The sequence below is a fragment of the Castanea sativa genome, chromosome 6, assembly GCF_040712315.1.
Source record: "Castanea sativa cultivar Marrone di Chiusa Pesio chromosome 6, ASM4071231v1".
Classification (NCBI taxonomy): Eukaryota; Viridiplantae; Streptophyta; class Magnoliopsida; order Fagales; family Fagaceae; genus Castanea; species Castanea sativa.
In genome coordinates this window covers 38,097,526-38,241,704 of record NC_134018.1, presented here as the reverse complement: position 1 = coordinate 38,241,704, position 144,179 = coordinate 38,097,526, and the positions used below count along the sequence as shown (strand labels likewise).

Here is a 144,179-nt window from a genome sequence, read left to right as displayed (position 1 = left end):
TCAAATATAAATTTCGAGAAAAAGTATAGCTTGTTATGAAAATTGGTTGTTTTTATTTTATTTTAAAAATGCACACATAAAATAAATTTATTGCAACATAACAAAAAAATTAAGTTAAGAAGTAAGAAAAAAAATTTCTAAAATAAAATAAATTAATAAGAATGAACAATTTACATGTTCTACCAAATTTTTTTTTTACAAGACTTCTTTAAGGGGGTTGACAAGATATAAAAATGGCTACCAATAATATTTATCTTAAGTAAGAATTTTAGTATTTATGCATCTAATTTTATTTAAGTTCATGAAGAATCATATATCACAACTGACATCTTCTAATATTTCTATTTGAGAAATCTTGGATTCAAATTTCCCCTCTCCCATTGTATCTATCTATCAAATTATCAAAAGAAAATTTTTATGTATTCTTAAATTTATTCAATCATATTCCATATATATTCATGCATGTATGGTGTCACAAGCTAATATAATTTAAGACACAATACACAAAATTAAAGTGCATTAACTTAATTTTTTATTGATTCATTGAACGTTCACTTGAATTATATTATACATATAGAAAAGTGAATTTTATTTTTTATGTCAAAATCAGAAAACTCTTTGGAATTAAAATAATCAGTGCATATTGCTTGGATGAATTCAAAATCGATCACTAGTGTCATTTCAAACCGATGCAACTAAATATTTATACTTTGATTCATTAATACAAATTTTATTCATAAGTCATAACAAACTTACTCATTATTCTTCTCCAAAAAAAATAATAAATTAAAAAAAAAACTTATTATTGTTTCATTCACTGTCCGTGCCCTAGCAACCTATCCTCCTGCGTCTCTTTTTTCTTTCTTTTTTTGGCTTACAATCCTCTGCATCTATTAAGGTGCACTTCTTGGGAATTAATTTCCTAAAAATTAACTCACAATTGAGTTAATAAAACTCGTAATTTTATGTAACTTGGTTAATTTAGTTCAAGAGATTGAGATCAGTATTGCACAATTTAGTTTAAGGGATTGAGATCAGGTGCAATACCTAGCTAAGGTATTGCACTAGGTATTGCACTTGATGCAATTTCTATGAATGGTTGAGATTGAAAGTTGCTTTTTAGCAACTTTCAATCTCAACCATTAATTCAAAAAAGTTATAAAAAAAAATTATGAATGAATTGGATGAATTGCACCTGATGCAATGCCCTAGGTATTGCACTGAATCCTAATCTTAGTTTAAGACTTTATAAATTCTAAAAGTACTAATTAATGTTGGGAGATAAATTTTGGGCCATGGCCAGAAAAGCAAACAATAAAATCATTTGATCCTCTCATGTAAGGGGCTGGATAAATTTTCTTATTTTAGAAAATAGTTAGATTAATTCAATGCAATATTATGCAAAATATATACTTCTCAATATAGTCTAATTATTCTTGCTTTTAAATCCGTTACTTCTCTCTCTGGTGGTAAGATTTTAGATAAGATGATTAGTCAGGCAATAGTGATGATGAGACTGAGATATATATTCTTAATGTGACAATTAACATGAATGGTATCACTTCAATAAATAATAAATAAATATTTAAAATCTTATCACTTCAATAAATAATTTATATGATTGGTGATACATTTATTTATAAATTTATATGCTAAAATTTGTATTATCCTTAACATCACATTACTTCAAATATTCTTCTAAAAAAACAAAAATACTTCAAATATTCTCTATTCCCAATTTGATAGATTAGGAAGTAGGAACACGATGTTATAGTGGCGTTGAATCGTTTTATGCCTTAGATATACCAAATACATATTTGTCCCATCTGGTGGGTTATTATATGAAACCTGGACCACATTTAATTAATTCGAAAGGAACAATGTGATTCTAGACAACGACATATGCAGGGCTATATACTTTCTTGAAAGACCCACTTGATAAAAAAGATTGGTTTTAATGAAACGATTAATTCCACAGTCGCTTGAGTCATAGTCTTCTTGAGAATGATTTGGTTGATTTATTTTTCTTTATTATTATCATTATTATTATTATTATTATTATTGGGTAATATACATCATGCTCCTAATACTAGTTCATTTTCACAAATAAGAATTTTAAATATATAAAATAAAAATATTTAACATTGTTTAGCCCACTTACACTTACATTCATAGATAATAAAAACCAAGATACACTATTAAGTGGCGTTTGGTACAGGGTAATGTTTTAGGATTCCCAGGAATGTTTAAAGATTCCCATGTTTGGTTGCGAATTACGCTAGGGAATCAGATACCATGAGAATCCTTAAACCCCTCTCAGTAGGAATGTAGATTCCCTTTAAAACAGATGGGAATCCAGATTCCCAAACTTAAAAGAAATTGTATTTTTTATAAATTGACAATTTTAACCATTTTTTCTTATCATTTAAGCAATTAAGATAAACTATAAAACAAATTATCAATATCTTCTCTCTTGTCTTTATCTTTTCCCGCCAAAACAACATAAACAGGATAAATAACTCTGCTAATAGTTATTTTTGTATTATTCTTGTCATTTTGAAACGTTAGATCATAGTTTTAATGAATGTGTTGCTAATTGATAGTTTATATAATGTTTTTTATCTATCTATTTAGAGTAAGATATTTTTTAAAAGGACTAATTAATAGTTTATATATATTTTTTCATTATTTATTTAAAGGAAGATTTTTTTTTAATGGGCTTGATACTTCACATTCAAATCTAAGGACAAAATGGGAAAAACAAATAATTCATTTAAGATTCCTAAGAATACACCAAACATTATCATTTCACATTCTTGGGAATCTCCCAATAAAACTAAACATAGGAATAGCTACATTCCTAGGAATGTGATTCCTAGGAATCACGTTCCTGGGAATCTAGATGCCAGGAGTAATGTGGATTCCCCGTACCAAACGCCACATTAGCGATTCTCGAAATGAGAGAAGTAATCTTATCCAACTAACAACTTATGTCCATGGCAAAAAGACTCAAACTGCTACATCTTTTCTTTGCTATATTGAACTATATATTACAATGAACTTAATGTGGGGGATATAAATAAGAATATGTAAGGTTTTGTGTGTGTCCCTAAAACTAGAAAGCTCATGGTATTCTAAAAAGTCATGGTCAACATTATTTATAGTAAAATCTTGATATATAATATCCTGTTACAACATCTCTCCTCAAGCTCAAGGTGAAGACTCGACGAAACTAGAATTTCAAAGGAAAGTTTTCAATGTAAAGGTCTTTAATGCCCATTGAATAAATCAAACCCACCAAAAATCATCTAAAAATATCATTGTCAAAAAGGAAGAAGCTCGTGAAGCTCATAAAGCGCGTGAAAACATGAAAAGATCTTTGGGCATGAGAAACTGAGAATATACCATCTACGCTGTGTTTTTTTTTTTTTTTAGAGAGTTTCAATTTATAGCGTCCGCTCTTGATAATAGCTCTTTATTATCAGACCAAAACATCAATCAGTTTATGGTGTAGTCGATGATTGAACCTCAGATCTCTTATACAACCATCAGAGATTTTACCAGCTGAGCTAATTAAAACCCACAATCTACGTATTTTTATGATAATAAGAGAAATAGATGACGTGCTAACTATTTATATAAACTTATGTATTATTAATTTATTACTAAATTATACCTTAATACACTTTGATTTGGTGAGCTACAAATGATATTAGAGCAAAATTAATAACATAAGCATGTTATATCATATATTGCACTTACGTGCGTTTTTTTTTTTTTTTTATAATAAAACTTCCATTTGCCATTAAAAAAACAAAATCTAAAAAATACACATTTTAAACACATATTAAAAGTTTCTCGTATTATATCCGTACAAAAATCTTAATGAAATCTCAATACTTTTATCGAAAGTATAGTTTTTTATTTTATTAAGGCATGTCATTATACATAGCAATTATATTATTAAAATTAATCTTTTTAGTTCCATGTTTGATCTTATTTATATTAAACATCTTTATTATAATCTTGAAAATTTTCCATTTATTAAGATTTTTTTATAATTTGAATTATTAGATCTTACTTCCATATATAATTTATTTACTAGATTTAAAATAAAGAAAAATAAAATAATTTGAAATTATAATAACATGGGACAATAAATACTTTTTCTTTTGACTAAATAAGTATGTGAAAGAATAAACTAAACATCATCTCATTCAATCACTTGTTATACATCTTCCTTAAAAACATACGTAAATTAATATTTTTTTTAAAAATATATATATATATATATATATACTAAATTTATTAAATTATTAATTAAATGAATTTTTATAATGTCTTGTAAAATTATATTAAGATAATATAAGTATGCTATTGTGGGGGTGGGGAAGGGGATCCAAGAGTAGCCCTCTGCTAGATCATGTCCAAGGAGTGTGCAAGCCTAACACAAACAGGCCCCGGGCTGGGAAACCTAATATAACCTGGAACAAAGGGTGGGCTTGGATGAAGGCCTTATCTGACTTAAGGGCGTCTCTCAGTTGTGGTCCTCCTGAAGTGGGCAAGGGAAATCCCGTCCTTGACTAGGAAGCATGAATCAAGGGAAGCAATAATAGCTAGTATTGGGAGAGAAAGGGAGGAAGGAAGCTTCCTAGAGAAACCTCTATCGCCTCTGCATTGAATGTCCCGTAACAACTATGTCAGCCACATTAATGCCTAAGTGACACCTGAACAGTGTCAAGACAGCCTGTAATCCACTCAGCACTTCCTCCAAAGGTGGAATGTGATAAGTATTTAAGGGAGATCAACCATTCTCCATGTGAACGGTCAAGATGAAAAGAAAACCATTATAAAAGGAGGGGGATTCTCATGAACATGGATCATAATCTTGAGATTGGAGAGGGAAAACGCTTAAAACTTGTAACCCTTAAAGTGTAAACAGGCTCTCTCGACTGACCAAGGAAACATGTATACACCTGCTTTATTCCAGTTTTACCCATCAAATTTTTACTTCTTCCCATTTAGGCCTTTTCTTTAACTTCAGCCCATTGGATTGGGAGCCCAAGTGTTGTTCCGTCATACCTATCTCTATAAATTAATTGTAGTGGGCGATGATTGTCCACACTCGCGCCAATTAGGTACTTGAAGAATAAGAGAACAAAGACCCAATAGAGAGCACTGGTGGGATGCTAGCGAAAGACCCTTCAAATGTTAAGTCAAAAGAATCTCCAAGAACTCAATAGTGTGAGGACTAGAAAATGTTACATGCCTTAAGGAAGAGATAGTTTGGTGCTTTTATAGTGGTGTAGAGTTGAACAAGATCCCTTGAATGTAGAAGCTTTCCTTGTAGAGAAGATTTGGAGTTAAGGTTCCGAGATCTTAGGACTTCTCTTCCCATATAGGGAAGATACGAACATGTAGTAAGGTCTTTAGGCGTGACATGCAAGTTATTTCCATGTAGGGACACATGTGTGGAGAATACGTAAAGGCTTGTGGGACCCAGTGTACTCAACCGTCTAGGGGCAAAGGGACATGTAGTCTTGGGGGGGCCATGGTGGCCCACCCAAAATTTTTGAAACCCTTATAGTATTGTATAAAAATAAATTAGGCCCCTACAAAATGTAATGATTGACCCTTCCAAAAATTTTTACAGAGGCAAGATTACTCTTAACTTAGTTTAAATCATATCATACTAAAAGAAAAGATAACCAAGCAGTCCACCTACTTGCATTACATACCAAAAAAACTAAAGTTTTCTAAACTATTGGATAGAAGATAGTCCCTAGTTTTAGAGTTCCAATTAACTATGGATGCTCATTATCTTCACAGTTCATGGTCATTATTTACTATTGTTTTGTTTTGTTTTCGAATAATGAAAACTTATGACTTTCCTTAAAAAATGTCACAAATGTCAATTCAATGTTAGTTTTTATGTTTTTTTCCTTTAAAATCTAGCAATGACCACATTTAGCTATTCCAATATTTAGTTAGTTTCTCAAGTGTACACCCAAACTAAACACACACTTTTACCAAAACCAAATAAATCCCTCGCCTCCAAGTGCCTTTCTTTTTATTTTTTCTAAGAATACAAATTGTTTACAATTGTGAAATGCAATGTGCGTTGCTTGAATTGGTGTGTTTTTCTTTTTCATTTTTGGTCTTCAAATTCAATTTATTCATTTTTCTCATCATTATCACCACAATCATCATTTTTTTTCATAAAATTTGATCTTTTTCTCATATCACCAATTTCTTTTCCTCGAAGTTATATTTTTTTTCTCACATTATCATCATGGTTATAGTTATATTTCAATCATAAAATATGGTTATAAATACATGATTCGGCCCCCCAACTGAAAAATCTTGGCTACGCCCCTACAACCGTCAGTATGATTATCCATTCGTCGATATGACTATCCACCTATTGGTATGCACATGATGGGGTGCAAATTGTCCATCGAGAATATCCACGGGCTACTCGACGAGTCTTCAAGGAGTGGAGCGTTGGACCATCGGGACTTCAAAGGGATAGAATGGGGACTTTATCCCAACGGGTCCTTGGTTGGTGGGTCCATTGGAGGAGGCATTTATCCTAATAGGTCAAAGACAAGGTATTTCACCCTAACAGGTCAAAATGCCCAGAATATTTTCTTGATGAAAATACCCCTATCACATGCCACCACAAACCACCAAATCAAACCGCTGACACCAATTCCACAACCCAACCCAACTGAGGCAATTATCCTCACAATTAATAGATGACACCACAACCCTCTTGGCCATCCAATGCCGACGATCCAAGGCCTTCCAATGCTGACGAGAGAGGAGAGAGAGTGGCAGTCTAGCAAAGAGTGAATAAAAAAATCAGCTTAGCTATAGTGGATGTGTATATTTAGACATCCATTATAGCATTTGTAAATTTTTTAACAATGCTAAATGACCGGGTGTGTGAACCTTTTGATGTTTTTTTTTTTTTTTTTGGTTATGATATTGGCTAATTTAGCTCAAAAACAGTTGTACCCCACTAAATGAGAATGCTCTAATATCTATAAGGAGACGAATATATCCAATGTTTAAGTCTATTACTTTTCATTAGCTTAACTTGATTGATTGCGGGCCGAAGTCCAGGGCATGTACAATGAGATCAAGTTTCCCCCTTTTTTTCTATATTTTAGAGAATGCTCAACTTGCTTATTCATCAGGGCTTGAACTTAGTTCCAAGTTTTTTTAAAAAATTTAATGGAAAGACTAGAAACTTTATTCAAGAATTAGAAAATGCAAGCACATCATGAAGAAGAGCTTGCTCAAGGAAATAAGGACACTCTTCAATCCAGGCAGAGGAATCAACAATACCTAAAACATGTTTTGCTAATAAATGGCCTGGTCTATTACCATGCCTACAGATATGAGAGAATTTGACCTGACGGAAATCCACGAGCATTCCTGGGACCACAGCAGCTACAGAGGAAGGGGGAGGGGAGTATTAAGTTAAAGCATGGTTCACCAATAGAGAGTCACCTTCAATGATAAATTAGAAATTAACTTAATATTAACACTATTTTGAATTAACACTAAGTTCATTATTAACTTAATATTTCATTTACTAATTTAAATCAGAAATTCAAGTCTCAAATATACTTCTTGTTTCATTGGATTATTGCAAGTGAAATATAAACATCTTAATTCATTGTTTGTTACATAAAATTTTCTTCTGAAAAGAGGTTCTGATAAGCCATGCTATGGCAGTTCAAATAATTATTCATGTGTATCTCCTTATTATTAGTAACAAGATTCAAACTCATGCTTTAAGTCTAGCTCTTACTTGTCCTCTATCACCAAAATTAAAACCCAAGTTTTTTTTATCAGTGTAATCAAATACCGAAGATAAGTCAAGACTCGAACCTTGTAAATGGTAAATCAACTTATTGACACTTCCCGGTAACTATGATAGAATGTGAGCGCAGTAGACGCGTAAAAAAATAGCGCGTGAAAAAGTACGTGTGAGCCCAAAATATTAAAAATAAAAATAAAAATAAAAAAGGGGATATGGAAAGCATTAAAGTCACACGGTCCTCATGGAACAAAGTCTGCAAGGAATAAGCCACGTAGGGACCATGAAAAAATGACATGTGTCAAAACATGAGCAAAGACAGAGAACACTGATTGGCGCTCCTGCCTTACTCATTGATTAATGAGTATATATATAAAATATATGTGTAGTGTATGGTCCCAATCAGCAAGGGATTTTGAAAAACAAAGAAGGAGAGAGAGAGAGGAAATAAGAGCCACAAGCTCACCGTACAAGACATGTGGGGCCCAGTCGTTTCAAGGAATCATGGAAGTACTGAAAAATCCAGTATTTGAAGCCATCGCAGTTGACGTGGAATAGCAACGGGGACGTGACGGCTCTGTCGCTCTGACATTGACATTCACGCTGACACTGGTCGTTTGCCCCTACTCTATTTATACTGCCTCGTCACCAACATTGGATAGAATGGACCGACCCCAATAAACTCTCTCTTTTTCTCTTTGTATTTTTTATTTTTTAATTGTGTCAATTTATTGGGTGATTGTTGATAACTCCTTGTTACAAAGTTAGTGTGCATGTGTATTTAAATAATAGTTTTTAGTTTTTTTGAAAATTTATATGGGTAAAAAAATGTATAAAATTACGTATAATATTGTTTAAAAACTGAAAATATGTGTTTTAAACACATGCACCAAACAAACTCTAAGACATCAATTAAGATTACTATATATATTAGTTAAAAGACTTTATCAATTAAACTAATTAAAATGAGCAAAACTTAAGTACAGTATTTAAATGCTATTTTTTAAGTTCTTATCTTAAAATTCTACCATGTGGATTTTTTCTCATAAAATGGAAGTATATTATTTAGTTAAGCAGTCACGTGACTAAATCTTAAGAGAGAAAATCTAAAGAACAGCGAATAATATACTGTACTTAAGTTTTGTCTAATAGAAATTCACCTCTTTTTTGTATCCCTTCAATTTACATTTTGTGTAAAAAAAAAAAAAAAGTTTATTAAAAGTATTTGTTAGTGAATCATTTTTTTTTTTTAATTATGAAAAAGTCCCTAGCTTTTTTTAATAATTTTTTATATAAATTTTTTTAAAATAATTAATTAATTTTTGCCAAACGGTATATATTAAGTGTACCCAAGTTTTTTTACTGCTATGTTCAAAATAATATTCCATTCTCGTGGCTCAAAAGTATGGTGGAGAAAGGATGTCTTTGTCTTTATAATTGTAATTCAGACAAAGAATGCCACCATTATCAACAAATAGTAAAATTGTTCTAACAATCATAATTGGGCAGTGGCCCACTACCTATGTTTTCTTTACCTTGATAATATCTCATGGAACAAATCAAAGTTGAATTCTTGACTTCAATTTGGAGATCAATTATTTAATTCAAAACTATCATTAATGCCAAAATTTTTATAACTCAATCAGTATTTGTGGTATTTGAAGATATGCTCAAGATTTAAATATATATTATCAAAAGTGATAAAACACGAAAAGTGTGTAGTCAGTGTGTCCTCGTCAACCTGATGGATGACCAGAATATCCTATTAAGAGAAAACAGGTGATAATAAAAGACATTGGATTGGTGATTGCCAAGGACCCTCTTATACTTAAATTAGTTAATCTCTTTAGAAAAATCTCTAATATGTATTGTAGCTTCAATTGTGTGTCTACCTACTTGCTCTTTATGGCAATATATAGCCAATTCAGGAGTAAATGCGAAGTCTATTGGCTTCTCTTAATGTTGTGCCTAAGTTGAGAAATTAATGGCTTAGTAATGGCCGTTAAACAGCTTATAAAGGTATTGTAATGGCCGTGAAACGACTCATAAAAGAAGCCTGTAATGGCTTTTTAACTGTTACTCGTAACCAACTTAAATGAAGGATTTATGTCTAACTTAAATATGCTTACAGTCGTCCATGTAATGGACGACCATTTGATCACTACTCATCAGTTGCCCCCTTTTATTCTTTCGTCGTCCGAGTCTTGGACAAGCATAGGAATATCAACGGTCATGGCAGTTTGGACCTCTCTTCGTTTCTCGAGATTCTTTTCCGTCATGATAAATGCAAAGCGACCTCTTTATCTGACAACAGACACGTGTCCTTGTCTCACAGGTGGGATGTATGAATGTTTCCTTAATTTTCCTGCGCCTTAATTTCTACCTTTCCTTTTTTTTTTTTAAACAGTTTCCCTTCCTTTTCTTCTTCATTTTCCGTGCGCCTGAAGTCTAAAGCTTTTCAAATTTCAAAAACTTCCTCCTGGTAAGACTTCTTCACTTTAAAGCTCCATTAATGGTTGATTTTGCTTTTTTTAGACAAGAATTTCCCTCTATATCTTTCTTCTTTGCTAGATTAGGGGCTTTTCTTAAGTATTCTTCTGGTTGACGTCCTTAAGCCGGTCTGTTCATATCCTGTTTTACTTCTTTTAGACCTGTTCTTCTTACTCTTTATCTTTTGATTCACCAATCTTTAATACAATATCACTTAGAGATGGCCACCGTAGAGGATAGAGATGTTGAAATTAGGTCAAGTGAACTTGAAATGGGTCATTCATCAAATGCTGAGTCCATAGGTAAGAAAGTTGATATTGCTGTGTCGAACCCTCTTCGTCTATCCCCCTTCATGCCCTCTTTGAATCTTACTCTCTGAAAGGGAAACAACTAAAGATTTTTAGGAAAAGGTTCCAATTTCCTTGTGGCACTGTTGTTTGCTTGCCTTGTCCTAGTGAAAAGACTTGTGCTTTTGTTCACGGAAAAGTGTGTTTTAACGAAGTGATAATAAAAGACACCGGTTGGTGCCTGTCAAGGACCCTCCAATGCATAAATTAGTTAATTTGTTTGGGGAAATCTCTAATATGTATCGTGTGTCTACTTCCTTGCTCTTTATGGCTTTATATGACCAACTTAGGAGTCAATGCAAAGTCTATTGGCTTCTCTTGGAATTGTGCCAGAGCTGAGAGATTAATGGCTTAGTAATGGCCATTAAACAGCTCATAAAGGTATTTGGAATGGCCATGAAACGGCTCATAAAAGACGCATGTAATAGCTTTGTAACTATTGCTCATAACCAGCTTAAATGAAGGATTTAAGTCTAAATTAAATATGCTTATAGTCGTCCATGTAATGGACGACCATTTAATCACTACTCGTCAGTTGCCTCCTTTATTCGTTTGTCGTCCGAGTCTTGGACGAAGGTAGGAATATGAACTATCGTGGCAATTTGGACCTCTCTTCGTTTCTCGAGATTCTTTCCCATTATAATAAATGTGAAGTGACCTCTTCGTCTCACTATGAACATGTGTCCTTGTCTCATAGGTGGGGCGTGTGAATGTTTACATGATTTTCCCGCGCCTTATGATAATAGCTTAATTTTGCATATTTATATCATTATTAGAAAAGCATTATCATACTTATTTTGAGTTAATTCATGCATTTTATAGTTGATTTTGGAATAATGCTAAATAATAAATTTTGTGCTTAATTGAATTTTAATGCGTGAATTTGTCTTTTGTTGGATAATGAAATTAAATAAGTGAATTTGTACAAAGAAGAAAGCTAATGGACTTTAATTTTACAAGAGTCATGATGAAATCAAAGAAGGCCAACCCAATTAAATTCAAGTCCAATTGGAGCAAGGAATCAAAGGAAATTTGCACCTAATCCAAGCCCAATTCGGATTAGGATTCCAACTTGCGCATCAGTTAGTATTTAGAGCATAACTTTCAGCTCAGATGTCCATCAAGATGATTCAAGTTGGGCTGGAAAGATAACTTAAAGGGCTACAACTTTTTATTTTACCAAAAGTCCGAATTATGAAGTTAAATGGGCCAAAAACGTCGATGAAGTGAAGCCTAAAAACCTGGGATTTTCTCCTAACGGGAATTCATCTTATAATAGGATTCCCTGACCTATTTAAAGCCTCTTTAGGGCAAAATTCAAGGGGAGCTGTTGTAGAACATAATTTAGGTTTTCTTAAAGTTTCTTTACAGTTTTTAGATTTTTAATTTTGTTATGGCTTGCTAGAAGCCTTGCTAAGGCAAGGGGTGAAACCCAACCGTTTATTGATATGTTCTTAACAATTATTTATTGGTTTTAATGCTTATGTTTTTATGTTTTTAATTGTTTTATTCATCTAGAAAAGTGTTTAGTTCTGTATAATCCTTTGATTTATCGTAGACTCTGGGCACGTTAAATGCTTAGTATTCCCTGTGAACTAATTCACTAGTTTTGTTTTGCCTAAAATCAATCAATTGCATGAAACTATCTTAGACAATTAATTCTTGAGTTTTTATTGTTAAATCATTCGAATAAGATCATTTTTTGTATGAATTTTAGTTGAGTTATAAAATAAATATTATTATGGCTACCAATAAATATGTTGTGTGTGGATCCCTAAACCTTAGCGCTTTAATGTCTTTCAACCCGGTTTTTAATCGGTTTTCACCAGTTTTAGGGGGTTTTACCAGATCGGACTGGCTTCTGGTTCTTGATTGAACCATTTGGACCGGCCGATCCGGTTCGATTTTTAAAAAAATGATCCTTTCAATTGCTTGGTGCATTGAGCCCACATGTATCAATTGTAGAAATCCTGTAGTATCAAAAACCTATTTTAAATGCCCAATTTTTTAGCAGGTAAAAGGGGTGTTTGGTAATGTTGTTCTAGTAACGTTGTTTGTATTTTTTGAAAATACATGTAAGTGAAAAATTATGTGAAAATATATATAATATTGTTTAAAAACTAAAAATTGTTACTCAAAATCACATACCAAACAACCTCAATATTTTCAACATGCATGAAAACCGGTTTCAGCTATACCCATCTCAATCCGCCATAAATAATAGGGTAATGGGTAAACAGTTTTAGAAGTAACATGGACCGGGCCACATTACGGAGTTTTGTCCATAAAACTCACCACTGCTCAACTGATGTTGAAATTTGATATCTTTTTTCTTTTTTCTTTTTATTGTTTTTTTTTTTTTTACTTTTGTTTAAAATTTAATTTTTGCAAAAATACACTACCTACAAACTTATATTCCAAAAAGTTATGTTAAATAAAAATGATATCCTTTTGACTTGTCTTCAATGTTGTCCTTTGGTGACTGCACTGTTATGCTTACCAAAATGACTTCGTTTTGGAAAATGGGAAAATGAAAAATATTTTAATTAATGGCAAGATTAAATTGAAGTAAACAAAAATACTACATTGAAAAATGATTAAAGTTCAAGGAGGAAAAAAAAATCATTAAAGTTAAAAGATTGAAATGAGAATTTTTTTTAAAATGCACTTAAAAAGAACAAAACAAAATTGAAAACGTGTCAAAGTGAGAGGATATAATTTCTATTTTACCCAAATATATACAGTATGTTGGTAACCATGAAAATAAGTTGGGATTTAAAAAATTAAAACAAAAGACCCTATGTTAAAAGAACTACATAAGGTGAATTTTGAGACGGTCTAATGAGATTTCTCTTTCTCACAACATGTGAGACTCATATGTGTAGGGTTCACACATTTTGTGATAGAAATGTCTACGAAACTATCTTATAATATAATTTTCCTTACGGTAATTAGGCTCGTGAACCGTAATTGTATCTCAAAAGTGCTAAAATCATTGCGTCCTTCTCCATGAGCATACCAAACTTAACCATAAAGGGGCTAATTGGCTAAGGCCCATAGCCTCTTTATGTGGCCCAACCATTTGATATGGCATGAAGAAACTTTACCATAATAAAAAAGTTAATTAGCACCTATTTATATCTGAAAAGTGGATTGCAAATAAACAATTAGAAAAGCAATAGGGACCCAGCCCATTTCACAATGAGAATCCCAGGCTTTTGACCCTTGACCCAGAACAGTATATGGGCTTTTAAAGCCTAGCTTGAAACTCAAGCCCATCTTAGTCCCTCGTTCCCAATTTCCCTCTTTTTCAGGAGCAGACCTTCCAATCTAAAGTCAAAATATTCGCCAACAACCGAAATCAAGCGGCAATCAATGATGTTTGGAATGTCAGCAATCTATGTTCTTCTTTTTTATATCCTACTATTCTTCCGGTGATTACGCGACCCAACAAGAATTCCTTCAAGATTACTGAAAAATAAATCAAAGAGTAATCACATCATATGTAGGCGTAAATTGATTGGCCTCTGCCTTCTCATTTTTATATTTGAGATTTTCCTAATTTTATTGATTCTACCTGGGCCACAGAAGCCTCCTGCTGCCCACTAAGTTGATTTGTTTTTCATACGTAAATTGAAATCTGTTTTTCTTCAAAAGAAAACCAAAAAATTAATTTGTTTGAAATTTTAAACATTTCAAGAATATTTAAAAGGAGGAGACTCAATGGAAGGAAAGGAAAGGATGCATATCATTTTACATCGGGATCAATATTTTTTATCTTGCATATTTAGGAGTAGTCTTAGCCTTGGCCTTAATAGTAGTATAGCAATTACTCTAATCTTTGTAATCGATTATTATATATAATAATTTTTTTTTTCAGATCAGGGTAGTCCTATGACTATCCTGGCTTCAATGTGGAGCCGCCCTTGAGGGCACGAACAATTTATTCACCTTGCCTCGTTCAAAATGTGTATATTTTGTAACACCAGAATATCTGAGTTAAGCTGCAAGATTTTTTACTATAGATATCATATTTATAATTTATTTATTTTTACATGTTTTATTACCATCCCAAAGCACATTTCTTATCCCAAATTCGATCTTGCCCCACACCTCTGTTTAAGGAATTTTGCAATGGACCACATAAATTTTAAAAGGAAAGAACATTCGAACTCCAAATTAAAGGCAGGGAGTTGGAAAGGGATTAATTAACCCCACTCTTGACAGTTAAAGGGAGTACCGAAGTATCACAAATCAAACCAAATTAAAGGTAAACACATTCAAACATCAAAGCTTTGAGAAAAGGGAAAAAGTAAAAGAATCTGCAAAAATGCTTGCAATAAAAGCAGGGTAACATGCCTACCCCAAAGTAATAATGTAGTACTACTGTGGCCTCCCAGCTATCTTTGGTTAATTGAATAATTTCCTTATTACTTTCTCTTCTTCCTTTTATAGATTTTATTTTTAATTTGTGTTTTATTTTCTGGTTGGTGCCTAACTAACTCAACTGCTAAATGCTAGTATTTAGGACAGAGGCATGGCATGGCCGCATGGGTCCCCTCCTTAATTTCAGACAGAAAAAAGGTGTCTGTTTTCGCATCTAGAAAAGAAAATAGCCACCCTTTTGACTTAGACTCTAATACTAATGTGTTCTTGTAGAAAAGAATAATAGGTGCCTCCCTTGTTAGACATTGTCATGAAATGCACATGCAGTGTGCACTATATGCCATCATTTTCCATTTTTCCTACCCCACAATCCTTGCCTTTCCTCAATCCACGCATAATTACCCGGTTCATTAAATGTGAGGGACGAGAGTTTATAAAAGGGATCACTTGGTAACATGAGAATTTCAGTACTGACAGAACTTGCTAAAGAACAGTTTAGAAGAGAACTGTTTTCTTCTAATGGCTTCCTTAGCAAAACACCTTTCTTTTTTCTTCCTCCTAGTTCTCTTCTCCTCACTGCAAATTCAAGCTAGAGAGAGCAGGTTCTTTAGCAAGTTCACCCATGACAATGCTAACTACAATATGCCAGTTCTCAAAGTCTCCCTTACAGCTGAAGCTCCTACTCCAACACCAGAACCTACACTAACTCCAGCACCAGCGCCAGCAATAGAACCAGTAACAGCACAAACACCAGAAGTAACACCAGAACCAACTTACTCTGAAAGTGAAAATGGCTATGGCTATGGCCTTTATGGTCATGCCTCCAACCAATTCCCTCCCACAAAGGAGACACCCACTACTACTACCACCAATTTTGAAGATGAAAATCTATCTGAAGAACTCACAGGTGAAAGGTATAAGACAGGCTATCCGAAAACAAACTTGTACAATTACAATAGCAACCCCAACAACTACAACAACAATGGCAACCCCAACAATTACAACAATGGCTTCAGCAGCAGCTACAGCAGCAATAATGGTTATACAACCAACTATAATAGCAATGGCTATGCAAACAACTACAATACCAATGGCTACTACAACAGCAATGGCTACCAGAGTGAAAGACAAGGGATGAGTGACACAAGGTTCATGGAGAATGGTAAGTACTATTTTGAAGTTCAAAATGTGAATACCAATCTTAATGGGTATGAGTCAGGGAGGGGAACCGCCAAAAATGAAGGCTACTACGGAAATAATATGTACCCAAATGAGTTCAACACTATGGAAGAGTACGAGAAGCAGGAGGAGAGCCAAAAGGAGTTTGTGCCCTAAAGTATTGATCCACGATCAACATATAGAGAGAGAGAGAGAGAGAGAGAGAGAGAGAGATCTAGTTTAATTGAAGGATGAAAACTAAATTATGGTCAATTTTTATGTGTACTCTTATTTTTCTGTTTGCACAGATTTTATGCCTTGCAGAATCATGAAGATCATATTTTGTAATTTTGTACTTCTTGGAATTTTCCCTTTTGATGAACACCGCATTAATCCATTTGGATTTTACCCGGGTGTGTACTATTGCTAAAAAAATTTAGCAATTATGAACAGTAAGTTTGTACTTATTTTTTATTCATTTTTAACTTCTCTCTCCTCCTGACTCTCTCATTCAATCTCTCTCTATTATTTTATTATGTTGTATGTAAGAATAAGAAATTGAATATTAGATGTATTGTTAATGAGTTGGTAAAATAAATTAAGTAGTTTTTTAAAATGTAAAATAAATATTTTTTAAGCCGAGTAAAGGTTTACTTGGTGCGCAGAACTTTTATACTTTTTCCTTCACAAACAAAGGCAACTCTCCAAATCAAAGACCAAACTTAGGTGGGTTGGTCTTAGACCCTCCGCTGATTAAGTCGGTGAAAGGAGTTAGTGAGAGGATAATAAGCAGCAATTATGGCAACACTGTCGTTTACCTTCACAAACTCTAGGGTTACAGAAAATGATTAATGTTGTACGTAGGATTGAGATCTGGTAGGCAAGTAATATTGTTAGCGCAATAGTTTTTTATTTTTTATTTACCTCGGATCAAAATGTTTAACTTTTAGCTTTTTTACCATTTTACTTTTTATAGTTATTGCACTTAATCTGAATCCTTAGATGGTTCCCAAAATCATAGGTGGAGTAGCTCAAACAACTTTTTTTCCCCTTAGGCTAACTAAGGGGACATGGTGTAAGGTATCTATTCCTACAAGGGGTAATTCTTACATGCTCCGAGAGCAATGCTCCCTTCTCTCACATGAGAGATGGGCCCCACACATGGAACCCACGTGTGGGGCCCACTCTCATGTGAGAGGAGGGAGCATTGCTCCCGGAGCACTTAAGTTTTTTCCTCCTACAAGACCAATCTAAAGTGTGGTCTACCTACACCCTTCGGCCAAGGCTATTCACTGAAAGCTGAAATGGGACTCAATCACATGATCGATCATAAAACCTTTTCCACTAATCTAGATAGAATCATGCAATGCTTAAGAAATGAAAGAAGCGTGTTTATGTATCATACAAACATTTAGCACATGTTGATATTCTTGATGGACTAAAATCAAGGAACACTAATTGTTCTTGATTTTAGTCCAATTAAGAGATTCTTAAAAGTCAAAATTAGTTCTTATATATACCTAACTTAGGGGTTCACAATAAAAAATAAATAAATAAATCAGAATCGTAAGATTAAGTTGTTTGGACTTTGGGGTTTTCCACTTATGATTTTTCTTTTATATATATATACATACAGTACCTTTTTTTATGGCCACTATTTTCCCACCCTAACTAAAGCAAAAATGTAAATAAAGCGTGCGTTATCTTCACCGATGTTGGTCAGCGTTGCTTTTGGACTTGCTACACTTCTCTTCAGACATGCTTGGCTAGGAAGAGTGTCAAGTATCCATTGGAGATTTGAAAGAAACTCATTCAAAATTGAAAATTTTAATAAGAATATATATATATATATATATATATATATTGGGTGGGAGATAATATGATCACGACTATCTTCACACAAAATTTCATAAATTGCTGACTTGTATGACTATGAGAAATTAGTCAAAAGTAATAGGTCTATATAAATAGAAGTGGACTAAAAGTTTCCACGACTTAGAGTCGCACACATCAGCAAATTTGTGTGAGACTGAGTGTATCTCTAAACTTATTTATAATCACTTGCTTGTTTAACAGTTAACGCAATCTTTCACTATCTTCCCTCTTTCTTTCTCTCAAAAAAGCCACTTCCCTCATAAAGTTACTTTCTTTCCTCTTTTTTTTTTTTTTTTTGAGATCTCATCTACAGGCATGCAATTCAATTCGGTCTTCTAAATGTCGAATTACACGGTACCTTTTTTTTTTCCCCTTATTTGGTAATCATCTGTATATATAATAGGTGAAGTAGAGAGAAACTCCAATTGCAATTCTAAATTAGAATCTTAATTTTGTGTCATGTGTCAAGATTCATGTGGTTCCATTTGTCTAAATTTAAGTGGATCAGTTGTAATTCCGGTGTGCTCTTTTTTTTTTTTTTTTTCCTACACCTGCATATTTCAAGGTTCATCTCCCCACACCTGCGTATTTCAAGGTTCATCTCTCCTTCTCTAATAGTAACCTTCATATACAGCTCCCCTGTTGTTCAATGAATGCTATGGAATTTGATAAGAATCTTTTGGTATCAATGATGCATGTATTTGGGTATTTCTGTATCTTATATAAGAAGAGGTTTTCCATAGATTCGAATTGTATTCACAATTTTAATGGTCCTGGCTTATGCTTCCTAAAGTTTGATTACTTCTTTCTTTCATCTGCCTATACTTTTGTTCGTTTTTGTGAATAATTGTTATTGTTTAATTATAATTTTTTTTTGTTTTCCTATCATTGATGTTGCATATTTATTTTCTATTTCATAACAAGTTGCAATAAAACTCAAAATTTTAATGGTCCTGGTTTATGGTCTGCAAAACGAATTCCAACCATTTTTAAAGTTTGATTACTCATTTCTTTCATGTGCCTATTGTTTTTGTCCTTTTTGCGAATAATTTTTATTCTTTAATTATAAAAGTTTTTTTGTTTGCCTATGATTGATGTTACATGTTTATTTCCTATTTCATGTTTCATAAAAGTTTTTTTGTTTGCCTATGTTAATCAGGTTTCCCTTGATTGCGTAATAGTATATGCTATAAACAGCTTATTATCTTGACAAAGGTTGTTTATGTTTTCACAATTTATGCCCTTATTTGCTGTGTTTTTCCCCCCACAGGAGATTGTCATAATATTGGAAACTTTGTTGCCAACGAACTAAGTCTTTAGAACTATTGATTTCCTTACCAAAGGCATAGTCATTAGACGAAACATAATTTTTAATTTTAAGATAAGCCAGGAGTATTTTGTAAATATTGAAAAGAAGACAAATCAAATATGAAATTCAGAAGCATAGTCATTAGACAAAACATAATTTATAAGTTTAAGATAAGCCAGGAGAATTTTGTAACTCAATGGATAGCATCCTTTCCTAAATTAGTTGAATCATAGTTCAAATCTCTCATAATTTTTGTAACCATTCAATTATTTTTTTTAAAAATTGTAGAAAAGATCTATGTTCAGAAAGATTATTTTCTTAGTGCATGAAAGCCCTGATTAAATAAATAAATAAATTATTTTAATTCATTAATATCTTGGTCTAATGATAAAAAAAATAATCATTATAAAGTAAATATTATATATTCTAATGATGTTGTATTTAAATAGTTAATTAATAAAAAGGCAACAGTAACTTAATTTGTTATATTTGTTGATAATCTTAAATCAAGTGGGTAACTAAACACATTTTTTCAGTTTATTTATTTTTATTTTCTATTTCATGTTGGACTATAACATTACAAATCAAGTAATAACTCCACCATTTTTTTCGTAGTTATATTTTAAATTAGACCATGACATGGTTACATAGTAGTTAATTAGGTTTGCCACATTGCATTGTAAAAAGTTAGATTTCTTATTTTCTTTCATTTCATTTTTGTCAATTTGAACAGAAACTAACAAGGTTATACTGACTTATACATGACAAGATTATATCATATCAATTAATAATTCATGTCACATTGAACAGTAACCCCACAAGTCTTTGATAATTTTTTTCCAAACTATAAACTATGATAAGAATCAAATTCAATGAGAGGTTTCACCATATCACATGATAATAACTCGTATTTATTTTCTTTTTCTTTTTTTTGTCACTTTAAACATATAATAATAAGATCACACATAAACATCCATGACTAAACTCATAGTGACTAGATATATACTAATTAAAATTGAATACATAATATGTTGAGTGATTTAAATGAATCACATTTTTTGTCACTTTTTAATAATTTACCAATATTTGAATATAAATTTGAAGAAAGCAGTGACCCAGTTCTGAATCTATCTTTATAGTTGTTTCTAGATTCTTCTCATTGTACGGGTCAATAAGTAATAATTCATAATTTTGATCAATTTTCTTCTCTATGTTATGACTTTTTTCCCTTCCTTCTAAGCAAAGTCAATTCCTTTATGTTTTACATTGATTTTTGTTTTTGTTGATTCATTGAACTGGTTTGTGTTATATTTCTGGAATCCGAATCACTGCCCACTTTCTAATACTCTGAATCGTTAGGGGACTAAAATAGCAATTTAGTGAACCTAATTAACCACTAACATTAACTGTAAAGTATTAATATTAACAGATAGAAACAATGAAATTCATTAAGAACCAATTGCAATACAAAATTATATACGAATTGAACCATTTCACGATCAAATTCATGTATAATCATTTCAAAATTCTTAAACACGTGATTATTATGTATTGTTATTTAATATCACTATGAACCTTAAAAAAAAATTTTATTATAAATAGTAGATGATATGTTAATACTATTTCAAACAAAACAACAATATGAAAACTTTAAAAAAACCTTCCTAATGACATATGGGTTGAAATCTTTTCGAAAGTGGGCAAAGATTCGGCAATACTCTTAGGAAACATTAAGCTAAGGTAAAAAAACAATTTCTTCAATTTGTATCTACTTATTCATTTCCCTCTATATAAATAATTCAGTCTATTAATTTAATTTTTTTCATTTGTCTTAATTAGTTGCAAACGCTTCAAGAAATTAACATAAAAGAAATTAGTCCTCCAACAAATTGAGCTGACTCCATATTTCAATCATCCAACTCTACTACATGACAAAGAAAAAAGTTTAATATTTTCATGCTATGAAGCAGAAAATCCTTATGCGCTACTGATAGTGGGAAGCTACCAATATTTTTTGAATAAAAAAGTCGTTGTAGGGAAAAAAAAATTGAAAAAACTTTTCCATGTGGCAATTTTATTGCACCTTATATTTATGGAATCATGCTACTTTGTGAGTCAAATAATGAAGGCATTGATAACCTTTTGTAAATTTTAAATGATGGACATGGGAAGCATTGGCTTGTCAAATGCCGAAAAATGCTTCGACTACTTACTGCAGGAACCGACATGTATAAAATTTCAAACTTTCAAGCATGCCACAAAATTGGAATGGGACATTGGAACCGAGATGAACCTTATCCTTACGGTTATGAAGAATTTGTAGTGACATGCAAAAGATCTTCAATCGACCTTGAAATGTTTAAGTTGGTGCATAGGCTTCTTTAAGTCTCTTTTATTGTATTATTTTACTCTGATTATAGCATCACTTAGATAATAAGATGCAATATTATGTTCCATTGTTAATTGTTTGTTAAGCTTTGCAAAAGTATTACAAATATGGTTTCCTTAATGGTTTGCCAAAATCAATGATTATAGATTGTGGAAAATTCACAAGTGTAATCAATCTTATCCTTGTGAGGGGGAATGTGCAGATTAGGCATGTGGATGCATGAATATAGTAAGTTAGGCATAGTTTGAAACTATGTAGGAAAATAGCAACTCGAGTTTTTGAAACTCGAGATTTACATAATAAATCGAGTTTCAAAAACTCGCTTTCTGCTCGCTTTGGGCTTGCTGAGGTGGAGAAAATGCCACCTGGATCTCGAGTTTTATAAACTCGAGTTTTAAGTCTACCTAAACTTGAGTTTATAAAACTCGAGTTTACCTATATCTTATTATAAATTATGTAGTTTTATACGCATATAACTCGAGTCTTAGAGACTCGAGTTTCATGCAGTAACTCGAGTCTTATAGACTCGATTTCCTCTGGGCATGTTTATTTAAAACTCAGCCCGTGGCATTTAACTCTCTCACATTCTCCACTCTCACTGCTCAACACACGGAAAACCTCACATCTCAGCCGCACTAACTCTCTCACTCACTCACCCTCACTAACTCACTCACCCATAACTCTCTCACACCACTCACTCTCACAAAACCACATTCTCCACTCTCACTGCTCTTCCCTCTCAGCAAATTCATATCTAAGGTAAGGGTTTGCATAATTTGATTGCCATTATAGTTGGGTATGTTGTCTATGGGTGTGGGTTAAAGAGTTTTACCATTTATTTTGTAGATAGTTAACATAACTTAGTTAATTTATCAATATTGTGAATTATAGAACTTTGTTTTGTTAGTGTTAATTTTTTGAGTATTTATTTGTATAGTTTTTGTTATCAAAATTTTATTCATCATTTTATTTTGATCATGATCTTACAAATTTCTTTGACTTTATTTATCATTAGTTTGGGTATGAAATGGGTAGTGAATGAATGTAATGAATGGGAATGAGTATGTAATTATCAAAATTTTATTCATTATTTCTAGGTTTTTATTTTTATCATGATTTTACAAATTTCTTTGACTTTATTTATCATTGGTTTGGGTATGAAATGGGTAGTGAATGAATGTAATGAATGGGAATGGGTATGTAATTATCAAAATTTTATTCATCATTTCTAGGCTTTTATTTTTATCATGATCTTTCAAGTTTTTTTGATTTTATTTATCATTGGTTTGGGTATGAAATGGGTAGTGAATGAATGTAGTGAATGGGTATGTAATCATGCTCCTCTACCCACCTAGTTCTTTCAGAACCCTTTTAGGCATTATAGGTCACCACACAATGGAGTAATAGATAATTCCGTCTCTCCATCCACTAGGATTAGAAGGTTTACGTCTTGGCCTTTAGATATTAATGGGCACTCTATAACCTGGCTTGAATATGTTCATTGGTAAGATTGCATTACTTTTTTCCCTCACTTTACGACTATGTGATTTAACTAACATAGGACTTGACTTGAACAGGTTCACAATGCCTGATATTGTTATAATCATATACCATGGTGGTCCGCTTAAGAATCCCAATGCAAACAAGGGATTGCCATTTGAGGGGCCGGGTATGAGAACTTATTATGCCGAAGTTGATCGTAGGTTGAAAACCCTTGATGAATTGAAGATATTTGTCATGGAAGAGTTGGGTAAGAATCCTGATGCGTACAACATGCAAATTACTTATCGTATGCCAAATGAAATCATGAAGCACGGATTAATTACAAGTATATCTTTGATAGAAAAGACAAACATGTGAAGATCATGTTTGACAAGTTGGAGAGTATGAAGTAAGTAACATTGAGTTGTACATACGATTGGAGCGCGTGCGAGGATGGCAAGAGGATATCCAACAAACAACTAGAAGCTTACAAGTTGCGCTTCCGGATGCTCAATATGAGTATTCTACACATGTAGAGGATGATGATGTTCATGCCGATGGAGATGATGATGATGATGACGACGACGACTATGTTGATGAGACTACTGCCGTTAACAATGATGATGACGATGATGATGACGACGACGACTATGTTGATGAGACTACTGTCGTTAACAATGATGATGACGATGATGATGATGATGATGATGATGATGATGACGACTATGTTGATGAGAATCTTGCTTTTAACGGTGAAGATTTTGCCGATAAAGATGACTATGAAGACATGATTGAGAGAGGGGACTTTCGGGACTTTGGGGACTTTGAGAGGGACATTGATGACGATGAGACATTGGACGGCGGTGAACCTGATGCAGACAATGTTATTAGTGTCCAAAACATTACAAACACAATCCCTGCCTACGCACCTCCTGCGTTGTCATTCTCTTCAAATACTTGGGAAATTATGGTTGATCCTTCGCATATTGAGATGCCATTTGTGTCTACTTGGAGAGAGGGGATGAATTTGTGCAAAGGGTTGACTTTTGCGAGTAAAGTGGAGGTGAAGCGCGTATTAACAATTTGTGCCCTCAAGGAAAACAAAAACTTTAAGATCACTAGGTCGATGAGGAAAAATTTTTGTGCGAAATGCGTGCATGAGTCGTGCAAGTGGTATGTCTACGCAGTTATGAAGCTTAGAGCTCCAAAATCTATGGATGGTCACCGTGTATGTGGGTCCTCACACGTGTTTACCGGCGGGGTGCGAAATGATGGTAGAATGATGAGTTGTAATTTTATTGCAGCGAAATCCATAACAAGTTACTTGAGGATCACACCACTCAAATTAAGCATCTCGGATCTCGATAGAGGCGAAATATAATGGCCATAAGCCTTCTTACTACAAGGTATGGGATGCGAAACAAAAGGCGATTGCGCTTATGTTTGGAGATTGGGAAGAATCTTACCAAAGGTACCAAAGTTGCTAATGGCGTATATTGATCGAGGACCCGACTACCCAGTTTTGCTATCGTGTCACACCCACCGATGAAGATCACACCGTATTGTTGCATTATGTGTTTTGGTCTTTCGGTCCATGCATATCAGGATTCAAATATCGCAAGCCGGTTATCGGTATTGATGGGACCCGTACGTATGGTAAATATCGGGGAAAGTTGTTGGTCGCAATGGCAACCGATGCTAACAACAAGGTATTCCTTCTCGCCTTTCTTTGTTGTGGATTGTGAGTCGAGGTCCAGTTGGAGGTGGTTTTTACGATACCTCGGAAACGATTGGCCACGATACGACGACGGCATTTGCATAATTTCGACCGACATCTCGGTATCAAAAACGCCATTGCAAAGCTTGGCCAAGAAGTGATGATGTAAAAGCAAAGGTATTTCATAGATATTGTCTTCGACATGTTGCTAGCAACTTCAACACCCATTTTCAGAACTCGACTCTAAAGTCAGCGGCGTTGAAAGCGGGATATGCTAGTCAAGTAGTTAAATTTGCTACCATAATGGACTCCATTAAGCAGGTGGAAATTGAGGCCATTAGGAAGAAGAAGAAGGTGACGGGGAGGGATGGTAAGGAAAAGAATCAAGATTATCTTCCATACACATACCTAATGAGCGAGGATGTGGACATGTGGACCCAGTCATACGATGGTGGGAGACGTTTTGGAGCAATGACAACCAATATATCAGAGTGTTTCAATGGTGTCTTGAAGGTGCACGGGGCCTTCCTATTGCCGCGTTGGTTGAGTTCACTTGGAGCAAACTTGTTCAATATTTCCACGACCCGGCGCAAAGAATACCATTATGAGTTGTCGAGAGGGGTAAGAAATGGAGTGAATATGCCTTATCCACGTGGGATGGAAATAAGCGTAAATGCGAGAAATACTATCTCAAGCCATTTAGCAATGAAGAAGTGATATTTCAAGTAGTTACCCAACTCGACGTGTCTAGCGCGGGAGGGAAACCACGGTTACGAAGTTCGGTTACGGGAAAAAACATGCGGTTGTGGGAAATGGCAAAATATAGGGATCCCGTGTTCACATGCAATTAGAGTATGTGACTATTTACATATTGATTCGACCACGTATATTCACCCATGTTATGGTTTGAACCATGCCACTTAACACTTATGAGCATGCATTTGTGGTTCCTAAGTCACGGTCATTATGGAGGGATCCCATGGGGCCAAAGTGGTTGCCTAATCCGGCATTGTTGCGGGCCAAAGGTAGACCGGTGAAGTCACGAATAAGAAATGAGATGGATGGAGTGAGGAATAAGGATCAAGAAGGCCGGGATGGCGGAGGGAGGACGCGATTTGATAGAGAGTCAACCGAAGCTGAGACATGTGGGCTTGTGTCATGCTTCCGGGCATAACCGCAGAAAATGTCCGCAGTCCCGCGGTGCTTCTACAAGCGGCCATGTTCCACACTAGGTAGGTTGGCAAAAATTTATGCATCGGTTAAATAATTGTTGTTCATTCGATGTTTACTTAATGTTTACTATCTTGTCTCCTAACGTAAATACTCTACGTTTTTCAGGCATCCTTCCATGGACGACGTTGTATTGGCTCTATGTGAACTTTTTGATTGTTGTTGAATGTACTTGTAATTCTCTATCCAATGTACCTCTATGAAGATTGTGATTTGAGTAGTATGGTTAGAATTGCAAATTAAGTGTGGTTGGACATGTTTAGAATGGTGATATATTGAGAATGACTTTTGTTGTGATTTGAGTGCATTTACATTGTAAAACAATGCACAAACGAGCATTTTCTCAGGAAAAAAAATTTGCCCAGTAAAAATCGAGTTTTAGACACTCGAGTTCCTTGGGAAAAAAATTTGCCCAGTGAAAATCGAGTTTTAGAAACTCGAGTTCCACTGGGCAAAATTTTTTGAAACAGGGCATGGCTCTCTGCCTCTCTGCCTGAAACAGAGCATGATGCTGGGGAAAAATATTTGCCCAGTGAAACAAGGGCATCATAGACATTGAGGATGGTCATAGTCATCAAAACCAAAGATGGAAACAAGGGCATCATAGACATTGAAACATTAAGGCAGTGAAATAAATTAGAATGAAAAAAGCTCTGAACATTAACTATCATGTCAATCTAACTTGCCAGGCAAATGGCAAGCTATCCATATATTTTCTATAAACTACAGCATTATTATGGCATGATTTAAGGATGTATCAATTAACCCACTCACATGCCAGTACAAAATTTAAATGTTCAATTCTATTTCACATTAACTACTATGATCCCGCCAATGAGCTCTAGCTCAATTGGCACCTCCTTCCCTTGTAAGTGCTAGGTGGAGGGTTCAAGACCCTCGTAACTTAACAAAAAAAAAAAAAAAAAAAGACTCACGATCCCAAAATATCTTTTTGCTTATATGAAGTCCATAAGTAGAGAAAAAAAAAATCTTATTAAAAGTCTCGTAAGACACGGCTTATACATATAACTAAATCTCCATCAATACCTTTTCGGATTTCGGTATCCAACCCTCGGTACCTATGTCGTAGTAATGCAACCATATGGATAGGTGGATACCATGATACGGCCTTGGCCGAGTAATGATACCAACCCCAAAGAAATTTATAGAACGGGAAGCAAAAAAGGAAAAAGGTAAAAAGATTAGGAGGATCTTACCTCTTCATCAATAAGTATCAAGCTCGACGTGGCCTCTTAAAACTAGACCTAATTTCTCACACCTATGATGTTCACAAACCCATTACCCACATTAATTGCCCCCCACAAATTTTCACAACCCAGAATTGGTACCAAAGATCAAAGAAAAGATGGAGCAAAGAAAAGAAAGATGAAAGGAAATGGAGAGAAGGGAGAGAGGCTTACCGGCGGTGTTACGGCGGACCGGCGGTCGGTGTAGCGACGGGCGAGAGAGAGAGGGTTCTGAAAGAGGAGAAAGAGCGTTTGAAAGTGACAGATTGAGAGAGAGCGTTTGAGAGACTGAGAGTTGAGAGATTGAGAGTACTGAGAGTTGAGAGACTGAGAGTTGAGAGATTGAGAGATTGAGAGTACTGAGAGTTGAGAGACTAAGAGTTGAGAGTTGAGAGATTGAGAGTACTGAGAGTTGAGAGAGTGTTTCAGTTACGCGTTTGAAAGGTAAAGTGGGGGAAAATTGTGTGGATTTCGAGTCTTATAAACTCGATTTCTACGTGGCTAAATTCCGACAAACCTAATAACTCGAGTTTTAAAATCTCGATTTTTAATACATATTTCGAGTCTTATAAACTCGATTTCTATGTGGCTAAATTCCTCCAGGTGGAAACTTTGTCCACGTAATCGAAGAACAAACACGACAACTCGAGTTTTAAAAACTCGAGTTTTAATTAAATATCGAGTTTCTAAAACTCGAGTTGTTAGTTTCCCACATACTTTCTGAACCCAGCCAACTAACGAAATCATTTGCACAGTAACGTTATTTGGAAAGGGTGTCCTCCTTGTGATTATAAAAAATTTGTAGTTAAATGCAATATATATTTTTAATGATTTATCTAATTCTATCCTCTTTGTGATAAACCCAAAAAGACAAAAAAGAAATTAACCAATAGTATCACTACAATTAACCATTTCTCGTGCGGTTATCAATAGTATTTAAATTATATATATATATATATATATATAAGAATTATACTATGCATCTTAACGTGTATGTTCAGTATATCCATGCAATTGTAAAAAAATTAAATAATGCAAAGTTTTGTTAATCAAAATTTTCTAGTTAATAATATAAATTTAGACTTAACTAAACCTTTTAAACATGAATAACTCTACCTAATCATATCCTTACAACATTTTTTAAAGATTTTTTTTTTATACAAGATAGAATTTCTACTCTAATTTAAGTGTATATGTGTGTGAAACTCCCTCATAGAGACTTGAACCCCGGCTCTTGCCCCCCACACTGCACAAGTATTTATACATGTGGAGTGACCATCGCACCAAGGGTGTGCGGTGATTTTTTTTAAAGACTTAACAAAATATAAGAATGACTATTTATCAATAATATTTATATTATATATATATATAAGAATTATACTATGCATCTTAATGTGTATTTTTTAAGTATTTCCATGCAATTGTAAAAAAATTACATAATTCTAAGTTTTGTTAATGAAATTTTCTGGTTAATAATATGAATTTAGACTTAACTAGGCCTTTTAAAAATGAATAAACTCATGATTAATAAATAAATAAAAAACAAAACCAATAGTATCACTTAAATAATAAAATGCAATTTTTTTTCATTGTTTTATTAAATTATATCCATTCCCGTGCAGTAGCACAGGTTATATACTAGTTTTACTATTCTATGTAATTAGTATAGTTCAATTGTTGTGAATTGCCAACTCAATTGCTGTGAAAATTATTTTATATGCAGAAATGCTCATATCAACAATGCTATTTCAAATCCCCCGTGTCAGCACTAGAAAATCAATATTATTAGAACAACTAAAACAAATGAAGAGTGAAGCTAAGGTTAAAATTAACTTCAACAAGTGTAAGGAACCTGAGGTAACAATAACTTGTGGTATTCGAACTCCACTCAATCTTTTATCTTTTTTGATAAGTAAAGGAAAATTTTATTAGAGAATCCTCATAGAGTCTTTCTTGATTCAATAAGTAAATTACCAATAGCACTAAATTTTTATCTTTTTAAGTATTCAAAAAGAATATATAAATTAAGAAGTTCAATGTGTTTGAGTGGGCTGTGTTTCAACTTTCAAACACTTAGAGCCTGTTTAGATGAGGGTGTTTTTGGATCATATCACTCAATTTCCATAACTGAGTTCTCAAAACACGTGGGTCCCAGAAATATTTTTTTGTTTGGCTTGGTTTTCAACCATTGTTTCCATCACTCAATGTGTTTTTAGTTTCTAAAACTCAATTTTCAATGGCATTTTTGTAATTAAACCCAAAAATTTTGAAGTTTCAGCCGCAATGTTTGACTTTTGGGATTTTTTTTTGAAACAAAGCCTAGCCGCATATCTTGACTTTTTTTTTTCTGAAACAAACTAACGGCAGAATTGAGTGATGAGAGCCAAATGGGTGGGGTTTGGAAAATTGAGATATTTTAAGTAATGAGTGACGACAAATTACAAACCAAACGGGCCTTGACCTTGTTCGGTTTGCTCATGAGTCATATCTCAAAACTCAAAACTCAAAATTCAAAGAGTTAGAGTGATGGAAACTGAAAACAACTTTGATGTGTTTTTAGATTATGAGAAATGAGTTACAAGGGCATTATTGTAAAAACAAGCAAATAAGTAGGACCCACTCTCATGAATGGTCTAATCATCTTCTTTATTTCTTTTTTGTTTCTTCTTTCTTTAAACCTTCATTAGCCGTGAGGCCAATTTGCCTCTTCGCGTGACCAATTTTCTGTGAGACCGATCCAGGAAGAAGCATTTTGGCAGTGGAGAGGAAGAATTGAAAACAAAATTTTTGCCGCGACTATCTGTGAGTTGTGTATTTGTGGGTTCCAATTTGTGTTGTTGAGATCTTTGTAGGTTGTAATTGGTGTTTTGTCTAGTGGTTGCGGTGGGTTGGGTTTTTTAGGGTTGTGATTGTGGGTTTGCGGTGTTCTGTGTGTTGTTGAGAAGAAAAAATCTAAAAAATGAGTTAAATCAAAGAAAAGGAAGATGGGTTTGTGGTCACTCTGTCTACAGTGTTGACGGCGATGAGTCTACCATGGGAACTTACTGGTGGTATGGTGGGTTTGTCAAGCGGGGTGAGTTGCTTATTCAGGTTTGGTTGAGAGAGAAATAGCAGTAAAATGGGCTCCACAAATTTGAGTTAAATTTCTTTTTTCAAACTGAAAACTGAGAAGAGTATTGATGCCAAACATAGTCGTAGAGTGAATTAAGAAAAAATAGGAAATTAGATATGAGATACGAGAATAAAATTTTGAGTAATGAGTGATGGAAATTGAGAATAAAAACTAAACCAAATAAGCTTTGGAGTAGGGCCCACGAAATTTGAGATTTGAGTTATGAAAAGTGAGAATTGAGGGGTGAAAACAAGCTAACCAAACATGCATCTCAGTCATCTCTAATTATCTCAGTCATCTCTCCCTTTTTTTTTTTTTTGGTTGAAGAAATGCATTCATCTCAAAGTAAATCTTAATAATCAACAGTGTTATATATATATATGTGTGTGTGTGTGTGTGTGTGTGTGTGTCTTCTAATCTTCTCTCATTTATGGCCTGTTTGGAAGTTAAAAAAAAAAAAGGAGGGAGAGTAGAGTAAAGAGAGGAAGAGTAATTCAATTATCTTGTTTGGAAGTTTTTTAAGGAAGGAAGGAAGGAGAGGAGTTTGGAGGGGTTTCAACTACCTCTAACCCCTCATTTTTAATTCCTCCAAATTGGAGAGAGAGTAGAGTAGGTAAATTATTGACTAAATAAATTCCCCAATTTACCCTTTCTAAATTAACAAAATTACAAACCGATTATACAAATAATCTTTGTTTGTTTCCTGAGAATATTTAAGGTGAATGAAAAAAAAAATTGAATCTCACTATTTCGCTAGTCTTACCCTCGAAAATCATTCGGATGAAGAATTGCAAATGAGGTGACGCGGAATAAGTCAACTCGGCCAAGTTGGTGGCCGATTGAGCATCGGAAACCCTAGAACTGAATTCCACAGTGGTCGCAGCTGTAGTCGCGGTTGCGGTGGTGGCGATGGGGTGAGGATGAGAGTCGAAAGAGGAATTGACGACACCAAGAGCGACGATGGGGAGGAAGCACACAGGGAAGTGGATTGAGTTGGGAGCAACGATGAGGACGACGTCGTTTGTTTGAACGTTGAGATGGAGCAGAGAGTGGGCAAGCTTGGACACCTGGAGTTTGAGCTAGCGGAAGGTTAAGGTTTCACTAGAATCGCCGTCGATGAGAGAGAGGCTGTGTGGGGAAGAATAGGAGTTTTGGAAGAGGAAAGAGGTGAGAGAGTGGCTGGGATTGGTGGGGAGGTGAATCGGTGGTCTTGGGGATGTGTAGGTATGGGTTTTGGGGTTGAAGGTGGTTGTTGCCATGGGTGTTTGGGAGTGAGAAACTGTGAGAATTGTTTGTTTCTCAGGAAAGTTGAGGAAATTGGAGGAGGTTTTTGATTTTTTATTATAATTTTTTTTGAGGTAATAAATAATTATTTTATAATAAGTTTTTTTTTTTTTTGAGGAAAATTTTATTTTAAAATAGTTAATAGTTGTTTTATACTTTTATTAGTGGTATTTGATGGAATGAGAATGTTGATTAAATTACTTTTTAATCTAACAAATTAGTCATGGACCAATGTTGCAAGTCCATTTTCAAATAGGGATAAATTTGTCTATTTAAATCATTTCCTCTCCTTTTCATCCTAATTTTTAAAACATACAAACAAGAAGAAGAGCTAATTACTTTCTTCTCCCTTACTAATTTTAAAAACATCCAAACAAGGTGGAGGATAACCATTTCTCTCTACTCTCCTCTTCACTACTTTCCTCCCCTCTACTCTCCTCCCTCTCTAAACTTCCAAACAGACCATTAATAATTAGCTAGCACGATGAATCCACTCATTTATAGCTCTTAATCTCATTTAAAGTGCGGATCAATATATGGGATCTTTTCAAACATCTTTTTGATGCATATATGAAGATTTTAAAGAAGAAAATATATATGGATTGATAGAGGAAGAGGCATCGCATAAGCTCGATTTTTGGTGATGCAAGGGTTATTGTGATTTTTCTTTCAACACCCAAGATAATCTATTCGAGCAACTGAAAGCTAAAGGTATGTATCTCAGTGGACTTTTCATGCACTTTTATTTCACTAGAAAGTTTGTGAGTTGCCATATATATTTGGTCTGAATATTAATCGTCCAAGTATGATTTTACTTTTCACCAAAACATTACCGAAAGGAAATATTGCTTCTTCCCCCACTTGCTCCCTCCTTCTCTCTGGGTTACTATATTCAATTTCCATCAGAATTTGTTTAATTAATGCTTAAAGTTAAATGCTTTTTTTTTGGTTATATAATTAAAAGTTTTTAGATAATTAGAATCTTTCAATTAAAAATTTCAAGTTCAGGAAATTTCAATTTAAACTTTTTTTTTTTCTTAAGATGAAATTATACCCCGAATAAAGCAAAGCATTCACGCACGATTGCTTATTTTTCTATAGATTTCAGAGTTTTAATTCTTTCAGCTATAAATGAAATTGCTCTTATTCATTATTGCCAAATTCGTTGACCAAACGGGTTTTGGTATTCACTGTTCAGCCACATTTATGATTTTGAGTGCAATCCAGTCCAATCTCTTATATGAAAATCAATTTCAATAAAATGTCAGTTGTGAAAGGTGAATAGTGATCAATACTCTAGTTTTAAAAATCAGAACAATCAAAATACCAAAAATAGGTTTGGGCAGTTTTCATAGTTTTCACTAGACTGGTTTAGTGTACAATTTCTGGTTCAACTACCAGTAAGGTCCGGTTTTTAAAAACCATGATCAATACCAATTTATCTATATTCCACCACTATATAATGTATATGATAATAAGTTGATAACCTGGGTGCATATGGTCACATGATTAAATGCCAGAAACATAGGCGAATGGTATAAAATCACGGTCTATGGGCAATACTATTGCATGCATGATCAGACTCTAGGGCTTAGTATGCATGTCACCTAGAGTATATGGTCCATTTGATAAGCTGTTGATTGATTATGATACAGTGGTACATACTGGTTAAGTTTTGAATCAATTGAAACTCAGCAATTTTAATTTGATTAAGTTAATTTCTAATACGTACAATGATATTAAGAATAAGCTTTAAAATATTGAAAACTCACTGAAGAGTTCTATCTAAAACAACTTCTTGTTTATAATAATCCTGTTAATCTCATTCAAAGCAAAATCGGATAGACCATGGTTGATATCTTTTTCCCTACCCAAGAAAGAAAACCCTCCCTTTCAATCTGAACTCGTTTCCCGTTTCCACACTCTGAAGTCTCTTCAATATAACAAATGTCACCTGCATCAGCTGTCTCATGATAGCTACACTTACCACGTATTCCTTGTGACTTTTGGTTTAACCAAAAAAAAAAACACGCATTCCACTACTGCCTTCTCTGCAATATTACACCAACCATGTGGTGGTGATAGTATCAAAGATATAATGCATATTGCATGTTGTACATCTATCTGTCATTACTTGCTTTACTGGTTCCACCAATCAGGCCGTGACTCTCAACAATATCACCGAAAGGATTCGAAAATTTCGCCCTCGGTCCACACTCCCATTTTTGGAAAATATCCTTTTCCGCATTTAAATCGAATCACCATTAGTCATCCGTGTATTAGTGTAATACATGATAACGAAAGAATAACGCGTTTTGTACTTTTTTTTTTTTTTTAACACGAACAAGGACAATGGAAAGAAGTTTCGCAGAAGAGTAACTTTGATTGCATAAGGGGCAAGAAATTAACCCTAGAAAGTAAAATAATTTTCTCTTTTTATTTTTTTATTTCCTTTTAATTCTTTTTAATTCAAAAAGCCTTTAGATAATATTAATGGGATTGCCTAAGCCATGTATTAAGGGTTTTCAAAAGAAAAAGACGCTATGTATAAATTTGTTTAAAAATTTTTTTTTGTTAATGTGAATTTATTTTAAAAAATGCTTTAAGACACTTTTTATATGAAAAGAAAAAAAAAACTGATTTTTTTACAATTTTTTATATTTACCATAATATTAATTTTTTTCTAAAATAGTTTAGTAATAATTGTCCTAAGGTATTAGTTAACTAGACCTATATCAATAAGTTTTTTTTTTTAGATACAAAACTTTTTATAATTTAAATATAAGAATTATTTTAGTGAGATTAGAACTAATAATAAGTAATAAATATAATAATAATATTGATTACTAGAAACATATACTATTACAATTTTTTTTAGAGATGTAACTTTATTATTTTAAAGATAGATTTGAAATTTTAAAAAATAGGTTATGTTAATAGGTGTCCTCAAGGCAATTGTTAATAAATTATTTTAAGAAAATTTTGACATAATTTTTATGAAAAATAGAAAAAACTATCAAAATATTAATTACTTTTTTTCTTTTCTTATTAAAATTTTCCAAAAATAATTCACTAACAAATATTTTTAGACATCCATTAAAAATTTTCTTTATATATATAAATTTTACCTTAACCTGTAAAAACAAAATATATAAGCGGCCGTTTGGTAACGTTGTTTTAGTAACATTGTTTGTATTTTTTGAAAATACGTGTGAGTGAAAAAATGTGTGAAAATACATGTAATATTGTTTAAAAACTGAAAACATGTGTTTAAACACATTAACCAAACGGGTAATTACCCTTTGATTTTGTGTCCCACATTAGTGAGAGATCGGTTCACTTAAGTGCTTATAAGCTATGAGTTAAGGACAACTTGAGTTAATGGGTGAAGTGTTGGACTTGGGCTTGGGTTTGTTCCTATCTCTCTTGGGCTTTACCTTTTTTCCTTTCTTTATTTCTAGCCCAATTTTGGTTGCTCGTTGGGGCATTTATAGAGTGCACAGTGACCGTTTCTTTAGGCCCGTTGGAGACTATTTTGTTCCTAATTCTTTAGCTTATATAAAAGCCCTAACAAGTAACAACTCTTTCTTTTCTTTTAACTCCAGCCACACCACTCCATTTTTTGCTCTGGTTTTTCATCTTCTTCTCCCACAAATTTCAGCTCATATATTTTGGTTTTAGGAAAGGCAAATAAGGTTATTCTTTATTCTTCTTGCTTAAGTGTGCGTCCAACTTAAAGATTAGTGTTATAGTCTAATCTTGAGAGGTTGTTCAGTTAAGAGAGTCATTCTAATGTTGCGGAGGACTGAAGAAAGCACACATGATATTCTCTTTGATGGAGCAGAAACTAAACTATTAGTTTATGGTAGTAAACCTCGAATCGACGACGGGTTCCTTGAATCCACAATGTGATAGGTCTGGAATTCACCAGAGAAAAATAATAAACAAAGTTTGAATTTTTATTAATCTGCAAACTAAATTTTTTTATTAATCTGCAAACTAAATTGCCTTTGGAGGCTACAGTGCATTTAAAATAGTATAAAAAAAAAAAACTAAGGTGGCTAGGAAAACACACAAAACCCTAATTTGACTAAACAACATTAAAAGCACCTAAAAATAAGAAAATAAATACCCTAAACCTAAAATAACGTAAATTATATAAAATACCAAAATTAATGAATAACAAATATTAAATTTTAGATTCTGTCCTACATCACATTCACATTGAATTCTACTTCGAGTGGCACGAATCGATCTTTAAGGAAAACACTATTTGCATGATTCTATAGTTTGTGAGATCATTCTAATTGTCTATATTTATTTTTTGTTATTGCTAATTTTTAAGGGGTTACTTTGTTGAATCAAAACTTGTTTATCTAGCTATATTTTCCAACACAATGTCCATAGATAGAACAGAGACAATACATGATATCATGAAATTCAAGCACATTAATTATTCTTTTGCAAGCCCCTTGCACAAGATAAAATTAGAGTGCATAGATATTGAACCATCCTCTGGCTCTATGCCAAAGCCAAACAAAACATGGAAGGGAAATAGATGCACATGAATGTCACTCATCATCATTTGATAAGCCACGATAGATCAGACACTTGAAGCACCCAAGTCAATGAGACAAGAATCAAAATTATTGGTTGCACAATGCACAATTTGTAATCTTGGCATGGAGCAGCCCAAAATTAGTTGTACAACATTAATGAATTTCAAGTAATATAATTTATTTAGCAATCTAACAACTCTAATTAGCTAAGTTGCATTATACTTTTAGCAATATATAAAAGTATAATCTTATCATTCAACTCAGTAAGGATACATCAGAGAACATCTTATCATTCATCTTTAATATAGAGCAGAGAACATCTTAGCAATCTACAAAAAATACAATATAGATCAGCTCAGTAATATAATTCAGTCGGCATTCTAACAAATTTGATGAAACATTGCAAACCAAACCCACACCCTCAGCACAATCAAACCCACACAGCCGGCCTCCCGCTAGTACATGGTAGACACACTCACTTGGAAATAGTGCCATCTGAAGTGCATTTGGACACTCTTCAAATTCAAAATAAATTTGGTAGGAAATTTCTAGGACAAACAAGTTATTAGAGAGAGAGAGAGAGAGAGAGAGAGAGAGAGAGAGAGAGAGAGAGAGATCAACATAAACAACCTAAGAGGACAAAAGTTGTCACCAGTACATGGTAGACACACACACCCAGAAATAGTGCAATCTAAAGTGCATTTGGATACTCTTCAAATTCAAAATAAAGTTGGTAGGAAATTTCTAGGACAAACAAGTCATGAGAGAGAGAGAGAGAGAGAAGGGGGGAGGGAGGAGAGATCAACATAAACAACCCATAAGGACAAAGGTTGTCATACATGATAGATGAGTACAATTGCAATATTCTTTAGTAAACAATTTTATAGGGCCTTAGAGCATTTGCATCAGTAGATGCAAAATCTTGCATAATAGCATCCACATCACCTTTTACATATTTTGACCCAAAAAACACCCACATCAGTGGGTGTAAAGGTGTGCAGTTATGCACAATTGCTACAGTAATCGTGTATATATGCATGGTTACTGCAGCTCTTGTATTTGATTTTTTCTCTCTCTCCTCTCTTTACCTCTAACTCTCATCTCAACTCTCTCTTTCTCATTTCATCGCAGCTCTCTCTTTCTCTCATCTCAACACTCTCAGCCACTCTAATCCAACAATCCGATGAGTCTTCATTCTAAGTTGGACGAGTCAACTTGGATAACTCGTTGTTGAACTCGTCGGAGGCATCGCGGGCACATGACAACTTAGACCAGCTTACTCGGCGGACCATGATCCGGCGATCCAAGGCCTTAACTCAGTAATCAGAAGCTCCAAGAAAGTGATACTGGTTCCAAATCTAGTGAATTCTAGTCGGAGCTCCGCTACCTTCATGCCGTTCAGATCTATGGCTTTTGGGTTTTGATCGGATCTATGGCTTTTGGGTTTTGATCGGATCTATGGCTTTTGGGTTTTGATCCATTTTTTATTATTTGTTTGATTAGTGAGTTTTGGGATTTCATATGGTTGGGTTGAATGGATTGATGATGGTGGTTGCTTGATGATGGTGGCTGTGTGGGTTGTGTTGGGTCTATGAGAGAGATGACAGTGTTAAAGAAATGAATATTTTATTTAAATAAATGTGTATAATAGACAAATTGATGTGGATAATTTGTAAAAATGGGAGTGTAAAATAGAAAAAGTAGGTTTTAGATGTGTAAAATGGAAAAATTTTTGCATCTACTGATGTAAATGCTCTTAGTTCGATGGCAAGTGCTTTCTACCAAAACCAATAGTTCGTGGATTCAGGTTTGAGAATCGGCCTCTCCAAAATAAATTAGGTGTAAGGCTTCTTATCACTCACGTATTACAGATTTTGCAAAATTGGGAGTTTTGTATGTGCACTGGGAATGACCTTTTAAAGGCTAGGCCTTGATGTGATGGAAAGTGCTTTCCACCAAAAGTGACAAGACATGGATTCAAGTCCATGAATATATCTTCTAAAAAAAATGGGGTAACGTTGTCTACCAATCACCTCTCTCATGTGCATTGAGAATGACATTTTAAAGGCTAGGCCTTGATGTGATGGTAAGTGCTTTCCACCAAAAGTGACAAGACATGGATTCGAGCCCATGAATCTATCCTCTAAAAAAAATGGGGTAATGTTGTCTACCAATCACCTCTCTCACACCGAAAAGCAAAAACTTTGTGTACTATGTACAAATTTTTCTTTAATAGTGTTCCAAGTGCTTGAACAGGAGCATGCTCATATCAGATGTCAACTTTTTGGGTAGTTAGAAGCATCCTTTCGGAACTCAGCCAGAAAATAAGCAAAAAATTACCTAAGCGGAATTGACAATAAAGCCCATTCTTTTTCTTTTTTATTGGTAAGCAACACACTCCCAATGAGAACAATGATCACACCCCACCGGCCCACCCCACCCACCCGTGCTATTAGGGGAAGGAAATACTATTAATTCTTCTGCTTTTTAATTTGAGGTTCTAAAGTATTAAATAATAAACCCATTGAATAAAAATCTCCTGAGTTATGATATAATCTCACTTACCTTGCTGAACTAATCAGATAGAGACACGTCCTTTTGAAATTTGTACTGTCAACAAGCTTAATTATAAGATTGAGGTTTTCAACCTTGCATTAGTCAAATATTACATATCTCAATGTTGGCCAAACACCCAAAAAGGAGGAAAAAAAAGTGGTAAGACACAACAAAGAAGATCAATCAGCAAATACTTCTTGGTACCTCCATTAAAAGATCAACAGCTTCAGTTTAGCATTGTGCTGCAGTGCAATAAAAATTGATTAGAAACAAACCAATTTAAAAATAAAATAATAATAATAATAACAACAATAATAATAGTAATAACACCCTATCAACTTTACCAAAAAAAAAAAAAACACCCTATCAAATGTCACCTTTTTTTGGGTAGAAAGGCGAATTCTATTAATTTACTCGTAAAGAAGCAAAATGAATAGACCGTTCATACAACAAACTAGAGGCATCTAAATTAAGCAAAAGAAGAACATCCACGGGAGGATCTGGGAAAATAACAAAATCCTGGTAGAGATTTACTCCACATCTAGCAAGAGCTTCTGCATACTTGTTAGATTCTCTATAGCTATGCTGGATTTTAACCAAAGGAATGTGTTTCAGCCCCTCTCTACAGTCTGCCAAGATAGCATCAATGGCACTAGAAGGGTCATTAGCCTGACTTAGGAGATCAACCACAAGTTTAGCATCAAACTCGAATTCCACTGCTGAAAGATTCAGAGAGATACAAAGACTAATACCATCTCTCAAGGCCCAAAGCTCAGCAGCAACACTCGAGGTAGTCCCAATAGCTCTAGCATGCCCTTTGACACAAAGCCCATTAGAGTCCCTAATCTAACCACCACCACCAGCACGGCCTGAATTGCCTAAGGAAGATCCATCACAGTTTAACTTGAACCAATTTTGGGGGGCTGGGACCTCAAATGACACTTATAGTCATATGGTAACACGCTATTAAATCATACCTTCATGTGAAAAGCAACTACTTCTTCAACAAGCTCCATAAGATCATCAGTTTTTTCATCGTCACTCTGTTATGGTAAATTCAAAGAAATCAAATGTAACTAAGATTTAGAATAAGTTCTTAAGAATCAGATATGGGACACCAAAGAACATAAAAATCTTGAAAAAATTCTTTATTGATGGAACAACAAAGATTAAAAGAATAATTTCCTAACTAACAGATAGAGAACACTAAAGGACAAATCCTTGAGAAAAATCTTCATACATGCATGTTCCACTACTTTTTTCTGAAGGATGTCCCACTACTAACAAAAAATATTGTACATGTGAGAGTATACTGTACACATGTATGTATGTATGTATATAATACATGAATACTAATACAAAACCATGCCCCATAATTACCATTTCATGGAAGTATGCATATTGTAGTATACGATATTATAATAGAAAGTTTCACTTTAATATGTTCTTCAAAACATGCGAAATCAAATTTTAATGCTTGAAGATGTAAACGCATATGATTAGAGAACCTTTGTTCACTAATTCAAATAGAAGATTTATAACTTTCATAGCATTCATAACTCATAAGATTAATTTCTAACCATTCGCTCAACATAATTTGTGCAATTTCTCCAGCTAAGTTCTTGATCACTAGTGAGGATAACATTCATTTATACAGATTGAACTTAAATCACTACTAACAAAAAAAAAATCTATAACCTAAACCATACCAAAAAATAAAATTTTGACAATATCTAACTATATTTCAACTAAAAACCCAATGCTGACCACGATCAATATCAATATATATATATAAAAGCAGAGACCTCATGTGGGAGAGCATGAGATTCTACCAAGTGGCACATTCGTTGAGCTTCTCTCATTTAGGCTTCCACTTCATCAAAGTTTACATTTATGTAAAACTTTTAATTCATTGAATGTGTCAATGAAGTGAATACACATTAATTATCTATAAGTATGACTAATTATATATATATATATATAAGAATTTTATATGGTTTTTTAAAATATATATATATATATATATATATATATATCTAAGAAAGAAAAAACATCATGTGAGAGATCATACGATTCTATCATGTAGCGCTTTGTAAGAGTAATTTTTCATTTAACTTTACATTCTACTTCTTTACATATCTGAATTATAATAAAATTCTATTAAAAGGGTATCACTATTTTTACTAACTGTTTAACTTACCACTATTATACTTCAATAACATAAACGTGACATCATAAATTTTAGATGATGTTTCCATAAGCCAACTAAACATTTACATTTTTCTCAAAAAAAAAAAAAAAAAAAAAACTAAACATTTACATGAAATTACAAATTTTTTTATGCTAACTCCAAGCCAATGTAGAAACAAAAATTATGATTAAAAATTTCAGCAAAAAAATAAATGATTAAACAAACAATCAACTTATTACACCACAATTTTTTTTTTGAGAAGATATTACACCACATAATAACTAATTTCTAATTTATGCAACTTTTTCTCTATAGTTTAAATTCTTCATCCCTTAATTTTGTATTACATCATTAATTTAACAAAAATCTCTTAATGTTATTGCAACATTACTTCATGTTATTACTTTAAAATATTTTAGATATTCTATTTTAGTTTTTCACATAACAGTTTAAAACATTATTTGCGTATCACGCGGAACCATGGCTAGTTGTTTTAATCAGATGATGCTCACCCCACATATTCATGACCCCATGAGCCAATAATATCATCTTTTGAACCCAGTAATTTATATTTTAAACTCTCCTAAAAGAACTGACAAAAAAAAAAAAAAATTGTTAGAAAAAAGGACATCAAAGGAAGGAAACACCAAAGAGAATATACTATAAGTAACCATTCATACCCATGAACCGACACGGTGAGGGCTAGAACCGATAGTACATCAACGAGGCACTTCTGCATTGGTAAGAAAAGTTAACTAGATAAGCCAATAATGGACAATGTCCAACCAAATAAACTATACCCTGGTTGAGAACTGCATGCTTTCATAACATGCTTTTAATGTTCCAGAGTGTGGACACGGAAATTTCAATGGCTTTGGGACCGAAGTCATGGAGTGATGGAACTCGTAGAGGTTCGAATTTCGTGCCTACAAGTACAATATCAAAATTTTACATGTTTTCAAAGTTAATCTAAAATCCCCAAAAAGTTTTCATTCAACAGTCCCTAACCCTAAATAAGCTTATGACTATGAGTTCGTTCGAATATCGCTTATTTTGCTGAAAACTGAAAACAATAAAAAAAAAAAATTTAAAAAGTTACTGTTCACGCGCTTGGCACTATTCATAAGCCTAAAATCACTGTTTATAAGCCCAAAATCACTGTTCATGAACAATAAACAATGCTAGAAACGCTGTCCAAGAAAAAAAACAAAAACAAAACGCAAACGCAAAACCCAAACGCCACTTATGTGTGTTTTTGGATACTGCTTAGCTGAAAACTGAAAACAATAAAAAATCATTTTTCGATTACTGTTCACTTTTAAAATTACTATTCACATGCCTATTGCATTGTTTATGGGATATGAACAGTGCAATAAGCGCTAGTTAAAATTTAAAAAAAAAAAAAAAAAAGCCTGAAACGCGGATGCGCAAACCAAACAAACCTTATATGATTGTAAATTAGTGAATGAGTGAAGTAAATAGAGATATTAGTTTTGATTACCCCAAGCTCTAAAGCGCATTGCTCTAAACCACAGGGTCAAAATTCAATTCAGAATATTTTCCACATACAACTCCAATTGATGCTTCCTTGCCAAATTCTCCTCATACTGCAACGCAAATAGACAATCAACATCACTACTTTGTGATCCATTTATATAATCATATAGTACTATTCATTTGCTATGAGCGAGTATAAAAAAAGAACAACAACAACAACAACAAATTCTCTCAGCAACAAACTTAGAAAGAAGCATTATTGCAGGGCTAAGCTAAAATTCCTTGCTAGGGTTTGAAAATACTGTGTTTGCTTCTCTAGAATTGAGTTTTTCTTTTTCCATAATTCCAAAACTCTAGAGAAGCAAACACGATATTTCGAAACCCACCATTTCTTGGATCCCAAATTCTTAGATTTTACAACTGTTGGAGCATTTTAATATTAAATAATTAAAATGAATAAATGTTATAACATAATTGTAAAGATGTGGGAGTGAATGTGGAAGATGAGGAGTTAGTGAAAATGTTTAATCCCACATTGAAAAGGAGAAAGACTATTTTGTTCTTTTTCATTGTGGTGATTAATGGGCTAACATAAATTGTCTCAAATATTGGGCCAGATACGTGCGCAAGGGGAGGTAAAGAGTGGAGGTGTCAACACCACTACACATCGATAATCACTTCACAAGTATAAGTGTTTGTGGGAGTAGGAGGTGGATCAGAGTTAGCTAAAGTTAGCTTAATTGTCTTGGTTTGATGATAAAGAATTATCATCAAAAGTGAATGCTATAGGTTGAAACCCTCTAAAAAAAAATTAGACTAAGGTAGAATTTTTAAATTTAAATAAATAAATAAATAATGAGCAACCAATTCAGTTATTCGCTTAACGTAAGTAATCTTATAGCCAAACCCGTCTAAGGATAACTCTCAACATTGATATGCATGGGCCCAAACCTGAGGCTCAGATTCTGTTTCACTATTGTTCTTATTTTTTGGAATCCAGCTGGGAAAGGCAACCTTGCTACAGGGACAAAATTCAGGCCCTCAGTCCCTCACTCACGTGGGTGAATTTTTTTTTTAACGATAAAATTTGCACAAAATTCAATTTAATAATTTTTTTATTTAACTTTTACTTTTATTCAATGTAATCTTTCTGTCTAATTCTTAGTAATTTTTTTATTTGACCTTTGATCTTATTGAATGTAGTCTTCCCATCTAATTCTGCCACTTTAATATAACGTCTTTTTGGTATTTTAAAAAAATAATTGAAAAATACTCCTAGAGTCCTACCAAAACAACTGTTTTGTGAAAAATTCTAAATGAAATGGACTGCAAGTAATAATCAATTCTGATAATAAGTGTCGGGTTTAGCACTTACCTCTAGGCTCTAAAAGGCACGATATGATGGATATGAGACACACTTATCATCGAAGTGATAGAACTTGTTCAGCAAGTCTAACTGGATATTTTGTGTTACTGGATGGAATGAGCTCTGGACTCGCTTGCTTTTTCTTTAATCTAGGCGAAGTGGATGGAATGATCACATTGATGATTGATCCATAAGACACTTAAAAAAAAAACCCTATGGGCCAGTAGATTGAACCTAAGACTTTTGATTTAGGTCATGTCCCAGTCAATAAATCCACCAATCAGTCTTTTTTTTTTTTTTTAATTAAATAAGAAGGGGGCAGGGAATATCATACTGCAGTTATAGGAACCGTCTATTTGGGATGCTCTTTAAGACCAAGTTCATCCAGAAGAAAGATACAAGACAACGTTTTGCAAATGTTTGTTGACCATATAACTATGATGACAATTGTCAACCATGCAAGAAATTATTATATTCCTTCCCACGTGCTATTTATCTCTTTGTCAGCAACATATCCGAAAGAAGATTACTACTGCACCAGGACCCCTGACACCATATAACATTTGTCAATTCATCTTCAGGACCCCTACTCTTCTGGACATATGTCAAGATCCTTGATAATCAACAAAAGATAACTGAAGCAGTTAATCTGTCTATATATCGCTTACTCCCCAATGTGTGACCAATCGGGTATATTTGTGTAGTTAAGATCAGAGTAGTGAATGAATCCCATTGGGCTACATTTTATATGGTTCAATGATCTAAGAAATAACAAAGTCGTGTATTTAATAAGACCCCACCCAAACATTATATTGGCCGTGAGGCCCAAATAAGAGATAAGAGTTGGGTTTGGCTGCCTTCAAGCTAAGCAAACCCGGCCCAATATGTAGGGTTTTAGCTACCTTCTCTTCCATGTTAACAAAAAACAATCTCTCTCTCTCTCTCTCTCTCTCTCTCTCTCTTTCAGGGTTTTTGCTTGCCTCGGCACGCTGATTCATTCGTCTCTCGCTGCCTCTGATACATAACACAATGAAGGTCAAAACAATATCACGCTCCACAGATGAATTCACTCGAGAACGAAGCAACGATCTCCAAGTAACACCGCCAACTCTCTCTCTCTCTCTAAAATTTTCATTCTCTCAAAGTTTATTTATTTTTTGTTTGTTTGTATGATTCAATATGATTTAGAGAGTGTTCCGGAACTATGACCCGAACCTTCGGCCTCAAGAAAAGGCGGTGGAGTACGTGCGAGCTCTTAACGCCGCCAAATTAGAAAAGGTGATTTCAAATTCCCCTTCAAATTGTTTCGGTTTTTGTTGATAAAATGACTAATATTTTGTTTTTTTTTTTGGGGGGGTTTAGATTTTCGGTAGGCCATTTGTTGGAGCAATGGAGCATAACGAAGCGATTTCGTGTATGGCAAAGAACCCTAATCATTTGAAAGGAATTTTTGCTGGTTCAGAGGATGGAGGTACTGATTCTTCAACATTTTTTATGAATTTCAATATTTATATGCTAAATTTTTTTCTTTTTTTTTTTTTTTGTGGGTTTGGTTCATGCTATAATTCCCAACATTGGCAACATATAAAATAATTCTCTTTTTGAAAAATTCAGCAAGGGTAGCATTTTGTTTAGTTAAGTTTGCACTGCAGTTCTTAAATTGGTGTGTTCTTGGCATGAATTTTGGTACATATTATTTTGACGCTATTATCCACGCTGTGTATATTGAACTTTTGCCTGTAAAATGTAGTGCTCTAGCTTTGTATAAACTCTCTGACTTTGTTTTTGTGATTGTTTTGTAGATATTCGTCTATGGGATATTACTTCCAGGTATCTCACAAAGCATTGAGCTGGAATTTTCTAAACTTTATAGATTACTTAAAGATTTAAACCACGCACATTTGTATGCTTGCATGCGTGAATTAGCTTATGTATTTAAATTTTTTGGGCGAGTTTACCATATGTATTCTGGTACAGTCTCCTTATTTTGGTCCCTTAGTACCCTTCTTAAGAAATTTGAGAAACTCAACTCTTGTTTTTGTTTTTTTAAATGCATATAATATGCATGCAATAGATGTTTAATTTTTTTTTGATAGATAGATAGTGGGAGAGGTGGGGGTGGGGTTTGGAACACAGACTTAGGCACCACAAATAATACCATTACTACTAGGCTATCAGTTGAATCCCATATGTTAGAATATAGAATGATACTCTTTATTTTAATACACAGTAATAAATTTGGTATGGTTTGGCCAGGCTCAGGCAGTCGGGCCACATATGCATCTAATCTTGAAGAATTAGAACTCCCATGTCAAGCCATTTCTTCTTTTTCTACACATTTATGTTGTACCTTTTTTTTTTTTTTTTTTTTTTGAGAATCTTATGTTGCACTAATTAATGTTAAGCTTAAATAGACCAGAGGGTCAATTAAACTAATTATTTTTTTATTTCTTTTTTAGTAGACATTTTCATTTATATGTTTCTTTATTGATGCATCAAGCCATGCAATTGTGACATAAAACTTTGAAATTTGAATGCAAAGGCGAACAGTTAGGAAGTTTCCTGGTCACCGAGGTGCTGTACGAGGTCTGACAGCAACTACAGATGGAAGTCGACTTGTATCATGTGGAGCAGATTGCATGTAAGCTGCAATTAGCTGGATGTAATATCAGTTTTTGAAAATAGAGCATTAGTTGATGAATACATATAATCTCACTTAGTGAAATTGGGCATCGTTATTCAGTATCAGGCGATGGACTGTTCCTGTAGAGGACTCATCTGAAGATTCTGTCAAGGTAGTGGTTTCTAGATTTACACTAATGTTTTAAATTTAGTGAGTTTTCCGTTCTATTCCTGCCATCCTGAACAAATTATGAATGGGTTTTTCCTCCCCTTTTTCAGCCAGAAGATTTTCATATTTCGAAGAATGCATATTGGTGAGATTTCCATGGTGACTTATCAAGGATATGCCATGAATTTTCATTTTCAAATAATTATAATGTGATAATTTTTCAGATTTATTATTATTATTTTCGCCTGAGGCCTACTATGTAATTTTCAGGGGTGTTGATCACCAGTGGAAGGGTGATCAATTTGCCACAGTTGGTGCTCAAGTAGATATATGGAATCACACTAGGTTGACTTCTCAACATGTTTGTAATTTTTTTATCTAGTGTGCAATTTATTTCAATTATGTTTTGATAATGTTTGTTCATGAAATTAGCAATGCCCCTGTACGGAGCTTTCAATGGGGAACGGACACTGTAATATCAGTTAGATTCAATCCTGGACATCCAGACCTATTGGCAACGTCAGCGAGGTATGCATGCTTACTACAAGATTAACAATTTGTGGTTGATGATATGTATGTAAGATAAAGATCTTAATAGTATATATTTTGTGAACAGTGAACTACCAAAAAAAACACGATAGATCTGTTTTTTCCCCCTCCAAATTTGACTCCTTTCTTTTATTCCTTGGGGATTGAAGATGTTTTTATTGAGAATCTTCAGATAGAAATTAACTTGATAAAGTCTCTCAGAATAGTACTAGGTGTTTCCATTCTTCAACTAATGGTAATATATGAAACAAATAATGTTTAAAAAGTTTAACCTATTTAAAAGCTGTAGATATGACATAGGAAATTTTTTTCATAAATTTTTCTAATGTTCCTGAGGGTCTTTTTATTCCATGTTTTATGACCTTGTAGAGAGTTTTTAACTTGTAAAGGCTAGGGATCTTTTGAAGGTAAGGAGTAGGGATGCAACTTAGGCTTGAGTAATCAAAGAATCAAGCCAACACGATCAACTTGGGTTTAGTTTGGGCTTTTAGTCTTTTGCTTTATTTCTCATTTTTGTATTTGGCAAACCTGACTAGGATGGATCTGTTCTCACCTTTAGGTAGGTAAGCCAACCTGGCATCCAACATAATTTCATTTATATAAAACATATAAAAAATTAAGTTGATACATGGTTGCATTTGACATGAGTTGCTTCTTTAGAAAGAAAAACTTCTTGCAACTATGTTTGTTTGTATGTTTGAACCCAACGAGTCTCAGCCTAGCCATGATCCAACTTGGGCTTCTCAACAATTCTAATTGACTGGATAACCTTTGAACAGACCTGAACTCATATTGTTTAGTTGCTGTAAAGTGTGAAGAAATTATCATTTAGCTTTAGGTTGTCAAAGCTCACTTTCAAGTTAGCATTGAAGGGTTCACAATCTCTCTTCAAGTTCCGGTTGTTTAGATCCCTTGGTTGCCTTTGACTTATATTAGGACTATCCTTTTCAAGCATAGTAAGTGATTTTAAAGGACATCAAAAACATACATGGACAAAAGTCATAAAACCATGACAAGTATGACAATTTATTCTAAAAGTAGAACTACTACTTTCTTGTGATGAAGAAGTATTGGAATGAACATTCTTGTTTAGAGCATTAGAACTACCTTGAGACTTATCAACATACTTCTCCCAATTTGCATCTACAATTGTTTCTTTCACTTCTAATATTGTTTCCTACCGGAGTCCTCATTAAGGCTTTTTGTTTAGACTCTTCTAATCTTCTTCCACCTGGTATGCAACTTAAATTGCATCGCCATGGTATAAAGTCTACTTGCAGACAGACCTGAAGACATGTTACAGTTCAATCTTCAGCAATGCATAGAAATTATTACATCTTCATTCCTTGGAAGTTCAATCTCAAAGCCAAGCCCTAAAACTTGTTGGTGTAATCTTCAATAGAATAACTCCCTTGCACCAACTATTTGTGAATATCAGGTGAGCTCATTGCTTGTAATTAGGTGGTACAAAGCAATTTTTCATAGCAATCCGTATGTCCCCTGAAAGAATTAATGGCTTACGGCTACATAATGAGTTTTTTGATACATTTCCTCCCAAATTCTACCCAAACTTTGAGTTTATCCTTCATGAAAAGGAGTTTTTTCTGTTTCCTTATATTATACTATCTAAAATAGCTTTCCAAAATATGCAACCAATCGAAGAACCCCTCTGGATTGCTCTCCTTGTAAAAATTAGTAACTTCAAGTTTAACGCCTCCATCTACATCAACCATAAGGATTTCCTTGAGATTGGACTAATGGTGGATGTTAAGGTTGATTTCATTCGATAAAGCTAACACCTTTGTGTGCGAATCCAATATTGGATTTATGATGTGGGGGCGCTTGGCTAATTTTCAGCCCCTAGGAACTTATGTAAAATAATGGTATTGAGCTTGAGGGAAACATAAGGGCTGAACGTGGACCTGGTTTAAGGATTTGGAGTCTTGATCAATGGTTGTTTCAGCAGAAATTTTTCCATGGACATTGGCTGACAACCTATCCAAATATTTTCCAATAGCAGATAATGTTTAAAGCTTCACTTCACCTTCTCTTTTAACTTATTCAAAGTCTTCTTTATTCCTTTGTAGTCTTGAGAAAAAAACTTAACTTGGAATCTAATTCCTCTTTAGTACTCATTATCTTGGATAAGAAATTTTTTTGAGCGGTTCCGTGAAAGAAATCAGCAAAGAACCTGTGGTAGGATTTCAGCTCTGATATTTATGTTGGAGAAATTGGAGAATTTGTCTGTGTGCTTGTAGTGTGTTAAAGTTTAGGAGGATCTATAGATTTAAGGCTTATAACTTTTTAAAATAAAATTTTGTGAGGAAGAGAAAAAGAATTGATATATGGTTGAAAAGATGTAAGAAGGAACGTAAATTGAATTTCTCCACAATCTGTGAATAGTTTGTGAACAGTGCCACATGGATGGCACACATGAACACTAGTGTGAACAGTATCTGTGAATAGTGACACCTTATCAAAAAAATCTGTGAATAGTGACACAATATCAATAAGGCCAATACGAATCACTAATAAAAAACAATCAATATTTTATTGATTAACTCCTCCTTGTTTGAGTACAACCATTCACTTATATAGACCGTAAATCTTTTTCTATTTTTTGATAAACAAATATATTGACCCTAAATCTTAACCTCTTTCAATACAATTAAGACTAGGGGGTTCATGGGTTGAATTAGATTGGGTTTGGGGTGCACCCACCACTCTACCTAACAACTTGGGATGTTGAATCGCATCACCTACTGCCAACCATGGGTACACAGGTTTCCAACTGCCATGGCTTTGATATTCTAGCAATCGGATGGGCCAAAGCCAATGGATCTGGTCAAGGTTGGGTTGTCATGTTGGAGCTCTTATGTCCATTGAAGACTTGCTGGATCTCACTAGATTTGGTCAAGATATCCCCGAAATCTCAATAAATCTACAAATATTAGCGGAACACAGTGAAGGTAGAAGGGATTTGTCAGTCAGATCAGGCTCGTCAGATTTTGAGGAGGAAACCAGCCACCATCAGATTTTGGAGGAAAACCGCTATCAACTGCCACATTAATCTGATCTGTCAGTTTCCGTTTTTGGGTGCAATCAAATTCATCAGGTTTGTCAGGTCCTGGCTTGGATTGGACAGCCCTAATTAAGAGTCCTACTGTTTAGTAAACAAAACCCTAATAAAAATCAAACCAAAGCTTACATATCAAAATAAATAAATAAAACCAAAGCCCACGCGTCAAGACCTATAAATTAAACCTAGGACCCATAACCAACAATTGCAGGATTACTAAAATACCTTTGACTCTAGAGTAACCAAATAAAATAGACATGGATGCTTATTCTTGGACTTCAGGCTTTCGAAGAGGATATTGTTTCTCTAACTATGCAATGATCATCTTTTATTTGTTCATAAAGAAATTGGTTTTGTAATCAGCTTCACTTCATATTTAGTGGTGGAAGCTTAAAACATTATGATTTGTGTATGCTTTTTGGTGTTTGATGTTCTTTATAATTCATATATTACTTTCCAGTAATTGTTTGCATGCTCTTTTTGGGTACAGTGACCGCAGCATAACATTATATGACATAAAGACGACTGTCCCAATAAAGAAACTGATCATGCAGGTATTGTTAGCACATCCTCATGAGTTATCATGTAATATAGTTCTTATACTTTTTTATTTCTTTAATGTTATTCCATAAACTTTTATAATCTCGTGAATTAACTAATTTAATGACTTATTCATAGCTGTTAAGTTTTAAAAAAAAATGTTTCTAAATATGAGGTCTTACCAAATTTCACTTCTTCTTGCTCCTTGATTGTTCGCTTGGGTTTTATTGTAATCATCATAAAAAGCACCACACATGATCCCTGAATGACTGCAGAGGGATTTTTAGATCCTTTGAATTTTTATATAGTAAAGTAGCTTAATACATTTATGATGCGGATAATAAGGAGTATAAGGCAAAACAAGATCAAATAAAGATTCAATATTTGTGGTCTTGTTTTGATGTGGGGCTTTCTTGACACCTTTCATAGGTCTTTAATTACTATTGAGTCTTACTACCAAGTTTTTTAGGTTAGAAATTTTCTGGTTTAGTTTTAATAATATAGGGGGTAGTTTGGTAATGTCCAGATTTTCTGGAATGAGCTGTAATGGTTTGCCTTAGAGGTCCATAAGTGTTACTTTAGGAAATTTTTTGGAGATATCTTCCTCCAACCCACACACAGGCGATTGAAGAGACCATCCATGTGTAATTTTAGTCACTTGACTTTTTTAATGAGTCATGTGACTTATTCACATAGATAATCTTATAAGTCACCACGTATTAGTTTGGAGGAGATTCTTTCAAACTGGTTTGAAGTTAAACTTTGTGCATTATTTTATGTTTAGAGTCCTTTTCCTATTTGGTTTAGAAGTTGTTAAGTTATTTTTGTTGTTATTTGTAATCCTAGTCATTCTAGCAACAAGTTATTTAAAGTCGCAATCCTTCTGGGAAAGGATTTAACAATAGCCCCTATAAAGGCTTTTATTTAGTCTATGAAATTGATAGTAAATTGATTTTAACAAAAAATTCAGCTGCTTATTTTAAGCTTTGAGGGTGTGGTTTTTTTCTCCTACCTATGTGTGATTGCTTGGTAAAACGCCCATGTGTGATTGACTACTGTTAGCTATCATATATTCTGTTATATTCCCCATTTTAAACACCAAACACCCATCAACATATTCAGGATTCAATCTTTCCTTAACCTAACCCTTAAACATCAATCCTTGTTCAAGAATCCTTCAAGATCTCATCAAGAAATCCAATTCAGTGTTGAATTCTTAAAGACCCAATGTCAAAATTAGTATCAGAGCCCATTCAAGCTTCCACGTACATCAACTTACTTTGTATTTTTCTCCTTATATCAATAAAATATCCTTGGCAAACCAGAGATTAAAAAAAATACAACTGCCTTTGTATTGTTCTGCTGCTTGCCTCTTAATATGTAGTTTGGACTTGGGATTCCAACCTTGCTCATTTGGAACAGAATTTATCACTTCTTCTATTTACCTTCTCCCCCCCCCCCCCCTCCCCCTTCTCTCTCTTTAATTGGAAGGATAGTGGGGGTTCCAGTTATCACTTGATGGAACTCCTCAAATTCAAACTTCATGTCTAAGTTCGTCAATGGTTTAAAGTAGTTTATCAAGGTTTGAATATGAACAAATTTTTAGATATTGATCCATCAAAGGTTGGACTTTGGACTTTTTTTTTTTTTACATGTAAGAGGCAAAGCTGAGGTTATTTTGGTAAAATGATATTAAACTTGAGGGGTGAAAGTCAAGTTTTTAAAAGATGGTGAGATTCACTCCAGGTTCCAGCAGGAAAGTTTCTCCTCCTTTTCTTTCTTTCTTTTTATTTTATTTTTTCTAGGTGATTATTATCTATTAGCTGCCCAATCCTTTATATGGCTTTTGAGTGATATTGAATTCATCACTTGAGAAGTTCTGAATGTTATTTCCATAAAATAAATTTTTTTTATTTATTTGACAGTCATAGCCAATCTGACTTGTATTTATTTATTATTTATTTATTTTTACAGACAAAGACTAATTCTATTGCTTGGAACCCAATGGAGCCAATGAACTTCACAGCTGTAAGAACTGCCGTTTTTTCTGTACAAGGGTGTGGGTTCAAATTATCTTTCAGTGACGGTGTTGTATCTTGGATGTTTGAGAGTGCAGTCCGATTTCAGTCTAATAGTGGATTCTACAGTCAGAGTAGGGCATTAGTATTATATAGCCAAGTGATGGTAACCAGTCTGTGATAATTACTGGTCAATAAATCTTATGCATCACCTCCCTTCCAGTGATCTGAACTAGAGAAAGGACCCAACTCTTGTTGTTGGTCATCATAGTGATATGGGTTTTACCCCAGCATGTAATAAGAAGTCATACCTTCCTGAGGTTTGCGTATCACAAATTAAATTGATAATGTCTGCAAGTTTTTAGGTCATGTACTATGATAGGATATGTGAACTTTTTGTACTTCATCATAGCATCTTCTTTTCCCACTTACTATTCACATTCCAATATGATGCAGGCTAATGAGGATGGCAACTGCTATAGCTATGATTTGAGAAAACTTAATGAGGCTACAATGGTACACACAGATCATGCTGCAGCCGTGTACGATGGTTTATGTGTACTTTCAGAATTATTATGTTCTTCATGTCTATATTTTTTTTATCCTTTGTTGACAGTCATTTTGGAAAAGATCTAATTTAATGCCTCAATTTAATTTACCCAGGATGGATATTGATTACTCACCAACTGGTCGTGAATTTGTTACTGGATCTTATGATAGAACAGTGAGTTCTGCCTTGATCTGTGTCATATGATTATGTTCCATACTGAATGGAAGGAGACAGTTGTAGTACTTAATTAAACTTGGTTACTATGCAGGTGAGAATATTCCGGTATAATGGTGGTCACAGCCGGGAAATCTATCACACAAGTAGAATGCAAAGGTTACACTAGTCATAATAGATGGGTTTATTGAATTTCTATTACTTCTGAGGAGGCCCTTGTGGGCTAAACTCTAGCTTTTAAGAATATCTACTTGAAGATTGAAGAAACACACTTTTGAGTGTATAGATTTTTTTTTTTTCTGACTAAAACTTTCTTGTCTGCACAGGGTATTCTGCGTTAAGTTCAGCTGTGATGCAAGTTATGTTATTTCCGGGAGTGATGACTACAACCTTAGGCTTTGGAAAGCTATGGCATCAGAGCAACTGGGAGTAGTAAGAAAGAAATTTCTTTCTGCATATATTGCATTTCTTGTAGAACTAAGAAATGAAAATTTGATTTATACAGAAATTAATTAATAAACAGGATGATTATGGTACATCCTCTGAACAATATTTGCAGTCCTGTTTTAAAACAATATTGACATCATAAACTTTTACTTAACATCACAGATAAGAAGCTTACATCACAGATAGAATTTTTATGTCAAGGCTTAGTTTCTTAGGACAAAGTTTGGCTACAAACTTGGTTAGAGCCTTAGGCTACAACCAACAATAGGAAGATGGCATGTGTCCCTGTCATGTGCAATGCACATGACACACTTGAATGGTTGTTTACAATTCACATGTTCCTGTCATCTTCCCATTGTTGGTTGTAGTATAAGTCTCTAACCAAAGTTTGTTGCCAAACTTTGTTCAGCTTCTTATCTTTTAGACATCCATTGCCTTGTCAGCTAATTTCTGTTGTTTGGGTCATTGCATATTATGGTAGTGAGCATCTCTTTATGCTGCAGCTTCTCCCAAGGGAAAAGAAAAGGCACGAATATGATGAGGCTCTCAAGAATCGTTACAAACACCTCCCTGAGGTCAAGCGTATTTTGAGGTATGTAGGGATACACACACTTTGGCTCTTAAGTAAGCCTGAGTTCTTCGAAGGGTAGAGATGGCATTTAGAATATTTGCTCCCACTAACTGCTAGGACCTTAAGATGAGTTTACATGAAAGCATTCATGAAGCATTGATGAGTGCCCCTCATGCATTTAGCTTTAGCATATTATCAGTTGTAGGTTTTTGGAGGCATCCCTTCAGAAGCCTACTCTACTTGTTTGCAATTAGCCCACTTACCTAATTTTATACACCTTGGCATGCTTGTCAATATGGAGCATTGCCATGTAGGTCCCATGATAAAATCAAGTTTTGCATTTACAGGTTTGGCTTATGTACATTATTTTTGGTCTGCATAAAAGTTTATACATACCAGTACAAGTCAAGCTTCAGTCCACTGCTCCTGTGCACTGGACGGGACACTGGGACAACACATGGCCACTTTAGACATGTGGTGCACCCGTGTCTCCTCCAGTGCACAGGAGCACTGGAGGTTAGCCCTGTCCTACCAGTGCTTTATAAGGTGCTCTAGCTTGTTTATTTGAAACCACAAACTGGATAATGATATATACATACCAATGCTTTTTTGATAGCTCTCTCTCTCTCCCCTTTTTTCCTTTTACATCCTGGTAGCTCACTTATCCATTTAGGTTTTAAATATGCAACTATGCCTTTTGCTAATCCATGTAATACAAAGAAGCTTTGCAAATTTTTAGGCACACATGAGGACCTTTTTGATTGGTGGAGGTCCCATGATTGCAATGTGTTGTATTCTTGAAATGTTTTAGACCCTAAGTGTGACTGCTAGTACAATGCTCTGAGGTGATGACAGATGAATACTATTGAAAGAAATTATCACTGACAACCTTACTATGTTGGATGATGATTATGCAGGCATAGGCACCTGCCATTACCAATATATAAGGCTGCTGCTCTCAGGCGCACCATGACTGAATCTGCAAGGAAGAAAGAAGAGAAAAGGAAAGCTCACAGCGCCCCTGGAAGCATTTCAACGAAACCATTACGTAAAAGAAGAATTGTCAAAGAAGTTGAGTGAGTTATATATAAAGCAGTGCATGTAGGAAGTGTGCTTGTGCATAAATGGTTTTCTCATATTGGATTCGGCTTGAATTCCATTGGCAAGTTACCCTTCAGCTCAACACAAGGTTCCATCAGTTTCATAACATACTAATCAATATGTCACGACTATTGTAGTCCAAAGCAAGAAAAGTATTGAGGTCTTTATATGTAAGTTTTGATGACCAAGTAATTTTATTGTCACTGATGTAATCTGTTGTACTTGTATCAGAATTAAGTTTTTTTTTTTTTTTTTTGGTTTTTTTCTTTTTTGGATAGATTTATAAAGTGGTACACCAGTTGAAGCATTATTTATTTTAATTTACAATGAGAAAGAAAAGGTTTAGAGTGCTCTTATGTGAACGTGTAGTTTCGTTTCTTTGTAGACTTGTTGAGTGGATACTAGCCTAGATTGAGATCTAGTGCAATAGTTAGAGCTAATGCATCATACAATACCTTCTCAACAGTTCAAATCAAAAGTTAAAAACTTAACTTTTGATATCAACCATTAGATCAAAGAAGTTAAAAAAGTAAAAAAGTTCAGAGTTAAAAAAAAAAAATTAATAATTTTGAAAAAAGTGAAAATGTTGTGAGAGAAATTGCATGATGCAATAGCCCTAGCTATTGCACCAGATCCCAATCCATTTTAGCTTATATGGGTAATTGTCTAAGGACAACAATGTTATTCTGAAACCTACTTAAGCTGCCACCTTATCCATGAGTTAGGGTGGATGTGGAAATGTACCTATAAATGGAACCATAGTCATAGGTACTCTATGTAGATTCTACTAATAAACTATACTAGTTGGATTAGTATTTTTTTATACAAGATATAAATTTTACTTTAGTTTAATCTAAGTGTATATGTGTGTGAAGCTTCTTCCTAAATACCTGAATCCTGGCCTTTTACACTCCACAAGTACTTATACTTGCAAAGTGACCATCGCACCAACTCCAAAGGTGCGTAGTGGTAGTTAATAGTATTAAAATGTTATATTTATGCTATTTGTATTGTCACGATTTTAATATTGTTTATATATAATAAAAAAATTCCCTAATCCTTATAAATTTGGGATTGAAATCACAAGAAACCCATCTTATACAATTTAACAAAAACGCAAGAACTCAAAAACTGAACGCCAAATCTATCACAAACATGAGATTTTCCCGTGCCACAGATTAAATCAAATTAAACCATTGCTTCTGTAATGATCATTTCGAAGTCATTCTTCATTTATCATGAATCATGAAGACATCCTATATTGGGAAGTCGAATTTATGGAATGAAGAAACTGGCTTGGATTTCTTGATGGGGAAGAGAGTTTTGAGGCAATTTCAAAGGTTTATGTATACGAGTTTGCTCCTTGGATGGGAATATTCTTATATACACGTTTTTATAACAATTTGTTAATTTCGATGAAAAACCTTATGTCAAAATAGTTTTCCAGTGTTTGATAGCATAAAAAAAATAAGTCAAAGGAAAACTACATTTAATTAACATAAAAAGTATGACTTATTAGAAATTGTTTTCCACTAATATTTTTTTGGAAAACAACTCTATCTCACAACAAACTAAATAAATGAAATTAGGAAATTGTTTTCAACTCATTAAGCTTGTTACCAAATATTGGAAAATGAAATAATTTTTTAAAAAATAATTTTTTAAAAGACTCATTTTCTAGAAAATATCATTACTGAAATAAACAAAACGTAGTTACACTATTGGCTCTTTTGCTTTATTGATTAGCATATTATGCTTTCTTTGTTTGTTTCTTAGTTCTTTAGTAAAGTGTGTTTTTACATTTTACCTTTGCCAGAAAAAATATTTTTGAAAGAGGATCTAAGACGGTATTTCTTTTGCCCAATTGGAGAGCTGAGAAAAAGATATTCTCGCAGATTCAGGATTTTAGTCTATTTGAGCTTCTTTTTTTCTTTTCCTTTTTTCCATAAAGCTCCATGGCAGCCCACATGACATAACACAATAATTTTTTATATCAACTATTAACCGCATCAGTTTTTACCATCCACTTAAAGGCAGAATAATAATTTTTTAATATCAACTATTAATTACATCGGTTTTTACCATCCACTTAACGGCAGAACGATAGAGATTATTTTAACAGTGGCCAAAATGATAATTAAAGCTAAAAAGATTACTGTTCTTTTGATTTTTCTTTTGGAGGGAGCGAAAAGAGTTATTTCTTCTTCTTTTTTTGGTGCAGTAGTACATAAAATAGTATTGCTGCTAAGTTCTAACTATGCGCTTCTCAATACATATAACGGAACAAATTGAAGTTAATGTGCTGACGCCTGCATTTTCTCAACGTACCATTTTCACATCTCCAGTTCATTTTTTCCATGTAGAAAACCACCCTCAAATTCAGAATCTAAACATAGCAGTGAAAATGCTTCAAATAAAAAGCAAAATCTGCTGTTTTCCAGTTGTTGGACTATTACATTGAAACATTACTAAATTGGGAAACATGTTTTCTTATCGGACCACAGAACAGAAATGCCAATAAAAAGTCACTATATAGATCAAAATACAGTGACACAAATGTTACTAGGATCGTCGCTTCCGATCATCTTCCTCGTCATCATCAGAGTCACCACTCTCTCGGAATCGGGGATTCTTTTCCTGTCACATCAAAACAATGTGAAATTGATAGAAAATATCAATATCGAAAAAATTACAACAGAAGCACATAGCATCCATGATTCCTGGCCTCTAACAATGCCAACAATTGTAGCTGTTGCCACCTTGTCATGGCGGTTATCACTTGTTGACAATTTAATGAAATGGAAGCACATTATATAAGCTCTGTGGTAAGCTGTTTGCAACAGGTTGGCAATTGCAACCATGTGTTATGTGCACGTACCCATTTGGGAGAGTGGTTTAAAACCGCACCTTATCAAAGAACAGTTTCTTTTAGCCCAAATTTTTTAGGAACAGCCTTTTCAAACAGTCTATTTTCAAAAAACTGAAAAATAACCACATGAATTAGGCCAATTCATTAGGAATTTACCGGTCTCGAGTCATGATCAGAACTTCTCCTGGATTCATGATCTGAGATTCTCTTTGAGGTCTCATGCCCATGGCGGTCATCATCTCGGTGTCGCTTCCTTTGGTAATCTGTGTCATAAGAGACATCAATTAGAATACATTCTCCAACCATATGAAAGTCTAATACAATACATAAATGAACCAAACAATTGTATGGACCTAAAAAAAATCAAATAATAAATATTCTTAAAAGCAGTTACCTCTACGATAAGATCCCCCATGACCATGGCTTCCACCATGTCTACCATCTGCAAGACTTAACAGTCAAGTGAATGTTGAAGCAGTAATTTTAATGCATAATAGATTTAACGAGGGGAGTGGGGACAGGATAAGTATGCATAATAGATTAAAATTTATGCCAACAATAAAGCTTTTCTAAGGGCCCAATACGCAAAACCCTGAATGACTTCAAAAACCAAAGGAAGATAAAAAAAAAAGTCTGTCAATCTAATGGTACCAAGAGGCCACCAAGTGATCTTGGTGTAAGATTAGGTTCATGCCACCCCATGCCATGTAAAGGGGTCACATGTCACGTTAAGACTAATGTGGTTTTCCAAGAATTTTGTACATCAGTTTGTTTTGTCAGCAAGAATAAATATATTTAAGAGATAGTAGGTGCAAAGGAACTACCATCAATCTATTAGCACTCTGCCAAAAAGCGTATTTTTACTAACCCAAAATATACTTCTTAAACTGCAACCCAAACCCCCCCCCCCCCCTTTTTTTTCTCTAAAAAAATAATTTTAAAAATCTAACCAAGAATGAGTTGTATAATAGAGAGGGAATCATGGTAAGCCAGGTGGGCACTTTGAACCAAAGTAAACAATTTGTCAACTGAATAACATTATTTCAAACAATGGTTCTCTAGGTCCAGTCGCTTTTCCATGATGCTTGATCCTCCTTTTATAACAGTTGTTTATTTTTCATTGTGTATTTCTTCTCCTTAACAAAAACTGGCTGTACATTTATCCACACATGTAAACAATTTACCAATACAACAACCTTACAATTGATTGGATAATCAATTGTCAACCAGGATTCACATGAAAATTAAAATGGACATGGGTGTATTTTGTAACCTAGAGATCTATATATGAAAAGGCTCGGAATAACTTACACTGAGGTGGCATAACTGGTGGGAAAGAGCCCAAGGAACCAGCACCATAATCTACAAGCTGCCTTTGTGCTTCCAGCTCTCTCTGTACTAACTTCCCATAACCTCCTCTACGTATAACATATTAAGGAAACTAATCGAGCATGTCTAAAGTTTTTACAGCAAATGATTAAGAAAGCAAGGGAACAAATGCATGTCAGCAATTTGAGACAACTTTTCTTTGAGAGCACAAGTCAAATGAAGTTAATTTGCAAGACATACCATAAATAAATTTGAGGCTAAATTGCACATTTGATCCTCAAATTTTAAACCTTGTTTTAAAATCGTTCCTATAATTTTAAGTGTTTCATATTAGACCTATATTTTTAAAATTTTCCCAAAAAGTAATCACCGTTCCATGTTGATGGAAAATGCTAATGTGGCAAACAGATGGCATCGAATCTACATGCAAATAAATCTGAACAAAGAAAAAAAAGGGCCAAATCAGCAACAAGTGTGATTTGCAAGTGCTACACACATGATTAACAGATTGGGAATAAGTTTGAACTCCCTAAGCTATTCTCTCTCTTTCAAAATCATCTGAACACCAGAAAATCAGCAAAGTTGGAGGCTCAAACGTGCAATTTAACCAAAATTTGACAAATGGAAAAGAAGCACTAAAGAGGAATGCAATTGTGCTTAGGTTGACAGAACAAACATCCACGGTCATATATATCCCAACAACTTAGAACCTCAAATGATAATGAAATCTTTCTTCTTCTTTTTGACAAATCCCAAATAGTAATGAACTCAATCCCAGAAAAAGTTAGACTTACTTTAAAAATCAAGCATATCCCATTTCGAAGCTACTAGAGTTGTCATGAATGATATTTACTTCTTTATAAATGCAACTCTAGCACCCTTCTCCTAGGAGGATTCTAGTTCCTACTATACACTCAAGAAAATATTATTGAGTAAAAACATGACTGCTCAGAAAAAAGTAAAGTGGCTTTACAAAGTGAATTAGAAAAAACAATAATGATAAATTTAGAAAAAAAACCTAGAGCTGCTTTGGCTACACACAAGGCCAACAATAGTATCTTGGCGAAGTTAAAGAAGACATGGTCTAGGAGCATTTGACGGTAGAGGACAAGTGCCACATGGGAGGCTGAAAGGGAGCATTATTATTCCAAATAGTATAATTTGAAGAGTAAACATGATCGTCCTCCAAAACATTTAACCCTTCTTTTACTCCCTCCATCCCAAAATAGATGGGGCTTTGCAAACGGCATGCATTTTAGAAAAACAAATTACACTTAACAACCTTACTTAAATGACCTTAGATGGGCTAAGAAAGGTAATATTAAATTTTAAAAAAGGTGGGTTCCTCAAATTGAAGTATGATATCAAAAATTAAATGGCCAAATGTTTTCATTTTTGGAAATGCCCATTCATTTTGGACAGCCCAAAAGGGAAGTACCCTATTTATTTTGATACAGGAGTAACTATTAAATGACTTTAGGTCAGAAAGTTGGGATCAAAGCCAAAGTTTAATATCCATCCAATTTATATACAACAGTTTGACATAATTTAATACCATTGCGTGGCCAAAACAATTTATAGGACAGCATAACCTTCAGCAAATTTATCTATCAAATCGTTAGCCACCAAATAAAATATGTACCCATCAACATAGATATTTCTTAGTGCATGTGAGTTACAATTTCAATGAATCTTCCACTTCTCACATATTTTCAAACATATGAATCAGAAACCAAACAGTGAAAGAACATTATTGTAACTGAAGAAAAAATAAGCAAACAAAAAGTTTTTGTGACTTTGACTTGTTTAACCAAACAAGTTCCTAGCCCATTCTAACCTCCAGGAAAATCAGCACTATCATGACAAAAACACCACATTGTAAGACATTACAGATATGTTAAACTAAAATGCCACTGCCAAAAGGATATCAGGATCGTAATCAGTTCGATATTCATCACGCACCTGTACAAACAAGACTAAATTAAAGCAAGTAAAAGGGCAATGTTTGGCAATAAATTTCAGGCACAGAAGCTTACCTGCCCACCACTTCGCCCACGGCCCCATTGCCTTCCTTCTTGGAACCCCCAGTCAAAATCTACACGAATAGGGCGATCATCGAGAATTGTGCCACTTATATATTTGACAGCATCCTCAGCATCGTCTCGAGAGTAGAATCTGATAAGCACAAACTTAATGATCAATAAGGAGATTTAGTTATAAATAAGTTGCTGCAAGAAACCTGGCATCCTTCTTCACAACTTATTACCAATATAAAGCACATAACTCATGACAAATGGTACCAAGATATGACAATTTCATGAATGGATTACCAAAAAATAAACATAACACAAGCAACTTATCCCATCCAATACTAGAATAAAATTATAAATCTGGGTATCGGCATTATCAAGTTCATAAAATAGATAAAGTGAATTTTATTTTTATTTTTTTGATAAGTAATATAATAAAGTGAATATTAATTATGGAAAATTGCAACTCACAATAAAAAATAGTTTATTTATATCAAAGCATGTAAAAGAAGCAACTTTAGAGAGTAAATAAACAAGCAGGGACACATATAGAAAATACCATACATGATAGGTATACAAGAGATACACAAAAGGAAAAACTAACCAAAGGCAATTCTAGATTTGATATGCTCAGCAACAAACTATATTTTTTATGATATAATAAGCAAACATACCAATAAGCTCTAGCTAAAACGGCACCTCCTCCCCTTGTTAAAGCAAGGTAGAGGATGAGGTCATGGGTTCAAGATTCACCAAGTACTTGTGTAAACTTACCAATAAAAAAATATATGAGGGATGGAGATGTATCACATCATATTGATATGCTAGTTTCAGTAAATGTCAGGTTGACTAGAATTGAGTTATATTTGATTTAGAACTGTCCATTCAGGCTGCCATCACTTCTTAGAAAGCTTGGCGTGAGTGGATTGACATGCAGTAACAACAAAAATTACTTTTAAAAACTCCAAATGTGACATACAGAATAGGAAGTGATGAAGCATGAAGCAGTATAAACATTTCACAGAAACACATTGGACAGTCTTAGCTTATGAAAGGATTAAAACAGTCAAAGAAATCGCTTAAAAAGTGTTAACCAACCAAAAATAATAATTAAGAGCATTAGAAATGGACAATCCACCTGGATAGTCCAGTTAAAATTTTGTAAACCAACCCAAAAAAAAGGGCAAGAGTTGGAAGGAAAGTTAGACTATTTATACCATCAGAACTTCTTTCCAATATGTTAACGATTAAGAAGTACAGAGCCTTACAAGACAAAACAAAAGCCGCAAGGTGTTTTTGTGTTCTTATCCAAGCCCATAATTATCTTTTTAATTTCTCCAGCTCGGGAGAAAAGCTCATAAACTTGCTCTTCTGTTGTATAAAAGGACATATTCCCCACATAGACAGTTATTGATGTCAGGAGTGCATGTTCAAAGTCTTCTTGTGATCCAGTAAACCTTCTATCCCTATATGCTGAAAGCTTTTTTGGATCCTAAAAATAATGTGAAACAATATGATCAGTTAGTTACATAAATAGTTTAAGAACAACGACTAATAACTTCAAGCACACAGCGACCGTTGAATTGTCATCACGGTCTTTTTCATCAAATAGAACAGAATAGTCTGGTAATAAATAAAGTAAAAATACTTTTATTTTTAATACAAGCACTGTTTTTTTGGGGGGAGGTGGGGAGGCAAGGGAGAATTGAGAGAGCGGTGTTAATGCTGACTTTTACTTCTTGGCAGTTAAGCACTTCAAAATATAAATTAAAACAATATATGCAATTAGAACCACGCATAAAAAACAATCGAAAAAAACATATCGATCAAGAAACCTAAAACACGTGCACAGAACAATTAGGGCCAGTTTTGTTTGTCCTCCAAAAACAATAACAGATAAGTCAAAAAACCAAATTCATCCACAAGAATCCATGATTTACTCTTGCTTCAATCTTATATTATGCTATTTCCCATCCTTGAATTGCTCCCTTCTTAGTTACAATATACTATCATGACAACCGACAAGGTCAAAAATTTCATGGGACAACCACAGCCACTCTCGAAAATGCACGTTTCCGAAAGCAAGAACAGCTTACCCTTCTTAACACAATTAAATATGAACTTCCCACTTATCCCAGTTCAAATTCACACACTTTATTTCAAATTCCGAAACAAACAAGCTGACATTTTCAAACCCATTTACCTCTTTATTTAAATTAATAAATAAACTTTAACAACAACAACAAAAACAATTCTATATCAAGTTTTGAAAATCTAAAAAAAAAAAAAAAATCTGCTCTAATATACGAAAACTTAAAACACATATTACAAACACTACTAAAAAAAAAAAAAAAGAGGGCAGCAATTTTACCTTGAACAGAGACGCCATGGCCCTCTGAACTAAGCTTGAAGCTGAAATTCGAGAATTATGCTCCACAAAAAAATTAATCAATCTGCAAGTTCACAAACCCACTACACTAATATACGATTGCTGCTATAAACAATTACTCCGTAACTACATTATCAAATTTCGTGAAAATTTTGTCCACACAAGAAAAACCCTAGGTTCACTCTAAAACCCTATATTATATGAAACGCACACTCCACAGAGAGAGAGAGAGAGAGAGAGAGAGAGAACCTGTTGTTTCGCGCTGATTTGCTTTCCTTTTTATCGCTCCTTGACCATTTGATTTGTTAGGTTCGAACTTCGAACTCGCTTGAGTTTTGCGTGCGTGGGGGATCAGTGGGTGTGTGTGTGTGTTTTATTTTAATAGAATTAAAATTTTGGATTAATTAAAATTTTATGAAAATAAAAGACTATATATATATATATATATAAAAGCAAATTATGTTAGATTATTAACATAATTACAAGAAAATTCGTTTTATTTTATATATATAAGCAAATTATGTTAGATTATTAACACAATTAAAGGAAAATTCGTTTTATTTTAATTTTTCAAAAAATTTAAATTAGATAATAGAATTTTACTTAAAATTAAATTATCATATCCATTACTAATTACTAATATAAATAAAATTTTAATTGGAGTAGAATTTTCAATTTTAATAATAAAAAATTTTGATTTTTTTTTTTTTTTGTATTTTGTAACTAAGTTTTAGTTAAATGAAGTTATCCTAATGATTAGTGAAATAAACTAATTTAATAATAATTTCTTTTAGAGATAATTTTTAAACGCATTATATTCACTTTTTATGATAGTTTTTTATATCAAACCAAGACACCAATTATTTTTTAGTGTGGGCGGCGATCAAACTTTATATCTCTTATTCTTGGACAGAAAACCTTACCATTCTTTTTACTAAATTTAATAATTATTAATTATGCAACTACTTGTAGCATATAAAAAATAGTTATTTGACCCAACCTCAACTTCTAAAACCCAATCTTTATAATATATAAATAAAAAGTCATATTACGAGCAAATATCATATGTGGTTGCATTTTTTTTATAGCAGAGAGTATCCAAAAACAAGGATAACACAATATTGAGGTTTTTTTTCTAAATCACTTTGTTCTTTCGTTGTTTACTCATTTATTCTTCCATTTATGTTGTTTACTCAATTATTCTTCCACTATAGTCATGTTAACATTATTTTGAAATAACATTATTTTGAAATAACATTATTTTGAAATGACATTAATAACATCTTTTTTATAATAAAAGAAATTAATTCAAGAATTATGATGTGTAACTTGAACTCATCTTACAAAGAAAAAAATATTAAGTAGTATTGTAACTATTGTTCCTTATACACGAAATCAAATAATTCAACAAAAATAGTTTGTTTTTGGTGTTATTATATATATATATATAATTTCAGATAATCATGTTTCACAACTTTTACATTAATTTATTTTTCTTTATTTATTCTTAGTGAGTTATTTGATTATTCTATATAATAATTTTTCTTCTCTTTCTTACGCTTTTCTCTTAAATTTTAAGTTTATCAAAATTCTTGTTTGAAATCAATAAAACCATATCAATTTTAGATCTTTTACTTGTGATTATGATAAATAAAATTCTTTTATATTACAAAAGTCTAGAACCCTATAAAAAATAGTTAGGCCGAATTCACTCTGTGTAGCATGCGGACCCGCTTTAACCCGGCTAAAATAGGTGGAAAGATTCACTTTAGAACAAGACCCTGATCTAAGGTTAGAGCCAACAACAAGCAGAGCATTAGCTTGACTCAGAAACATTAATACAGTTGATAAACATTATGCACAGCAGGAGCATTTCTGCACATAAATAATAAAAAGGGGAGGGACAGATGAGGTTCAAATTACAAACACAGCACATCATAAAAGATAATATTATCACCAGGCTATCACTTAAACGACAGCAAAACAATGTTAATGGAATTACACGGAATGATTACATTGATAATAAATAACAACATAAGAGAGACAAATTTAAACTACAATGGGGAAAAAAATGGTCCATTTAGGTGGTCACATTTTTATTGAACCCACCCTAATGATCTTCTTCTCTATAGTCTGGATTCTCCTTCAAGATTACAAACCCTTCTAATATTGGGGATAGTGGAATATATCTACAACCAAAAAAAAAAAGAAGTGATGTGAGCAATCTAATAGCACATAAAGGGTATAGAGTGACTTTTTATTTGTGAAAATTGCAAAGACACTGAAGGGAATGCTTACTTCTCAGTGGCCAGTTCTGCTCTATCACCAGCAGCCAAAAGAACCGGTGTTGTGTGTGTCTGAAAACCAGTGATGGTCTTGGGGCGACCCGCCTGACCAACAACATCAACAGCTTGACCCACTCGAACAGGTACGGAAAGAGGTTTGTTATTCTCATCAACAGTCATCAACATTCTTGGCTGTCGCAGCAACAAAAAGGATGGACCATCAGAGGCTAATAAATTAACTTAAAGTAAAAATTGACCACCAAATTGAAGAAGAACAAGAGAAAGGGAGAACCCAAACCTGCATGGCCAAAACGAGGTAGTAGAGCATGTAATGATATTTTCCCAATACAACTGTTTTCATATCAAGGCATGCATGTAGCATGATAGTTATTCCAGCAAGTGCAGTCCTGATAGGTAAAAAGAATTTGTTTACACAATATACAATGGAACAAATGGCAAGAGAAAATAATGGAGGGGAATCCTCAATGACTTAGGTTAGGTTGGTAAAGATAATATACATTTTAAAAAAGTGAAGTGGGGTTGCAAGGTTTCTATGAAAAACAATTACTTACGGGGAAAGCAAGAACCGTTCAGAATGAAATGGATTAAGAGTTAATAAGCCTTTCCCCATGTGTACAAGACCTTGAGCAATTCGCACCTGAAAAAGAGGCAAAGCAACTCCATCATTTTAAAAAAAAAAAAAAACTATGAAATACTGTATAGAAAAGTGTAAGGAATTCAACAGAAGCATTACACAGAAAAGAAGGCTGGCATCTTTATAGTAATAACTTGAAAGATTACGAAGCATGCCAGCAATTCGAGCATTGTTGGTACCCGCACCTATCAAACCTAACGACATTACTGCAGCCTGTAGCATCCAAATACATACTTTTAGCGTTAAAATGGTAACTGAAGAAATAACAATACGAATAGATATAAAAATTCTAATATCATATTACCATTGCTACTTCTGAATCTGTGTCATGGCTAAGTCTGCTTAATGTGTCCATAACATTGACCTGACCAGAACAACCAATCAACAAATTTATAAGCAAAGATACTGTTTGTCCTCAGCTTAAGAGAGATTCAAACAGCTTATCTGCACACATCATCATTATATAATTTCCTTAAATTACAAGGGGATGAATACTCAGATTACAAGCAAAATGCAGAAAGTAGACTTCTAATACAGGTTTTCCTTGAATTTGGGCGTCAAGTGAATTCAATTTTGTATAGATGAGTTTTGTTAATTTGCTTATCCAATACTTAGGAAGTATTTCAAAGCCTTTTAAAGTCAATCCAGCTGAGACTGATGAGCAGGAATTTCTTCTTTTTCTTTCCTTTTAATTTTTATTTTTTATACTTTGATCGTTGTGGGATGGGGAATTTGAACCAAAGACGTCTCCATTGGAAACACCAAGATGTGCCAGTTGAGCTACAAGGCACTTGGCATGAGCAGGCATTTCTAACCCCACCACCTGTGGCTATATCACTCCTCAAAGAAAAGGTACAACCTAATGGTCCATTTGGATCGAAGGGGAGGGAGGGGAAGTAGAGGGCAGGAGAGTAGATTGGCTGGAAATTAAACTAGTTTTTAACCAACTCTACTCTACTCCCCCTTCCTCCCCTGTCTATCCAAATAGGCCATAAGATTTATATAAGGACCAAATTGTCCCAACCAAAGAGTAATCAGCAAGGACTAGAAAGATAAATACCTTAGGGTTTGATATGCAAAGGAGACCAAGAGCCAAAGGAACAGCACGGCGAATATTCTGCTCTCCATACTGCAAAAGATGCTCTAGTGATCGAATTGCCATCTCAAGCCCCAATTCTTCAGCCATTGCAACCATAGCAATTCCAAGCACAGCAGGACCCTGGTGAGTTTCACCTTTGTCTAGATGTTGTGAACAATGACCCAGAAGATTTTGAACCTACATGGAGAAAAGTATCAGCTACTTATGTAATTATATAATTTACTACCAAAAAAATAAATGTGTAATTTACACATGCACCCAATTATTGTGAACCCATGACCTCAACCTCCACCCATTTTGAGGAAAAACCTTTTGAGCCAAAGCTCATTGGCAATGGACTATAAAAATTTACAAATGGTATGATTAAATTGCCTTTAAATGAATACCTTAAGAACATTCCCTGTTCCAGCATAGGCACAGGAAAGTAATGTCATATCACAGTATTTTCTGATTTTTTCATTAAAGGTCTTAGAAACTTCAGCCGTTGCCTCCACACTTTCCTGTCAAACACCAGAGACAAATTGAAAGATAACCAATGGGTTAGAGTCATAACCTTCAATAGTCATGTTGTATGGCAATTGATGGTATACCAAGAAATAAAAATCAACATTAACAGCTCACTTGGGAGGAGGGAAACAGTTGGAAAGGAATGGAATGATCATTCCCATCTTTAGAAGTTTAAGCAGGAGAAAATGATGGCTAAGGAACACCCAGTTTTTTTTTTTTTTGATAAGTAATAATGCTTCATTCAACCAAAAAAGAAAATACCCCTCTTTTTTTTTATAATACCTCATTATTTGTTATACTCCTAAATTGTCTTACACTAAATGAAATATAATTTTGATCGCCCTATTCATAAAATAAGCTCTAAGCTATCACCAGAATCAGTTTGTTTTTAGCACTATTATCTTCTTGCTTCTTTTATTATTATTTTTTTATCCCTTTTAAAGGACAGTTTTCTCCCAACCGGATTGAAAGAATCTCATTTAACCCATTATGTGGCAACTAATATCATCATCCAAATGTTTTTTTTTTTTAAGTCACAACAATCATTAAAAACGGCATTGACTAAAAAGTACATGTCGATGGTTTATCAATTGCCACATAGTGGGTTTAAGAAATTTTCTTCTAATCCATTTTGCAGATAATCTTTTTCCTTTTCTAGTAATATTAATTATTATTATTGATACTAATAAATATATGAAAATAATATAATGTTATAACAAATGACCCTTTCTTACATTTTTTTAAAAGGAGGGGAATAAAAGTAATGTTATTATAAAAGTATTTATCAACATTCCTTTCCATTTCTTTTTCTTTTCTTTTTTAATTCAAAAAAGATAGTTTAATTCCTTTAATTCCATTCCGTTCCTTGCCATTCTTTTTACCCACTCCATTCGTTTCGCTCATTTCAACTCCTTTATAATTTTGTCATTCCATTCCTTTCCTTTAATATGAACACTCCCAAACAATGCCTAAATAAATTTACATGATGGAATGAAAAAAATCCATGTTCTTAAATCAACCAGAACAAAAGTAAGAAGGAAAATAGTAGAGGGTACCTGCTTCCCGAGGTATAGAAGACCAAGCCCAAGAGGTAAAAGACGAGTTAGAGGCTCCGTCAACTCTGACTCACTTCGGTCCATCAATGCAAATATAATTGCCTGAGCAACCTCTTCGTTGCAAGAACCCACGTATATTAAACCCAATGAGATTGCGGTGAAAGCAATCACGTCAAGAGGAGCTTTAGCATCATTGAGTATAGGAGCCAATTTACTCCGTAACTGACAAAAAGAGTTATGAGTTAGCTTTCATATGAAAAGACATTACAAGCCCAAATCTTTACAATATAAAGACTTTTTCAACCAAGTAAAGTAATTTTATATATCAACCAACCATTATTGAAATAGAGCATCATTGCATGGGATCAGTAATTACATGCAGACATGTTATTCTTTGCATAAAGGATAAAGAATGGCGTCACAATACATTCATCAACATAAATAAAAAAGATACTTCACCTGCTCATTCTGAGCACCAGCATATGCAATTCCAAGGCCCATTATTGCCCCAATCCGAATGGATGGGTCTTCTTTATCTATATACTCTCCTAGAAGTGCCAGTGCCTAAGAAAAAAAGAGTAAGACTAAGATGCAATTCAAGGTCATACAATCTTCAGTGCAAAGAAAAATAGTTGATTAAACTCACCGGATCACAATCATTCTTGATACCACAATTTACGATCCCAACTCCTAATAACGCACCAGCATTGACATGGCTGTCAGTTGCGTGGAAGTATTTGTCCATTTGGGCAAGTCCAGAGTCAACATCCCACAGTAATATCATACCCTGTTAGGATAGAAGACAATAAGAATTTGGCATAGAGGATGAATATATAAAAACAGATAAACCATGCAATATAGGGATGCATACAAGACTTGCTGTGGCACTAGTCTTCCCATGTTCTTTATTTTTGAAAAGCCAGTTAGCAGAAGAACCAGAACTTGAATTGTCAGATGGGACTGTCATTAACTTATCCTGCAGCAAATATAAGACTCAAAGTCAAGAGAACTCACACCTGTATGATATCATTCATGCAAATAAAAAACCACGTTACCTGACCAAAGCCAGCATTTACAAAAGCATTAACAAAGGTGGCAGCAAGGTTTTGTCTAGCTGAATCAACAGTTGCACCAGCACTAGCCCGGCCATCAAGCAAGTGTGCCTAAGAAAACGCAAGAGAAAGCAAATTAGACAATATGACACAAATTCTACTTTCCTTTTTTATTATCTCCATTTCTGGTAATTAATGCACTTAGGATAAAAATTTTAAGTTATAAAATCACAAACATTGTTAACCAAACAATTCAATGATTATGATTTCTACCTAGCTAGTCATATAGGCTACCAGCACATTGCATAAAACACACCCGCACATGTAAGTAATGATTTTATTGAAGGAAAAAAAAGTATATATATGATAAAAAGGAAGGAACAAAGAGAGTAGCATAACATCAATATATTGGCAGCAAATTATTCCAAGACTACTCCATAAAAAATTGGAAGCATCGTAATTAGAAGAAATAAATCACTATATCATAGTAGAACTACTTAATGACATTTTTTTTCATCAAGGTCTCCAAACAAAGAAATAAGAGCAATACTTCTAAATGTCTTAGAAATCAAATCAAATATTCAAGATAGAAAAGCAATACTTTTAAATGTCTTAAAAATTAAGGCCCATAAATTATTATCAACCATCACAATATAGAAGTTCTTTATTTGAACTAGCTACCTTTAGTCAATAAAACTCAGATCGAATGCCACTCTTCTCCCCACAAGAATAGGGAGGAAGAATAAAATCATGGGTTAAAAACCAACTGTGGTAGCGTGACTAACCAATGAAAGTAAAGCAACAGTATATTGAACTTCTATTATCATATATGGGAAGACTCCTGATAGGACAATAACACAACTCAAGAGGAACCCAAGAAAAAAATTCCAGCAATCTTTTCCTACTTATTTATAATAAAAAATAGGGGGGGGGGGAGAAAAAAGAAAAAGAAAGAAGAAGAGAAGAAAAGAAGAGAGAGAAGAAGAAACAAGTGACAAGAACATTTTGGCAAAAGAATAGACTAAGAACCATAAACAAACAGAGGAATATTATATGAGGAGTGAAACTTCATGATATCACTAGATGAAATTCCTCCAAAAGAATGTAATAATAAACAATGCTAGTGCAGGAACCTCTACAATACATAAAACAAACAACTATTTTTTACTTTTTTTGATAAGTAAAACAACCAACTCTTAAATCTTTAGAAAACCAAATTAAATACTCTATGGTCATTGAGGGTCAAATCTATCTAGCATTATGAATTATACAGATCAAAAGCTCAAACCTTGTAAATATCTTCAGGAGATTTGGGCTCCATAACCTCAATATCACGAGCAAGTGTTAGATATCCTTCACTGAGCTTGGTGTTGTTTATTATGTCCTGTAATGCTTCTCGGTCATCATCATTTGCAGCCATCTCTTCGTCTAGCTCAAATGTAATACCCTGAATGGAAGAACAAACAACCAAATATCAGTTAGCAAACAAAGTACCAATAACAAAAATCCATACATAAGAATAGTTAAATTGATGCCTTTCAAACAAAATGACAAAAGCAACTCCCTGACATCCAATTCCAAGCCTCACCCACAAGTTTCTTACCACTTGCACCCTCTCTGTTAATCATCTATCATAAGTTACCCTTCCCATGTCAAAAAATAGCAACAAAGTACAAGAAATTATCAAACTCTACAATCCATCCCTAAAAATAAAATAAAATAAATACGCTGACCAAGGACAACAGTCATGACTACTTCATCATCCTATAATAATACCCAGCAACAATGATCAGGACAAAGTAACTATATTAGACAGATACTATAACCCAACAATATGGACATGATTGCCTTTAAATACAAAAAGAGGAAATTCCTATATAATCCTAGCAACAGTGCAGGATCATGCCAAATAGTTCATTTCATAAAGAATACAAAATCAAACCCAATCTCTAAAATTCATCCAGATGAACAAGTTAGTCAACAATATAAACTCAAAGGAAATCAAAAGAATGTGGAATTCAAGACTTAAATGGCGAGCAAGGATGTAACAGATACTATAACCCAACAATATGGACATGATTGCCTTTGAATACGAAAAGAGGAAATTCCTATATAATCCTAGCGACAGTGCAGGATCATGCCAAATAGTTCATTTCATTAAAAATAAAAAATCAAACCCAATCTCTAAAATTCATCCAGATGAACGAGTTAGTCAACAAAATAAACTCAAAGGAAATCAAAAGTATGTAGAATTCAAGACTTACATGGCGAGCAAGGATGTAACAGAATTGCTTCTTTCTTCGCAGATCATCACAAGAAGTAAATACTTGCTTCACATACTGCCAACAAATACTTTAGACTATGAGGACCAAACCAAAATAACATTTTAAGGATTGCATCATAAATTTTAACAAGTATTTAATAAGATTTCCTAGTAATGTGTAGCTGTGAAATTCTTCAATCAATGAAGTAACATAATTCCTCTTGCAGCTCTTCACCAAATACAGGTAAACACAATGCACAATTGAATAGTAAGGAAAGGATGAGTTATAAAAAGTATTTTTCTTAAAGTACAAACCTGCATGTTATCCAGAAATAGGGCAATCTGAAGTGCATTTGGATACTCCTCAAATTTTAAATAAATCATGTAGGCAATATCTAGGACCAACATGTCATCCGGTCCAGGGAGGTATCTGCACTATGTTGCAATGTGAAATGTCATCAAGGGGGGGAGGGGGGGGGGGAGAGAGGTGAAATAAACAACCCGAGTCAAAAGATTGTAGTTTACTGAGCAATGATTAACTTAGTTTTGGTGCAGCATTTCATGCATGACAAAAAAACTAATGTTGCAAGTTGCAATACTCTTTAGAAATAAGAACCCTAACGCAAAAGGTTGTCATTTACTGAACATATTGGTATAGCATTTCATATAAGGCAGAAAATTTATGTTGCAATGTTCTTTAGTAAATAATAACCTGTTCAACTCAACCCTTAAGGAGCAGCAAAAGTGTTCCAATTACTATAAAGTATAGTGTTCCAAGTCCTTGAACAAGAGCAAGCTCATGTCAGATGTTAATCTTTTACGTAGTTACATAGTATTCTCAAGAGATTTAATTTTTGAGCCCAAATGCAGATATCTTTTTATTTTAAGAAAAAAAATAAACTTTCCATGTGACTTGACCAGAAAAAGAGCAATAAATGACCAAAACAGAACTCAAAATTAAACATACTTTAAAAAAATAAAAATAACACAAAATAATAAGTAACACATGCACCAAATTAGTCTAACCATGAACCCCTACCACCTATAAAAATCCCATGCTAGCTGGGGAACTGTAACTTTTAATTCCTCTCCTGTTTTTTTTAATTCAGGCTTCTATAGTCTTAAATGATTAATCCTTTTTTTTTTGTGACAAGTAAAATGATTAATCCGTTGGATAAAAATCTCCAAAAATTTATGGTATAATCCCACTTACCTAGCCGAACTAGTCAGATAGAGACACGTCCTTCGGAAATTTGTGCTGTCAACATGCTCTATTAAAAGATCAAGGTCTTCAACCTAGCATTAGTCAGATTATACACATCTCATTATTGGCCAAACACCAAAAGGAGAAAAAATTTGAGGGCAGGAAGGCACAATAAATAAATCAGATCAAAAGAGAAATACTGCTCAATACCTCCATTAGAAGATCAACAGCTTCAGGCTCGGCATTGTGCTGCATTGCAATTCACATTGATTAGAACAAAACTAAAAACTAAAAAAAAAAAAAAAAATCCTATCAAACGTCATCTATAGTTGTCATACTGTTACATGTTATTGAATCATACCTTCATGTGAAAAGCAACTATTTGTTGAACAAGCTCCATAAGATCCTCAATAGGAACTTCTTCGCTCTGTTGTGGTAAATTCAAAGAAATTAAATATATTAAAATAAAGAAAGAGTTCTTAACAATAAAGTATGGAAGGCCAAAGAAGATAAAATTCTAGAGAAAATCCTCTATTGAAAGAGAATGCGCCACTCTAATCACAAAGCAATGAGCATTATTAAGATGTAATACTACTCCAACACCATACCGCATAATACATATTTTCAAATTCAGGGAAGCAAGGATATCGTAATATATAATAGTATAAAGTTTAAAGCACTTAAACCTGTTTATCAAGATGCATATGGAATTAAATTTTTAATTTTTAATGCTTTGAGCTGTAAATGCATATGAATGAAAAGTTGTTTTTTACTGATTTTCAAAAATAAGATTAATAGAATGGTCCTAATACCCATAACAAGCTTTTTTTTTCATAAAGAAAACTAATATAGCATTGATTTCTAACCTGTCGCTTAGCATATTCCTGTGAAATTTCTCCAGCTAAGTTCCTGATTACACATAAAAAATAATAATAATCAATAGTGAGTGAGGTTAATATTCATTTATATGGATTGAACTTCAAACACTACCATAACCTAAAAACCATACAATGAAATTTGATTTGACAAGATCAAACTACATACCACCACCTAAAACCCCACTAGAGACCACAATGTATTTTAATCAGATGACACTCACCTCACATATTCATGGCCCCATGAGCCAATATCACCTCCTGAACCCTCCAATCTATATTTTAAGCTCTCCTAAAAGAATTTTCAGCAATAGAAAAGCAATGAAATAAATGTTAGTCCCAAATAGCATGAAAGGAATTTACATTAGCAATTGTAAAGAGAATCAACTAAACAAATCAGCAAAAACAATACACTAAACTTCAGCCGTACCCTTTCTCCCTCAGCAGACATGGTTAGAGCCAGAACGGATAGTATATCCGCGAGGTACTTCTGCATTGACAAGAAAGTTAATTAGATAAGCCCGAATGCTACTTCTATAATAGGCAATGTCCAAGCAAACAAAATTATACCTTCAAGTCTGAGCCCCCCATGGTTTCATAAAATGCCTTTAATGTTCCATAGTGTGGACGCAGAAATTTCAATGGCTTTGGGACCGAAGTCATGGAGCTCGTAGAGGTTCGGATTTCCTGCCTACAATTATCAAAATTTTACATGCTAATCATGACATATGTTTCCATTCTATACAAGCAGCTAATGTTTTCAAAGTTAATCTAAGACCCCCAAAAACGTGTTTTATCAATCAAGGAACCAAATTGATGAATTATAACTTAAACCCAAAAATGATAACACAGTCCCAAACATTAAACCACAACATTAAGATCAGGATTGAATTAAGTGAAAGCAAATATTAAATACTGTTACCTCATGCTCTCAAGCGCAACCTTCTGTAAGTTAGGGTCAGCATCCTGAACTCTCTCCACATACAGCTCCAATTGTTGCTTCAGAGCAAGATCCTCTTCAGACTGAAACACAATACACAACACGAAAATTGGTTATGCGAATGACCCAACAACAACAACAAAAGAAATAATCAATAGCTACTACTACAACAACGACATCAACTATGGTTTTTAACTGAAACCCACCAGATCTTCGTCTCTCTTCTCGTCCTTCTTATTCTTCTTAGTATCATTTGAATCCTTTGCCATTGTTAGTTTTGATTACAACTGAATGAAACCCAGGCAAATACTCAGTGGTCAAATAACGCCGATGTGAAACCTTGTTGCAGAGAGGAAGAAGGACAAGACAACCTTCTTCTTTTTTTACCTTTTTCTTTTTAAGAATCGGACACAAGACAACTTGTTCGTTAGGAAACCTCTTTTAGGCCGCCGAGCCCAGTTCTGTACATAACTTTCAAACCCAAGCCCATTTTTTAAAAATAAATGGGCCTCAATTTTTTATATTTATTTATTCTTTTTTTGTGGAAACAATCCTATTTCAAAATTTATTTTTAAAAACATAATAGCACCCCAATGGGCATTGATTAACATTTTCAAAATGGGTTATGTGGGAACCTGAGGACCTGAGGACGCGAGGATCGAATGTAGAGTATAAGGAATAAAAGGTATGAAAAGGAGGACGGAAGTCAAGGGCCCGAGGGTCCGAAGATGTGGAAGTAGGATTACCCGAAGAAACACAAAGGATAAATCGGTGATGCATTAGAAAGGTATTGAAAATATTTGAATTGAGAGTAGGTAACTGTGAACACCGCATTGAATGCTCTGCACCAAGTTTTCAGGCTGCATTAAATAGGGAGTACCAATTTTATCTGTTGCATTAATGTGGAGGTGACCTGAACAGTACAAGGCACAGTACTAGAACTTCTTTCCATGACCGACTACAAGTGAATGGACAAATGTCAGTAAATGAGGCTAGTAAGGTGAGAGATGAAGGGATGAAATAGCAAGAGCAAGGAGTATAAATAGGAGAGGAAGAAACGGGAAAAAAAAAAAAAAAAAAAAAGCCAGTTCTTGAGAGAGAAAGTCTGAGAGAATGTATTGTTGATCTGGGTGAATTTATCAGAGTGTCAATATCTTTGTTGTTGGTTTCTCTCTCTACAAATTCATTGTTTTGAGCCTTGAGTTATTGGACCTCCTTTAGGCTGTGGGGCTTGTGCATGATTTTTTATCCTTACAGGTTATGTTAACGGATGCCCTTAAGACAATTGTTAATAAATCATAATAAAAAATTTTTGACACTACTTTTATGAAAACTATAAAAAGTTGTCAACAACATTTATTATTTTATTATTCTCTTAAAAAGATATATCAAAAAACAGCTTCTAAACTAGTGTCCTTAAAGCATTAGTTAACATTTTCCAAAATAATAATAATAAATTATTAGCTTTCAAGGTATTTGGTGTTTAATTGATAACTAAGTGATAGTGAAGCCTATGTTTATGGTTCAAATCCTACCTTTCTTACCTCGCTATTTACTAATCACGGCTTGGTATAATCAATCTAGCCATTTTCCTAATGTAATGATTTATAATTTCACCTTAAAAACACACTTTTGTCATTTTTTTTTTTACCCAAGTTATAATTAGGATGCACAGACACTTCATTTAGGTGTCATACTGATATCTTATTTGTGTCATGATAGTGTTCTATCGATTGTATCATGTTATAATTTTTCAAAAATTGTTCATATTGTCATACAATACTCGTAATATTATTTATGTTTGTATCAGTGCATCCTAGATTTATAGGAGTCTTTATGCATATTTTTTTAATATTGAACCAGTGAAAACAATATAATTTTATGGTGTGTTTAACATGTTTCATATGTTAAATGAGACTTTTATGATTAAATACTTTTATTTAAACTAGACCTTGTATGCTATATATATTTTTATTGAAGTTATAAATATATGTATGGAACAAGTTTGATGATGAAGTGTGATGTAAGTTTGATAAAACTTATTTTGGTAATATGACAAAAAGTGAGTTGGACTAATTCTAGAGGTCTGCATCCAATCCACCAACTTGAAAATATAACCAAATGTTACTCAAATTAGACTAGTACAACATCTTGGCCACCATTGGTAGATGAGAAAAAATGTAGCATAGAAATTCAAATTCCTCGTTAATAATCTTTATCAAACAACATTTTGCATTATTTATCACAAGAATCATCAACAAACTTGAAAATTTTCATGCATGCTTAATATAAAAAAATAGTTCACAATCCCAAAATTCTATACAATAAAGAAAATACTATATGACTTGAGTACAAAAAACACTAAGGGTCTGTTTGGATTGAGGGGGAGGAAGGGGAGTAGAGTAAAGTTGAATTAAAAATATGATAATTTTAGACCAACTCTACTTTACTCCATTTCTTGTCCCTCAATCCAAAAGGATCATAAAGGTCAAAAAAAATTAAAGATAGATACCTTTACAGTTCAAAATCTCCAACATTAAACTCTCTAATTCTAAAACAAGGGCAAAAAAAATTGTTAAAGCAAAATATTACACACAAAAAAAAAAAACAATAAGAACCCAAAAACAGAGAAGCATTAGTTTTTCTTTATTTCATTTATTAAAAAAAAAAAAAACGTAAACTATATAAGTTTCTCATTGTGAGAGAAACTTTTGATTGTTTTCATTTTTTTTTCTTCAATATAATTAGAATAATTTTTTTTTAGTGTGACCATACAAGGGTTCAAAGACAGAGAGTCTTGTAGTAGTCTTTCTATAGGCCCAAAATGATATAGTAGGTATTTAATGCATTAATCTATTGTTGTATATATAGATATGGAAAGTGCTTGACTGGGTTAAAATGTCTATCATAATTCAAATGAAAATAACTTATATGATTTCAGCTTTCCATATAGCAATAGCACTCAGTAAGTAAACTTTAGGGATTAAAACTAAGAGAAATAATATGTTCACAACATTTTCACAACAAATTCTAAGTGGTAGGTTGTTACTTGTTGTTATTGTTGGGACAAAAAAGTAATTTTAGTGTTAAGTTCAAATTTGAACCAATAATAACTAACCACTTATGATTTGTTATGAAAATGTTGTGGACGTAGCATCTCTCTAAAACTAATGATGTAGTTTCACCATTTTTTATTTTCATTTTTATACAATCTGTCAGGTGATTGAATATCATGACTTAAAATGGTAAACATGAATTTTTTTTAGAATACTAATTATTTTTAACAAACACACACACGGGGAGAGGGGAGAATGTCTTAAAAAAACTGATTGTGGTGTATATCCAAAATAGTCTAACTCTTGAATACACAGCACAAGTTTTTAACCTCTTTAACTCTACTCGGCAATGGTTTGTTAAATGGTGGGGCAAGTTTTCCTACACCCAAGATGTTATTGATAATGTTACCAGGGAGTTCCTTACTGCTACTCAAAGCACTGTTAACACTGTTACTCATGTTAAAGCTTAAGCTCTAGCTTACCCCCTTGGGCAAGCAACCATGCCTCAGTCCACTGCACCTACTACCACATTTGCTACTAAACCTGCTAAGTCTTTTGCCAAGACCAAAAAGAAAAACTCTGCTTTTGATGCTCTCAACAAATCTAATATAATTGCACTGTTAAAACAAAAATAGATGAAGAAGAAGTTGCAAATGCTAACTCAAAAGAAGAAGAAGATAACCAAGAATTCAAGGCATCCTCAGAAGCCTCTTTTGCTAATGACGATTTTTACTACCCTCGTAATCATGAATTATTTGGTCATGATGAAGCTTCCACACCAGACTTAGGTGAGGATTAACTTTGTTGGCATAATGGCCAAAATTGCGAAGTCCACATACAAAGCATCTCATGTTAAAGCTATTGATCTGCATTGATTCCCTACTAAAGTTACTAAAGTTGCTTTCATGTAGGGATGAGAATATTCACCTGACTGCTGGTACCCGACCCAGCCCTAATGGGTCGGATTTTACCAAACTTCGCGAAACTTTAAAGTCGGGTTTAGGCGGGTTTGGGTTGGGTGCAACTATTAGTCATACCTACTCTAAACCCAACCCGTATAGGACAAAATTACAAAAACAACCCAACTATATATATAACCACTGACTAATCACATCCTATATCTAACCCATTATTTCTCCCAAGCTCAACCGCCCATCACTCTCACCCTCACCCTCATTTCCCTCATTGACCCACGCCCACCCTCACTCTCATTCTCTCAGTCCGCCGCCAGCCACCCCCTCAAGCCTTCCCTCCACCTCATCGTCTCAGCAACTCCCCCTTGTCACCGACCTAAAGGCCAACTCAGCAAGCTCTCAATCTCAGTCTATCTATCTCACCGACCCACCCTCACTCTCATTCTCTCAGTTTGTCGCCGGCCACCCCCTTCAAGCCCTCCCTCCACCTCACCATCAAGGCCAACTCGACAACTCCCCTTTTGTCAATGTCACCATAACTTGGTTTCCACTCTCGCAAGTTCGTCCTCATTCTCCACTTTTTTTTTTTTTTTTTGGTTCGTTACTTGGTGCATGAAAAGGATATTATTGTGTATATACATTTGACTTGTTGAAATGGACCAAATGGTTTGTAATGTTCTTAAACTTGTGGGGTTTATTTTGTAGATTTTTGAACTTGTTGTAATGGTCCTAGATTTGGATTTTGGGATTTATTTTGTAGCTTTTTTTTTTTTTTTTAATGTTTACCGTGCAATCTACTGATCTTAGCTTAGCTTATGTTTTGTTTTAATTGAAAAATAGGGGCTGGATTTATAATTGAAAAACGATGGATTTATGTTTGATTTGTTTTGGATTTTAGAATGTGGCCACAGGTTAAGCTTAAAGCTTTAGTAAAACTCAAAACTAATTTTTTTTTTTTTAAGATTGGGCCATGGTTTAGGGCCTTTAAATTGGGCCCTGAAGTGGCAGGGTGGGGCCTAATGGGGCGAGTTTTGGAATTAAAAGAAAAACCATTTATTAAACGAGGCAGGTTTAGGTTTCGAGGGCGGGCCCGTGGGGCAGGTTTGAGCATAAAGAAACTCGCCCTGAACTTGACCGGTTGCCATCCCTACTTTGATTCTCTAATAGAAGTATGGCTCTTACATTGGCTGTTCCCCACGGGGGATGATTCCCTTCAGACAGCGCATGCCGACAAATTTGCTGACCTGCTATAAATAGTAAGAAAGTCAATTTTACTGTTCACTATTTAAATAATGTTTTATTTTGCCTATAAAGGGGGATGTCCGTTTCAGATAAAGGCAACACTTAATTTTCTTAGTTTCAAATTCCATATAGTTTCCAGACTGCTTCCTAAGCTTATAACCTTTTTCCGTTCTACTTCAAAGCTTTGTATCCACTATTATATCCTGTAAGTGTTTAAATCTGTTATTAAAATACCTATTGTTATTGTTTTAAGCTTTCTTATTTTCATCATTTATTTTAAGCATTTATAACTACTACTATTGTGCACTTCTGCCCCCTATATATATATATATATATATATATATATATATATATATATATATATATATATATATATATATATATATATATATATATAAACTTTGAAATTTAAAGTCAAAACAAGAATATATTTATTTATATTTTACATAATTATTAAATTAATCATGAAGTTATCACGGTTCGACCTTAAAAATCTTGAACCTCTTTTACGGTTTAATGAATGGTCCGGGTCTGAAAACCATGCACGGGAACAATGTTCATGTCGGAAACGTGTACAACACCAGTATGTTGGCAATTTCACTGTGTTTGTGCTTTTGAGGATTATGTAACAATGCTGATCGTTTTACAATTCTAATTTATTGCATTTGGATAAACTACAATAAATGATTTCTATTGCAATGGCCACAAATGTTGCTAAAAGCCCAAAAATGTTGCAAAATATTTTGCAACATTTTTATAGCATTTTTTCGACCGTTGCAATTTCCCTATTGCAATACTTTTTGAAAGTGTTGCAATAATGTTTTTGTTTAGTAGCAGGTTTTGACAAGCATTGCAATAAAGTATGCATTGCAACATTTTTCAAAATATTGCTAAAAGTTTCAATTTTGTTATTATGAAAATAATATTTTCCTAAAATTTATTTTGAAACGTTAACAACTATTTCAGTAACTTGATTGCAAATACATAATGCTTAAAATATTAAAAAGTACGCATGGGAAAAAAATGTCATTTATTCAAATAACGTAATTACACCATTAAGTTTCACCAATACACTTTAGGTACAAAGATCAATGTTGTGAAATTCAACAATAAAATTTATATTCTATTCAATTTCTCAATTGTTCTTTACAAAATAATGATTTTTTGTCTCACGTCCAATTGGGGGTGTAATCAGTTCGGGTCTATTGGTGTTGAAGGTAGTTTTTGCACTAAACCAAGAATTTCGGTTTTAACATATTGAGCATCGAAACTGACTTGTAAGGAAGGAATGTTGAACCGACCGACAGGCTCGGCCCTTCCACTAGGCCAATTAGGCAATTGCCTAAGGCCCCCAAGTGGAAGGGGGCCCTAAAAATTTAGAAAAAAATTGGGTAGTAGGGGCAAATATATATATATATATATATATATATATATATATATATATATATATATATATATATATATATATATATATTCAGATAAAGTATTATTTGCAACACATCATTTTAGCCACAAAACAAAAATTTTGGTAGATCCGATTAAACATTGGTTCTAAACAAAATTATTACCCAAAAATAACATTATTATCCTCTAGACAAAGCAAAAATCAACAAAATAAACTACAAATCCGGTTTAATATATTAACCTCAAAACAATCACAAATCAAAACAAATAAAACAACTCAAAACCCTAAAATTTTTAGGTTTACCGTTCCCTTAAATCCCTAAAATTCTCCGCCTCTCAGATTCCTAATCCTTCTCAAGTTCTCATCTCAAGCAAGCTTGCCTCTCCGCCTCTGCTCTGCCTTTAGCCTCTTCTCCCATCTCTGGTCTGCTATTAGGTATAATTTCTATTTGGGCGCTTGGCTTCTTCTTCTTCTTCTTCTTTTTTATTATTATTTTTTTTTAATGAATGGGCGCTTGGCTTTAGTAAAGTCTCAGACTTTTCTCTACGAGACTACGTTTTATTTGCTTAATGCTTAGACTTGATTCTTGACTTAAGATAAAAAAGACTGGGCTGTTGCCTCTGCCAAGATGTTTCATGTTGTTTGGGCCTTCATTTTTTTTTTTTTTATAAAGCCTGCATTTTTTTTTTTTTTGTGTTATGACTGTGCTTAAATTTTTGTTATGTTTGTACTTAATTTTTTTTTTAAATTTTAATCTTATGTTTATATATATATATATATATATATATATATATATATATATATATTTATTTATTTAGTGGTAATATATTGAATAAGTATTTATTTATCCAGGTTGAGATTGCTAAAAACTTGTTATTGTTCGGTGAAATTACAACAATACTTTTTATATAAATAAAGTTCTATTTCTCATTTGCTCTACACTTGAAAGTTATTTTTTTATTATTTTAGTCTTTATAAATATATTGTTTGATTAGAAATATCTACTAGAAAATATGCATCTGAATATTAAAAACTTAAAAAAAGAAAAAAAGAAGAAAAATTAATTGAGTCTAAAAAATGATCAATGGATAAATTTGTTATTAGTAATAAACAAAATATAACAAAAAATTTAGATGAAAATATCACAAATGAGCAAGAAATTAACCAAAAAGAGTTAGAAGATTAAATGGATTAGCTATATTATCGATTGAAAAAGAGATGTTAGAAGAACTTAAATACAAAAATTTAATTAGTCAATTTGCATCTTAAAAGGTACGAAAAATAGATTTTAAATTAAATTTATTATAATATAAAAATATTAAATAAACATTAATTTAATTAATATATAAGTATAAAAAATGCCCCATTTTTAGTTCTCGCCTAAGGCCCCAAAATGTCTATGGCCGGCTCTGCCGACTGATTGCATTCGGTTTCGGTTTCGTTCGATCGAGTTTTGGTATTTGGTATGTGAGAAACAAAAGCAAGGAAAAAAATAGAAAAAATATATATATATATATATATATATATATATATATATATATATATATATTTTGCATCAAGCAGAGACATTATTGAAAGACAAAATCAGTACAACAACTAACAAGAAAAGCAAGACCAACACAGACTTTGTTTTCAACACAAAATACAGAGCAACACAGGAAAAAAACATAAAACACAAACTAAGATTAAGCTACCATCTACAACAAAAGATAGCAGCTACAAAGTGTCTTTAAAACAAACATCATGCCGTGTTTTCTTAGAAACCAACAGATCAAAGAAAAAAAAACCTATTTCCCTTTGTTTTCCTACATTTTCTCAGAACCCAAACACTAAGCAAACACAAAAATATATACTCAAAATCATGTATATATTTAGAGAACATACCAAAATAAGAAAAAATATATTTCCCTTTGCTTTCCTACATTTTCTCAGCACCCAATCACCAAGCAAACACAAGAAACATATACTCAAAATCAAGAAGATTGTGTTTTCTATTTATTTTTTTTTTGGGTCAAACGTTTTTGGGATTCTTGAACTTTGTTTTTAAGAGACTAAAAGAAATGGAGAAGAAAAAGGTCGTGGGGAGAACAACTACAACTTGAAGTGAGGGAGGAGATAAAACTTAGGGTGTGTTTGTTTAGAGGTGAAATAGGGTGGATGGAAAACTTTAGAGAGAAAATAGGAAGGAAAACTTTTTGGGGCGTGTTTGGTTGGGTGGGGAGAAAGGAAAATAAATGGTGAGATCTAGGTGTTTTCTTCTCGGGTCCACTAAAAAGTTTTCTCTCCAAAATAGAGAGAAAACTAAAAGGGAAAAATTGGACATCATTTTTGGACAAAAATGCCCATGTGCAACTGCACATGGGCTTGTCGACATTGCTTTTTTCATTTTTCATTTCCTTTTCTTTTTCTTTCCTTTGGACGCTGTCTTTTCTTCTCTCTCTCTCTTTTTTTTTTTTTTGGATTTACTGGGCAGCTTTCTACACATCCATCTTCTTCCCCTCTCCCCCTTTTTTTTTATTGGGCAGGCTCCTACACGTCCAATTCTTTTTTTTTTTACTTTTGCTTTCTTTTGTGTTTTTTTTTTTTTTGTTTATACGTGATTTTTTTTCTAGAAATGATTTTTATTTTTTAATAAATTTAGGTAATTGATTTTTTTTTTTTCATTTTTTGGTTTTAATTGAGTATCATTTTTTAACAAGGGTATATGCGTAAATTTATACAAACTCATTTTTTTCATCCTTCAGCTTTTCCACTTCCAACCAAACAAAAAGGAGGGAAATTAAAATATTTTATTTCCTCCCACTTTTCCATCCTCTTACCATTTTCTATCATTTCACTTTTCCATCTCTCCAACCAAACGGACCCTTAGGGTTAGTAGGGTTATATACAAACCCAAAACAACATAGTTTTGTTATAATAAGAAGAGAATAAATAATACTGCTATGGGTCGAACTTGAGTTTAAAATGTGAACATGCGTGTCCTTGCCATTATGCTACCAAGAACTACCTCGATACAGTTTGTATATATTAATATTTAATATATTTTGGTTCAATTTTGGTTGGGTTGGTTTTTTATGTGGGACACTAATACCGAATCATACTGAAATTGAACCTAAAACTTGAACTCAGTTTGGTTGGTTTCGGCTGGTTTTGTCAGTTTTTCACACACCCCTACGTCCAATAATTGTTGAAATATGTGGTGGAGAGTGATGTTTTGTTTGTCAAATTTGTGGTGGAGTTGATGAGTCTGTTAGAGTGATAATGCAATCTAGGGAGTAGGGAAGAGTAGGACATGCAAAGTATTTTTAGCATGTATTTTATTAAAAAAAAAATTGCACTATTGGAAAGTTTAAACCACCCAATATTTATTTATATTTTAGTTAATTTTTTATTTTTACTAATTTAATATACTTAATTATATTTTAAATAATTATTAAATTAATTATGATGTCATCATGATTCGATCTCGATCCGACCTTAACAACCTTAAACTTCTCTCTTTTACGGTTCAATGAATGGTTTGGGTTTGAAAACCATGCACAAGAGCTGTGTTCGTGTCATAAATGTGTACGACACCGGTACGTTGGCAATTTCACCATGTTTGTGTTTTTGAGGAGTATATAACAATGTTGATTAATTTATAATTCTAATTTATTGCATTTGGATGCACTACAATAAATTATTTCTATTGCAGCGGCAACATAATGTTGCTAAAAGCCCAAAAATGCTAGAAAACGTTTTGCAACATTTTTTTTAGCGCTTCTTCAACTGTTGCAAGAATTGCATTGCAATTTCCTTATTGCAATACTTTTTCAAAACACTACAATAAATTTTTTGTTTAGTAGCGAGTTTTGACAAGCATTGCAATAAAGTATATATTACAACGTTTTTCTAAATATTGCTAAAAGTTTCAATTTTTTATTATGAAAAGAATTTTTCCCTAAAATTGATTTTGAAAAATTAACATTTATTTTAGTAACTTGGTTGCAAATACATAATGCTCAAAGTTTTAAAGAGTACACATGGAAAGAATGTCATTTATCCAAATAACGTGATTACACCAATACACTTTTAAGTACAAAGATCAATGTTGTGAAATTCAACAATAAAATTTACATTCTATTCAATTTATCAATTGTTCATTACAAAACAATGATTTTTTGTCTCATGCCCAATAATTGTTGCATCAAATTGCTATTTATGTTTCTTACCTACAACACATATTACAATAATAGAAAATTAGTAATGTCATTTACAAAATTTATAGTTACGACATCACAACAAAACCAACATAAATCATTTAATATATGAACGATTCCTACTTTTGGTGTGTAAAAAAGATTTGAATACTATATAATTAACTCATAAGGTTGTATAACTCAAAGTATTGTGAACCAATAGTTTAGCAACAAAAAAAAGGCACTTAGATACATTTATTAACTCAACGTATCTACTAAAACCCTTAGCAAATATCATTCCAAATTAGAATAGTAACAAACAACAAATCTCAAATACATGTAAAGAAATATCATATTGTAGAAGAATAACAATGACTTGCCGCAAATGTAGATATTCCTTGCAAGTTGACTCACTAATCAACATGGTCACTATTGAACAATATCCTCTGATCTTGTTATACATCCCCCAATTGCTAAGTACCTTTAAATTGATTTATATTTTTTGTGAGCAAAATTGAGAGAAATTCAATGTAAATAATATATATATATATATATATATATATATATATATATATATAAACAAATAAATATAGTAAGACTAGTCTATTTAAAACATGGTGTTGTGAGGACACAAAATTCGATCCCTCAACAACATGTAAACATTTCGGTTTGTTGATTTTGAAAATTCAGTACCTACATTATTTGTGCATTAGGAGAAAAATAATAGTGCTACTCAACATAGTAAATACATCTCTATCTCAATTTACAAAGCATAAAATAAAAAATAAAAAAATAAAAAAGTAAAATAGAATTTTGGTCCTTAAATTTCACCAAAAGTTTGTTTTTCGTCTCTAAACTTTAACAAGTATGTTCTTCATCCCTCAACTATTGAAAATGTTTCACTTTTGTCATTAAACTATTACAATGGAAAACAAATAAGACGTTTTGTTTTGGAGTTTAGACTGGCAAGTAGAGACAATAGAGGAACAGGAAAAATGATTACGAATTGAATCGAATCGAATCGTGTGATATGATATGATATCTTATTTTAGTTTTAGAAACATTTTGTTGAGAGAATGATAAAACAATAAATGTTGTTGATAGCTTTTTATATATCTCATGAAAGCGGTATTAAAAATTTCTTATTATGGTTTATTAACAATTGCTTTAAGGGCATCCGTTAGCATAAATCTTAGTTTTAAACATGGTGCAACCAACACAATTGTGTATTCACTTTTGATTTATTTATCTCACACGCCAACACAAGATATGTTTAAGTTGCTAGGGAAATTGATGACATCTAATCTAAATGACAGACAAGATATTTACACATCAATAGATGTCATAGCTTTTTTGCATCAAAATTACTTCTTTAGCTAGTGAAGAAATTAGATTTTGAAGTACTAATCAAGCATTACTCCTATATAACTAGCTGTTGTTCTCTCCAACAATCTTCTTAAACGCCTATCTCCTACTCTCCATCAAACTCCATGGCCAGCAAAGAATACTCAACTCTCCCATTGATGGAAAAAACGTGGTTTTGATTGTGCACCAGATTGAGAAGAAAAAGTATTGCTAAATGTTTCAGTTATGTAATGTTTTCATGCAACCTTAAGTTTGTTATGGTTATTTTGAAACCCTAGTTTGTTAAACTTGTTATAAAACCTTAGTTGTATGTCTTTGGAGTTAGGTTTATATATAAAGTTTTGCTAAATGTTTTAGTTAAGTAATGTTTTCATGCAACCTTGAGTTTCAGTCATGTTGTTAATGTTATGTTTGGTTTAGTAATAATTCATAACTCATAGCTCATCGCTCATACTCATATTTAATAACTTAAATCTATTTTCTTATTGTCTCCTAACTCATTCTCACCTTTTTGACAACGTAAATGGAGTTGGTTTTCCTTTTGAAAAAGGTTACTATAACTCACTATCTTCTATTGTCCTAATTTTTTTTAAAATAATAAATCAACAACCCACAAAAACCAATATATAAACCAACAACCCATACAGAAATAAACAACGACCACAATCCATACAAAAAACACCGCAACCCATAAAAACCCAACAACCACTGACTTCAACACCACCATAAACAACCCACAAAACACCATTTACAACCAAGGAAGTCAATACCGTACCGGAGGCTGTACCGGTTTGGCCACCGGTACGATATATTTCGGATACCGCTCAATACCGGTGTACCGTTTCGGGTTTACCGTTATTTTATATATATATATATATATATACACACACACACACACACACACATACCAAAATCTCTAGAACCATGTTTATAAATATATAATATTTCACTTATATTATAGTAAATATAAAAGTTTATTATAAAACATTACCTCAATTCAAAACAAATTATTCATAGTTTTAGACTTTAGTATCAAATAAAAGAAAAAAAAAACACAATATAAAAAATAGAACACTTAGTTGTTCATTGCATACTAAGAAAACAAATAATACTAAGAAGTTAATGTAAATAAGTTATCATTATGCCTTTACAAAAATTCAAAAATTACAAAACTAAAAAATTTAAAAAAAAAAAAAAAAAAGCTTTTTTCTGTACCGGCCGGTACGCCCGGTACCGGCCGGTATTGCCCGAAATTGGCCGGTATGACCGGTACGCGGCCGGTACGGCCGGTATTTTTTCCGGTACAATATAGAAGTGTACCGGTACCGGTGCACTGGCCGGTACGGTACGTACCGGCCGGTACGGCCGGTACCGGTACGGTATCGGCCACACTGTTTACAACCCAAACAATCCACAACAACAACCGCAACCATCATACAAAACTGAAAATCGCAACCCATAAACTCATCAATTATAACCCTAAAAATCCCAACCCACTACAACCATTGCATAGAACGCTACTTTCAATTTTTAAATTCATCGATCTCTTAGAGTAACTATGATGTTGGAGTGGTAGAGGTGAATTTATTAGAAATGACTTAAAAATTAGAGTAGGTGAGAGAGAGAGAGAGAGAGAGAGAGTGAGAGAGAGAGAGAGAGAGATCTTTGGCCATAGAAGAGAGATGTAGAAGATAAGAGAAAGATATGGTCAATATAAAATAAGAGACCAATATAGTCGTTGGGAGCAACAAAATATTAGTACTTTTTTACTTTGATTTAGACAAGTCTTTCGAGTGGGTTCCAATTATGTGTTGTTTATTACAAATTCGCCACTTAACTTATTTTTATGTAACCCAAAAACTCTTAAAACTTATTTCCGTAAATCACAACTTATTCTTAGGTTTTTGAGTAATGAGTTATGACAATTGAGAACCAAAATCAAATCAAACAATAATTCAATTGGTGGGACCCACAAAATTTGGGAATTGAGTGATAGTTTTAGTTAAACTAAACATAGCCTAAACTGGTAAGTTTGAAAACAATATAGTTTTAAAATTTATGAAATCTTGTATATTATGACTTTTATGCAAGAAATAGAAAGGAATATGAAAAAGATGAAAATTTTGATAATCATCTTTAGCATTAGTTGGTTTGTATTAGTGGTATGAACATGCTAGTCATGCTCAAGAATCCAAAATACAAGTTTGGGTTGTGACACTAGTGGTATGAACTCTTGTTCTTCTAGTATCATAATAATGAATGATGATGATGGGACAACAAAGAAAGAGAGGAATGTGATCAATATTAATTTGGTTGTATGGCAACAAAACAAATTATGATTACAATAGAGGAAATCAAGTTCATCAACTCAAGCAATCAACACATGTTCCAAAAAGCAAAAGGTCCAAAAGGAGGAGGAGAAGGGGAAGTCGTTGGAGTTGAAACTTGAATCCTTAAAAAGAAAGATACAATTGGAGTACTAACAAGTTCAAAATACCAAAAGAAAGATTTAGTTGGCAAATTTGAAAGACATCCCTAAGCTTGAGCTTGACATTAATCACGCCAAGAAGTCCAAGTATTACTACTGTCATTAATGATCTGCATGCTAATGTCATATCACCTAAGATTATTTTTGTATGTTTTTTGTTTAGATTCAATTTAATTTATGAATTCATTGTACTTAGTTGATTCCATCTATATAGCACAGATATTGACACAATACGTAATACAACGACAACATTTCTTGAAGATGTGACACGTCTAAGATACAACAGTTAATTAATTGATTAATATTTATTTTTAAGTATATATATTTTATATTTGGACATAATTTATGTTTATTTTTTATTTAAAAAGCAAGTAACAATAATGAAATGTCTAGAAATATATCTAAAATTAATTTAAAGACAATAAAATATTGTTTAACGTCTGAATAATGACTTCAAATAAACTAGATAGTAGACGCCCATAAAGAGTTCAAGTAAAAAACATTTAATATCAAACTAAAAACCAAAAAAAGTCACAAACTATTGAACTAAGACCCACACCTACGGAGTTAATATCAAAATACCCACACCTATTGAATTAATATAAAATAATGTTATACTACAATAAACTAGAGAGACCTACTCACTTGCTGACTTAGCCACCCACTCGCTAATTTTTATACTGCGATTAACACGGAAGAGTCAGACTTACTACTACTAAAAATAATATTATAATACAATAAATTTATGTGAATATACTAGAGAGACCATCTCTGTTATCAACTAATATCAAATAATATTAAAATATAATAAAACTTACATTGTTTTATTTTTTAATTTTTTTTATACAAGATAAAATTCTACTATAAACTAATCTAAGTGTATATGTGTGTAAAGCTTCTTCTTAGAGACTTGAACTCCGGCCGTTGCCCCCCACACCCCATAAACACTTATACTTGTGGAGTGACCATCGCACCAAGGGTATGCGGTGGTAAACTTACATTATTATGTGTGGAATTTTTTTTTTTAAAGTATAGGCCCAACTTTATTGTGTGTTATGTGTGCTTTAATGTAAAAGAAAGCGTATGTAAGTAGTAGACTACTGAGACAAAACTCATTGCAAAAAAGAAAAAACAGAAACAAGGTGCGAGAGAAAAGGAGAAAGAGAGGGAGAAAGTGAGAAACTAAAACTGAGACCAAGAGAGACTTATTGCTGGGGTTCGTGGTGGAAGATTGATGAAGGAATGAGACTAAGAAAGATAGAGCTTGTTGATTGGTTTCAGTAGCTGTGATGTACTAGAGAAGAGAAAATAAGTGATAATGGCCTTTTTAATTATAATTTTATATAAGAAACGGGTGAGAATGACTTGGGGCCTTGGGAGTGAGTTTAGGGTTAATTTTGAGTAGTATCACCACATAAGAAAGGGTGGAGTTCACTTGTCAGGTGTGATTTTTTTTTTCTCCCATTTTTTTGGCCTTTTCGTGTCACAAATGTGTCCTAACCATGTCTGTTGCATATATGTATTAAAAAATTGATTCTTTCTTCTTGAGTACGTACTTGACACATTTATGCTCTTGTAGGAAACGCATCTGGCACTGGTACTGGTACGTTGGAAATTTCACTATGTCTGTGCTTCCTAGGATTAAGTGACAATATTGATCATTTTACAATTCTAATTTATTGCATTTGGATACACTACAAGATATTGGTTCTATTGCAGCGGCCACTCAATGTTGCTAAAAGCCCAAAAAGATTGCAAAATGACAACACTCAATGAGTCCCAAACATCTTAAAGACTACACTCTACAAAATATATGCAACTTCACAATGGAGCAACAAATAATCCATAGTTTCTCTTTTTTGATAGGACAAACGATCCATTGTTTCTCCACTGCACTGACTCATGCAACACCAGGAAATTATAAAGTATCCCTTCTTGATGAAATTATCGTAGGTACGAATCCTACCACAAGCTGCTGTCCAAACAAAGGACACTTGCTCAGGGACCTTAGCACACCAAATATTCCTCCAAGGGAATAAAATAGCATTGGTGCCATTACCATAGCCTTATAATGGGAACAAACGCCAAAATTTCCCAAATGCCCACATACTTTCTTATACCAAATAGCCATCAAATAAATAACACAATAAACCACCTTTTAATTCCTAACTCAATCCCATAACCCTTTCTTCAATAATTCTAAATCCTACTTCCACTAATCCTCCTAAACCTTAACCCACCACAACCACATTTATACAAATTTCTGAATTTTTCCTATGTCACTAAGGCATCTTTGTCAACTGAGTACGCATATAGGTCAGGGTACAAATCCTTTAGAGTATGATGTCCACTACGTTGGTTGTGCCAAAACCTTACACGTGTGCCATCTCTAACCTCAAAGGACACATGCTGAGAGAAACTGTCTTAGCCTTGCCAAAGACTACAACCATGTGTCCCTCTACATGGCCCATCCCTTTCACCCCATACTTCAAAGCAATCACCCAACACCAAAAATGCATATCTGCATGCCCAAAACACCATTTTCCTAATCCCCAAACTGCCTACCTCAATAGGTGAACAAACTGTATTCCAGTTCACCAAAGGGTATTTGAAATCCACGAGAAGTTTCTCTGAAGTCTCACAAGCCTATTAGTTATGATCATTGAAATAGTAAATAAAGAAAGATAAAAAGTTGGTAAGCTTGAGCATACTCTTCAGCAAGGTTAGCCTCCTTCCTTTGATAGATGTTATCTCTTCCAACCAGATTATCTCTATTCCATCTTCTCTAATATAGGATTCCACACAGAAAGAGCCTTAAAGGATGCCTCCAAAGGCATACTCAAGTAACTAATAGGCAACCCCCCCCAACTTTGCAACGTAATATATCTGCTAGGTTGATTATGTTACCCACTCTGCCTAACGGGGCCGCTTCACTCTTGCCCAAGTTGACATTCAGACCTTTAAGAGCTTTAAAACAAATCAACACCATTCTTATATACAAAATTTGTTCAATATTTGGATTACAAAATAAAATGGTTTCATTAGCAAAATAAGAGATGGAGATACTTAGTGTCTTAGTTGTATCAGGCCCTACTTAAAATCCATGAATAACCCCCCCTCCCCCCACCACTCTCCTTAGTTTTCTTCAAAATCTGGCTCAACACCTCTATAACCAGAACAAAAGGCAGTGGTGATAAGGGACCCCCCTCCCTTAACCCCTGCAAACTACTGAATAAACTGTAGGGGAATTGTTAACCAAAACCGAGAAATGGACTGTAGAAATACAAGCATATATCTACTTCCTCCACTTCTCACAAACGCCATTCTACTCAAGAGTTAAAGTAATGTATCCCAATATGCATGGTCAAGAATTAAACTTTTTTATGTTACTTTTATTTATTTTTTATTTTATCTCTGCATCTCTCTCTCTCTCTCTCTCTCTCTATGACATTTCACATTGCTACATAATGCAGATATCTCCCTGGACCTGATGACATGTTGGTCCTAGATATTGCCTACATGATTTATATAAAATTTGAGGAGTATCCAAATGCGCTTCAGATTGCCCTATTTCTGGATAACATGCAGGTTTGTACTTTAAGTAAAGTTATTTAGATAGCCCAATCCTTCCTTACTAGTCAATTGTGAATGGTGTTTGCTTGTATTTGGTGAAGAGCTGAAAGAGGAATTATGTTTCTTCATTGATTGAAGAATTTCATAGCTACACATTACTAAGAAATTTTATTAAATACTTGTCAAAATTTATGATGTGATCCTTAAAATGTTAGTATGGTTTGGTTCTCATAGTCGAAAGTATTTGTTGACAGTATGTGAAGCAAGTATTTACATCTTGTGATGATCAGCTGAGAAAGAAGCAATTCTGTTACATCCTTGCTCGACATGTAAGTTTTGAATTTTACATACTTTTGATATTCTTTGAGTTTACATTGTTGACTAACTTTTATTTTTTATTTTTTATAATATATGGATTAATTTTTTCTTTTTAGAGATTGAGTTTGATTTTGTATTCTTTATGAAATGTACTATTTAGCATTCCTACACTGTTGCTAGGATTATATAGGAATTTCCTCTTTTGTAATTTAAGGCAATCATGTCCATGTTATTGGGTTAGAGTATTTGTCTAATATAGTTAAACTTTGTCCTGATCATTGTTGCTAGCTATTATTATTGGGTGATGAAATAGTCAAGACTGTTGTCCTTGCTCAGCACATTTTTTTTTGGATGGTTTGTGGAGTTTGGTACTTTCTTATAGTTCGTTGCTATTTTTTGACATGGGGGAAGAGTAAATTATGATAGATGATTAAGAGAGGGTGCAAGTGGTAAGAAACTTGTGAGTGAGGCATGAGATTGGATGTCAGGGAGTTTCTGTTGTCATTTTGTTTGAAAGACGTCAATTTAAACTATTCTTATATATGGATTTTTGTTACTTGGTACATTGATAGCTAACTGATATTTGGTTGTTTGCTGACTGTTGTTCTTCAATGCAGGGTATAACATTTGAGCTAGATGAAGAGATGGCTGCCAATGATGATGACCGAGAGGCATTACAGGACATTATAAACAACACCAAGCTAAGTGAAGGCTATCTAACACTTGCTCGTGATATTGAGGTTATGGAGCCCAAATCTCCTGAAGATATCTATAAGGTTTGAGCTTTTGATCTGTATAATTCATAATGGTGGACTAGAGAAAAGAAAAAGAAAAAAAAAGAAAAAGAGTTGGTTGTCTTATATATTTTAAAGGTATCTGCCCTAGCATTGTTTATTATCATATTATTCATGGAGCTTTTCCATCAAGTGAGATCATGAGATAATGAAGCTTTACTTTACTCTCTTCTTTTTCTTCTCCCCTCTCTCTCTCTCTCTCTATGAAAAGATCGCTGAAAATTCTGTTTTGGGTTCCTCTTGAGTGGTGCTATTGTCCTATTTGGAGTCTTCCCATAAATGATAATGAAAGTTCAAAATACCTTTTAAATTTTTTTTATAGTCACATTACCACAAAGTCAGTTTTAACCCATGACTTCACCCTTCCAACCTACTCTTATTATGGGGAAAGGAAGTGCCATTTGAGCCAAAGTTTATTGGCTAAAGGTAGCCCTTTTCAAATAAACAACTTTATATTGTGATGACTGATAATAATATATGGGCCTTAATTTTAAGACAATAAAAGTATTGCTCTTATGTCTTGAATCTTTGATTGTAATTTCTAGGATGCTCCTTGTTTGCTGCTTCCGTTTACTCTAGTAAAAAATTTTCTAATAAAAAGAAAGAAAGTAAAATCATTCTTTTTGAGGGTGCAGTGAGTGCTTATACATTTTTGAGACTATTATATATACTATTATATATGTGTGTGTGTGTTTGAGGAAAGTCAAGTGGGTAGCTACTATGATGTCTTTGTTAGGAGACCTTGATGAGAAAACAATGTTGTTAAATAGTTTTATTATTTATGCAGTGATTTATTCCCTCTAATTGCGATGCTTCCAATTCCTTATGGCATAGTCTAGGAATACTTGCTGCCAATATACTGATGTTAACAACTAACAAGAAAAGCAAGACCAACACAAACTTTGTTTTCAACACAAAATACAATACAACACAGGAAAAAAACATAAAACACAAACTAAGATTAAGCTACCATCTACAACAAAAGATAGCAGCTACAGAGTGTTTTTAAAACAAACATCACGCCGTGTTTTCTTAGAAACCAACAGATCAAAGAAAAAAAAACCTATTTCCCTTCGTTTTCCTACATTTTCTCAAAACCCAAACACTAAGCAAATACAAAAATATATACTCAAAATCATATATATATTTAGAGAACATACCAAAATAAGAAAAAACATATTTCCCTTTGCTTTCCTACATTTTCTCAGCACCCAAACACCAAGCAAACACAAGAAACATATACTCAAAATCAAGAAGATTGTGTTTTCTATTTTTTTTGGGTCAAACGTTTTTGGGATTCTTGAACTTTGTTTTTGAGAGACTAAAAGAAATGGAGAAGAAAAATGTTGTGGGGAGAACAACTGTAGCTTGAAGTGAGAGAGGAGATAAAATTTAGGGTGTGTTTATTTAGAGGTGAAATAGAGTGGATGGAAAACTTTAGAGAGAAAATAGGAAGGGAAACTTTTTGGAGCGTGTTTGGTTGGGTGGGGAGAAAGGAAAATAAATTGTGGGATCCAGGTGTTTTCTTCTCGGGCCCACCAAAAAGTTTTCTCTCCAAAATAGAGAAAAAACTAAAGGGAAAAATTGGACATCATTTTTGGACAAAAATGCCCATGTGCAACTGCACATGGGCTTGTCCACGTTGCTTTTTTCATTTTTCATTTCTTTTTCTTTTTCTTCTTCTTTCCTTTGGACGTTGTCTTTTCTTTTCTTCTTTTTTTTTTTTTTTTGGATTTACTGGGCAGCTTTCTACACGTCCATCTTCTTCCCCTTACCCCTTTTTTTAACTGGGCAAGCTCCTGCACGTCAAATTCTTTTTTTTTTTTCTTTTGCTTTCTTTTGTTTTGTTTTGTTTTGTTTTTTTTTTTTTTTTTGTTTATACGTGATTTTTTTTCTAGAAATGATTTTTATTTTTTAATAAATTTAGGTAATTGATTTTTTTTTTTTATCCCTTTTTTGGTTTTAATTGAGCGACATTTTTTAACAAGGGTATATGCGTGAATTTATACAAACTCATTTTTTTCATCTTTCCACTTTTCCATTTCCAACCAAATAAAAATGAGGGAAATTAAAATATCTTCTATCCTCCCATTTTTCCATCCTCTTACCACTTTCTATTCTTTCACTTTTTCATCCTTCCAACCAAACATACCCTCAGAGCTAGTAGGGTTATATACAAACCCAAAACAGCATAGTTTTGTTATAATAAGGAGAGAATAAATAATACTGCCATGGGTCGAACTTGAGTTTTAAATGTGAACATGAGTGTCCTTGCCATTATGCTACCAAGAACTACCTCGATACAGTTTGTATATATTAATATTTAATATATTTTGGTTCAATGTTGGTTGGGTTGGTTTTTTACGTGGGACACCGAAACCGAATCATACTGAAATTGAACCTCAAAATTGAACTCAGTTTGGTTGGTTTCGGCTGGTTTTGTCAGTTTTTCACACACCCCTACGTCCAATAATTATTGAAATATATGGTGGAGAGTGATGTTTTGTTTGTCAAATTTTTGGTGGACTTGATGAGTCTATTAGAGTGATAATGCAATCTAGGGAGTAGGGAAGAGTAGGACATGCAAAGTATCTTTAGTATGTATTTTATTAACAAAAAATTGCACTATTAGAAAGTTCAAACCACACAATATTTATTTATATTTTAGTTAATTTTTTATTTTTACTAATTTAATATACTTAATTATATTTTAAATAATTATTAAATTAATTATGATGTCATCATGGATCAATCTCGGTCCGACCTTAACAACCTTGAATTTTTCTCTTTTACGATTCAATGAATGGTTTGGGTTTGAAAACCATGCACAAGAGCTGTGTTCCTGTCATAAATGTGTACGACACCGGTACGTTGGCAATTTCATCGTGTTTGTGCTTTTGAGGAGTACATAACAATATTGATCAATTTACAATTCTAATTTATTGCATTTGGATGCACTACAATAAATTATTTCTATTGCAGCGGCAATATAATGTTGCTAAAAGCCCAAAAACGCTAGTAAACGTTTTGCAGCATTTTTTTTAGCGCTTTTTTAATCGTTGCAAGAGTTGCGTTGCAATTTCCTTATTGCAATACTTTTTCAAAGCACTACAATAAAGTTTTTGTTTAGTAGCGAATTTTGACAAGCATTGCAATAAAGTATGTATTACAACGTTTTTCAAAATATTGCTAAAAGTTTCAATTTTTTATTATGAAAAGAATTTTTCCCTAAAATTGATTTTGAAAAATTAACATTTATTTTAGTAACTTGATTACAAATACATAATGCTCAAAGTTTTAAAGAGTACACATGGAAAAAATGTCATTTATCCAAATAACGTGATTACACTATCAAGTTTCTCCAATACACTTTTAAGTACAAAGATCAATGTTGTGAAATTCAACAGTAAAATTTACATTCTATTCAATTTATCAATTGTTCATTACAAAACAATGATTTTTTGTCTCATGCCCAATAATTGTTGCATCAAACTGCTATTTATGTTTCTTACCTACAACACATATTACAATAATAAAAATTAGTAATATCATTTACAAAATTTATAGTTACGACATCACAACAAAACCAACATAAATTATGAAACATATGAACGATTCCTACTTTTGGTGTGTAAAAAAGATTTGAATACTATGTAAGTAACCCATAAGGTTGTATAACTCAGAGTATTGTGAACCAGTAGTTTAGCAACAAAAAAATGCACTTAGATACATTTATTAACTCAACATAAAATGTATTCTACTAAAACCCTTAGCAAATACCATTCCAAATTTGAATAGTAACAAACAACAAATCTCAAATACATGTAAAAAAATATCACATTGTAAAAGAATAACAATGACTTGCCGCAAATGTAGATATTCCTTGCAAATTGACTCATTAATCAACATGGTATCTATTGAACAATCTCCTCTGATCTTGTTATACATCCCCCAATCGCTAAGTGCCTTTAAATGGATATATATTTTTTGTGAGCAAAATTGAGAGAAATTCAATGTAAATAATATATATATATATACACACACACAAATAAATATAGTAAGACTAGTCTATTTAAAACATGGTGTTGTGAGGACACAAAATTCGATCCCTCAACAACATGTAAACATTTCAGTTTGTTGATTTTGAAAATTCAATACCGACATTATTTGTGCATTAGGAGAAAAATAGTAGTGCTACTCAATACAGTAGATACACCTCTATCCTAATTTACAAAGCATAAATTATAAAATAAAAGTAAAATAGTATTTTGGTCCTTAAATTTTATCAAAAGTTTGTTTTTCGTCTCTAAACTTTAACAAGTTTTTTTTTTTTCATCCCTAAACTATTGAAAATGTTTCGCTTTCCTCCTTAAACTATTACAATGGAAAACAAATAAGACGTTTTGTTTTGGAGTTTAGACTGGCAGGTAGAGACAATAGAGGAACTAAGAAAAATGATTACGAATCGAATCGAATTGAATCGTGTGGTATGATCTGATATCTTATTTTAGTTTTAGAGACATTTTATTGAGAGAATGATAAAATAATAAATGTTGTTGATAGCTTTTTATATTTTTCATGAAAGTAGTGTTAAAACTTTCTTATTATGGTTTATTTACAATTACTCTAAGGGTATCCGTTAACATGACCCTTAGTTTTAAACACGGTGCATCCCACACAATTGTGTATTCACTTTTAATTTATTTATCTCACATGCCAACAAAAGATATGTTTAAGCTGCTAGGGAAATTGATGACATCTAATCTAAATGACAGACAAGATATTTCCACGTCAATAGATGTCGTAACTTTTTTGCATCCAAATAACTTCTTTAGCCAGCAAAGAAATTAGATTTTGAAGTACTAATCAAGCATTACTCCTATATAACTAGTTGTTGTTCTCTCCAACAATCTTCTTAAACACCTATCTCCTTCTCTCCATCAAACTCCATGGCCAACGAAGAATACTCAACTCTCCCATTGATGAAAAAACGTGGTTTTGATTATGCACCAGATTCAGAAGAAAAAGTATTGCTAAATGTTTCAGTTATGTAATGTTTTCATGCAACCTTAAGTTTGTTATGGTTATTTTGAAACCCTAGTTTGTTAAGCTTGTTATAAAACCTTAGTTGTATATCTTTGGAGCAATGTTATTAAACCCGTTTCGTTTCGGCCAAAATGGCTGGAAAATCTCGTGTTGGCATACAAACCGGAATGGTAATCCCCCTTGTCCGACCTCAGATTAAATTCGGTCTGTTCCAATGAGTTTCGGGATGTTTCGGTCAATTTCGGCCAAAATACAAGATTTAACCGGTATGAGTTATGGGTCCGAATAGAATGGAGAGAGAGAAAGAGGGAGGTTTTGAGGTATGGGGGTGATGTGAGAGAGTGTTTGTGTGTGAGACAGAGCAAACGAAAGAGAAAATAAGTTAAATTCATACTTATCTGCTTTTGGAATCAAGAACAAGGCAACGAGCAGAAGGAATTGTTGTTCTTCTTCTTCAAGAGGATTTTGAACTTGAAAGAGTTAAGAGAGAGAAGTAGAAGTGTGTAGAATGGGTTGTGGGTGTAGGTAGGGCAATAAATGGGGGAGATATTTAAACAAATTTATTACTTTTTTATTCTACCATTTGATAGATCAAGAGATTTTATCTATTTGTTTAATTATTTTATTGGGATGTGTATTACACTTTGCACACGTGGTAGATAGCTAATGTTTCACACAAACTCAATAATTAATGTAGTGGGTAATTAAGAGGACAAATAAATAAATAAATAAGAAAGAAAAAAGAAAGAATAAAAATTTATGGGTTTAAGCAAGTTAATATTTAGTTGTTTAAATTTATCTTGATATTAAAAAAAAAAACTAAACTCAGTTAATTAAGCATTTTTAATATTTATTTCATTAACTTGTATTATTATTTAACTTTAAAAAAAGTAATACATTTCTTTTTTATGTTAAGATGTAAGATTAAAATAGTTTGTATTGTTTGATATTTAGTTATTTACTTCCTTAAATTGATAATTTTATGTTGTATAAGAATATATATATATATATATATATATATATATATATATATATATATATATATATGTATGTATGTATGTGTGTGTGTGTGTGTGTGTGTGTGTGTATTAGGAATCCCTAAATACTTTGAAACGGTACGCCGAAATAAGCTAGTACTAAAATATTCCGTTTCACTAGAAAAACCGAAATAGATTCCGAAACAGTATTCATAACATTGCTTTAGAGTTAGTTTTATATATAAAGTTTTGCTAAATGTTTTAGTTAAGTAATGTTTTCATGCAACCTTGAGTTTCAGCCATGTTGTTAATGTTATGTTTGGTTTAGTAATAGCTCATAGCTCATAGCTGATACTCATACTCATATTTAATAACTCAAATCTATTTCCTTATTGTCTCCTAACTCATTCTCACCTTTTTGACAACTCAAATGGAGTTGGTTTTCTTTTTGAAAAAGATTAATGTAACTCACTATCCTCTACTGTCCTAAAAATATATATATTTTTAAATAATAAATCAACAATCCACAAAAACCAATATATAAACCAACAACCCATACAGAAATAAACAACCACCACAATCCATACAAAAACTAGAAAACACTGCAACCCATAAAAACCCAACAACCACTGACCTCAACGCTTCCATAAACAAGCCACAAAACACCATTTACAACCCACACAATCAACAACAACAACCGCAACCATCGTACAAAACACAAATCACAACCCATAAACCCATCAATTGTAACCCTAAAAAACCCAACCCACTACAACCACTGCATAGAACACTAACTTCAATCTTCAAACCCATCGATCTCTTAGAGTAATTATGATGTTAGAGTGATGGAGGTGAATTTTTTAGAAATGACTTAAAAATTAGAGTAGATGAGAGAGAGAGAGAGAGAGAGAGAGAGAGAGAGAGAGAGAGAGATATCTTTGGCCATAGAAGAGAGATGTAGAAGACAAGAGAAAAATATGGTCACTATAAAATAAGAGACCAATATAGTCGTTGGGAGCAATAAAATATTAGTACTTTCTTACTTTGATTGAGACAAGTCATTCAAGTGGGTCCCAATTATGTGTGGTTTATTACAAATTCACCACTTAACTTATTTTTTTGTAACCCAAAAACTCTTAAAACTTGTTTCCATAAATCACAACTCATTCTTAGGTTTTTGAGTAATGAGTTATGACAATTGAGAACCAAAATCAAATCAAACAATAATCCAAGTGGTGGGACCTGCAAAATTTGGGAATTGAGTGATGGTTTTAGTTAAACCAAACATAACCTAAATTGGTAAGTTTGAAAACAATATAGTTTTAAAAATTATGAAATCTTGTATATTATGACTTTTATGCAATAAATAGAAAGGAAGATGAAAAAAATGAAAATCTTGATAATCATCCCCAGCGTTAGTTGGTTCATATTAGTATTGAGTGAGACTTGATATTAACATGCTAGTCATGCTCATGAATCCAAATTATAAGTTTGGGTTGTGACACTAGTGGTATGAACTCTTGATCTTCTAGTATCATAAAGAAACAAATTACGATTATAATAGAGGAAATCAAGTTCATCAACTCAAGCAATCAACACATGTTCCAAAAAGCAAAAGGTCCAAAAGGAGGAGGAGAAAGGGAATTCATTGGAGTTGAAACTTGAATCCTTAAAAAGAAAGATACAATTAGAGTACTGGCAAGTTCAAAATACCAAAAGAAATATTCAGTTGGCAAATTTGAAAGACATCCCTAAGCCTAAGCTTGACATTAATCTCGCCAAGAAGTCCAAGTATCACTACTGTTATTAATGATCTGCATGCTAATGCCATACCACCTAAGATTTTTTTATTTTATTTTATGTTTTTTGTTTAGATTCAATTTAATTTATGAATTTTTTGTACTTAGTTGATTACATCTATATAGAACAGATATTGACATAATATGTAATACGACGACAACATTTCTTGAAGATGTGACACGTCTAGGATACGATAGTTAATTAATTGATTAATATTTATTTTTAAGTATATATATTTTATATTTAGACATAGTTTATGTTTATTTTTTATTTAAAAAGTAAGTAACAATGATGAAATGTCTAGAAATATATCTAAAATTAATATAAAGACAATAAAATATTGTTTAAAGTATGAACAATGACTTTGAATAAACTAGACAGTAGACGCCCATAAAGAGTTCAAGTAAAGAACATTTAACATCAAACTAAAAATAAAAAAAAGTCACAAACTATTGAACTAAGATCCATTCTTACAAAATTAATATCAAAAGACCCACACCTATTGAATTAATATAAGATAATGTTATAATGCAATAAACTAGAAAGACCTACTCACTTACTGACCTAGCCACCCACTTGCTAATTTTTATACTGTGATTAACACGGGAGAGTTAGACTTATTACTACTAAAAATAATATTATAATACAATAAAGTTATGTGAATAAACTAGAGAGACCATCTCTGTTATCAACTAATATCAAATAATATTATAATATAATAAAACTTACATTATTATGTGTGATTTTTCTTTTTTAAAAAGTTAGGTCCAACTTTTTTGTGTTATGTGTGCTTTGATTTAAAAGAAAGTGTATATAAGTAGTAGACTACTAAGACAAAACTCACTGCAAAAAAGAAAAAAAAAACAGAGACAAGGTGCTAGAGAAAAGGAGAAAAAGAGAGAGAAAGTGCGAAACTAAAACTGAGACCAAGAGAGACTTACTGCTGGGGTCTGTGGTGGAAGATTGATGAAGGAATGAGATCAAGAAAGAGAGAACCTATTGATTGGCTTCAGCAGCTATGAGGCCCCAAAGAAGAGAAAATAAGTGAGAATGACTGTTTTTAATTATAATTTTATATAAGAAACAGGTGAGAACGACTTAGGGCCTTGGGGGTGAGTTTAGGGTTAATTTTGAGTAGTATCACCACATAAGAAAGGGTGGAGTTCACTTGTCAGGTGTGATTTTTTTTTCTCCCCCTGTTTTGGCCTTTTTGTGTCACAAATGTGTCCTAACCATGTCTATTGCGTATTTGTATTAAAAAATCGATTCTTTCTTCTTGAGTACGTACTTGACACGTTTATGCTCTTGTAGGAAATGTATCCGACATTGGTACATTGGCAATTTCACTGTGTTCGTCTATTGCGTATTTGTATTAAAAAATCGATTCTTTCTTCTTGAGTACGTACTTGACACGTTTATGCTCTTGTAGGAAACGTATCCGACATTGGTACATTGGCAATTTCACTGTGTTCGTGCTTCCTAGGATTAAGTAACAATATTGATCATTTTACAATTCTAATTTATTGCATTTGGATATATTACAAGATATTGGTTCTATTAAAGCGGTCACTCAATGTTTCTAAAAGCCCAAAAAGGTTGCAAAATGTTTTGCAACGTTTTTTTAGCGCTTTTCTGGCCGTTGCAATTTCCCTATTGCAATGCCTTTTGAAAGTGCTACAATAAAGTATGTATTGCAATGTTTTTCAAAATATTGCTAAAAGTTTCAATTTTTTAATTATAAAAAGAATTTTCCCTATAATTGATTTTGAAAAATTAACGTTTATTTAAGTAAATTGATTGCAAATACACAATGCTCAAAATATTAAAGAGTACACCACCAAGTTTATTCAAATAACGTGATTACACCACCAAGTTTCACCAATACACTCTAAGTACAAAGATCAATGTTGTGAAATTTAACAATAAAATTTACGTTCTATTCAATTTATCAATTATTCGTTGCAAAATAATGATTGTCTCACGCCGAATAATTGTTACATCAAATTGGTACTTATGTTTTTTTACCTACAACACAAATTACAATAATAAAAATTAGTAATGCTATTTGCAAAATTTATAATTGTGACATCACAACAATCCAATATAAATCATGAAAGATATGAACGATTCCTACTTTCTAAGTGTAAAAAATATTTCAATACTAGATAATTAACTCACAAGATTGTGTAACCTAGAGTATTGTGAACTAATATAATCAAATACAAGCAGTGTAGCGAAAACAAAAAAATAGTACTTAGAGATACAAATAGTAGTTCAACATAAAGTGTATTCTACATTTCTTATAAAACCCTTAGCAAATACCATTTCAAATTAAAATAGTAACAGACAACAAATCTTAAATACATGTAAAGAAATATCACAGTGTAGAAGAATAACAATGACTTGTAGTAAATATAGATATTCCTTGCAAGTTGACTCACTAATCAACTTGGTCTCTATTGTACAATCTCCTTTGATCTTGTTATACATTCCCCCATCACCAAGTACCCTTAAATGGATTTATACTTTTTGTGGGCAAAATTGAGATAAATCCAAAGTAAATAAATAATATATATATAAACAAAAAAATATAGTAAGACTAGTCTATTTGAAACATGGTGTTGGGAGGATACAAAATTAGATCCCTCAACAACATGTAAACATTTCGGTCTGGTGATTTTAAAAATTAAGTTACCACATTATTGGTGTATTAGAAGAAAAATAATGGAGCTACTCAACACAAGAAACCGTAGGAAATGGCCCCACATCCTCGGATTGACACATGATGATATATGGCCTTTTAGCCAAACACATCGAAGCAGTTCAATGCCGATGAAGCAGCTGCTTGGATGGCCCCACATCCTCGGATTGACGCATGATGATATATGGCCATATATTGAGAAGCGTTTGAGGAACTTCCGCATTAATTGTTCTCCCATGTCACTGGCCGCATTTATTACTAAATGATCGACCTGAACAATGATTCATGTCCCCTAAATCTAGTTTCATAATCAAAACAAGAGATGGGACACCTGGTGAGGCAAGTATCTCTTGACCCCATTATGGTAGCCTACTACTAAGAATAAGGCTTGGGGGTATAAATAGAGGCTACATGCACACTTAGAAGGTGATCCAAAAAAATTAGAGAGAGATGAAAGTTTAGAGATTTTATATTTGCCTTTGGATGCATGTATTCTTGGCAAGATTAACCCTAGGTTGATTATCAATAATAAACTTGTATCATTCAGCTTCTATTCTTGTTATAATCTCCCATTGTGGGTTTATCTATCTTCCATTCATTACAAATTAGTTGTGACAATCAAATTCTAATTAACTGCTCAGTCAGTTAGTTAGTTAGTTTATGACCTCCACACTATGATTTATTCAAATTACAAATGGGCCTGCCCGGGATTGAAAGTGACATTTATTAGAACTGGTGTAATGGGCCTAAAAATATATAAAAAATCTATTGGGCCAGCGAGGTTTCGTATGGAAGCGACATTCCTATTCCCTCACACAAACTCCCAAGAAATGAAGCAAGGATTAAAATAGCAGCGAGTAGTAGCAGCAGCAGTAGTAGTAGTGTGTACGAGTGTATCTGTATTCTGTTGAGACCATTCCAACCTGGTCCTTTTACTCTACACATACTTTTTACTCATCGGACTTCTTTTCTTCTCATCAGGAGACGAGGGTTTCTTCGTCTCGGTTGTTGTAATCCAAACACAAATTCTGAGAGTTCTTTCTACCAAAAAAGGAAAGAATGGCAAAGGAGGATAATAATGATAATAATAAGAACAAGAACAAGAAGGAGGAGAAGAAAGACGAAGATCTGGTAAGTACCACTTCAAATTCAAATTCAAACTAACAAACAAAGTAGTAGTAGTAGTAGTGATTTTGTGTTGATTGATCGTGTATTGCAAATTGCAGTCGGAAGAGGATCTGGCGCTGAAGCAGCAATTGGAGCTTTACGTGGAGAGAGTTCAAGATGCTGACCCTAATTTACAGAAGGTCGCTCTTGAGAGCATGAGGTAATATTATTATTATAACTCACTCTTACTCGTCTTGCTTACTTTTTTAGGGTTATAAACCTAATTTTTCATTTTAGGGTTAGGGTTTTAATGTTAGGGATTTTGTTAGCATTTTAGATTAACTACGGGAACATTATTAGCTCGTTGTATGGAATTATGTAAAAAATAAAAAAATTTTGGTATTGTAGGCAGGAAATCCGAACCTCTACGAGCTCCATGACTTCGGTCCCAAAGCCGTTGAAATTTCTGCGGCCACACTATGGAACGTTAAAGGCGTACTACGAAACCATGGGGGACTCTGAATTGAAGGTATAGTTTTGTTTGGTTGGACATTGTCCATTATGGAAGTAGTAGCATTTTGGGGATATCTAATTAACTTTATTGTCAATGCAGAAGTACCTTGCTGATGTGCTATCCGTTCTGGCTCTCACCATGTCTGCAGAGGGTGAAAGGGTATGGATCTAAGTTTTGTTGATTTCGATTCGTTAATTCTCTTTATAAATGTAAATGTAAATTCCTTTGATGTTGTTTGGGACTAACAGTTATTTCGTTTCTTGTTTATTTTTTTGTGACAATTCTTTTAGGAGAGCTTAAAATATCGATTGGAGGGTTCAGGAGGTGATATTGGCTCGTGGGGCCATGAATATGTGAGGTGAGCATCATTTGATTCAAATAATTGTGGTCAGCATTGGGTTTTTAGGTGGTATGTAGTTTGTTCTGGTCATATTTTTTGCAAGGTTTATAGGTTCTAGAGTTTTTTTACTAGTAGTGATTGAAGTTTAATCCATATAAATGAATATTACCATCACTCACTATTGCTTTTTATTACTATTTTTTGTTTGTAATCAGGAACTTAGCTGGAGAAATTTCACAAGAATATGCCAAGCGACAGGTTAGAAAAATAAATCTTATTGAATTCTATGATAGTTTTTATTATGAAAAGGCTTGTTATAGGTACTGGGAGCATTCCATACATCTTCTTTTTTGAATCAGTGAGAAAAAACTTTCTATTCATGTGCATTTACAGCTAAGATTTGAAATTTGGTTTCATATGCTTCTTGAAAAACAGATTAAAGTGCCTTTAAATTTCTACTATCATGTACTACAGTATTCATGGTTCCTTGAATTTGAAGTTACGTATCATGCAGTATGTTGTTGGAGTAGTATTACATCATAATAATGCTCATTGCTCTGATATATGTGCAATATCTGTGATTAGAGTGGAACATTCTTTGATAAATATTTTTCTCTAGAGTTTTGATCTTCTTTGGTGTTCCATGCTTTATTGTTAAGAACTCATTCTTAATTTTAATTATGTTTTCTTTGAATTTACCATAACAGAGCGAAGAAGTTCCAATCGAGGATCTTATGGAGCTTGTTCAACAAATAGTTGCTTTTCACATGAAGGTATAATTCGGTAACATGTGACAATATGACTATAGGTGAAATTTGATAGGATTTTTTTTGTTTGGTTTGTTTCTAATCAATGCGAATTGCAATGCAGCACAATGCTGAACCTGAAGCTGTTGATCTTCTAATGGAGGTACCAAGCAGTATTGCTCTTTTGATCTTATTCCTTTGTTGTGCCTTCCTGCTTGTCATTTTTTTCCCCTTTTGGTGTTTGGCCAACATTGAGATATGTAATATCTTACTAATGCTAGGTTGAAGACCTTGATCTTTTAATTGAGCATGTTGACAGTACGAATTTCCGAAGGACATGTCTCTATCTAACGAGTTCAGCAAGGTAAGCGGGATTCTACCATAAATTTTTGGAGATGCTTATCCGATGAATTAATCATTTAACATATATAAGAATTAATCATTTAACACTCTGATTGCAAGCTAAGTGGGATTATAACTAGCATGGGATTTAACAGTCTGATTGCAAGCTAAGTGGGATTATAACTAGCATGGGATTTAACACTCTGATTGCAAGCTAAGTGGGATTATAACTAGCTTACTAGCATGGGATTTTTTTTGGGGGTGGGGAAGGGGGTCATGGTTAGGACCAATTGGGTGCGTGTGTGACTTATCATGAAAAAGAGTATGTTTCATTGTCGGTTCTGTTTTGGTCATCTATTGCTTGTTTTCTGGTCAATTCACATGGAAAGTTTATTTAATAAAGAGATATCTGCATTTAGGCTCAAAAAAATAGGCAAGTCTCAAGAGAATACCATGCAACTCCCGAAAAGACTGACATATGACTTGAGCTTGCTCTTGTTCAAGAACTTGGATTACTATACTTTATAATAATTTTGACCTTTTTGCTGCTTGTTAAGGGTTGAGATGAACAGGTTTTTATTTACTAAAGAATATTGCAACATAAATTTTTTGCCATGTATGAATGCTGCATCAATGATCTAATATGTTCAGTTAATGACAACCTTCTGCCTCGGGGGTTATTATTATTATTTTGATAAGTAATAAATTTTATTAAGAGAGAAGATTGCTTCAATTTCACGATGATGAATGAAACACAAAGAATCTTTAAAATCATATAATCATACAAAAAGCAAAGTGAGTCTTGGAACTCAAGAACAGAATTACAATGAGTAAAACTCAACATGTAAGACCAATCAAACAAAGTTTGAATTAGCAAGGATTGCAACTGATCAAGAGAGCTCTCAATATCCTTGAAAGTGCTTCTCTTACATTCCTTCCACACTATTCACTTCAAACATAATGGAGTAAGGATTCTAACATCCAACCAGTGTTTCCCAAACCAATTCCTCCAACTAAACAATAGGTCTGCTACCATTGATGACAACACTCAATGAGTCCCAAACATCTTAAAGACTACACTCTACAAAATATATGCAACTTCACAATGGAGCAACAAATAATCCATAGTTTCTCTTTTTTGATAGGACAAATGATCCATTGTTTCTCCACTGCACTGACTCATGCAACACCAGGCAATTATAAAGTATCCCTTCTTGATGAAATTATCGTAGGTACGAATCCTACCCCAAGCTGCTGTCCAAACAAAGGACACTTGCTCAGGGACCTTAGCACACCAAATATTCCTCCAAGGGAATAAAATAGCATTGGTGCCATTACCATAGCCTTATAATGGGAACAAACGCCAAAATTTCCCAAATGCCCACATACTTTCTTATACCAAATAGCCATCAAATAAATAACACAATAAACCACCTTTTAATTCCTAACTCAATCCCATAACCCTTTCTTCAATAATTCTAAATCCTACTTCCACTAATCCTCCTAAACCTTAACCCACCACAACCACATGTATACAAATTTCTGAATTTTTCCTATGTCACTAAGGCATCTTTGTCAACTGAGTACGCATATAGGTCAGGGTACAAATCCTTTAGAGTATGATGTCCACTACGTTGGTTGTGCCAAAACCTTACACGTGTGCCATCTCTAACCTCAAAGGACACATGCTGAGAGAAACTGTCTTAGCCTTGCCAAAGACTACAACCATGTGTCCCTCTACATGGCCCATCCCTTTCACCCCATACTTCAAAGCAATCACCCAACACCAAAAATGCATATCTGCATGCCCAAAACACCATTTTCCTAATCCCCAAACTGCCTACCTCAATAGGTGAACAAACTGTATTCCAGTTCACCAAAGGGTATTTGAAATCCACGAGAAGTTTCTCTGAAGTCTCACAAGCCTATTAGTTATGATCATTGAACTAGTAAATAAAGAAAGATAAAAAGTCGGTAAGCTTGAGCATACTCTTCAGCAAGGTTAGCCTCCTTCCTTTGATAGATGTTATCTCTTCCAACCAGATTATCTCTATTCCATCTTCTCTAATATAGGATTCCACACAGAAAGAGCCTTAAAGGATGCCTCCAAAGGCATACTCAAGTAACTAATAGGAAACACCCCCCCCCCCCCCCCCCCCCAACTTTGCAACGTAATATATCTGCTAGGTTGATTATGTTACCCACTCTGCCTAATGGGGCCGCTTCACTCTTGCCCAAGTTGACATTCAGACCTTTAAGAGCTTTAAAACAAATCAACACCATTCTTATATACAAAATTTGTTCAATATTTGGATTACAAAATAAAATGGTTTCATTAGCAAAATAAGAGATGGAGATACTTAGTGTCTTAGTTGTATCAGGCCCTACTTAAAATCCATGAATAACCCCCCCTCCCCCCACCACTCTCCTTAGTTTTCTTCAAAATCTGGCTCAACACCTCTATAACCAGAACAAAAGGCAGTGGTGATAAGGGACCCCCCTCCCTTAACCCCTGCAAACTACTGAATAAACTGTAGGGGAATTGTTAACCAAAACCGAGAAATGGACTGTAGAAATACAAGCATATATCTACTTCCTCCACTTCTCACAAACGCTATTCTACTCAAGAGTTAAAGTAATGTATCCCAATATGCATGGTCAAGAGTTAAACTTTTTTATGTTACTTTTATTTATTTTTTATTTTATCTCTGCATCTCTCTCTCTCTCTCTCTATATGACATTTCACATTGCTACATAATGCAGATATCTCCCTGGACCTGATGACATGTTGGTCCTAGATATTGCCTACATGATTTATATAAAATTTGAGGAGTATCCAAATGCGCTTCAGATTGCCCTATTTCTGGATAACATGCAGGTTTGTACTTTAAGTAAAGTTATTTAGATAGCCCAATCCTTCCTTACTAGTCAATTGTGAATGGTGTTTGCTTGTATTTGGTGAAGAGCTGAAAGAGGAATTATGTTTCTTCATTGATTGAAGAATTTCATAGCTACACATTACTAAGAAATTTTATTAAATACTTGTCAAAATTTATGATGTGATCCTTAAAATGTTAGTATGGTTTGGTTCTCATAGTCGAAAGTATTTGTTGACAGTATGTGAAGCAAGTATTTACATCTTGTGATGATCAGCTGAGAAAGAAGCAATTCTGTTACATCCTTGCTCGACATGTAAGTTTTGAATTTTACATACTTTTGATATTCTTTGAGTTTACATTGTTGACTAACTTTTATTTTTTATAATATATGGATTAATTTTTTCTTTTTAGAGATTGAGTTTGATTTTGTATTCTTTATGAAACGTACTATTTAGCATTCCTACACTGTTGCTAGGATTATATAGGAATTTCCTCTTTTGTAATTTAAGGCAATCATGTCCATGTTATTGGGTTAGAGTATCTGTCTAATATAGTTAAACTTTGTCCTGATCATTGTTGCTAGCTATTATTATTGGGTGATGAAATAGTCAAGACTGTTGTCCTTGCTCAGCACATTTTTTTTTGGATGGTTTGTGGAGTTTGGTACTTTCTAATAGATCGTTGCTATTTTTTGACATGGGGGAAGAGTAAATTATGATAGATGATTAAGAGAGGGTGCAAGTGGTAAGAAACTTGTGAGTGAGGCATGAGATTGGATGTCAGGGAGTTTCTGTTGTCATTTTGTTTGAAAGACGTCAATTTAAACTATTCTTATATATGGATTTTTGTTACTTGGTACATTGATAGCTAACTGATATTTGGTTGTTTGCTGACTGTTGTTCTTCAATGCAGGGTATAACATTTGAGCTAGATGAAGAGATGGCTGTCAATGATGATGACCGAGAGGCATTACAGGACATTATAAACAACACCAAGCTAAGTGAAGGCTATCTAACACTTGCTCGTGATATTGAGGTTATGGAGCCCAAATCTCCTGAAGATATCTATAAGGTTTGAGCTTTTGATCTGTATAATTCATAATGGTGGACTAGAGAAAAGAAAAAGAAAAAAAAGAAAAAGAGTTGGTTGTCTTATATATTTTAAAGGTATCTGCCCTAGCGTTGTTTATTATCATATTATTCATGGAGCTTTTCCATCAAGTGAGATCATGAGATAATGAAGCTTTACTTTACTCTCTTCTTTTTCTTCTCCCCTCTCTCTCTCTCTCTCTCTCCCTCTCTCTCTCTATGAAAAGATCGCTGAAAATTCTGTTTTGGGTTCCTCTTGAGTGGTGCTATTGTCCTATTTGGAGTCTTCCCATAAATGATAATGAAAGTTCAAAATACCTTTAAAATTTTTTTTATAGTCACATTACCACAAAGTCAGTTTTAACCCATGACTTCACCCTTCCAACCTATTCTTATTATGGGGAGAGGAAGTGCCATTTGAGCCAAAGTTTATTGGCTAAAGGTAGCCCTTTTCAAATAAACAACTTTATATTGTGATGACTGATAATAATATATGGGCCTTAATTTTAAGACAATAAAAGTATTGCTCTTATGTCTTGAATCTTTGATTGTAATTTCTAGGATGCTCCTTGTTTGCTGCTTCCGTTTACTCTAGTAAAAAATTTTCTAATAAAAAGAAAGAAAGTAAAATCATTCTTTTTGAGGGTGCAGTGAGTGCTTATACATTTTTGAGACTATTATATATACGGTTATATATGTGTGTGTGTGTTTGAGGAAAGTCAAGTGGGTAGCTACTATGATGTCTTTGTTAGGAGACCTTGATGAGAAAACAATGTTGTTAAATAGTTTTATTATTTATGCAGTGATTTATTCCCTCTAATTGCGATGCTTCCAATTCCTTTTGGCACAGTCTAGGAATACTTGCTGCCAATATACTGATGTTATGCCAGTCTTGTTGTTTCTTTATATCACTTATATACTTTTTTCCCCCATTAAAATCATTACTTGTCTGTGTGTGTATCTGTTTTATGCAACGTGCTGGTAGCCTGTACGACTAGATAGGTAGGAATCATAATCATTAATTACCAGAAACCAAGATAAAAAAGAAAAAGAAAAAAGAGAGGAATGTTCTAGGTTCTCATTTTATGTTTGAATGAATTTGTATCATATTGACTAATTTGCATTCTCGTGTTTTCTAAGGCACACTTGCTTGATGGCCGGGCTAGTGCTGGTGCAACTGTTGATTCGGCTAGACAAAACCTTGCTGCCACCTTTGTTAATGCTTTTGTAAATGCTGGCTTTGGTCAGGTAATGTGTTTTGCTATTTGCATGATAGATATTGTATGGGTGTGAGTTCTCTTGATATTGAGTCATATTTTTGCTGCAGGATAAGTTAATGACAGTCCCCTCAGACAATTCAAGTGCTGGTTCTTCTGCTAACTGGCTTTTCAAAAATAAAGAACACGGGAAGACTAGTGCTACTGCAAGTCTTGTAAGCTTCCCTTTACTGCCTGGTTTATTGTCTCTTCGTATTTGTTCAACCTGATTTCGGGATTCTCACTGCCTTCTATCCTAACAGGGTATGATATTATTGTGGGATGTTGACTCTGGACTTGCCCAAATGGACAAGTATTTCCATGCAAGTGACAACCATGTGAATGCTGGTGCGTTATTAGGAGTGGGGATAGTAAATTGTGGAATAAAGAATGATTGTGATCCGGTGAGTTTCATCAATTTTTTATTATTATTAAAATTTTTTTTTGCACTGAAGATCGTATGGTCTGAATTGCATCTTAATCTCACTCTTTTTCTCAGGCACTGGCACTTCTAGGTGAGCATACAGATAAAGAAGACCCATCCATTCGGATTGGGGCAGTAATGGGCCTTGGGATTGCTTATGCTGGTACTCAGAATGAGCAGGTGAAGTATCTTGTTGCTTTATGTGAATAAATCTTTTGGGCCATGACAATCATATTTATGTTGATAAATGTTTTGTGACGTCTTTTTGTATCCTTTATGCAAAGAATAACATCTGTGCATGTATTTACTGATCCTACGCGGCTCTATTTCACTACTGGTTACTAAGGTTGACAAATAGTATTGCTTTATTCAGTTGAAAATTCTAAATTGTAAAAATTTGGGCTAAAAGTGTTATAATATGTCTTTTCATATGAGCTAACTTTTAACTCTTTTATCAGTTACGGAGTAAATTGGCTCCTATACTAAATGATGCTAAAGCCCCACTTGATGTAATTTCCTTCGCTGCGCTCTCTTTGGGTTTAATATATGTGGGTTCCTGCAATGAAGAGGTTGCTCAGGCAATTATATTTGCATTAATGGATCGAAGTGAGACAGAGTTGGGGGAGCCCCTAACTCGGCTTCTACCTTTAGGCCTTGGTCTTCTGTACCTCGGGAAGCAGGTAACCTTCTTACTTTTGTTCTAGTTTATCTGAGACAATGGATTTTTCTTATTCTATCCATTCTGTAAATTCCATTAATGTTGATTTTTATTGCATGGTTGATGTCTAGCATCTTTTACCATCAATGTGGCCTAAAAGATGTCATTCAATGTGACAATATTGAACATTATGGCTCTATCCCTATGATTGTTTTTTGAATAAGTTTCTTGTGTTTGACAGGAAAGTGTGGAGGCCACGGCTGAAGTTTCTAAGACCTTTAATGAAAAAATCAGAAAATATTGTGATATGACGCTACTGTCATGCGCCTATGCTGGAACAGGGAATGTTCTTAAGGTATTCTTTAAAAGGCAATTTAATAAACTTTTTGTAAGGTTTTATAGTTAATGCAAATGAGCTTTGGCTCAAAAGGCACTTTCCTCTTCAAAATGGGTGGAGGGTGAGGTCGTGGGTTCATAACAACTGGGTGTATGTGTAACTTAAGAATATATTTTTGGTATTTAATTATATAATTTGAGTTTCTTTTACTTGCCCAAAGTAGCTGATACTTTTCTCTGTGTAGGTTCAAAATCTTCTGGGTCATTGCTCACAACACCTAGATAAGAGTGAAACTCACCAGGGTCCTGCTGTGCTTGGAATTGCTATGGTTGCAATGGCTGAAGAATTAGGGCTTGAGATGGCAATTCGTTCATTAGAGCATCTTTTGCAGTATGGAGAGCAGAATATCCGTCATGCTGTTCCTTTGGCTCTTGGTCTCCTTTGCATTTCAAACCCTAAGGTATTTATCTTTTTAGCTCTGGCTTCCCTTCGGTTGGATCGATTCAGTCTGCTAAAGCTGATGTTGCACCTTTTTCCTTTTCAAAGGAGTGATATGACCACTGGTGGTTTGATTAGAAAGCCTGCTCATCAGTCTCAGCTGGATTGACTATAATAAATGGCCATTCCAATGCTTCCTAAGTTATGGATAAGTAAATTAATAAAATTCATCTAGTCAAATTTAAATCACTTTACTCCCAATCCCCAAATTCAAGGATAACCTTTAATGCAAGTCTTGTCTTCTTTATTACTTTTGGTATTTTGCTTGTAATCTGACTATTCATCAACTTTAAGGAAACTATATATCTATGATGTGTGCAGATAAGCTGTTTGAATCTGACTCTTTTCTTTTTTTCTTTTTTTGAGGTTTGGGGGGGTGGGGGGTGTGTAATTATAAGCTGTTTGAATCTCTTTTAAGCTGATGACAGTCTTTCTCTCCATGATTTGCCTTGCTTACCAATTTGTTAATCCATTTTTGGTCAGGTCAATGTTATGGACACATTAAGCAGACTTAGCCATGACACAGATTCAGAAGTAGCAATGGTAATACAATATTAGAAATTTCATATCAATATGTACATTATTTCTTTAATTACCTTTTTAAGGCTAAAAATGTTATTTGGATTCAACAGGCTGCGGTAATCTCGTTGGGATTGATAGGTGCGGGTACAAACAATGCTCGAATAGCTGGCATGCTTCGGAATCTTTCAAGTTATTACTACAAGGATGCCAACCTTCTTTTCTGTGTAATGCTTCCAATGAATTCTTTGACTTACTTTTCTGTACAATATTTCATAGAGTTTAGAACTATTGATTGAGTCCCCTCATTTACAGGTGCGAATTGCTCAAGGTCTTGTACACATGGGGAAAGGATTATTAACTCTTAATCCGTATCATTCTGAACGGTTCTTGCTATCCCCGTAAGTAATCTTTTTGCACGGAACCTTGCAACCCCACCTCACTTGTTTAAAATATATTTAATCTTTACTGCCGTAAGTCATTGAGAAGTGTTTTTTCATATATCATGTAAGCAATTTCCTTCTATCTAACAGGACTGCACTTGCTGGAATTGTTATCATGCTACATGCATGCCTTGACATGAAATCAGTGATATTGGGAAAATATCATTACATGCTCTACTTCCTTGTTTTGGCCATGCAGGTTTGTGGACTTTCTCTTCAATTTTTTAATTTCAGTTAATTCATTAGCTATTGATGGGCAATTCTCTTTCTTTTTGTGACAGCCAAGAATGTTGATGACGGTTGATGAGAATAACAAACCTATATCTGTACCTGTTCGAGTGGGTCAAGCCGTTGATGTTGTTGGCCAGGCGGGTCGTCCCAAGACTATCACTGGTTTTCAGACACACACAACACCGGTGCTTTTGGCTGCTGGTGATAGAGCAGAACTGGCGACTGAGAAGTATGTATTCCCTTCAATGTGTTAAAAAAAAATTATGCTATTGGGTTGCTTACATTACCTTTTTTCTTTTTTGGTAGATATATTCCGCTATCCCCTATTTTGGAAGGGTTCGTTATCTTGAAGGAGAATCCTAATTATAGGGAAGAAGATCACTAAAGTTGGTTCCAGAAATATCTTGCGGCTCTGACCAAACTCTTTTTCAAGTTTTCATAGAGGCTGTAATTTTTTAAAGTTTTGATTTGTTATCAATTGAATAGTTCCATGTAAATCTATTAACCTTGCTCGTTCGGTGTTCCATGCAAGCAGAAAATACAATGCATACAAAGACCATATAAAGCTATTAAGGATATATTTATTAGGAAAAACTAGTTTAAAAGAAAAATGTCCGATAACTAATCTAGTGGCCATGATTAGCAAGCAAACTTCTACTATGAAAAGGAATTTAGTCTATCAGTTGAGTCGTAGGGGCCCGGATTGCAAGAAATGACATTTCCTTTTATTTGTGATAGAGAAATACCCAAACTACTGTAATGAAACATTAGAAATTATCTCAATTTATTAGTATGACCATCATGTATTTCTGGGCATAGTTTCAATATTCTTTTATATGAGAACATTCAAATAAATAATGATATATTACAGTAATAATTCTCGCAAACTTGGAACGAATGACCCAAAAAATGTAGGACTAAAAGTTATGAACTATGGTAATAATTAAAAAAAGAAAAGAAAAAAGAACTGTCATAGGTCGTTGAAATGAACTTTTTTATTTCTTTGAAGTATTAGTCCAAAGAGTTTTAGGATAGGGCTACCCCCCATAAGCTGACAGCCTTGCAAATGAATAACGATTATACAATATGAACGTGTCTTCCTATTATTCAGCCCTAACACCAGCCGTAGTTATACCATATGAATGTGTCTTTCCATCATTGAGCTTTGTTGCGGTCCTTGATGACAAGTTCTTTCCGCCTTGGTATTAAGACTGCCTATTTTGATCTCTCCTAGATTTCTCAATAGGGGAGATTGGTGCACTGGATTAGACTTTTGATTAAGAAACTGGTACAAGTCCATCATAGGAGAACCTTTCTATTCTTTGTTGCGGTCCGCGATGACAAGTTCTTTCCACCTTGGGATTAAGATTGCCTATTTTGATCTCTCCTAGATTTCTCAAAAGTTGAGGGATTAGACTTTTGAATAAAAAACTGGTATAAGTTCATCATGGGAGAACCTTTCTATTCTTTTTCGCTCATTACATGTATAAAAAAGAGATAATAAACTCTACTCTAGTTAAAAATGAAAATAGACATAACACTGTTTCTCATGATCCACTACTACCAGGGTGAAAAAAACGTAATTAGAAGTCTTCTAAAAAATTTACATGAAGTTCTTATATATGGATTAGACTAAAGCCAGATAAAGAAGGAACAAAAAAGGAAAAAAAAAAAAAAAAAAAAGTGTCTTAGAAACCTCTCATTTAAATATTTAATCCTTCTAACTTATCAGCCTATTGGAATGCAAGAACTTTGGATAACTTATCTTGAAACCATTGGACATTCATCATTCATCACTTTTGCAAAAGCTAATTGAATAGGAGATAATTAGTATAATGCTATATTGACCTCATGAACATTTATTAAAATTTCAGAAGAAAGAAAGAATAACTGAATTCGTTATCCCGAAAATTATCATAGAAAATTGTACCAACCATAGTGTTATACTCCTTGCATAATTTGATTGAATTAGATTGTATAAATATGTGCTAAGTCCAACATTTGGAGGTTATTAAAAAATTTTGAATATAGATGTCATCACATTTTTCTCGAATCATGACAAATGATATCATAGCCAATCTAGATGACTCATATGAATTGATGGACTCTTATTTTTATAGAAGTGGAAAAATTATGTACCAATTATAATAGACTATATTAGCAATTATGGAAAAAATACAAATAACTTTGTCCCTAATTTTTTTGGCTGTTAAGAGAGAGAGAGAGAGAGAGAGGTTGCCAAGAAGAAATGGAAGAGAGATAAAGAAAAAAAGAATAAGCAAAAAGATAAACAAATAAAGAGAGAGAGACTTAAAAAGAAAAGAAAAGAATGAGCGTAAAGTGAGAATCCTCAAAAAAAAAAAAAAAATTGGGACTTTCATTTGATTTTGGAAAATAAGAATTGTAATATGCATTATGAATAAAATAAAACATTAACAAAAACAAAAAAACTTGCCAAACACTATCAAAATTACAACATGTATGATGTCAAATACCATTTAAATCACAATAATAATAATTATTTTTATTATTTTACAATGGTAAATCAGAACCTAATTCTTGCGTAGGCTTGGTACTTTTCCACTTGAAGAGAGTAAAGGTGAACAATACTGGATCCGAACCGATCTCCTACCTTGACTTTGAGCTAATTGCACAGTTGCCATGGGAACAATGACATATTTCCGATGTCCATCAGCCGAAACGTCGAATGTTGATTTAGGACATCAACACTTGAACCGACAGACATATATATAATGACGTTGTATATAGAAAATGTTATTTTAATAATATATACATAAACCAAACAACACTATTTTGTACTAGGACTACTGGGTACGACGCGTATGATATAAAACTCTCAGGAGTTCACTTTGAAATCACAAGATTATAACTCTCTCACTAACCTCTTTGTGGTTCGCCTTGCCTACTCTAAACCCTAATTCAAGTTGTCAATCCTCTGAGTTCCACCACTAACCTGTAAGGGTAAGTCATTTTCTTGTATTATTTTTTTCTTTATATTGTCTCACTCTTAGAGTCGTTGGTAAGACCGAATCAACCACCCAAACCAAGCATAGAAAATGAGCTTGACTAAGATTGGAAGACTAACATTTAGCAAGGCTAATCATTACTGGTTCGGGCCTAATCGACTAAAATGATTCAACTAAAAAAACTCAAAATACTCGAAAATTTGACCATTAAATAACCTAGGGTAGAGCTAGAGGCAGGGGCGGCTTAATGAATTTGGGGGCCTAAGGCAAAAATTTGTTATCTTGTTTCATATACAAAATTACCATTAATTAACATGAACCATGTAGAATTAAAAAAAAAAAAAAATTTTATAAACACAAAAAATTTGACAAAACTTTTTACATTTGTTGATGTGACAGATTGATAGTAGTGAGTAAAAGAATGATGTTAATGGTGAATCTAGTTGAGAACTAGTAAAAATTTGCTAACTTAACTATTGTAAAAAATGTTGTGAATTTTTTTGTGAATTGCTTTCTTTCTTTTCTTTTTTCTTTTAAAAGTGTTATATTCAGAATATTTTTCATAACAAATTTTAGGTGTTAAGTTGCTTCTTGTTTTCTAGTTGAACCTATCACTAAAATTATTTTTTTGCTATCAATAATAACCTTTAACAATTTGCTATTTAGGATTTTTTTGTAAAAATGTTGTGAAAAATGTTGTGGACATAACTTTTCTTTCTCTTTTTTATTTGTTTTTCATTTGATAAAAAAAATATTATTTTATTTATTGGTTAATATTTTAGCTTAATTAATACTATTGGTTAAAACTTAGGGGTCATTTTTTCACTTGGAGCCTTAGGCGGCCACATCAGTGCCTTATACTATTGAGCTGGCACTGGCTAGAGGTACCATCCCAACTAGAGGTAAGAAGTAAGATGGTTTAAAATTTTAAATCACAATTAAATTATTTAAATAAATTGCATGAAGATTCAATAATAGGACAAGTAACTAAAAATTCATGTGGTATCCGATTGAAAAAAAAAAAGAAGCTTTTTGGTTATTTTTTTTAATCTAATTTTTCATTTTTGATTAGCTTAAAAAACAACTAGCTTTATCTTTTTGTCAACCATTTAACATAAATGCTACCAAAAATTATATTTTTTGTTTCATATCTAGCAAATAAGCTAGGGAAAATTACGAGATATCAAACAGAGAGATAATAGGTTGGGCCGAGGAAAACCCATTACATTTTTTATTTTATTTTATTGTGGAGAAAGAAAAAATATAAAAGGAAAAAAAAAGTTGTAATTACCATTTTGGTGACTGCATCTACATGTGATGTGAGTGAGTGATCTTACACAACCCTCTCGAAAACCCTCCTCTTTTGAAGTCTTAACAGTAAGTAAGTAAACACTTACCACTTACAAACCCAAAGCCCAAAAACCCCTAACAAAGAACCTCACAACATTTCCGAAAATCCTTTGCCATTCTTTGCAATCTCCGATGGCCTCAGCAGCCGCCGCCAGATCCATATTCCGGTCATGCTCCGGCTCCGCTCGCGGCGCTGCGGCTCGTCTCGCTCCCCAAGCTACATCTACAGCTAAAACGGCTCGCTCTCCCTTTCGCATCCCAACCAAAAATTCTCTCTCCAATTCCGCTCTCAGGTACAAACATATATATATATGTCTGAATCTGATTTTTATAGTTTCTCAATTTTGGCATGAAAGTTTACTACATTATTTTGGAACCAAAAGTAAAAACAAAGTCTTTTATTGAAAGTTGAAACTAGTTTGCTTTTGTTTTTGTTATTTGTAATCAGAGAAGCATTGCACATTTTCTCTAAAACTAAACAGGTTACCTGGGACTTGGTGGCAATAAAAAACTAATCTTTAGATAAATTCAGTAAACACATAAAATGGGTTTTCGTGAAAATTAACTTTTCATTTTATGTTTATATCCGAAAGCTTAGATTGTTTTCTTTTCCTACATTTTCTCAGCTTCCAAACAGAGTTACTTTTAAGCTAAATTTTATCATTAATGATAATTATTGGAGAGAAAGAGAGAGATTTGAAGCAAGGATAATGTAAATAATGATATTGTTTTTTGTGTGGAAGGTGTCCTGTTCAAACGGGTTTTTGTGTGGAGTCAATGCTGCCATACCACACTGCGACTGCATCGGCTTTGATGACATCAATGCTCTCAATCTCTGGCGGCAGTTACTGTTGGCTCCCAGATGGTATAGTCAGCTTACTCTATTCTCAGATATATATTTTTATGGTTAGGTGCTAGAATCCTTTAAGCTTATCTTGAATTGGGTATTAAGCGCCGTGATGTCATTCTATTCCATTTAATTTTCTCTAATTGGTGATTGTTGTGGGTGATCCCTATGGTCATTAGAATAGTGGATGAGTAATCAAGAGCCTTGTAGTTTTACTGGCACACTAATGTTTCCAATGGAGGCGTCTATGGTTAAAATCCCCCTCTTCCCCATTGTAACTTTTGAATTATCAAAGAAAAGAACTCTAGTGGACAAATATGCACAACACAAGGATACATAAGTTGATTGCAGAGCATGGAGATTTGTTGTTTCCAACCAAATCAAATTCTTTTTCCTGCAGTTTCTGTTCTTTTGGTCTCTTATAAACATAAGTCGATCTACCATTCTCGTTTACCCCCCTTTTTTGTAAAAAGCATACTACTTTTCTGTTGTAGGCCGAGACAAGACTAGATGAAGATCAAGAAGCAAAGATGGAATGACTTGGATTTGTTTATGTTTTTTGCTTTTAAAGTTGTAGGGAGTATCAGCAGTAGATTAAGCGGGATACCTGTCTTTTCTGAAGTAATGATGAAATGAGATGTGAAAACAACTGATTTATATTGATATTTTTTGAGAGGATCTATCGATTAATATGATGCAGTAGCTTTTGTGTATCATTTTATTCTGTTAAAATTATGTGTTGCTTATGATTATAATTTTCTGCTTCCATAAGAGTCCATCAAATCATTTGAGTCATCCAGTACATCTTCAGGAAGGTTTTTATGAAGTGTGGTGGTCTCATGGGTTTGTTCAGTTGGGTGGCAGATAGAAGGATATTTACTGATAAAGAAAATGATACGCTTAACTTTTGGACAAATGGTAGTTAGATGAAGATTTACTGATGAAATAACAAGAAAACTTTGCTTAATACACACTTTGGGAGATAAGCTGAGATTTTCCTAAAAATAAGAGTTTGAATCTTTTAGATTTTCTTCTTAAGGGCTTGAATCTATAAAGGTGTTTATGGAATGTTATGGTTCAACAATGAATAATTGATTGAAATGATGGACTAGATGCATTCTTATCACCTTTCTTATTTTCTTGCTAGATTTTCCATTAGGGCATAAAGAGTGCCTCATGATCCACAATACATAGGAACTAGATGCTAGATTTCAACCTCTGAAGTCTAGATTTTTCTGTAAAATGATTTGAGTTGTGTTACATAATGTTTACATGTGACTATGAATGGTGAGCTATTCTGTAATATTAAGCATGAATAATTGATTCTGAATATTGTTCTGGATTTTAATTAGTTTAGCAATTTAGTCACTGGGATCATTAAACCAGCGTACTGAATTACTGATCATTTCCATCCAATCAGCTTGCAATGATGATGTGTGATGAATGCCGAGGATTCAAGCAAAGTTTTGTGTACAAAATTCTTCATTATAAGACAGTGACTGCTGATAAGTTAGAAGTTTTGAATGAGCTGCAGAAGATACAAGTTGAATATCCTGAGCTCCAAAACTTAGATGAACTAGTGCACTCCATTAATTTTGTCAATGACATAAAGGCATTAGTACTATTTGTCTGATGATTGATGTTTGATATGTAGCTCATAGACTTTAAATGAGAAGATGTATTGCAGAACAATGAAATCAGTTATTTCTTCTTTCTTCAAAGATTTTTGCATCAATGTTAATAAGCTCAATTAGAATTGTACTAATATCTCCTATGCAATCAGCTTGCAATGATGATTTGTGATGAATGTCCAATGGGTTCAGAAGAAGTTTTGTCTGAAGTTATTGCATTCTAAGAGGACGCTGATAAGTTAGAAGTATTAATGAGAGGCCTACTGGACAATTCTGTTCTGAAAAATTTTCTTTTCTTTTTTAATCCTTCTTTATCTGGCTTGGGTCTAAGCCTATGAGAATTTCATGTATAATTTTGAGAAGATTGCTAATTACCTTTTTCACCCTGATGACATTGAATCATGTCAAACAGATGTCTATTTTTCGTTTTTTACTTATGCAAGTTATTATCACACATATAGCAGGAGCTGTGGTGTAGGTATCTTCTTGATAAATGTGATGAATTGGAAAAAAGTTGAAAGCTCCTCCTATGATGAACCTATACTAGTACCTCAGTCTAATTCTCCAAATACTACCAATTGATATTAGGGCTGAAAACTGGGAAGGAACATTCAACTGGTCAGTTATACATTTGCAATGCAGTTAGCTTATGGTGGCAGTCCTGTCCTAAAACTCTTAGGACCAAAGATTCAAAGAAGTAAAAAGTCCATATATATATGTATGTCTGTATGTAGATTGATAACAATGACAGGAATTGTCATAAATTTTGATGCTACTTTTTTCAGGTGATCTGTTTTAACTTTTAAGGTTGCAAGGATTATTACTATATAAATATTACTATATGAATGTTCCCCTAAAAGAGAAACCCGAAGTTATGTGTAGACATACTTGATGGTAGTACTTATTCATGTGAGATGATTTCTAATGGTACCATTATAGTAGGTTCAGTATATCTGTGTCTCAAATAGAGGAATTGTTGTCTCTTGCTATCTGGGTTTTGCATTGAGCCCAAGACTATTTGACTAAACCAATAGATTTTTCTTTTTTCATTTCTGACTCAGTGTTTTGTTTGTTTAGGGCTGTAATATCCTCTAATCATTGGCAATCCAGCCTGGAGAAGGACTATGATCATGATGACCTTACCTTGCCTTTTCCCTTAATTTTGTTGCTATCTCATAGTAGACATTTACTTGCTAGTCATGGCTACTAGATCAGTTATTGGATTTTCTAGTAGTTTTGCTTAATAAATATATCCTTAATGATCTTTGTATGGGTTTTGTGTTGTAGACGGATGAATTGTATTTGTGCAGGTTTTAGTTACCCTGGGATTTGGTAGCGGCATTATCTTTATTATTTATTTTACTATTCCCTTTCATGTAGAATTGATTTATGTTCTGTTTCACTCGATTGTCCTTCATCGCAAACTAGGTCAGGCTTAGTTATAATACACTGATATTCTTGTCAACTAAAATTTGGCATAGTTTCCTTTCCTTTTGATTGCAACATACTCCCAAGACCAGGTGCTTTCTTGTCAAATTAGCTGTAACTGTTAGTAAAAAAAATGTTCCGTGGTAAGCTTCTTGGGGGTTATGTGTTGGGGTTCAAATTCTTACTACATTTTCTACTTGGTCCTTTGACTTGTCAGTTAGGACACTCATGGCTAATATCTCATTAATAAAATTAGAACAACAAAATTAAGGTGATCGCAGAAATCCTTCTAGTATCTGTGAGCATCTTGGTAGTATTGACCACGTAGTGCCACTGAATTTGAGTTAAACTGGTCTTCCTCCTTGGTCAACACCACAAGTGAAAAAGACTTGCTTGGTCGTCGCAGCAGTTTGTTCTTTGTTGGTGCTAAAATTTGTGATTGTTTTTCTGTGAGAGAATATGTGAAATGTCAGTGCTGAAATTTGTGATTTTTGTGGGTTCTTTGTTTCTGCACCTTTTTATTCCTTGTTTGTGTATGTGTTTTTTATTTTATTTTATTTATGAATTTGACCATTGCAAATAAAAGAATATATTTATATGGAATAGAGAAAGGGGAGAATCAGAATATAGCATAAGGTTTGGTCTGACAAGCACCCTTTCTTTGCTGGCAAGTCCGCACAATGATTTCTTTGTGTGTGACGGTAGATCCAGTTGCACGAAATGAATTGACTTACTTTCAACTAACATTTCCTAACCTGAAGAAAGCTACGAGTATTAAGTCTGTCATAAGTCTTAACAAATCTTTCTCAAAAAAAAAAAAAAAAAAAAAAGTCTTAACAAATATGAAATAACAATACATGGCAGCCATAAAAAAGGGTTGAATCCTTGGTAGAGTTTTCAAATGCCATAGCCATTTCCAATTATGATGAGGGGCGGGCTTACTATCCAAAATCAAGGTCCAAACGGTAAAGCTGATGCAGTATCAAATGTGCCAGAGGGGTTGGGACTCTAGTTAACTGATCTGAGTCTGAAGATTTGGGTCCAAGGGTCTGTGTAGTAGAGCAAAAATGAGCATCCTCTCTCTCTGTCTCTCTCTCTCTCTCCCTCTCTCATTTTGTTGGAGTGGTCCTTGGATAAAAGTCCTTAAGTTATAAGGCATGACCCTAACCATGTATGAGTGATGAGTCCAGAAGCCGGATTTTTCCCCATTTCTAATACCCAAATTGAGCCCTTTTTCTCACAAATCGCACGCAAATTAGTATTTAAAATTTGCTATATTTGTTTTGGGCAGGTTTTTCGCTTTTAGAATTTGAGTGCATGGCCTTAAGTCCTCATTGAGAAGTCGCCGGTTTTGTTTGGCTAGGAGAGTTGTTCTTTTTATGTTCAGATGACCCCCATATAAAGTAACTGCGATTTGTTTACAACAATTTACAGGGAGTTCGTACACACTGCTCACTTGCCTATTTCTTCGACCTTCTCTTTTTAGCTCGCACATGAACAGTTAAGCTACTTTGACAATCTCTTTGCCCCATTCATTTCAGAGATTCAGCCACAAACAATGAGAATATTTTTTCTACCTCCATTTATTTAACCACCCAATGAACTTTTAAGCTGCTTTGAGTCTTTGACAATGTCTTGCACCATCCAGAGATTCAGCTGCAAACGTTCACACCCATAGAGCAATAAATGATCCCAGGAAATATCGAAACCTTCAATGCAGAAAAGTGAGCAAGAAATCTGAATTGTTCTCTGAAGCCAAAACCTCCCCTACCAGTACACACTTTGGATCGAGAATAAATCACAGGCTGTTTCTTTCTATACAGATGGAAAATAGGTTAAAAAGTTATCAACAGTTCCCTCATTATGACCAGAAGTCCCATATAAACCAAATAAGAAACACAAAATCACATTTGTATCAAGACTGCAGCTTGGTACTTAATCAAGAATTCTAGGCAAAAACGTACAAGCAACCAAGTAAACACAAAATGAGTGGAAATGTATTGTTGACAACATGAAATTTCTATTCTGACCAGCATTGAAAATTTAAGATTTACTTTTCCAAGTACAGCTATGTAGAACATAAAGCTTCTGCATTGACCAACCTTTCCAAATCCATCATATTCCCAAATTCACAATTACTTGGTGTTTACCACAAAATATATATTAGGGGCAAAAACAACTTCAGCAAGACTCGTGTACCACATATATAAAAATTGCAACCCAGATAACAGTTCATTGCGAGGAAACAGAAATCAAACCCCTAATGCCAAAACATTGACTTCCATAGGACACGCTTATTCTTCAACGACATTAACTAACTCATACTCAACTAGAGAAAGATTGTTATCCTCCTTAACTTCAAAAGTAGCAGGTTCAGTGACTTCAACGCGTCCCCATTTATCAACTGCTAGCCTCATAGACCCTTTAAACATGTCAATCCTTGCATTCCGCAGTATCACAGTGGCACCTGGCGTCATCATATCAACTGCACATACATAAAGCCCTCATTAGATAACAGATTATAATACATGAGAGCAATATTCTCAAAACCTTGTGACAACAAACATCCATCACACAGCATTCTATAGTGCTACTGCAACAAGAAAAGCTAAAGCCAATGTAAGTGGCTGTCACATAAACACTTATACCAGATTCAGAATACTAATAGTGGGTCCAGGATATACATTTGACTCAATAAACAAAGTATGACTGTATGAATGACTGGAAAAGTAAGATACTCACTCAATTAATGAGTAAAATAAGTGATACTACACCAATTGAAAACTTTGAAGATTAACATTCAACCCATGAGGTTTCACTAAGTGCTATTAATTAAAGGATTTTATCATTATCATGCCAAAACAGATAAAGAGGCTGAAACTCAAATCTCAAAACCCTTTCTCTTCCTGCATTTCTCAGCAAAAAAACAGAACACAATAACCAATATACATACACATAACTACACCTGTACATACATCAAACATAGATGAATACATGCATGGTGTCAATCCAACAAAATCCCATAGTTGCATCAATGTTAGACCCCAAAAGAATTATAATCCCAGCACCAGCCAGGTAATAGCTTTCCCAATTTTTCCCAACCAAACACACTACAAATGCATTATATGTAATTTCTACACAGCAATACACAGTTACTTTAAATTCCAGTTTACAGCGAGAGTTGCACCAATCCCAAAGCATGAATTCCTTCCCTTTCTCCAACCTACCATAGCAACCAAAGATACCACAAACACCACCAAAACAACCAAAGAACACTTTCACATACATAACCAAACCCCAATTAGTCATTCAAAAGAAACCCCCAAAATCCAATACCCAAAAACTACCAACATCTTCCCATTTCCCAAAACCCCTCAACACCCAAAAAAATAAAAAACAAAAACCCAGAATCAATTTTCCCAAACAAAGCAAAACCCATCACCCAAAACACCAAATTCATCAAAAAAATTTCCACACAAACTCCCTCATCATCAAAACACAAAGACCCATTAATTCAGAAACAGCAAACTATAGAAAATGATCAATAAACCTTGGTCGTTGCGAGCAGTGAAGACAATGGTGGCAGTCTCATCGCCGACGAGGCACTCAGCAATACGAGTGGGGTGGAGAGGGCGAGAGAGGAGCATGGTAGATCTGCCAGGCTTGTTGTTGTTGGTCGCCTTGACGGTCTTGGAGCTGACCACCTTAACAGTGAGCGTGTGACCTGAAGTACCAGGCTTCAGCTGGTCAACCTTGATGAACACGGGCTTCCTCTTCGCTACAGCAGTATTATTAGTATTGTTGGTATTCCCTGTTGCCACTGTCGCCATTACTATGGTGGTTGTATGGTCCAAGAAGAAGCTCAATAAATGATAAAACCCTAGGCAAAGTGAGAGAGTCTCTTCAGAACTTAATGAATGGGGAAAAGCAAAAAGCAAAAGCAAAAGCAGAAATGCGGAGTTGAAGAAGTGGTGAAGAAGTTAAACCCTACGTGCGGTCCCTACCCAAAAGCTTTTTTGAGGGAATATTGGGATTTAATTCCGGGTTTGGGCTAGAGTATTGAGAAAGCCCTATTTTGAAACTAGGCCCTATAACCTTTTTCTTTACCAAAATATTTTTACAAAACAATTAATAGCATTGGGAATTTGGAATAATTTTTTATACTATTGGGATAATTTATATTACTTGTCCTCCCATTAGGAGTCTTTATCTTCGGATCATAACAGCTAATCACCAATTAACTTTTTGTGTTGGCGAAAATTGAATCATAAATTGTAGAGTTTTACTTTATATAAGGTTTAAGTAAATGGATTGAGATCAAGTGCAATTGCTTTTAATGATCGATTGAGAGCGCAACTTTCAATATTAACGATTAAAAAAAAAGGTTTTTTTTTTTTTAGAGTAGTTGTACATCGAGCAAGAGTATTGCACCACCAAATCTTGTCTCAAATGAATACTCGTAAATGAATACTCAGATTGAACATATAAGATTGAAATGCTATGTCTATAATATTCTTTATAGCAAATCTTAAGTAGTAAGTTGATATTGGTTCTAATATATATTTATCATTAAAATTACCTTTTTATCCACTCCAACAACCACTAACAACTTAGAACTGAATGGGATATTTCACATGGTTCATATAAACTACATGGGATAATGTGAGTGATTCAACATCATCAAAACAAGCCCTATTTTGGTTATGCGCTCTTCACATATCAGGTTAAACAAATTGCATTCTAAGCTGTTGCATCAATAGGTTTTGCCATGGCCTCTTCTCATGTTTGCATTGTTCTCGTTCTCTTTAAATTGTCAAAATAGAAGTTGTTTTTCTTCTACTTAAAGATTCTTGTTATTCACTTATTTGCACATCATGAGCAGCACCCAACAAAAGTAGGACTCAAGTTCCAAGGCTGTTGGCATTATTATGAAAATTCCTTTTACACTAACACTAAAATGATGTCTTGTTAGCCAGGGTTCAATTACTCAGCAAACTTTGTGCATAAGGACACCCTCAAAGCGTATGATCGCTTCCGTTAATCTGGCACACAATCCTGGTGTAAAAAACCTACTTTCAAAGACTTCAATTAATAGCTCATTATTGAATATACATCTGTTAGTAATCCATCAAAGGCTGTACCAAGAACTCAGTTCAAAGAAAATCCTCGAGTAGTTAATCAAAATTTGTGCTGGTGAACAATACATCTGGCTTGTTAAACCAAGAGTTTGTCAAAAAAAAAGAAAAAAAAAAGGATTGTTAAACCAAGTAATCGCCAGATATTTATTACCATAATTTATTTGTAACATTTTTTTATTAAGTAAATGATAGATAATATAGATTCATATGGAATACCAAACCAAACGAAAAGACAGATTTCTGGTACACCATGAAAAAAATGGGAACACCATATTACCACTTCTATATATTTTAGTTAATGTACTCACAATCCCTAGCAGGAGCCTATCCTGAAGATCTAGAGGTTCACAAATTCGTTAGGACAGAATCATTTAAAAAACTTTAATTTAAAATTTGTAGCAAATGAAAATGGAGAAGGATTAAAACCACTGCTTCCAATTCACATGCTTTCTGCGAGAACGGATTTCAGGTCAAAAATTGACCTACAAAAAAAAAAAGAAAAAAAAAATCACATCAAGACCCAATAGTAATTTTTACAAATCCAGAAAAGGAGAATAAATATGAGAAAATACCTGATGGTCCAAATTCCATCTGCTGATAATAAATCATTAATTAAACTCTTGTACGTATGAATTACTTGCTCATGGTCGAAGACAAATAGAAGTTCCAGAATATCGAGCCCAAACACATGAAAGCCACACGGGCTTGAAGAGGCACTACCCTGTAAAGATGCCATATATATAGCCAAGGCATGTAAAGCTTGATGTTCCAACAAAAAAAGTACTAGGTAATCGTAATGAGGGAAATAGACGAAGTCAGTCCTAGAGGACTATGTTCTCTGAAAAAATGATTCATTAAATGAACCAATGCAAATATATGAAATTGATATATCCAGAGCATTTCAAATCATTGTACTTAGTTTTGAGTTTCAACTTCCGCTACACTTCAGAAGTTGTCTCGACTAGCGAAGCATCCAGCAAGCAATTAACTCTCCTAGTTAGGATAAAGAGTTTTTGAAATCTTTGATTCTTCTCTCCAAGCTGAACCTTGGAAACCTTGGAAATGAATAAATAAAAAAAAGGGAAAAGAAAATGACAAATGAACCTAGAAATACAACATTGTTATTCCCAATACTGGGTGTCAACATTGTTAAGTAAGAATTTATGCACACTTTTTGAACAAGAAAAGATTTGCTTGCTGGGTGTCAATTCAAATGCCTTTTTCTTTTTTCTATTCTCCCAAAACTTTTTCAGATCCCTAAAAAAAAAAAACCTTTTTCAGAGAACGCAAAGAACTAATTCCATTTTCAAATCCCAGGGAATTTCATAAAGATGTAAAAGCGTACCCGAAATTCAATGCACTGACAGGGATCCAGAATCTAAATCCTGCATAGAAATCAAAAAAGAAAATCAATTTACATTATTACTAGAAATTACACATGCTCGGTTCTTACACACTGGTCTCACCCTCTACCTCGTTTTTACAAGGAGGAGATGCCATTTGAGCTAGAGCCCATCTGTGAAATCTGGACCACATTATCAAGCCAATGTAAACATCATGTCAAAGATTGTTTTTTTACCAAAAAGTAATGTAGGAAGAGCATCTTTCTGGTATTTTTCTGGAAGCTGTGAGAGCTTCCCTTGCCATAAGTTGTTCCATGCAAAAACAACAGCAATCACAGTTGGACCAAGCACAATTTGGTTTAATACAATCTGCAAGTAAATAAAAGTTAGTTACACTAATTGAAATGCTGAATATGAAAGTGAAAATTCAAAGGTAGTACACCTTCAGTATTAGGTTCTCCACCGTTTGCTTCGGCAAAGCATAATCAAGATACTGGTACCATGCATAAGAACCAGGGCCATAGAAAAGAAACCCATACGAAGTCATCCGCAGAGCACGGATCCAGTCATGGTCTGAAAGGAGGGTCCACATTACATCCTAAAGGAAAGTGTTGGTTAAAAATGAAACTCTGAACAGCCATCTGCACCACTTAGATGCAAAGAGAACATAGCAAGAAACTTTCTTGACATGTCATAGATTATATGCTTCCAACTAGATAAAACTATACTTAGCAAACCAGAAATGAAGAATGTGTCATGGATGGAAACTTTTCCAACATATGTACCTACTATGTTTGGGGTACAGAATTGATTGGTTAAGTGTTTAACCACAAAATCAAGACCATAGAGGTATCAATCAAAGTGGAAGTGTCAAATTGCATTGTCCTCACAACCACTTTCCCAATCTATACTACCTTTTAACTGGGTTCATTCTATAGAGGTCTTATTCTAGCACTTGTGATGATGATAGTTACTAATGAGAGTGAATGACACAGGGTGGAAGCATGAATGGGCTCTGATATCAATTTTGATGTTAAATCTTTATGAACACAGCCCTGAACTAGATTTCTTGATGAGATCTTGAAAGGTTCTTGAATAAGGATTGATGTTTAAGGGTTAAGGTAAACAAAAGATTGAATCCTGAATATGTTAAAACAGGGAATAGAACCAGAAATAACATAGATACAACACTAGCAATCATACCTATGTTTTCCAAAGTAATCACACTCAGGTAGGATAAGGCAATCACACCCTCAAAGTTTAAAATAAGCTGCTAAATATCAATATTATTGACAACAATAAAGCCTTGGGCTATTGTTAAATCTTTTCCTCAAAGGAGTACGACTCTAAATAACCTATTCCTAGAATGACTAGGTTTACTAATAACAAATAAAAAGATTTAAGAACTGCTAAATAAAATAGGAACAGGGCTCAAGACATAAAATAAGATTCATGGGCCTTTGGTACAACCAAAGAGATCCCATTCCAGAAATTATTCTAGTAAACTTAATTAAAACTGATCCAACAACTTTCTAACATAAAAAACTCTACATTGAAAACTCAATAATAACTAAGAAAACTTTGATAGGTGTCAAGAAAGCCCCACATCAAAACTAGACCACAAAAATATTGAATTTGATATTCAATAATGTTTATCCTCAAACTCTTTGCTATCCGTATGAGGGATGTTCTCAATTAAATATATATAGAGACAAATCTTCCCAGAGTTCCATGAATTCTCTGGTTTGGAGAGATCATTTCACAACTAGACATAGTTTCATGGTTGGCTACAAAGGGTATATAGAGCAAATCCAGGTCTGTAAGGAGTAACAAAAAGAATACACAACTCCTCTCTTTTGAATGCAACTACTCTGAAAGAATATGGTCTGCAATTTTGGAGTTATGCTGTATTAGAAGAAATATTTTGGTTGGGAGCAGGAACTATTTTGGATGCAGCAGAGATTCAGAGGAAGTGGTTTGATTAATACGATAAAAACTGCTTTTGCTGCTGTGGTCTATCACTTTTGCATGTAGAGAAATAAAAGGATTAGGATTTTCAGAACTAAATATTCAACCGAGCAATCACTGACATGGCTTAATATATATTTTCCACGCATCATGGGTTTAAAGAATGTAAAAGGTATGGCTACTTATCAAAAAAAGACAAAGAATGTAAAAAGGTATGGCTCAAAATAGTGTTTACTTTTTAGAATAACTTGGATCTTCCTAAAACCTTCTAAAAAAGCCAGAAATGTCATGCTGCTAGATTTAGTCTTTTAGATGCTAAATAGTAAATATTAATGGCACCCTTAACAGATGTGAGTTTGGAGGTATTATAAGGGATCATGAGGGAAGAGTGCTTAGCTTTGTTCTTATAGAATTGCTGAAGACCCAAAAACTGGTTTTGTGTCATGAATAGATTGGATTAACCATGTCAGAGGAGAAGCAACTAAGGTGGCTTTTAATGGCTACAGACTCTCAAGTGGCTACAAGCATCCTAGCTGTGGTCCTTTGCATTTGCAACTGTTAATTAGAAAAATGGATAATTACAGTAAACCCACATGTGGTTAGGCCTGTTTTCACTTTGCCTACCCGTGGTTCAATCATTTACACTTTGCCCCCATGAGGTACCTTCCGTTAGAGATCTGTTACCCACCTCTCCCTCTGCCGTTTGAAAAACATATTTTTAGGAAAAAACAGACATAACAAAGATCAAAAAGTTGGGGTTTTTATTGCTTAAGAACTTCTATGGTGGCAACGAACTCAACTTGTAGATCCTCTTTTTTCTTTGCACTTCCATCCAGTTCTCAATTCTCTTCTTGTAGTACCCTTCTCTCCACTTCACCAAATCCATGACTATAACCCTAGTGTTGAAGTAGCACGGGTTTCGGGTCGAAAATACCTGGAAAAGAATCAGGTCGGACCAGAACGGGTCCGTGAAGTACTTGGTGAAATTCGCGTGGCAGTATTCGGGGGCTCCGATGACATGCGTCGAAGTCACGCGGTCAATGCAGGAATCGAGAATGTCTACGAGGTAGTTCAATGGGTTCTCGAGAGCTTGTCAGATCGAGGAGGAGATTAGGTTTATCACCTAAACCCATAAACCCACCATTGCCAATCAACCACCACCTCGCCAAACCCACCATGGCAACACCCTACCACCACCACCATTAACCTATAGATGCATAGAAACCCACAAAAAATCAAAGCAAAATCCACACAACTGAAACCCACAAAATTTGAATCCAAAAGGCAAAACCCATCCCTAAATTAAAACCCATAGCAAATTCCAACCCCAAAGCCCATCAGAATCATTCAAAATCAAAACCCTTGAAACATAAATCAACCCATCATGAACCACAGTGCTTCAATCAATTTGCCTCAACCAACACCACTGCATCACAAAGCTCAAAAATCAACAAAGGTAGCCGAAGAAAGGAGAAAGCCAGAAGAGAGCTAGAATTGAGAGAGCAGAGAAGAGAAGAGAAAGCTGGATCTACTAGCAACCAAAAACCGGCTAGCATAGGATTTTGCGGAAGATGTAGACTTTGAAGTTGAGGGAAGGGAATGTGGATCGGACAAGGACACGTAGGACTCTTTCCTGTTACGGTAGTTCGGTGCTTCAGCAAACCGCGACAACCCATCAAGCCCAAGCCCAAGCCCATCTCCGCTGTCGTTCGGTCTCGTTGAAAACAACCGTATACAGAGACAAAACGGCGGCAAAAGAAGCGACACGAGAAGAAACAAAACGACGATGCTTAATCTGAAAGGAAGCATTACTGGGTTTTCTGGGTATTTTTCTTTGTGGGTTCTTGAAGAAAGAGATGGGTTTTGGAGATTGGGTATAATGAAGTAAGGCTATAATAAATTTCTTTCTTCTTCTTCTTCTTCTTGAGAACTTATATGAGAAGTTCTATGAGAAGTTTTTTTTTTTTTTGAGAAAGATATGAGAAGTTCTTAAGCAATAAAAACCCCAACTTTTTGATCTTTGTTATGTCTGTTTTTTCCTAAAAATATGTTTTTCAAATGGCAGAGGGAGAGGTGGGTAGCAGATCTCTAACGGAAGGTACCTCAGGAGGGCAAAGTGTAAATGATTGAACCACGGGTAGGCAAAGTGAAAACGGACCTAACCACACGTGAGTTTACTGTAATTATCCCTTAGAAAAATTATGCTTTTGTTCTCTAGCTTTAATACATCTTGTATATTTTTTGTATTTCAATTGTTACATCAAGCAATACCATTGAGCTACTCTTCGCACATCATGTATATGATAGACAAGAAATATGTTTTGCAATTTTTTTTGCCAGTTTTAGTAATGAGATGCAAAAAGTTGAAATTTTGTTACCCCATTACCTCTCCTTTTTGTGTGTGTGTGTGTGGATATTCAATAGTAACAACAGCAAGGGAGGGGGGATAAGAACCTCGGACATCTCCATTGAAAACACTAAGAGGTGTTAGTAGAGCTATAAGGCTCTTAGCGATTACCCCATTAAATTCTTATTGAAGTTATGGGCTTGACTTTGTGATTAGTAAGTTACACATGCAACCAGTGGGTATTGACTGCAAGGCAAGGAGCTGCCACATTTGAGCAAGAGCACATTGGCTTGAGGTTATGGGCTTGATTGATAAGGATTTTAAGGCTCAAATTTTTCGCCTTTCAGAGCAACCAAACAGACCACACAATAGCCATTTTCTGGTTCATCTGACAGACTCAAAAGCTTCATTAAACAAAAATTCCAACAGAGTACCAATTAGCAAAAGGGTAAAGAGAACTCCAAACAAACAAAAATTCAATACATCAAAATTCAGAAAATTGTTAATTATTTCTACTTTCAGATAAACACTTCCATTGGCACCCAAACTGCGGACAACAAACACATAACTCTCAAAAGTTTCAAACTTCACACTTCTTTTTCCCCTCATTTTCTCAGCAACCAAACACAGCATAACAAAAAAAAAGGAGCAGCTTTGAGTTTCCACTGACCTTAGTGAGAGCAATGGAATCAGTGTTCAAAGGCTCTCGCTTAGTCCACCGCTCCCTGAGCTGGGCGATGGTGTCGCCGGCGAGAGCGAGCGAGCCAGCCGTGACGGCTTGCTTCAATGGAAACCGGTAACCGGCTCTGCCAGTTGCCGCTGCGGAATCGGAGGATTTGGATTTGGATTTGGATTCGGGTTTTTTGGGTCTTTTCCTGAAGAGATGGGTTGAGTTCCAGAGCCCGCCAAGGCCTCCACCCAAAGCCTCCATTTTTCTGAAACTACAAAAACAAAAACAAAAACAAAAACAACAATATTTTCAAAAACAAATTGCGCTTATTTATTTATTCGTTTAGTTCACTCCTCAAAATGGAAAGTGTTTTGATGATTTTCGTACATTAAACGATTTGTAGTACAGCTCTTATTTTATTAAATTAAATGAGTTGTTGTGTAGTACATGCAGTTTTCACCAACTTATTAATTAATGTTTAACGACTTGTAATATAGATTTAAAATAAATAAATAATGCCATTTACAAATTATTTTTTGATAATATAAAATTGTTGTAGAATTTGGGAGATGGGACTTTTAAAATAAAATAATAATAATAATACCTTTAAAAATTATTTGATAAAATCATAAAATAGCATTTTTAAAGTTAATTTGTCTTATGATATTTTTCTTAAACTCGTATTTTTGAAGAGTCGAGTTTCATCTGGTTATGTTGAAGAGGCAAGTTTAATTACTTTAATTTGTCTCATGGGGAGATGAGTTAAGGAAAAACTTATTTTGCAAAAGGAAAATGCTAACGAATGCCCTTAGAATATTATTTAATAATTCATTTAAAGAAAGTTTTTATGGAGAAAGAAAGAAAAATAATTAATTTTTTAACAGTTTTTTTTCATTTCCCATAAAAGTGATGTCAAAACTTTCCTAAAATGGATTGTTAACTAATGCTCTAAGGGCATTCGTTAGCATAACCCTTTGTAAAATAATCTTACAACAATACTGTAGATGCACAATTGCACCTGGACCCAAAGAAGATTATGGGCTCAGGCCCAATAAGTCTTAAACAATAAAATTTGTAGAGTGTGGGCTTGAAATCTAGGTTAAAGGTACTGAGAACTTGACAATAGCCTGAGAGTTACAAACACTTGTGAATAACAATTGTTAATTGCAAATATGCCTCCTCGGATGTAAGCCGAGGACCAACTCTGTATTATTTCTCTTTCTTTCTTACAGGTTACAATCCTTAATTTCTTTTCTTTTTCTTTAGAGAGAGAGAGTGAGCGAGAGAGATCCCCCTCTCTTTTGCATTCCTCCCCCCTTAAATACCCCTTTTTCTGATGCCTTTTGGGGCCCTGACTAGAAGTTTCTGCCCTACTATTCAGGGGTCACTTCCCCATTAATGCGGCCAGGGAGGTAGGTGCAGAGTCTTTAATGCGGAGGTGGCAGCCTTTACTCTAGATATTTTCCTTAACACTGGTGTATCTAGAAGGTTCAGGGCCTCCCCCTTTTAACTATTAGTCTTTCTAGAGTTATGCCTTGACCTTCATAATGAAGTCTTGAGTTCTCTTGGATCTGTCCGAGGAGAAACTCGCCCTCGGCTGTACCCTCGGATCCTCGGCTGTACCCTCGGATCCTCGGCGTATGGGCCAATTCGTAGAGTTTAATTATGGAGCAGGTCGGCCCTCCATGCTACAGTCCAAAGGCCCATATGCCCACTTGGGCCATTTTACACCTCACAATAGCCCCTCAAAACTCTATTTTTCATCATCCGAGGAGAAAAATAGGGTTTTGATCCAACGAAAACTTTCCCCACACGTTCCGTAAATAACTACGCGTGTGAAGACCGTTTCGCGTTCCAGAGGATGCCACTTGGCAGTTTTATTTTAAAAAATGCGCGCATTTATTACCGTAAGTTATACCTTGTCTCCCACATTCAACGGTGAGATGAGCATCCAACGGTCCTTGTTACTCCATGAAAATTTGGGCGAGACAAATGTAATTTCAAGGCTGCTTCCCGCATGTCGTGACACTTCAAGAACCTGCGCCTTCATTTATTTCTCCAGAGGCTAATCCCATCAAAACATCAGTAATCACCTTTTGTCTGCAGAAATCCGTGGAAATTTGCACAACTCGAAATTTGTAAGTTCTCATTTCTTTTCTCTTAACCCTTTCTCCTCGGACCCTGTCCTCGGCTACCCTTATAACAGTTCTCACCCTTAGAACTTAGTTTTTTGTTTCTTTCTGATGGGAAAGTTCAAGTGTCTAGTTGATACCGCCGCGGGGATGGAAGGCTTTAGAGCCAAGTATCGTATTCCCAGCGACGTAGGTTTAGAATACTGCCCGGCGGAAGCCGTGGCCGGTTCTAGGAAAATCGGAGAGGTCATCATCCCTATGGTCGCCTTCGTAGAAGGTGGGATGACCCTCCCAATGAAACCCGTAACTAGGGAGTACCTCCGCAACCATCGGTTGTGTCCCGATCAGTGCGCTCCAAACGTTTTTAGAGTTTTAGGTAGCGTCGACGCTCTAAATGAGCAAATGGGTCTGAACCTCACCTGGCATGATGTCGTCTTTATGTACGAATGCCACAAACTCACTGGAGTGGGCTATTACATCAAATCCCGCTCCAGCGTAGTTAGGTTGATTTCTTGTTTGCCCAAGTCCAATAAAGGCATGAAGGATGACTATCTCATCGTCTCTGGCAACTGGCATGACGGCCCCCACTGCCCAGTTGAGTGGGGAGATCCAGGTGCGACACCTTTAGGATTTAACTTCCCATCCCATAACTCCCTAAATCATCTAGGAATGTGCATTTGAATTTACTTGAGCGTCTACCTTTAATTTATTATATGTTCTGCGCCTCTGACCATGTTTATTTATTTGGATGTTTTTCTTTGCAGATAAGCAAAACGTATGCCCACGCTTGAGCCACTGCAACGTTGCAGATTTGAATAGAGTGCTACGTTCCGAGGTGTTCGTTAGCAGAGACTTACAACTTAGGGCGGCCCACTTGATTCTGGGGTACAATCCCGTCTCCTCGGACTTCCAGGAGATCGAGAACGCAATAATTGCGGGTGACCGAAGGCGTAGGAAAATTAACGTAGCCAGACCCCACTTTCTGGCCGACCACGACATCCCTGACGCCCCAAACACAGTGTTGTACGCACAGGCCATAGCGGCAGTTCCCCTCGCTGTGCACCCTCAGGCAATTGCTATCCCAGAGGAGCGGGTGTCTTCCTTGAACACGTTGGACGAGGAGATAGACCAGTTTCGGCTCGAGGACTCTCTACGACCTCGCGGAAACCCGTTTGTTATCCTTTCCGACGAGGAAGAAGAAGAAGCTGAAGCCTCTGGGATCGCGGGTCTAGTGATAGCGCGTCCAGACGACAGTTCTGTTGAAGAAGAGATGGACAAGCTGAAGGACCTTATGACTGATAGAGGCGCCCGAGTGGCAAAGAAGGGAGCAAGAGGGTCCCAAGCTCCCCCTGCCTTGCCACCACCCCTTCCTCCAGCCGAGCCAAAACCTCCTACTGACAATTCTAAGAAGAAAAGAAAAGTGGATGCCGAGGGGGCTGGTGGCGAGAAGCCAAAAAAGTTGAAACAACAGCTACTGCCGGCACAGCAGCCGAAGCTGGACAAGGGTAAAGGGCGCGCCCACTCAGTTGAAAGTGGGGAGATCAGGGACGTGGCTGAGGTGCGCCAAGCACCAGCCACCTGGTCTCCTGACTTGAGGCTAGACGGCGCCCCTATTCCCTGCCACTCCAGCATCAGGGCAGTCCAACAAGGCCACGCCCACCACTTAGCCGAGGTGTTGGAGCGTCCTCTTCTGCTGCCCAGGGATATGGAGTCCTTGGAGAAGATGGGCCAGCCGCAGCTGTTCCTCTCGTTAAAAAGGGGCTTAGCTCTGGTAAGTTCCATCTTACACTTATATTCTATATCTATTTGTAAACACTTCACTGCATTTAACCTCCTAACATTTTTGCAGTCCATCCAAGAGGTTTTCGCGGCCGAGAAGTTCGTGGAGGATTCTCGGAAGCGCGCTGGGATGGAGCAAGAGCTAAGACAAGAGGCAGAAAGGTCTCTAGGCCAGGCTTTAGCAGAGAACGGGAAGGTCACGTCAGAGCTGGCCGATTTGAAAAGAGAAAGAAATGGTGACAAGGCCAGCCTGAAGACGATGGAGGGCCAAGTGGAGGGGCAGTGTAAGCTTCTCCGCCAAAAGGATGACGAGCTTGCCCAAGTCCAACGGGTACGCTCTGACTTAGAAAAGGAGTTTACGCGTGCGAAGGAGGAAGCTCGCGCCCACAAGCACACCCTGGAGGCCGTGAAGAAGGCCAGTTATCAGGAGGGAGTGACTAGAACACAAGAAGAGCTGACAGAGGCTTTTGCGGCCTTGTGCCGAGAGTACTGTCAGCTGGTCTGGGGAGAGGCCATGAATGCGGCAGGGGTTCCTCAAACTTCCGAGTTGAGGAAGCCCGAGAACATTTGGCTCCCCCTAGACATTCAGGAAATTGAAGACCCTCATGTGGCTGCCTCTCCTGCCCTTCCTCCTGTGGTGCAAGAGCTTGTTCCTGCTCCTACAGAACCTGAAGGTTCCCATAAAGAGAAGGACGAGTGCGATGGTGCCGAGAAGGAGCAGATCCAAAGCGTGGAGCCCCTCATTCCTTCTACAGACAAAGGGAAACAAGTCTTGTCCACCTTTGAGCTGGAATTGAAGAGTACTGAGGCTGGCAGCAGCTCCCTTCAAGACCCCCCTTCCCTAGTTTAGGGCCTAGTATAAGAACTTTCTGTACTTCCCTTCTTTGTATATAATTAATGAAGAAATTTTTTATTCAACTTTCGTTCATGTTGTCTTTATTTTACTTTATTCTTTTTGTGCTTGCCATGAAAGTTTTTAATAACAAATAGTTAAAGAGAAAACAGTATAAATAAGTATAACTCCACCATGCAAACCACTATGACTTCAAAACAGCCACATAACTCAATTTAGACCTCAAATAATGTCATACTTAGACAACTCACATGACGGTTAAACCTTTGCAATCTGACATATTGCTTTCAGTAGGATGCAAGGTCCGAAGACCATTCCTTACAAAAATTTGTTTAATACTTAAAAATGAAGAACTTGAGATCCAAATTAACAAATGGTGAGATAATGATTTCCACAAAACGGGTGATAAGAATAAAAACAGTGACAAGATATTAGAACAGTGACAAGGTTTGTGGTCCGATGACTATACTTAACCAAGTTTCTGTTTGATTTTTAAGAATAGTAACTTCAAATGTTAATTTCCCCAAAGTAGGAGGTCCGAGGACCCGGCATAACTAAGGTTCTGTTTAACAAATGATAAGACATCAATTTCCACAAGGTTTGTGGTCCGAGGACTACACTTAACCAAGTTTCTGTTTGATTCTTAAGAACAGTAACTTCAAATGTTAATGGTACTTATAACTTTGAAACGTTAACTGACAAAAGCACATTTTATTAATAATAATACCTTCTAAGATTATTTACATTCCATTGGCGAGGTACAATTCTTTCATCTAGGTCAGCTAGCCGATATGACCCTATGCCTGCTACTGAAACAATGCGATAGGGGCCTTCCCAGTTGGGTCCTAGCTTACCCCAAGCTGGGTTCTTAGAAGTCCCTACAACTTTTCTTAGTACAAGATCACCAGGTACAAGTGGCCTTAGCTTCACGTGGGCATCATATCCCCGTTTTAGCCTCTGTTGATAATAAGCCATTTAGACCATAGCTGCCCTGCGTCGTTCCTCAAGTAAATCAAGACCTTTCTCCAGGAGTCCATTGTTATTCTCCGGGCTAAAAGAGCTCGTCTTTAGGGTGGGAAAACCAGATTCCAGAGGTATCACCACCTCGGCTCCATAAGTCATAGAGAATGGCGTTTCTCTCGTGGACCTGCGCGGTGTGGTCCGATACGTCCACAGAACATGAGGGAGCTCTTCTACCCATCTGCCTTTTGCATCGTCCAACCTTTTCTTGAGCCCACTGACTATGACCTTGTTAACGGCCTCGGCTTGCCCATTTCCCTGAGGATAAGCTGGGGTGGAGTATCTATTTATGATACCCATGTCACCACAATATTGCCTAAAGGCCTTGCTGTCAAATTGAACGCCATTGTCTGAGATAAGTGTGTGTGGTATACCGAATCTAGTGACAATATTTTTCCAGACAAATTTCTTGGAATCAACATCTCTGATATTTGCTAAGGGCTCGGCCTCAACCCATTTAGTGAAATAGTCTGTTCCCACAAGAAGCCATCTTTTGTTTCCTGCAGCTCTCAGAAATGGCCCCACTATGTCCAATCCCCACTGTGCAAAAGGCCAAGGACTGGAGAGAGGGTTGAGAACCCCTCCAGGTTGATGAATATTTGGGGCGAACCTCTGGCATTGATCACATTTTCTGGCGTAGTCCTGAGCCTCTCTCTGCATATTGGGCCACCAATAACCCTGAGTCAGGGCCCTATGGGCTAAGGACCTTCCCCCAGTGTGGCTTCTACAAATCCCTTTGTGCAGTTCCTCCAGAAGTGCTTCTGTTGATTCAGGGTGCACACACAATAAGTATGGTCCTGAGAAGGATCGTTTGTACAGTTTCTAGTCCTCGGACAACCAAAAACGTGGCGCCTTTCGACGCATCTTATCTGCTTCAGACTTGTCTTCAGGAAGGATGTCATTCCTAAGAAAAGATAGAACCGGGTCAATCTAACTAGGTCCAGGCCTTATTAGGTGGATGTGGGCCACCTTGGCGGGGGTAAGAGTTGGCTCTAGCAAATCCTCCACAAGGATAATCCTGGGCAAACCCTGAGCCGAGGACGTTGCTA

At 34.2% G+C, this 144,179-nt stretch overlaps 9 protein-coding genes and 1 pseudogene across 14 annotated transcripts; 5 read left to right on the top strand and 5 right to left on the bottom strand.

Moving 5' to 3' along the window:
* Window positions 1-15,508: 15,508 nt before the first annotated feature.
* LOC142638053 (uncharacterized) lies at window positions 15,509-16,708 on the top strand. The gene has a single exon (XM_075812045.1). The coding sequence runs from the start codon at window positions 15,574-15,576 to the stop codon at window positions 16,387-16,389; it is 816 nt and encodes a 271-aa protein (XP_075668160.1). The 5' UTR covers window positions 15,509-15,573; the 3' UTR covers window positions 16,390-16,708.
* Window positions 16,709-44,927: 28,219 nt separating this feature from the next.
* LOC142641414 (uncharacterized) lies at window positions 44,928-56,202 on the top strand. Its single transcript, XM_075815850.1, has 17 exons — window positions 44,928-45,121; window positions 45,215-45,304; window positions 45,389-45,497; window positions 45,829-45,856; window positions 46,569-46,667; window positions 46,770-46,821; window positions 46,928-46,962; window positions 47,088-47,162; window positions 47,250-47,345; window positions 50,936-50,999; window positions 52,960-53,013; window positions 53,460-53,545; window positions 53,667-53,727; window positions 53,822-53,886; window positions 54,054-54,159; window positions 54,678-54,766; window positions 55,663-56,202. The coding sequence occupies exons 1-17, from the start codon at window positions 45,056-45,058 to the stop codon at window positions 55,823-55,825; spliced, it is 1,338 nt and encodes a 445-aa protein (XP_075671965.1). The 5' UTR covers window positions 44,928-45,055; the 3' UTR covers window positions 55,826-56,202.
* Window positions 56,203-58,134: 1,932 nt separating this feature from the next.
* LOC142640981 (nuclear cap-binding protein subunit 2) lies at window positions 58,135-64,861 on the bottom strand. Of its 2 annotated transcripts, none has more exons than XM_075815326.1 (9): window positions 64,713-64,861; window positions 64,446-64,527; window positions 63,343-63,566; window positions 62,081-62,219; window positions 61,973-62,006; window positions 60,027-60,137; window positions 59,110-59,157; window positions 58,872-58,978; window positions 58,135-58,483 (listed from the first exon to the last, which is right to left on the bottom strand). In XM_075815326.1, the coding sequence occupies exons 2-9, from the start codon at window positions 64,461-64,463 to the stop codon at window positions 58,409-58,411; spliced, it is 756 nt and encodes a 251-aa protein (XP_075671441.1). In that variant the 5' UTR covers window positions 64,464-64,527; window positions 64,713-64,861; the 3' UTR covers window positions 58,135-58,408. The 2 variants fall into 2 exon arrangements, with proteins under 2 accessions (XP_075671441.1, XP_075671442.1); XM_075815327.1 differs by having other exon boundaries at window positions 64,446-64,486; window positions 64,713-64,818.
* Window positions 64,862-66,307: 1,446 nt separating this feature from the next.
* On the bottom strand, window positions 66,308-76,810 carry LOC142639815 (26S proteasome non-ATPase regulatory subunit 2 homolog A). The gene is made up of 25 exons (XM_075813955.1): window positions 76,605-76,810; window positions 76,381-76,481; window positions 76,029-76,149; window positions 75,889-75,948; window positions 75,683-75,750; window positions 75,450-75,492; window positions 74,945-75,010; window positions 74,794-74,832; window positions 74,593-74,675; window positions 73,695-73,809; window positions 73,381-73,455; window positions 72,405-72,563; window positions 71,120-71,227; window positions 70,936-71,040; window positions 70,711-70,851; window positions 70,524-70,628; window positions 70,065-70,286; window positions 68,889-69,002; window positions 68,464-68,679; window positions 67,708-67,767; window positions 67,503-67,616; window positions 67,321-67,406; window positions 67,047-67,155; window positions 66,762-66,940; window positions 66,308-66,652 (listed from the first exon to the last, which is right to left on the bottom strand). Exons 1-25 carry the CDS (start codon window positions 76,665-76,667, stop codon window positions 66,574-66,576), a joined length of 2,631 nt encoding a protein of 876 aa, XP_075670070.1. The 5' UTR covers window positions 76,668-76,810; the 3' UTR covers window positions 66,308-66,573.
* Window positions 76,811-93,725: 16,915 nt separating this feature from the next.
* Window positions 93,726-95,929, top strand: LOC142637843 (26S proteasome non-ATPase regulatory subunit 2 homolog A-like). Its single transcript, XM_075811797.1, has 4 exons — window positions 93,726-93,768; window positions 94,520-94,634; window positions 94,874-94,948; window positions 95,555-95,929. Exons 2-4 carry the CDS (start codon window positions 94,542-94,544, stop codon window positions 95,717-95,719), a joined length of 333 nt encoding a protein of 110 aa, XP_075667912.1. The 5' UTR covers window positions 93,726-93,768; window positions 94,520-94,541; the 3' UTR covers window positions 95,720-95,929.
* An 11,154-nt stretch (window positions 95,930-107,083) lies between these two features.
* LOC142639248 (26S proteasome non-ATPase regulatory subunit 2 homolog A-like) lies at window positions 107,084-118,248 on the top strand. Its single transcript, XM_075813397.1, has 25 exons — window positions 107,084-107,386; window positions 107,482-107,582; window positions 107,771-107,891; window positions 107,976-108,035; window positions 108,167-108,234; window positions 108,432-108,474; window positions 108,924-108,989; window positions 109,087-109,125; window positions 109,244-109,326; window positions 112,068-112,182; window positions 112,422-112,496; window positions 113,096-113,254; window positions 114,412-114,519; window positions 114,599-114,703; window positions 114,791-114,931; window positions 115,027-115,131; window positions 115,410-115,631; window positions 115,851-115,964; window positions 116,191-116,406; window positions 116,928-116,987; window positions 117,077-117,190; window positions 117,279-117,364; window positions 117,497-117,605; window positions 117,688-117,866; window positions 117,944-118,248. Exons 1-25 carry the CDS (start codon window positions 107,315-107,317, stop codon window positions 118,020-118,022), a joined length of 2,640 nt encoding a protein of 879 aa, XP_075669512.1. The 5' UTR covers window positions 107,084-107,314; the 3' UTR covers window positions 118,023-118,248.
* Window positions 118,249-121,916: 3,668 nt separating this feature from the next.
* Window positions 121,917-125,854, top strand: LOC142638080 (protein NUCLEAR FUSION DEFECTIVE 6, mitochondrial-like). Of its 4 annotated transcripts, none has more exons than XM_075812081.1 (3): window positions 121,917-122,267; window positions 122,718-122,839; window positions 125,530-125,854. In XM_075812081.1, the coding sequence occupies exons 1-3, from the start codon at window positions 122,107-122,109 to the stop codon at window positions 125,535-125,537; spliced, it is 291 nt and encodes a 96-aa protein (XP_075668196.1). In that variant the 5' UTR covers window positions 121,917-122,106; the 3' UTR covers window positions 125,538-125,854. The 4 variants fall into 4 exon arrangements, with proteins under 4 accessions (XP_075668196.1, XP_075668192.1, XP_075668193.1 ...); XM_075812077.1 differs by lacking the exon at window positions 125,530-125,854 and adding an exon at window positions 124,605-124,908; XM_075812078.1 differs by lacking the exon at window positions 125,530-125,854 and adding an exon at window positions 124,242-124,908.
* Window positions 125,855-127,880: 2,026 nt separating this feature from the next.
* On the bottom strand, window positions 127,881-129,886 carry LOC142640349 (uncharacterized protein At4g28440). Its single transcript, XM_075814411.1, has 2 exons — window positions 129,431-129,886; window positions 127,881-128,365 (listed from the first exon to the last, which is right to left on the bottom strand). The coding sequence occupies exons 1-2, from the start codon at window positions 129,708-129,710 to the stop codon at window positions 128,175-128,177; spliced, it is 471 nt and encodes a 156-aa protein (XP_075670526.1). The 5' UTR covers window positions 129,711-129,886; the 3' UTR covers window positions 127,881-128,174.
* Window positions 129,887-131,269: 1,383 nt separating this feature from the next.
* Window positions 131,270-137,743, bottom strand: LOC142638159 (protein sym-1). 2 transcript variants are annotated; one of them, XM_075812165.1, is made up of 6 exons: window positions 137,347-137,743; window positions 132,804-132,959; window positions 132,598-132,730; window positions 132,364-132,403; window positions 131,591-131,739; window positions 131,270-131,500 (listed from the first exon to the last, which is right to left on the bottom strand). In XM_075812165.1, exons 1-5 carry the CDS (start codon window positions 137,605-137,607, stop codon window positions 131,652-131,654), a joined length of 678 nt encoding a protein of 225 aa, XP_075668280.1. In that variant the 5' UTR covers window positions 137,608-137,743; the 3' UTR covers window positions 131,270-131,500; window positions 131,591-131,651. The 2 variants fall into 2 exon arrangements, with proteins under 2 accessions (XP_075668280.1, XP_075668281.1); XM_075812166.1 differs by having other exon boundaries at window positions 132,492-132,730; window positions 137,347-137,714.
* On the bottom strand, window positions 134,984-136,285 carry LOC142638160 (putative galacturonosyltransferase-like 9; annotated as a pseudogene).
* Window positions 137,744-144,179: the final 6,436 nt, after the last annotated feature.

Excerpts from the sequence above, each read along its gene's own strand:
- LOC142640981 (XM_075815326.1), bottom strand. Across the intron at positions 60,138-61,972 it reads TCGAACTGATTACGATCCTG|GTAGAGGAGGTTATGGGAAG; the intron begins ATATCCTTTTGG and ends AATATGTTATAC. Across the intron at positions 58,979-59,109 it reads TGGGGGATCTTATCGTAGAG|ATTACCAAAGGAAGCGACAC; the intron begins GTAACTGCTTTT and ends CTTATGACACAG.
- LOC142637843 (XM_075811797.1), top strand. The coding sequence starts at position 94,542 with ATGTTGGTCCTAGATATTGCCTACATGATTTATATAAAATTTGAGGAG. Across the intron at positions 94,635-94,873 it reads TATTTCTGGATAACATGCAG|TATGTGAAGCAAGTATTTAC; the intron begins GTTTGTACTTTA and ends ATTTGTTGACAG. Across the intron at positions 94,949-95,554 it reads GTTACATCCTTGCTCGACAT|GGTATAACATTTGAGCTAGA; the intron begins GTAAGTTTTGAA and ends TCTTCAATGCAG.
- LOC142639815 (XM_075813955.1), bottom strand. The coding sequence starts at position 76,667 with ATGGCAAAGGATTCAAATGATACTAAGAAGAATAAGAAGGACGAGAAG. Across the intron at positions 67,617-67,707 it reads CAGATTCAGAAGTAGCAATG|GCTGCAGTAATGTCGTTAGG; the intron begins GTAATATGATAT and ends TGGATGCTACAG. Across the intron at positions 67,407-67,502 it reads ATGCCAGCCTTCTTTTCTGT|GTGCGAATTGCTCAAGGTCT; the intron begins GTAATGCTTCTG and ends CCTCTTTTTCAG.
- LOC142638053 (XM_075812045.1), top strand. The coding sequence starts at position 15,574 with ATGGCTTCCTTAGCAAAACACCTTTCTTTTTTCTTCCTCCTAGTTCTC.
- LOC142638159 (XM_075812165.1), bottom strand. The coding sequence starts at position 137,607 with ATGGAGGCTTTGGGTGGAGGCCTTGGCGGGCTCTGGAACTCAACCCAT. Across the intron at positions 132,960-137,346 it reads ATTCCATTGCTCTCACTAAG|GATGTAATGTGGACCCTCCT; the intron begins GTCAGTGGAAAC and ends ACTTTCCTTTAG. Across the intron at positions 132,404-132,597 it reads TCTTCCTACATTACTTTTTG|GATTTAGATTCTGGATCCCT; the intron begins GTAAAAAAACAA and ends ATTTCTATGCAG.
- LOC142639248 (XM_075813397.1), top strand. The coding sequence starts at position 107,315 with ATGGCAAAGGAGGATAATAATGATAATAATAAGAACAAGAACAAGAAG. Across the intron at positions 108,475-108,923 it reads AAGAATATGCCAAGCGACAG|AGCGAAGAAGTTCCAATCGA; the intron begins GTTAGAAAAATA and ends TTACCATAACAG. Across the intron at positions 114,932-115,026 it reads TAAAGAATGATTGTGATCCG|GCACTGGCACTTCTAGGTGA; the intron begins GTGAGTTTCATC and ends TCTTTTTCTCAG.
- LOC142638080 (XM_075812077.1), top strand. The coding sequence starts at position 122,107 with ATGGCCTCAGCAGCCGCCGCCAGATCCATATTCCGGTCATGCTCCGGC. Across the intron at positions 122,268-122,717 it reads CTCTCCAATTCCGCTCTCAG|GTGTCCTGTTCAAACGGGTT; the intron begins GTACAAACATAT and ends TTTGTGTGGAAG. Across the intron at positions 122,840-124,604 it reads TTACTGTTGGCTCCCAGATG|CTTGCAATGATGATTTGTGA; the intron begins GTATAGTCAGCT and ends CTATGCAATCAG.
- LOC142641414 (XM_075815850.1), top strand. The coding sequence starts at position 45,056 with ATGAAGGTCAAAACAATATCACGCTCCACAGATGAATTCACTCGAGAA. Across the intron at positions 45,305-45,388 it reads ACGCCGCCAAATTAGAAAAG|ATTTTCGGTAGGCCATTTGT; the intron begins GTGATTTCAAAT and ends GGGGGGGTTTAG. Across the intron at positions 47,346-50,935 it reads CTATTGGCAACGTCAGCGAG|TGACCGCAGCATAACATTAT; the intron begins GTATGCATGCTT and ends TTTTGGGTACAG.
- LOC142640349 (XM_075814411.1), bottom strand. The coding sequence starts at position 129,710 with ATGGCGACAGTGGCAACAGGGAATACCAACAATACTAATAATACTGCT. Across the intron at positions 128,366-129,430 it reads CACTGCTCGCAACGACCAAG|TTGATATGATGACGCCAGGT; the intron begins GTTTATTGATCA and ends ATGTATGTGCAG.